Source organism: Lepisosteus platostomus, chromosome 23 (assembly GCF_059453375.1).
Source record: "Lepisosteus platostomus isolate fLepPlt1 chromosome 23, fLepPlt1.hap1, whole genome shotgun sequence".
NCBI lineage: Eukaryota > Metazoa > Chordata > Actinopteri > Semionotiformes > Lepisosteidae > Lepisosteus > Lepisosteus platostomus.
In genome coordinates, this window is record NC_142633.1 from 10126333 (window position 1) to 10254785 (window position 128453).

General features: G+C 40.3%; 3 protein-coding genes across 4 annotated transcripts in view; 1 reads left to right on the plus strand and 2 right to left on the minus strand.

Annotated features, from left to right (window-relative positions):
- Nucleotides 1-935, minus strand: part of aadacl4 (arylacetamide deacetylase like 4) — a 5980-nt gene extending 5045 nt beyond the window's left edge. The window contains exon 1 of the mRNA XM_088617610.1: nucleotides 692-935. Coding sequence (XP_088473736.1) covers nucleotides 692-868 — 177 coding nt within the window. The 5' untranslated portion in view covers nucleotides 869-935. The remainder of the gene's footprint in view (nucleotides 1-691) is intronic.
- Nucleotides 936-7003: 6068 nt separating this feature from the next.
- dhrs3b (dehydrogenase/reductase (SDR family) member 3b) lies at nucleotides 7004-27980 on the plus strand. Its single transcript, XM_088616858.1, has 6 exons — nucleotides 7004-8095; nucleotides 22752-22895; nucleotides 23703-23822; nucleotides 25440-25678; nucleotides 26959-27084; nucleotides 27266-27980. The coding sequence occupies exons 1-6, from the start codon at nucleotides 7901-7903 to the stop codon at nucleotides 27348-27350; spliced, it is 909 nt and encodes a 302-aa protein (XP_088472984.1). The 5' UTR covers nucleotides 7004-7900; the 3' UTR covers nucleotides 27351-27980.
- Nucleotides 27981-34894: 6914 nt separating this feature from the next.
- vps13d (vacuolar protein sorting 13 homolog D) lies at nucleotides 34895-120423 on the minus strand. Of its 2 annotated transcripts, XM_088617495.1 has the most exons (70): nucleotides 119962-120423; nucleotides 118642-118833; nucleotides 117624-117701; nucleotides 116192-116382; nucleotides 115558-115638; nucleotides 115057-115173; nucleotides 113472-113576; nucleotides 113110-113280; nucleotides 112206-112306; nucleotides 111288-111456; nucleotides 110242-110343; nucleotides 109557-109770; nucleotides 108504-108686; nucleotides 107941-108071; nucleotides 107160-107226; nucleotides 106397-106576; nucleotides 105720-105850; nucleotides 104601-104733; nucleotides 101303-103567; nucleotides 100988-101139; nucleotides 98108-99193; nucleotides 97935-98025; nucleotides 96519-96645; nucleotides 95641-95821; nucleotides 92687-92869; nucleotides 90112-90256; nucleotides 89106-89316; nucleotides 88751-88922; nucleotides 87086-87201; nucleotides 86340-86552; nucleotides 85511-85782; nucleotides 84772-84905; nucleotides 84126-84281; nucleotides 83335-83536; nucleotides 82979-83053; nucleotides 82142-82345; nucleotides 81547-81636; nucleotides 80874-81014; nucleotides 79356-79487; nucleotides 78042-78116; nucleotides 76493-76598; nucleotides 76259-76411; nucleotides 75989-76124; nucleotides 75244-75291; nucleotides 74824-74974; nucleotides 74402-74618; nucleotides 73708-73955; nucleotides 73009-73200; nucleotides 72297-72423; nucleotides 72014-72156; nucleotides 71326-71456; nucleotides 71046-71221; nucleotides 70475-70598; nucleotides 69902-70137; nucleotides 69251-69359; nucleotides 68861-69018; nucleotides 68333-68441; nucleotides 67472-67642; nucleotides 66790-66894; nucleotides 66310-66459; nucleotides 65232-65381; nucleotides 64875-64971; nucleotides 63082-63230; nucleotides 61099-61233; nucleotides 60513-60680; nucleotides 51904-52036; nucleotides 51154-51349; nucleotides 41688-41819; nucleotides 39035-39275; nucleotides 34895-38640 (listed from the first exon to the last, which is right to left on the minus strand). In XM_088617495.1, exons 2-70 carry the CDS (start codon nucleotides 118736-118738, stop codon nucleotides 38509-38511), a joined length of 13197 nt encoding a protein of 4398 aa, XP_088473621.1. In that variant the 5' UTR covers nucleotides 118739-118833; nucleotides 119962-120423; the 3' UTR covers nucleotides 34895-38508. The 2 variants fall into 2 exon arrangements, with proteins under 2 accessions (XP_088473621.1, XP_088473622.1); XM_088617496.1 differs by lacking the exon at nucleotides 78042-78116.
- Between the last annotated feature and the right edge of the window lie 8030 nt (nucleotides 120424-128453).

Here is a 128453-nt window from a genome sequence, read left to right on the forward strand (position 1 = left end):
AGGAAAATTTAACATGAATAGTTTTCTGGGGGATTTTCTCACCATAACAGGTCCAAGGACTGAAGGAGCCCCATTATGTTATCCTACTCTAAATGTGAGCATGCCAGAATCTAGTATCATAAAGCAGGGGTGACAAAAAGGACAAATACAGTATACTGGAGTCCCTGACATTCAAGCTTCTGTATCCACAGCCTTAGCCCATTATAAATTAATATTCACCGTCTTAATTTTATTTTTCAGCCTTAAGTGCTTGTTAGAGGGAAACAAAACGGGGTGTGGTGGTTCGCCCTTTCTTTGCATTGTTCAATTGCATTTTTTGTAGATTGCATGCCCTCCATGTATATTCTTTTCCAAAGAGGATGTCTCTAAATTGTACACGTGTGTAACCTACAATGGACAGTGTGTACCTGGCCTTGTGTCCTGTGTCTGCCAAGTTAGACTCAATTCTTATATTTACCCAAGAATGTGGCAGCATTGTAGCATTGGTTGACTCCCTTGGCGAAGATTGATAACTGTATCTTGTGATCAATTTTGATCGAATATAGCCAGGATTTAGCCAGGAAGACTGTGCATAGGAAATGTAACAACCATGTAGATAACATAAACCAAAAAATACACAATTTGTGATGTAAAAATAACAGTAATGGTTTTGACTTTGTTAGTCCTTGAAAAGCTCAGCGGCGATACTCACCACAAGCGCTATCCCAACGAACAAACCATGAATTGAGTGTAGTTTCCATTGGCTAGGTACTCCCGGTGGGATTTCCGAGTTCATTAACTCAGAATAAACAAGTCCGATTAAAAGCAGAAGGAAAGCTGCAAACAATGCAGCGAAGCCTATGATTAAAATCGCTGTGCTCAACTCCATTACAGCCCCACGACACCAGTACAAAGAATGCTCACCCCTCACCCCCTAGTCCACACCTGATTGAATTATCTCGCAAAACCTTATCTAGCCTGTTGAATATTCATAGCATGGCAAAGTGGTTGCGCTGTTCAAATAAAAGTGAAAGAAGCAAACTGGCAGATTAGCTCGGTGGTAGAACTTGGTCTTTACAAAAAAAATAAATTTAGGAGACTTAAAAACGACTCGAGGAGCGCCTGGGTTTAAAAAAAGGTGAACACCAGGTACTATAGGCGATTTAATATGAAGCAAATTAGACTGAACTAAACCAGTAAAACCAGAGAGAAATAATATGAACAACACCCAAGTGTTAAAAGAGAAAAGCTTAGCGTTGCCGTTCTGTGATTCAGGTAATTAAGATGGTTTCTACTGAAGTTTTTCCAAGTGCAATTATATATGCAGAGAGGAAAAACATTGAACTCTTTTAATTGTAACTCAGCATGTTACTATTGCTTGTTGCTTTACAGTAAAGCAACAGCCTTTAACGGACAGAATGTCGATCAAGAAATCGTTTAGATCATTTAGATCTGTTAGATATCGTTGGTTTACCTTTATTGATGACATTTTTTTTCAACATTGATTTTTCTAGCTTGCCCTAAAAATGTTCTAGGTTAGACATGCATACCAATATTTATGTAACTGATTGGATAGGCACCATGATACAAAATCCGGATTAAGTAAATCTATGTAAAACAATAAAACTAAAAGAATTCGTGACAAATCTTAGTTGAAGTGATTTTTCATAGGATCTTGTTGTACGATACAGTTTTCTCAGTAGTCTGTAGGTGGCAATGTGGACTACTGATTTTACATTTCCCAGCCAGTGTCACGTTTACAAATGCCAACCTTGGAGCACAAAGATTATGCGAGTTGAATGACACAGGAAAAGCTTAATAAATCATGCCGTTGAGTTGGGCAATACGGTTTTTTCTGCTCCGTTCTAACATTAACTATTCCCCCTTTACTGAAAGGAAAAACCGCTCCATGTACACAAACAGTAACCAGTCATTCTACCAACACTAATACTTCATACAAGAAAAAACCAGAATTAGATATTTTCATGCAAATATCTATGTGAATGTGCACTACTCAAAGGTCAGTGTTGAATTATTAAAAGTGTTAAATTGCAGAGTCATAACATGTAACCTGTGCGTATTATAAAGGGGTAATAATCCCTTTGTTTTTGCCAACAAAAAGGAATAAAATATACTTTTTAATGGACAGCCTTAAGGTGCTAATTTACAGCTGTAAATTAACAATTAATAACACAATTAATGAGGGGAAACCACTCAGAATGAATCTCAAAGACTCAAAACCTGTTATCCTATCCTAAGTAGGTGAAGTTATGGAAGCGGGTTTATTCACAAAACTAGAAACAACATCGTATTGCTTTACGTAACCTTCAAACATATGTGGGTTTCTCTGGCAGACCAGGAAAAAAATGAAGGATGGTGCCAACAAGAGCCAGCTTCTGCCAGTGCAAGTCAACTTTAGTCCTCTCTGCCCCACCTCACAGTAATTCTGGGGAGCCCTACAATAAAACCATTGTGAGACCTGCTTTTGTAACCTATCACATTTTCTGAAAAAGCCTTGCTGCGGTTTGCACACAGTTGTTTGGGGGCTAGGCCAAAAATCACAGTCTGGAACCTCCTCAAGAGCTTATGAATTTATTTATTTAAGAGATATTTTTTACAGGGCTCGCTTCATGGCCAAACAATGTCACTTTGGCAAAGCTCACCCGGCCTTTCCACTCAACAAAACTGCAGATGGAATGACAAGGCAGGAAACCTGACCTGGTGAAATGGCCAGACATGAAGAAGTGTGGAGGCAGATTAACTCTGGCTGTTGTTGACTGCCACATATTGTATGAGGGGGGAGTTCAAAAATCGAATCAAACCAAAATGGTTTGCAACACCATTAGTTCTTCATCTGAAAACCACTGCTGGTAAAGTCTAAAGACATTTATTTCCAGTTTACTTTTGCATTTTTCCCCCATTTTGGAACAACTGTGGTGATGGCAATTCTTTATGGAAAGCAGACGCATAGTTTGACTCCCTTTTTCCCTTTGTTAAACATTGAATTATTCAGGCTGAACCCCTCCAAATTCCATTTTTGCTATTAGTATGTTTGCTTAATTAGTAGTTTTTCATAAAATGTACTTGTTTATGTCTTGAATTTGCTTTGCAATAAGGAAAAGATTTGATTAATGACCGAAGAATTCGTTGAAACCACCACGTCTTTTCCTTATCTTTGTACAGAAAAGAACAGACTTTAAAACAGATGGCTGGCTGTTCTGGAACACCACATGTAACACTTTACAAACACACCTTACTTTTGTCGTCTTTCAGTGTCACATCAAAACAGTCAAGTAGTTTATCATTGTTGGTCAGATTTTCTACTGCAAACATAATAGTAATTGCAAGCACAGCAGCAGATTTTTATGTAACCTTTATGTAACCATCTGTCACGACTTCTAAATTATTCCTGGGGATTGAACTGAAGTGCAAGTTCAGTAATGGAGTCTAACTTATGACTAAGGGACTAATTATTAATTCAACAAGGGATTGTCATGAGATTAAAAATAGAAACCGATGGGATATTCAAATCTCAGGTCAAACCCTAGACATCTTCATTATATGCTATATGAAAACACTTGATAGTCTGGAAAACGCAGTCCGTATAAGAGTTAGGCTTCCACATCTGATCACAAAACTGGAAACTGACAGCAGAAATGTATGTGCTGGGAAGTGAATTTAAAGACATTATCATTATTTTCTAAGTCCATGAATCACTTTCCAGAGACACACCCATTAAGTGGGGATATGAAGTTAGCTACAAAATATATCTTAGTAGTGTCACATCAAAGGGTTTTAGAGAGGCTAATGATATTGAAGATTCATGGCTTCCATGTTAAAAGGCTTTACTAACAATTATAAGTGACCTTGGTACATAAATCTTACAATTTACAAACCGTAGATTTCATGGAAAATGTGTGGCAATGACATTAAAGAAAAAAACAATATGGCTTTCTTAATTTCTTTCACTGTCAGAAAGCTGAAGTAACTCAACTCTAGCTCTTGGAGTTCAGCTGCAGTTTCCAGCTGCTCAAGTGCATTGAGAGGAGAGTCGTTGATGCTGTGTCTGCTCGCTTCTGATTGTGAAAACAATGGGTAGTGCTATTTTGTAGTAGCAAGCTGTCAGAGTGTGTATGAGCATGTCTGATCATCTGTGGCTCAGTGATGAGCTGTGTTGCACTGATCTGCCAGCTTTATGATCAATGCAAAACCCATTGTGGTTACATGAAGGTACTGACTGGAAGAAAATATCAGACATGCAACTAAGAATGAAAATTATCTGAGTAATTTATATCTGCTGTGAACAAGAATACAACCAACAATATGCCAAAACACAATAGCAGTGGTGTGACAGTGTTCACTCTAGCCTTGGGCAACAGGACAGCTAATTGATAAATTAATTATGAAAGCAAAATCTTAGGCAGACTCTTCTCATCCTTTCATAGATCTTCTGCAATCATTTCACCTGACAACCACACTCCCACCTTTTAAACTATTATAATTTCTTTATAGACATTGGTGGTACTAGGAGCCTCAACAAAAGATGTATTATCAGGTATTCAATGTACCTTCAAGAAACATTCAAATTGCTTCACCTTTTTACATTGTGATACTACAGTAAACTACAATATTATTTAAAATCTTCACATTTGGTGGACTTATGAAAAGCTGCTTTTAAAATGTCTTGGTTAGAATCGCTGTATCACAGCGCTGGGACCCTGGATTCAATTCCTGGAATGCTCTGTGTGGAGTTTGTGTGTTCTCCTTGTGTTCACCTGGGTGTTCTCCATGTGCTCCGGTTTTCTCCCACAGTCCCAAAACATACTGGTAGGTTAATTGACTTCTGTAAAAACTATCCCTAGTGTGAGTGAAATTGGCCCTTCTGTGAGTGTGTGTCTATGTCTGCCCTGCGATGGACTGGCACCCCATTCAGGGAGTAGGCTGTCTCGCGCCTGTTGCTTGCTGGGATAGGCACCGACTCCCCTGCAAATCTGAATTAGGAGAATCGATTAGAAAATTGATGGATGGGTGGATGGATTCCCATTTCCATGAAGCAACTACAGTTAACAGTAATTCTGCAAAAAGGAAAACATTTTCCAAGAGCCAGCTTGCTCGAACTTTTGGTGAAAAGCCAATCCATCTCAACAATGAGGGAAAGCAGTTCACAAACATTATAAAGATATTGTACATTTGAGAACATGAATGACATCTGGTTGTGGGGTGAAAGAAGAAAAAGTCAAACATCTGGAAAGTAGCCACCTACTGGTAACTTGATGAATGAGCAGGTTTGAATGACAACCTTGAAGTGTGTTGTAAACACTCTGGAAGTCTGTTGAAATCTCCTATCCTGGTTAAACAACATGAATAAACATAAACTCTAGGATTCTCGCAGCTTGTGAGCGTTCTAGTAAAACTGGTCTGATGTTATTCGGCAGTATTACACCAGTCGTAATTTTAATGCTATCAAGTTTAAAAGGTTCACATAAAGCAAGGAAACATTAAAGGAAAATTATAAACTACACAGCCACTTCATACACTAAGATACAGCTGGCCACAGTTTGGGGATTTTTTTGTAATAAAAGTAAATCTGCAAACACTGGACGTTTTAGGAAACAACTGTGAAACATGAACCACAGGGAACGAATGGAAACTACAGGGAAATGATTTTCTAACTGAGAACAGGAGGTATGGGCGGCACAATGATGCAGTGGTTAGCATGGCTGCCTTGCAGAGCTGGGGCTCTGGGTTCAATTCCAGAGCTGGGGTGCTGTCTGTGTGGAGTTTGTATGTTCGTTCTGAGTTTGTGTGCGCTTGCTCAGGTTTTCTCCCACAATCTGAAAACAGTACTGGGAGGCTAATGTACTACTTCTGTAAAAGTGGATGCCCTGTGATGGACTGGCATCCTGTCCAGGGACTATCCTGTCTGGTACCCGTTGCTTGCTGGGTTAGGGTCTGGCACCCCCGCTATCCTCAATTGGATAAAGCAGGACAGAAAATGGTTTGTTGGAACAAAAGGCAGAAAGGGTTAGTTGGATTCTGGAACAACCTACCGAGACAGAATATTGAAGCTGATATCTCAACTACGTTTTAGAAATGGCAGTACGGTATCCTTGAATCAATTAGCTACTAGCAACAAAATGAGCTATATAGGCTGGCTGACCTCCTATGCCTCATAACCGTTTTTAGGGTTATGGGACACATGTGCAATGGATTAGCCCGGTGTGGAAATCTTGACTTTCCCTAAGTGCCCACCCACTATTTCAGTTTCATTGAAGGACAAATTAAAAGGAGTTTAAACTAATTCATTTAATTTCCTGGAGAGAAAATTGTTATTGTGGGCTTGTTGTTGGGTGTTTTCAGAATTTGTTAACGGAGTGAATGCTTTGACAGCGAGGGTGGTATTTCTATAAACTGTACATAAAGTTGAATAAAATGTGTGTATGCCGTTGTAAAACATTAAGGTATTTTATAAAATGAAGACGCAAAAGGTAAGAATATATCTGAAATTGTTATTTTAGCAATTATTTTTTAACGATGAGAGTTGAACATAAGAACAGTATTTTGTAGAAATAAAAACTGAAGACTCCTTTTTTCCCAATCGCTGAGATAAGTCTGGGAATTACTGCAACTGACCGCAACCTGCACCGCGTCTCATTATAAATCAATACCAGTTTAAAGGGAACACGCATTCAAAGCGCACGTTGACAAGGAAATAATAAAATCACTCCCCTTCATCAAGTCTGGACGCGTGTTCACCGGATTCTGCTGGCGGATTTTGACACGACAGCAATCTCCGGTTGCTGGGAGAGGAAGCACATCTCGCACTGCAAGAGATCCACTTGGCTAACGTGCAACTTGCAGGTATCAGTCATAGGTGGACTTTTGCAGCTACTGTTTTTTTTTTCTCTCCTTCAGACGAAGTGACTCGCTCAGCGCTGGTATTTCACGAAAGGGATATTGCCAAGCATTTGTCAGAAACGCTGCAATTTCGTCGTGAGAGTTATTTCAAATAAGGTGGGGGGTGATTTTACTTCGAGGTGGCCAGCCCGCAGAGCCTTAAAAATATCCATCACTGAACTCTAGCACCCGAAGAAAGGGGGTGCCTGCACTTAAATACGAGTAGCTGCTTCGCTTTTGGGGGTGGGGAAACGGAGAGACTTAAACAGCCACTCACAGACAACACAGTAGTGAAATATTCCCGAACACTTAAACTGTCAATCAGGATTAATGGTCTATAAAAACTCCCATCAGATCCAAGTCTTCCAGACACTGAGGGAATGGAAAAGGACTACTGAGTAGCAACCTAGTGAGTGGTGATAATGTCTTCAGGATAAACACCCTGCACCCGGCATCGCTTTCAGCCACAGTTGAGCTCCTACGCAGCGCGAATACCAGGGACGTTCGCTATTTTTGCATATTATTTTAAAATAACATATATGACCAGTATATTGACGGTCTGTTTTTAATTGCTTGAGATTGTGGGCACACATGCTTAAACGAAAGGCGATAGCCTACGTTGGTGCGTAACCAAAGTGGCACCGGGCAGCCGAGTTTGCCTTAACTTGACACGGGGCAAAGTTTATGTCACTCGCTGAGTTTGGAAGCGACTCTCAAGCGCAGCAATGGATTTCTCGCGGCTGCTCATATGAGTTCGATTCTGAAGATAAAATCGATTTTTTTAAGGCTTTAACATCGCTTGAAAACTAAACTTCGCGGCTTTGTGATGAAATCCCTTCTGTGCCATTTAAAATAATAGAAGACGCAAGCGCCTGTGCACGGGGGAGAGCGAGTTTTATAGCCAGCAGCTGCCTCGTTTAAACTTGCTGAAATCGGGGCTCCTTTCCGTTTATTTGTTTTTTTGAGGAGCTCCCCATCTTCTCCCCGACCTCACTGTTTACCCGCGACCGAAAGGGGGGGAAAAATGGATTGGAAGGCTTTGGGATCCGCAATACTCTTCCCAATCCAGATGGTGTACTTTATAATAAAGGCAAGCCTGTCCGTGATCCTGCCGACCAGACTCAGAGATCTGAGCGGAGAGGTGGTGCTGATCACCGGCGGGGGACGAGGCATCGGCCGTCACCTGGCTAAGGAGTTTGCGAAGCAGGGGGCCAAGAAGGTAAATGCAGTAGGACGACGCTTGTTTAACCCACTTACAGAATAAATGGTTAAATGGTAAAATGATTCAGCTGCCAAAGAGAGAAAGCCTTGTATTTCAATTCTTCTGAGCAGAAAGAAAAAAACTTCAGTGCACTGGAGTTGCCGTATTTTTCATGTATTTTAATGTGCTTTAGGGGAAATGACGTAAACTGCGAATTGGAAAAGCTGGACGAGTAGCTGGCGATGGTTCGATGTTCAATTGGCATCATTAGGGAATCGTCTATCATCAGATAGGCCACGCTACAACGCGAACCTTGTCGTTATAATTAGCTACATTACTCTTGTAATGTAGCTAATTATAACGTGACCTAAAACCCATTGATTGTTGGGAATTTGCGTGGAATTGAACGGGAGCCTAGGTAAGTTAGCCCGCTGCTGTCCCTGACGAAAATAACCCATAGGTGGGTTGTAGAAATGTACGTTTCAGTTTCAGAGACGGGATAATTCTACGGTGTCCTTTGGTTTATTTTCGTAAAGGGTTATACAAGCAGGTAGGAATTGTAAACTCTTCCTTTAGCTGTGACCCGACTGATGGTTTTGCACTGAAATAAATGCCTACCAACAGAATTTCAACTGCCAGGGAAAAGCCTCCTTACCTAAGAATTGGGGAAATCAAAACTGATAATAAAAGGATGTTGTTGCTATTCCATGCGCGCTTTAAACAATGGTTACATTAAAAAAAAACATCCCCTTAATCGCTACATTAGTAGTTTTGAGGTAGAAGCGCCTAAGACAGAAAATCGGAAAAGAACCTCACTTGAATTTCTTGTTAAAAGATAATACTGTGCAAGAAGTTTGAGATGCTGCAGGTAAAGTTTCCCCATAGCAATGCATGTTTACACACTTGGGTTCTGCAGGAAGGCAACGTTTTCCTGGGCTTACGCCAATTAACATGGAAAGCTCGCAGCTCTCTTGCAAAAACTGATGCTTTTTATCAAATGCATTCAGTTTCATTAAAGGGACAGGCATGACCGCAGTTTTGGTTTCACGGAGGAGATGACCTGGAACATAAGGAACTTCACCAAAACGCAACGCACTTTAACTCGTTATTTTTCTGTTGAAAGCGTCTGTGCGTCTCTGTCGTGAAGTCGTGTATAAAACAGAATCGGACTTTAACCTTAAAACTCGTGTTATTATTATGCAACTCGTGAGCGGGACTCCTGCGAGAATCCCACCGCTTGTAGCGCGGATAGACTGAGAAACGTTTTCTGTGACACTTTTATATGAAGGTCTGAGCACAACCGCATACTAATAGACGCCTTCAGTAGCCGTTTTCTCGCAAATCAAACGCAGTGGGCTTAAGCCCCTTGACGTGCACTTGGAAAAGAGCGGCGCTCTTTTAAAATTCCCCTTAGAACAGCTTTTCAGAAAATAGCTGAAAGGATGCTTTCTGGTTTCGCTACATGAGAATAACGACTACATTTGTGATGTAGTAGATCATTTGTGATAAGTTTAATGCGAGAAACCAATTGTTTCCCTTCATACAAGGGAATCTCTTGTTATTAGCGCAGATGCAACTCGCCATAACTGCAGGTATCGCACGGAAAGACGGAACGCTGCTCAGAGCAATTTTAAACAGGGTACAAACTGCGGTATGTAGTCTGCTCTCGGTTGACTGAAGTAAACAGTCACTGGTCACTCTTCTGTACTTCTGTACCGTATATTTAAATTTCATACGACTGAAGGGAGGCCGTATCAAGACTTACTGGCTGCTTTGCCACAGTTTAAATTCTGTATTATAGCTTTAATGTGGCATACTACACGGTATATAGTATGCGCTGTTTAAAAGTTGCTATGTTGCTTTAAATTGTCACCAAAATGCACTGAACACCTCTGTTAGACCTCTCTAAAACTGTATAACAAAAGATAAGCTTTTTGCTCATTTGTTCAAATCTCCACCTATATGAACAATGAATAAAACTGACAGTACCCAAATGATCTATTATGAGGAACCTGTAGCTATATAATTAGGCAGCCTTAGTGCTCCAGACTGGTCCTGGAAAAGTATAAGGTGCTATTCATTAAGTCAGGTTTGGATCCTGGCCTGCCTTTTAATCATTCTTTATAAATATCAGCATTAGGGTCACAATCCATGTTTCTTTTTGGGAAAACCTGCCAATGAGATTGCATTAAGATTCCTTTTATTTCTGGTTCAAGTTGCACAACACTGCAGGTCAAACAGAGGGCAGATCTCAAGGAAGAAAAGGCTCTTTTTGTTCGGCTGCTATTAACGCAGGATTATCTGACCGCTGATGGGTTGAAGCAGGGTCTGTTACATTCTGGACAAGCCCTGACAGTGCTTTTGGGCCTCTTGCTCAAATCGCAAGATTTCTTTGTACATGCCTGTATTCAAAGAAAAGTCTAGGGAAAATAGCTATTGTGGTGATTGATCTGTAAAACTTTCAGCAGAAAGAGCGACTGACTGTGGTTGAAGAACAGATTACAGTACTATGGAATGTTTGCACAGGTGAAGAGTAGGCTATAATTCAGTTTTTCTAGCCCTAAACCTGTGTGAAAGCTTGTGCTCTTTCCTCTACAGTGCAATACACTCTACCCTGTAGTCCACATGTGGATCTTCTGTTCTCACACCTGTGAAAAAGTGCAACAGTGTGCTTAACAGTACCTGCATTGAGACATGCTGATGGACCGGCACGCTTACAATCTGGGTATGCTTGTGTAGTTACACTGATCCCTTGTTGCAGCTGTCTTTTCTGGATCCTAATGTTCACAAGGTCTCAGTTCCTCTGTTGTACCCTGTTCCCTTTGCAGGCTTCCACATTGGCTAAAATCCCAGTCTTGAAATATGTAGTCTTACATTAATACCCAAACCGCTTTATCAGAATCATATAAAATTTCAACTCTTTTGAAAGCAGAAACTGCAGGAAGAGTAAAAAGCCATACTTCTGTTATGATATTTTTTTTTAAAAAAAATGATCTCGTTTAACACCTAGTGTTATCATTTTAGAAAAAATTAAATGGATGCTGTCTATACAAAATACTCACAGTGAATAAAAGAAAGATTTATATATTTTGTATAAGCTGTGGAAAGAAAAGGGAAATAGTCCTTTTATAATTAGTCGGTAGCAGAACAACATGCATGAGTCTTAACCTCTGTTAAATATCAGCCTACCAATTTTCAGTTTATAAGTTCTGTGAATATGTATCCCTCTCATTAATTTAAAATGTGCTTTCCTGTTTTCTGTTGGGTATCAGCTTTTCCTTTGTCAAAACTCGATATGGCATTAAAAGTATTTGGCAAAATGCAAAAAAAGACATCTAAAAATAAGGTGAAAAATGAGACTCTTAGCTTGTTAGTATCTTTTTTTTTTGAGAAAGACCAGATTTATTATCAAAGGACTTGATCTTGTCTGAAAATGGGCTATTTTAAACATGTATTATGCTAAAGATAAGTTTCTTTCCCCCCTGTGTTTGAAACATGATGAGTGATGTGACAAGCTGATAGACTGGGTTAGCCTCCCCTCAACCCCTAAAAGCAGTGCCATTTTGTAATCTTTTTCCTGTCACTTTTCCCCAGTGTCAGTGGGCTGGATTGTACAGTCTGGACTTCAGAAAAAATGTTTGTTGGAGATACTGGAGTAGAAAAATATGTGGCGGCTGCCTCACCCTCGGAAAACATGCAAACTGGGCTAGCAAGCTCATAAAAATAGCTTCACACTTCCCCAGGACTAACGAGGGGCACAGGGACTTGGCAGAGCATTCCGGCCCAGTCTCTTTGTCAAGTACTGTTGGTGTTACCGGTCATGTCAACCGCAGTTCCAGTAATGAACATTTTATATTTCCCTCCTAGGAGCAAGCTGAACTTTTACACTGAAGCATCTGGCCAAATCGCGCTTAGCCCTGACAGCAGCAGCCGCTGTTGTGTTTTTTGGAAAGAATACGATTGGAAAAGAAGATAGGCCAAATCTTGCAGTTTGATTTTTTTTTTAAATGAAAGGCAGCAAACTTAAGCTTCAGAAGCAGTAAACGTCTTGTTTTGTTTTCAGCGCTCTTATATTAAAATAATATTTTGGAGTGTTTTGGTTTCAGTAGGAAGAGCCCCAATTCATCATCTGGACACCCACTTCAATTTTGAATAATAGCATGGAAACAAATAGCATTTGGGCTATCCAGCACCCCTACAAATATCCTAGGACTTTGGGAGGGGCTAGTGGGACAGCTGGGACAATGTATGGCGAATGGTTTGTTAAAATAAGACTTGTGCCAGTGTACATAGCATCATTGACTACAGTGGGAACAGGCGACAGACCCAGGATGTACTGTACATAAACACTGCAGGAGGAAACGTGGTTAGTGTAGATTTAGCTGCCCAGTTGGACATTTATTAAAACAATGAGACATTTACCCTCAAAGTATGTCCTTTCTAACTAGATTCAACAACGAACGCTCTCGCCTGTAACCGTTGATTTGTAGGTGCTAGGCTGTATGTGGATCTCTTGTATTTTGTTTTACTCTATTCATGTTTAATATGCCCAAAGACGTCTTGGACAAACCAAGAAAAGCCACGTTAACCACATTTAGGAACCATCTCAACTTCAGCATAATGCAGACGTATTGCTGGTCGTTTCACTGAGGGGGAATTGTGAAGCAACGCCACCCACAGTCACATAGCATGCCTATAGGAATGCAAAGAAGAGGAAGGAGCATCTGGACCAAACAAAACTGAATCACTACCTTCTGTATTAAATTACTGGGTGTAAAGCTCAAGGCTAGGTGCTTATTTGTCCGATTTGGGTGCTGTGCTGGGTTATTTCTCCATTTTGCACTCTGACTTTATTTTGTTGAAGTTAATGAAGGCAGCATGACAGTATTTTTTACAGGTTATTGCAGTTGGGATACCAACATTCACAGAACAAGTACATTTCTTTGATGGAACAAGTAAAGGTTTATTCCATGCTGAAAAGAGATGAAAAGAAGCACAAGGTTTCGGCTGTGGAGCCTTCTTCAGGTGTCAAACAAATAGCATTTGAGCTGTCGCCGAAACATTGTTTCTTTCCTTCTCTTTTCAGTGTGGAATAAACACATTGTTCCTTTGCAGCCTACACACGCTGACACAGCCGCCTAGTTGAACCATTTCTGTGATGGCTGCTCATAATCCTTTGTGATCTGGGGACATTTTGGCTCTTGTTTTAGGGTGGAGAATACAATGTCTCCTGGGATGTTTTCCGTTTCAGGGGGTACGTGCGAAAAGCTCCGACCAAAACCTCCGGTGTTAACATGGCTATAAAAGCTCTTTGATAGTGGTTGGAAGTAAGGTCCTAATGTCAAGGCTCCTGATGTAAGTGGAGCATGTGGGTGGGGGGTGAGAGGGAGTACCTGGAGATCATAAATGGGGTCTTAAATCTAAAAACACTCTTGAGAAACATTGTATGTGTATGGGGAAACACTTACAGTGACATGCTCCATGTAGCCAGGTCTTTAAAAGTCTGGGGTAGACATGTATATAGAAACATTACATTTTATTGCTTATAAATGATTAAAAACGTTTCTCTTTAACACTGTGACACTGGAAATTACACTGAAATATATTCTTTTAATTGTGCATTGCCCTTGCCACACTTTGTAGAATCTGGCTGCGAATGAAGACATTCCAGTTTGTATAGCTAGTTAGTGCAGTAAAGTGTATGATTTCATGTTTTTTTTTTACCCACTCTGGGCCCCATTGCCTTAGCTTTAAAGAGCTGTATCTATTTGGAAAAAAAACACACAAACACAGGTGTTTCCGAAGCTAGCTTTCACGCCTTGACAGTGCCCAACAATGGGGGTGTTGATGGACAAGACGGCTTCCTTTGTCAAGACACAATTACGTGTGGCTTTTGAACCTCCTGGTTTCCGCTTAGCTCCCTCCCCTAGGGGATGTCAATAAAAGGTAAAGGGGAGGTAGCATTTAAATTTTAAATGGCTGTAATTTGCGTTTGCAATGCAGAGATACTGCTGCATTGCTGGTCTGAGCTGGGAATGCCAGAAAAACGAAATCTATGCTGTTACAAAATGTATATGGGGGAGTCCAGCACCTAGTGTTTGCTCTGCATTCACTGTTAAAATGACCGCCAGAATAATGGGATAAGAAAGTGGGCCATTGCAATGACTTAAACGCAGAGGATATTCTGTGATTTCTAAAGGAAACGCCTACTGTGTGCACTGTGTATGTGGTTCAATGCAAGATGCATTTCAAGCCCTTGAGAGTTGCAGAGACTTGTAGGAGCTGTTCTTATGAAGTTGGGGCGGGGGAGTAAAGGTAACTCTGCACACTTAGAACCTGCTTCTTGGGCATGGGCGTGTGCAGGAAAATGGCACAGTTTTGCAAAACATTCATACAAAGACAGCTTTGCATGAGCCAATTTAATTAAGAGCCTGAATTTCCTGTATAATTGGAAACCTTTGGAAGTCATGTTTTATTCATTATTTGATTTTTTTTTTTAGCTGCTGCTGACAGGTGCAGCTTTATTTTGCTGAGCCTGAAATTTTAAACGTGTGGGAGTTTTGAAGGGGAGCAAATTGGACCAACCGTTTTGCATTTAAGCTATTACTTTTGAAATTAACTGCGGCATGAGGGAAGCTTCACTTAATCTGTTCCTCTTACACCTCCCCTATTGATTGTGTTATGCGATTGCTAAAAAAAAATACTACAAGGGAAAGGGTTAAGTTAATATATGCCTGTGGCAGCGTTTAGCCTCTTGTCTTGAATTTGTTTGCTCTGTAGATGGGCTTCAATTCAGAGAGTGGGTTGTATTGACTTAAGTTTAGCTGTGAATAGCTCCTTGCTTGCTTCCCAGGTGGACCTATTGGTGTCCCTGTGTGGGAATGATTGCCTGGTGGGGGTGGGGTGTGGCTGCATATCACCTTGTAGATGGTTTACAGCACTGGGTTCAACTGCAGGTCAGCCAACTAATGCAAAGGAGGTTGGTGATGTCATTGCTGTGTATTTGTGCGGCTTTCTTCACCGAAAAGAAGTGTGGTCATTGAAGCCTGTGAAGCCACACTCTGCAGGAGAGAGAAGGCTTGTGCAGAAGGCTGGGGGGTTAGGGTTACCTTGAGGAGTCAAACCCCACCTATGAGTCAAGTAAATGAAAATGCATGTCCAATTGGCAGTGCCACTTAGACTTGTTTTTACAACAAACACAACATTTATCTCTCAGCAGGACTAAAGATAGGACTGTTTTTTTTTTCTGACTGCATGATTTTTCTCTTACGTAAAAGCTCCCGGAGACATGTTGTGTACATGTTTAAAAGCTTTTTTTTTTAAATGATTGATTGATTTCCTAAGTGCTCCTCGCCTTAGCCTTGTTGCAATGTCCTCAGAGCAAAATTTTACCATAATGTAGTTGTGCAGGTAGTGTCTGGTAATTTTCCAGTTTGACTTTAAGCGGGAGTCTCGGAAAGCAGCAATTGGCTTTAGTTCTTTTTGTAGTGTAACTACACAAAAGGCTGAGTGCATTTTTGTTTTTTTTCCCCCATTCTTATCTACTGTGCTAGTGCCTGAAGATATAAATGGAGGCTTTTGAAGTGAGCCCTGGCAGACTGACAGGCAGACAGAATTAACATCAAGGTTGTAGCCATTGGCCTTTTATTGCTACTGTTCTACAGATCACATAATTTGTATTCCAGACAACTTTGTATAACCCTCCTGTCAGAAGTGCAACCATAATACTTTGCATGTGTAAGCACAGCACCTCATTTCATTAAAAGTTAATAAAAAAAAGGAACATTTCACAGAAGGCCTCAATCGTCAGCCTGAAGAGCATTTGGAGCAGAATTAACCCACATTACGCCATGAAAGGAAGAAACAACTGCAGGTCCATTTCAAATTGCATTCTGTGGTATTCATAGTAGCTGAAAGGTGTCCTTCTTTTCACAAATCTGTCAGAGTATTGTAAATTGCAGGGATCTCATGTGCTAGGCTGTTGCACAGTGCAAAATGTAGCACTTATTGTTCTGTTCATCAGATGGGATTTTTAGTGGCTTTGGATTAAAAAGGCCTGCTGCAAGTCTTGACGGCTTTGATGAGATTTGCAGGCTTGGTGAGTGTCGCAACACTGCGTTGCACAGTACAGTACAATGAGTTGGTGTGCCCTCGGCTCCAGCGCTTGCTCTGACATGCCCTACTTTGCACCAGCACTTTAAAGTCTATGTCAAGTGCCAGCAGGGCCCAGGTCACCAGTGCCTTGATTAGGAAGTGAGGCTATATAAATTGCTGAGTGAGGGAGGTGGGGTTGAGGCTCCATGCGGCTCCCAGCTGGGTGTTGTCCTGAGCCTGACCCTACTGTCTCAGCGCTAATGGGACAGTGGCAGGCAACTGCCTCCTGAACTCCTAGTGCCCTCTCTGATGCTCCTCCCCCCCCCCCAATGGGAGAGAACTGGGTAGTTTGGGAGGAGGGCTGTGTAGACTGCCACACAAACATTTACTGATAAAAGAACAGTTGCTGATTTTTCTATGACTGTGTTCGGGTGAAGAGGTAAAGAGGGATTCAGTTTTCTTTGTGCAACAAATGGACATTGTCGTTTGCCACTTTCACTCAGTTGATTTGCTTTATTCCTGTTTGACGTGGTGTATAGGCTTCTGATTCCCTACTGCACTGGTATTGTTCCTTTTGCCTTATTTTGTAGAGAAGTGTGGGACAGAGCAGCAAAATCTGGACATGCTGAGGCAGAATTGAGAAAAATGCGTGACTTAATCTTTCCGGGAATATACTTGGGGTTTTTGTTTTGTGTGAAATTTAAATTGCCTTAGGGCTCCCCCAATGTTTCCCGTACCTCATAAAATGTGTGAGAAAGCAGTCATTTTTGGTAATTAACTGCAAACCTGTCATTTTAAAAAACGAGCTGATTAGTGAAATGTTAAATGATATTGGGGAAGGAGGGGGGATAAGGCTTAGAAGCTCGATTATTGAATTTTTTTTTGTCTTTCAAAAAAAAGTTTTTGAACCCAACAACTGTAGTCACTTTCTTTCCTAAAAGGGCAATTTGTCGGTGCAAAGCAAGACAGGCTGGTGTCTCCTTGACCCTCGTTTGAAATGCAGATGAGACATAGATGTTTGTGTTTCCTGGTATTATGCTTTTGTCTCAGTTTGCTGTTCTGAGGTCATTTTGTTGGTGCTTATTGATCACACCTGTTTCTCAGTATGCTGGTAAGTGTAACTAACCTGGACCTGTTTTTCATAGCAGGCTGTAAGCAGATCATTATGGAGATTTATTGTCATTTTCTCACATGAGATGGAAATTTAAGACTAGGATTATGAAGCAGAAAACCAACTTGTATGGAGCAGACTCTAAAATATTACAATACATATTAATGCTAAGGGGTGGCAATGAGTAGCTAAACTAATTGTGTGACAAATGACACAATAAGCAATTTCTTCTAAATCTGAATGATCTATCCATTATGAACCTCTTCAGCAATCATATTTCAGTTTTATGTGCAGGCGTTTTAGGACCTTTGTTCTCTCTAGATCTAAGGTTTCATGGCATACTGTGTTTGATTTTCTTTGTGGAGCTCCTTTTTACATGAAAGAAGTGTGCTCCTTGGAGAGGTGATAGATATCTATCTGCATCAAATTACCGGTGAGAATCCCAATTGGATTTTGCTCACAGGTGCGCATCTTGCTTTGTGAAGAGTTGCGTGCAAGAAGATTCCCTGAACTCAATCCGGAATTCACTTTTCTGGGCTAACGGGGAAAAATATTTCGGCCCTGTGCTACTCCACACCGATAACCATTAATACAGCAAGGCATTTACTAGAGGAAGATTTTGAACCCCTGACCTTTTGGTCCTGAGTCTGCTGCCTTAATCTAACCACTCCATGGTGCTACAATTGAGTTAAGACCTGTGAATTAGAGAGGTGGGCATTCATTCCAACTTGTCATTTGGTTATCAGTAATCTAATTATTCAAGACTTCCCACCCATTGTTTCTTAAAATATGCTAATGGTCAGTTTCACATCTCATGACTAACTACACAAAAAATGAGTCTTGCTTTATGTCCCCAATAAACTTAACTACCATCTGTGTCCCTGCCTACTTGTATGTTAAACATGACCCTTTGACTGACTTGCTCAATACACCTTTTGATTTCCTTCAGAATTCATGAGGGAAATTATTGGGTTTCCAGGATCTGCTTGACTAAAGCATACCTTTCTCACTGTGAATTAGTTTGGGATCTATTCTTTGTACTGAATCTAGGGCAGTTAATCCCTTTGGTAAATACTGAATACTACATTCTTACTATAATTAAGCTGTGTGTAATGTTAAAATCTAAGCCTTTTTAACTCGATCAAATAATGAATTCATTATATGTAGAACTATAATTATTTTCAAGTAAAACACACTAAAATAAAAGTTGATAAGTTTCCATGGAAGATCAAAGAAAACTTGTTTATTTATGAACATTCAAGCTTTTTTTCCCCCCATTAATTATAATGCTAAATAAGAGGATGGCTGGAATGGTACTTATTTAGCTTTTTATGGTCACTAAGGCAGAATGTTCAAATAGATAAGAATTCATCTGTTCATAATCAGACAGTTGTGTGTTTCTGGTAAAGGACAAAGCAATATGGAGTCTATGCTCAGAGGTACAGAACACTAGGCAGGACTACACCCAGGAGGAAGAAAGACTCATTGTGTTGCACCCATAAGGATAATTGGGAGAGCTATATTAGTCTGAATCCCAGGGGGTGGAAACAAGAACCATGCAAATACAAGGACATGTAGTTTCCTCTCAGAAGGTGCCACACTGCAGTACCTAAGAGCCGTAATATTAACCACCAGGCCACACTGGATATAAATATTTATTTTTCTGTAAGATTGTTAACAAGATGTAGGATATTCTATAACATTCTTTGTTTGCAAACAATTAAGAGGGAAAAAAAAACACTTCTAATACTGGTCCTCCTTTAAGGCAGAGGAGTCAAGCACAAAAAGACGTTAGCTGCAACTTTACATTGTTTAGTGATTGGTAACGAGCTTTTCTGTATTTTTGTAATAATAAAACAATATGCTACTGTGTTCTAATTTAGGGATGCAATACATTCCTGAACCTTTCCAAAAGTCAGATGTCTTCCCAAATTCCCAAAGATCCCCCACACAGAAGAAAAAATCCAGATATTGTTTAGCAAGCATGAAACATGTAATAAACACCTGAGAAGTGGTATAAAGAAAACTAACATGGGTGAAAAGAAAAGTTATTTGGGGTTTATGGGAACACAGAACAAAGGATCTGTAAAACTGCACAGACAGGAGCAGTAGTATAAATCCCAATATGTGTTACTATGCCCTGAAACCACTTTCACATAAAGTGTGGGGTTTGCAGGGAGGGTCAGGGGTGAGCAATTGCACAATCGGGTCTAAATAACTCGGTAGCTTCAGGTATTGGCCTGAAGTATCATCCATTTCACCTCACATAGCGGTCGGTGTTTCCCATGAATAACAGAGCGTTTATAAAAGACAAAAGGGCCGCTTCCGCACTGCGATATTAAGACACAGATGATTTTCAAGTATAGCCGCAGTGCTGAGAGCCTTTGCTGAGTGTTATTTAGCCCTGTCCACTGACTGCAAGTGACTGATGGATGTGTTCTCTGCTGTATCCCACTTCCCTCCCCCCACCAAAACCGGATCACTTTCCAGAGGAGCTCCTGCTGGAAGATAACCCTTGGTCACTGGCCGCTGGCCAAAGCTTGTCCTGCCCCCCTCAGCTGCACTCAACACACGCACTGTTTGAAACTCCCTGACCAGAAAATTGCACGGTTCATCTGCCTAGTGAGCCGTGTAATCTCTTTGTGAGTGTGTGTTTGAGAGACGAGGAGGAGGGTGTGTGTTCGGGGTTATCATTGCTACTTTGACATTGGTGATTGACGTGTCTATAATCAATTGCTGGCCATCAGTGAGCTACACTCGGCACTGTTGTCTGTGATTCAAATATTACTGCAAATATTTATTTTCAAGAATAATATCTGGCACAATAGTGCAGTGGCTAGCATTGCTGCCTTGCATATCTGGGTAGCACAGGGTTCAGTTATGGACCTGGAGTGCTATCCGTGTGGAGTTTGTATGTTCTATGTGTGTTAAAATGGGTTTTCCTCCGGGTGCTCCAGTTTCTCCCCCACATGCAAAAACATAACTAGTAGCTTAATTTTAAATTTTGGGGGAAAATTGGTCCTGTGTAGAGTTTGTACTCTAACAGTACTGGAAAAACAACTTGGTAATTAAATTTATTGTAAAGATTATGCTTGTAGTTGTTAAGTAAATGTACATCAATCCTATTCAAAGGCACAATTGAAGTACACGTTCCAGCCAATTACAGACACCTTCGAGAAATATTGTATAAATACAATAGATGTTTTTATGCCTATGCCTTTCATTTTATTTAAATGTGCAGTTTTTATTTGAAAAAATACTTTCAGCTTAGTTGGACCATTTCTCTATCTGGTTTCGTTTAAAGGGTTTTGTTGCTGGTTATACCTTTTATGGGGATCGCGTCTTCCATTGCATGCACGATTGTGAAATTCAAATTGTTCATCTGCCTATCCAAACAAACATAGCCTGACAGTTCAAAAAAGCCTTATAGCTTTTCGAAGAAGTAAATGCTATTTTACATGAAGCTTCTGTGATAGTGTGTTTTGAACACCTCTAAGTCCTTTGAATTCCACCCTATCATATGTTACACAGAACACGTAGCACAGAACAGGGACTCTGTTTTTAAGTCTTAATTTGACGACATTTTGAACCGACAAGCAAAAGGTATGCAGATTAACAGGGCGAGGATTTGTGGGTTAAGATAAAAAGAGAGCACCGAAAATATTTAAAAAGTGAAAAGGTCAGTTTATGGGTGATTTTTGACTGTCTTTGTACTTAAATAATCGGAATAAAACTTTACACAAAAGCCTGAAGCAGTGTTGGATGAGTGGTATTCATCTGTGGTTCTGGGTCCATTGAAGCCAAGAAGTTTGTCCTGTGCTAGTTTGATGTGGTTTTGAAATAATGGTTTAATAAAAAAAATCTTTGTTGACGTTTTACAAACTAGAACTGAAGAGCCACAAGTGAGTAAACATGTATATATTTCAAGTCTATCCAAATGCATGCTGCATGTGCCCAGCATTTCAAAATAGCATAAGAGAGAAGAGCTGCTGGTTGCTTTGTGCAATGCAGGGGATGGATATCGATTATACATGTAAGAGCTCACTAACGTAGGCTTTTAACTTTTAACTGCAAAACTTCCATCACTTCACTGGCACCTTGTATGCCTTTCTTGGGGATATGCAAGAAAGAGCAGTCTGAAATATATGTATAGCAACATGTCTTCAAGCAACAGGCCCTCTTTTACTGTATTTGATCAAGTTTTAAAGCTACAAAAGCAGACTGTTCCCATCTTGTCTCAGCTCAAAGTGCTCTCCTGGCTGTGTTCACCACCTGAAGCTGAGTACCAGCTGCTTCTGTTTTATTGGAATTATTGTTTCCTTTTTTAAACTGAAGTATTTAAGTGAAAATTATTTGCTGCATCATACTCTTTATGCAACAATAAAGCCAGGAAAGCTTTATTAAAGATCAGTTGAGACTAAATGGCCTGTTTCTTTGGAATGGTAGTAGAGAAGGCGTAGCCTTAAGTGGAGTATATGCGACTGACTGAGTGGTTTAAAGGTAGCATGCTGGAATGATACTTAATTCTGCTGCCTCACAGTTCTTGGATCCTGGGATCAGCTTCAGATTGGGGGTGGAGTTTGCATGTTCTTCTAATATTTTCTTGAATTTGTTCTTGGTTGTTCTGCTTTTCTCACCCGTTCTAAAGGCATGCTGGCTAAATTAACTTGCGTACCCCGCATGTGTGCCCTTTGATATTAGAATGCATCCCAAGGAAGGTAACGCCCCACTTTTCACCCAGTGTCTGCCAGGGTAGAATGACACAGATATGTATAAAATAATTCTGGGATAAAACTACAGGATGTATGCATGGCACAGGAAGGTGTACTTTGAAGGGTTTTTGTTTGTTAAAGTGTGATGATATTGTGATGTAAATTTCAAATAACTTTTTTTTGTTAGATTAATGCTGTGCCAAAGTGTTTACTACTTTTTCATGCTGTGATGGTTTTGTTTTAGAAATGCCTACATACACATAACACCTATACAAGATGAGCCTTTTGCTCTTGTTTTTACCCATTCAGAATCATGAGAAGAGGCTCCGATTTGCTGAAATATGTTATATAGGTTAGAGTAACCAATGTTAATGTTGTATGCCACTTAAACCAGGCCATTTGTACTCAAAACAACCAAATTATGAAGCTTACTGCGTTGATATAGCAGCTTAACATAAACTGTATATTTCCCAAATTACATCCACTAATATAGATTAGACCAGATAACATTATTCACTTATGAACATAAATTATAACCCTTTAATTAGACCTTAATTCTGGTCTTTAAAGATCACATCCTAGCAGGTTTTGTAGGTCTAATTTTTTGAAAAAGGGAAAATGATGCACATCTTCAAAAGATAGAAACAACCATTTAAAGGACAGAGCCCGAACTATAGTTTAAAACTTTCTTAGGTTGATTTCAAAAGGGTGTTCAGGTCCGCTTACCTTGTTCTATGTCCCCTTGCTTTCCTGCCAGGTGATCCTGTGGGGCCGTACGGAGAAATGCCTGAAGGAAACGAGCGAGGAGATTGCGCTCCTGGGAAAAGAGTGCCACTACTTCGTGTGTGATGTGGGCAACAGGGAAGAGGTGTACAAGCAGGCCAAGGTGGTGCGAGAGAAAGTAAGTGCCAGAAACCCAACGCTGTTAGTGTTCACTAAAGCTAGGTACCCTTAAGGTGAATTAATGCATTAGTATTTTGTGGCAGGTAAATTGAAGTCAGCAACACAGAAAGAAAACAAAATCATTGCATGTGTTTTACTGTTGTATTTTTCAGTTGCTAAGATTAAAATTGCTGCTTACCAGATCTGAAATGCCCCAATAGACATGTAACAAACAACAGATGCTGAAGTAGTATTATGCTTCTACTAAGCAGAAAGTGTTTGAATAAGACATAAAACATTGCAGCATTCAGGAGGGCTTTGTACTGTGTAATTTCACTACTTCACTACTTACAGACAAAGCAGTTGAAGTAATTCTTCAAGCAGGCAGCAGCGTCAGAATGCGTAGGCTGCAAAGGAACAGGTAACGGGTTTATTCCCTGCTGAAAAGAAAGGAAACACAACGTTTCTTGTTCAGGTGTGTGGAAGAAGTAGGCCACATGGAGCCACACAGCTGAAGAAGGCTCCATGGCCAAAATGTTGTGCTTCCTTTCTTTTCTTTTCAGCACGGAATAAACCCGTTACCTGTTCCTTTGAAGTAATTCTTCTTTAACTTTCTTCTGTCGTAAATGGCTCAACCCACGTCTGGCTCGGAGACTAAAACTGGCTTTGCAGGACTGGATAAGATAACACAAATATTAAGATTCCGGGGCGATCTAATAATCTGATCACTTCACTGAGATGAAGTAATGAGATAAAACCTCTATTGCAGCTCTGATCCTGGTTGTGACAGAACCAGTTCTAAGTTTTTATTGATCTTGCTGCTTAGGTGGGCGATGTTACCATTCTTGTGAACAATGCTGCTGTGGTTCATGGGAAACGCCTCATAGACAGTGATGACGATGCCCTGCTGAAAACACAGCACATCAACACACTGGGACAGTTCTGGGTAAGTGCAAGACATAACAGATGACCCCTTCAAAGGCCTGGTTTCACAGCAGTAGGATACGTTTAGTCAGTATCAGGTGTAAGATGATTATTGTTTCTGCCTGATGATGCAGTATTACACTCTCACATATTGCTCTTGTTAACGGGGCCTCCTGATAATCCCCATCTATGAACTGACTTCATCACTCTGTTCTCCTCCCCACTGATAGCTGGTGTGTGGTTAGAGTACTGGTGAACTCTGGCTGCCATCACAGCATCCAGGTGGGTGCTACACAGTTGTTGCAGTGGAGGGGAGTGCCCGTTACCTGTATATTACTACTGCTAATAATAATATGAGCCAGCTTCTTCTAATTATTACTGGTAATAGTAGAAGTAGTGGTAGGATCAGTGGCTAAAATATTAGGGGCCCCAGTCAAATGAATAGGCTGTCTCAGCGACATGCAATGAGTAGCCAGTGTAAGGAGAGTTGAGGTTGTGTTGGGGCTACAAGTATTTTAAAGCCTGGGAGAGAACACATCACGTCCTGTTAAGTTGTTCTTGCTGCATGCAGATACCCAGCATGTTATTGATGCAACATTTCTGCGGTCACTGTTGCATCAGTAACCCAGAGTGACTAATGGTTAGCTGGGCTCGATGGTTTCCTCTCTTTCTTGTGTTTTTGAATAATAACATTCTACTGTATGTGATGAAACTTAGCAGAATGGTCTTGTAAACTTCAGGATATTGCATAAACATGCAGTGCAGAATACATTACAGACAATCACAGCTCATAAGGTGCAGGATTGCGACAGAATGCATTTAAATGAGCAAGTATTCAACAGCACAAAAGGTGAATGGTTGCATAACATCCCTTTGACTCATTTTGCCAGAGCTCAGCTGTAACTTGATTTTGGCATTTCTTTAGTTGACATATTCTAGCCATGAGCAAAGCTTTATTTTCCCAGGACATAAAAAACCTGCACTAAATATAGCTTTTTTAAAAAAATTCCAAACGCAAAATAAACATAACCACACATAACAGTCACTAAAAGAAACCCATTAATACGACTTGGCTGCACTTCAAGTAAATCCGGTAAACCACAAAACTCTCATTCAAAATAGAAAAGTACTGAGGGCAATCTCATATCCTCTGTAACAGAGAAGCCGTGAGATGTTGTAAAGTACATAATAGACTCTTTGCTAACCAGTGGCTCTGCGTTCAGTCACGTCTACTAATGCAGTGTGATAGACAGTCTTATAAAGATCACTGTGGAGCCCTTAACATTCTGTGCTTTACTTGCTGGAAGGGGATTTCCAGATTAAAAATTGAATGCTGGACCCATTGTAACATCGCAAAGAACGGATGCGACTGAACCTGCAGTTTGCATAACTGTGGGATCTTGTCATTTATTATTGGAATGGAGATCAAACGATTGACTTTTTAAACACCATTCTCAGCGCTGTCATCCAGACATGAGATGAAGAAATTCAAGCCTTACCTCGACTGCGGTTTTGACAGGCCAAGACCAGAAGGAGGTGGCTGAAAAGCCCCTCTCCGTTTTTTTGTTTTTGCTTCCCGGGGTGGAAGGCTGCCGTGGCAATTCCTCTAAGTGCCACGTGTCTGTCTTTCTCCCCGCAGACGGCCAAGGCGTTCCTGCCGCGGATGCTGGAGCTGCAGAACGGCCACGTGGTGTGCATTAACTCGGTCCTGTCGCTCTCCTCCATCCCTGGGGCCATCGACTACTGCACTTCCAAGGCCTCCTCCTTCGCCTTCATGGAGAGCTTAATGCTGGGGCTGCTGGACTGTCCAGGGGTCAGCACGACCACTGTGCTGCCTTTCCACACCAACACCGAGATGTTCCAGGGCATGAGAGTCAGGTGGGTTAACAAAACCAAGGCACAGTGTTAATAATAATAATTGCTTACACTTCTATAGCGCTTTTCTGGACACTCCACTCAAAGCGCTTTACAGGTAATGGGGACTCCTCTCCACCACCACCACCAATGTGCAGCATCCACCTGGATGATGCGACGGCAGCCATAGTGCGCCAGAATGCTCACCACACATCAGCGATCAGTGGGGAGGAGAGCAGAGTGTTTTTAATGAACCTGTGAGACGGCAGGCCCCCAGACGCCCACCTACATCAGTAACTCCCATGGATCTTTTGGAAGACTTGTTTAGGTACCCATCCATTTCTTTGCTGCTTCTTCCAGCAAAAAAAAATGGATGAGTCGCAGGGGAGCCTGTTCCAGCGAGAAATGGGCGCAATCCAGGAGACATTCTAGACAGGATGGGACTTCTGTCCATTGCAGGGCTCACAGACGCAAACATGCACACACTGACACCAGGGCCAGGTTTCCCAAAAGCCAATTAACCCACCAGTATATCTTTGTACTGTGGGAGGAAACCCACATGAACACTTGGGCATATAAACTCCAAGCAAATAGAACCCCAGGTCAGGAAGTGAACCCGGAGCCCCAAGTGTTGTTTGCTTGAATTAACTTTCCTTACCATGAGAAACCATATTAAAATTGTAAGCATGTCAGCAGAGCCTCTAGCAGAAGGAGATATCCAACCATAACATAGCAGCTGGCGAAGCAGAAGTGCTCTGCAAAACCTTAGATCTGATATTGCTCTGCTTTTGATTATGTCTTGCGAGATTTCACTTTCATATAATGATTTCTCAAAACGGTTTCTGACACGGCACACGATGGGAAGATTCTCCAAGTCCTTTCCAACATGTCAGTGAATCCACAAACATGCAAAATATTTCTCAACTGTTTATGTTTGATGTAGGAAAACAGTGTTTGGAGACATTCCTATAAAGAGGTATTCTTAAGCTGCTTTGAACACAACTTATTATTAGGTTACATTTTTTTGTGAGGTCCGTGATTTTGATATTATGATTATTTTAAAGGGCACTCATAATTAAGATGAGACGTAAATGGTAGGGTAATGCGATATTCTGAATAATAATTTTATATTTGTTGTGAGTCTGTGTATAATTAAGTCCTCATATAAATGGCATGTTCCAAAACATTTTTTACAAGGCATATTTTAATCATCCCAGAACTGTGTAATGCATGGTGTAATATTATATAGAATCAGACAAGGAATCTGGGCAGAGAAACTAACTTCATTTGTTCCTGGGCTGCAGATTCCCAAATCTGTTCCCTCCTCTAAAGCCAGAGACTGTGGCCAGGCGCACTGTGGAGGCTGTCAGGACAAACACTGCCATTCTCTATCTGCCCTGGACGATGCACGCCCTTGTCATACTCAAAAGGTAAGCTGGCTGAACTCTGTGGGAATGTGTGAAGAAAATGACAAATGCTCAATTCTCCTCATTTTGTCAAAATACAGCACATGTTTTATAAAAGACAAAGCGTTCCCACTGGGAAAAGCATTGTTCCCCTGACATCTGAATCTGAAAAACTCTTAAATTCTGTTTTCTCTCTTGTCTGCAGCTTCATTCCACAGCAAGCACTTGAAGAAATTCACAGGTTCTCAGGCAGCTACACCTGCATGAACACTTTCAAAGGCCGGACATAGGAGGTAGAAAAAGCCAAGAATTGGAACAATGTGAAGACATTAACATACGGAAATCTACTCTTAATGGACAAGGAAACGTTGGGCACCTTGATTACTGTTAAAGTGAAAAGCTCAAGATGGTGGACAATGAGAAAAATCTGGACTTGCAGAGGCTTTTCTCTGGAATGGCTACGTGTCCTGAGGCAGTATCTGTATGCTTGGTGACATAATTATCTTTAGATGCTACTACAGGTCAATGTCTTTTTTTTTAAAAATTACCTGATTGATTTTATTTTCTGGACTTACTTTACCCCCAGAAAAGACCCTCAATTTTTTTCCAGGCTCTGTTGAAGTTTTTGGATTGTGGAACCAGTGACTGAACATGGAATTAATATAGAAACTGAAAAGCAGGCATCTATGCTGACTTTGTGCTAACAAGAACTCTGCCCACTCAGAAATCAGGGGGTTGTATACATGGACCGTTTTTTTAAAGTAGATTTGTGCTTTTTGTTTTAATTTGCTTTCTGATTTATTGCAGGGCAGCCCTGTAAAGCACATTGTTTAAATTTGCTCGTTTTGTTTTTAATTAGGTAAGCTCAACATGTGTTGTATGTCTAAATTAAATAATAAAAAAGTCTTTAAAAAGTTGAACGCTGCCTCTTCTTATATTCGTTTGCTATTAAAATCAAGTAAAGAGCTGTTGTAAGTCCAGTTCAATGCTCTGTTTACACTACTATGGCAATACCAGCAATAATCTTTCCAGGATCAGAAATGTTTGGCAGGTTTCAAGGATAGGAAAGATACTGTACTTCAGGGGTGCATGGGGGAGCAGGGTTTTGTAGCCACTAGTACTACTGCCTCTGGCTAAGAGTCCAACTCTATCCCACCCTCCCTCTCTTTTTCACCAAGGTCACCCAATTAGCCGTTTTAGCTGCTGAAAGAGAAAGCTCAAATTAGAGGTGAAATACACCAATGACTTTGTCTCTCTACATCTGTCAATTTGGAACAGAGATCTAAGGCATCAGAGCCTCATGAAGTCTCATTTACATGATGATTCCAGCCAGCTGTTCTCCTTCCCTGGGTCCAGTAATAAAGTCATTACTTGGCAATGCAGGACCTTCAACAACAAAAACTCTTTATCTTTTAGATCTGATGTGACCATCTCATCACTCGACCATTCACATTGTGTTGGATGAAGAGACATTTAATTTGAATCCAGCACATGGTCGGATAAATCGGTATGAGGTCTGTTTCTCTCATTGTGGAGAAAAATGTTACTTTCAGCTGTCATTCACATAGTACAGAGGTCACTACTTGGCCATCCCACTCAGGATTATCTTCTTGTGTGGCGAACTGCAGCTTGCTACATTCCTTATCTGCTCAGTTTGTTTCAATTCTAGATGGTGTTTGCTCTAAATACATTTTTCTCAAACATCTTATTCTTCCTCCAGCCGATATGACTTCCAAAGCAACATTTCAAGTAAACAATCACAGCTTTCTCTTTCTGTTGCCTTAAAAATCACATCTGTGGGTGGTTACCATAGAAATTGAATTTGTACAGTGAACAAATTATGTCATGGTTGTTTAAACAGACTTAATTGGAGTGTGATTGATGTCATTAATATGTGACATATAAATATGTGTAATGTATTCCGGCACCAGAAATTAAATGGGGCTGTTTACATAAAGTTGGTTGGCCTATTCAAACAGATGTATCAAGAGAACCCCGCATTGTGCTGTGAAATACAGTGCACGTACTGTACAACTGGTATTGTGGGGAAGGACATTGCACCCAAGTCCAGAAACGTGCTGCTAAATGTCCACTTTTATTGCCCATTGAAAGATGCATGTTTGTGTTCAAATACCATTGCTGCATGGGCTAACTTTATAAGCTACCTACGTGGAAAAACTAACAATTTTATGTCAAAAACCTGTTTCTCCTAACTGTGCATGTTAGAAGGTCTGTTAGTAACCTTTGTAGTAAGCACTAAATAGAATTGTTCAAGTGGATTAGGTTACTACAGAACCGCTCAAGATCAGGTGTAGGCAAGCTTTTATCTTACAGATAGAACACCAACAAGCTTTGAATTTTTTAAACACTTCAATCTCAGATCTTCTTGGCTTTTCCCTTAGTGGAACAATTAGTGACTTGTGAGCCCTGCGCAGTCCAAATTCTTTTTGCATGCTGTAGTGCTTTTGTTTGGCCTTTTAAGATGTTCGTGTTATGAAATGCTGCTTTAGTGGTGCCTGCATGACTATACTGCAGATTACTGGGATGTATTTCTTCTCCTAATTGTTAGGGCTTTTAAGATTTTACAAGCTTGAATAGAAAAAACACTTAAATGAGGCTATAAGTTTAGAAGAAGACATGAATATCCTCAAATCGTAATGTATGGCTGACAAGGAGCAAAGATACCAGTACATAGAGAGGGTGACCGAAAACAATGCCTGATTATGCACCTCTTGATGTTTCAATAACAAGTGCAGATGATTCAGTGCCAAACAATAACAACTGAGGGGAAAGCAGGCGACTCTTGGCGATTAAAGGAAAGACTCGTAATCGTAATTTGAAGTTAAGCGAACCAAAAATACTTTCCGTGTGATTACAAAGCCTTTAAGCAAGCCTCCCACTGAGCGCGGTATGTGAACTGTATCGGAAACCTGGAGATGGTTACGGTGAAGATACGGACTGCTGTTTGTCTTTAAGCTTCAAGGAAAGCATGCATCAGGGAAAAAAAACTCTCCCAGAGAGCTTATCTTGGGCCGGCGATGACTTTTCCAAAGTGTATCCGAATTGGATAGTGACAGGGAGTCTGTTGCCGAGTATGTGTATGTTTGTGTGTGTGCGCAAGAGAGAAGGCTTTAGAAAGACAGCTCAGGTCTCTGGGGGGAGTTCAGAACAAGGTTAGCCAAACAGTGGATAAATTAGGTAAGGATGTTCAACAGACAGCTCACCCTGTGGTGAACTCTTCACCCAGTGAAACATGCTGCTTTGTGGGCCCAAACACAGGTGGAAAAGGGGTGTTGGTTTGGTGTGTGTGTGGGGGCATGATACAGTTTCCAGTCTGGGTTTCCCACTGTTTGAGTGAACATATGGCAGGGACACACATTCCCATGAACCTTATTGCTAACCAAAACTGGGGTGGAGTGGGGGATGAGGGGGCGCTTACCTTTTCAAACCCCCAGTGCATTTTTGATGATATTCTGGAAATCAGAATCAAATCAAAAGACGATGATTTCAGGGGAAAGTGCTTTCTTTACGAGGAAGAGATGATAATTGCATTGTGGCTGACTTGGAAGATGTGAGGCTGTCCACAAGGAGATAACTAAGGAGGGCCTTAGTTAGTGAGAATGCATGACAGTAATCCAGCTGCTGCTCTCCTTTTTTCCACTGCACTTTCCTGAAATGAGTCTCTGGGATCTGCTCAGGCTTCCTGATGCTCTAGAAGCTGAGGAATTTTATTGTGAGTCGCCTCTGGGACTTCTTGAAAACCAATCTCTTTGCTGATGGTACAGCGGTCTACAATAGTGCTGACCACCTGGAGGGCATTGAGGGAGACGATCCTGTTAATGTTGTACAAAACAAAATGGCAACCCTTGGTTGTCAACCACCGGGCACATTACAGTTAAGAGTCCTGTTATAACAAGAACATAGAAATACCTTCTAATAGCTACTACTGTTAACAGGCCATTGCCCAGCACTACATTTGTTCCACTTGTACGAATGGGAATTTGACCATTTCTGTTGTGAACAATACCAATTAAAAAAAATAAAAAAACTGTTAAATAAGCACTTCGGTGGCAGATCTGCCATTTGATCACGAGTCAATGTTCGCTCAACGTCATCAGACACAGCGAGAGACTGCCTCCGCTTACACATCTGATAAGCATTCAAACGTTTAATATTCATCACTTATGAACTCATGAAATGGATATAATTAAAAGTACATTCAGATTTTTGTAAAGATATAGTCTAGACAAGGCAACCTTTAATATTTTATGTTCATTGAAAAATTAGAATTGCAGCACAGAAAGTTCATTATTCTGCTCTAAGTATCTGCATGCAGCTTTACTGATTGCATTTATGTCTTATCAGAACAAGTGGGTTTACACACAGTACCCCCTCTGTGAGTGAATTTTATCTTTTGGGTATAGTGATAATGTCCGTAACAGATAAACAGAAACTCTCATATTTATGAACACTAAAAGATATAAGTGTTAAGAATAAAAATACCTGAAATAATTGTTACTTTGTATTTTGAGATCTAAGTTTTTGAACTAGGGGCAGCACAGTGGCACAGTGGTTAGCATTCAACTACTGGACACAGAACTACTGGGCGTTTTCTGTGTGGAATTAGTTCTCCCTATTTATGCGAATTTCCTCCAAGTGCTCCTGTTTCTTCCCACAGTCCCAAGACATGATGGTAGGTTAATTGGATTCTGGGAAAATTGGCCCTGGTGTGAGTGTTTGTGTGTCCGTGAATGTGTGTGCCCCGTGACAGACTGGCGTCCTGTCTAGGCTGTGCCCTGCCTTGTGCCCATTGCTTGCTGGGATAGGCTCTGGCTCGCTGTGACCGTGAATTGGGGGAAGTGGGTAGAAAATAGATGAATGCAAAGATGGAATCTTTACATAAGGTATATCCCAGGTGTTCAATCCTGGCCTGGTGTGCTACAGGTTTCTACAGGTTTTCATTCCAACCCAGTTCTTAATGAACTAAGCCAGCTGGTTAGTGATTTAAATGGTCCACTTTATTCTTCAGGTACTCCTAGTTTAAAAAGGCACTGAAACCCTACAAACACACAAGCTCTCTGGGATCAAGACTGGACAATCCTGCTTGCAGCCTTGCAGTGTCATCACAGAGAGATTCAACCTTCAAACATTAAATAAATGTCTCAAAGGGTGGGTATATGAAGGGGTTAATTCCCTCATCTTAATACTCGCAATGCAGCACAGGAGCTGTTGCAACAAATCAAAATGTCAAGAATCATTTGGCGATTGTATTTTGAACATGTATACAACATTTTTTTTTGTGTCCCATAACTTGCACCTCCATTGAGAAGTACAGGATTAGAGAACTTAATATGAATGATTTAAGGGTATAACTGCTATAAAGGTCAACCAATTAATGGAACAAATGAAGGTTAATTCTGTGCTGAAAGGTAAAGAGTAAAATACACAATAAGGCATTGGCGCAGTTCAATGCTGGCCTTTCTATCTGCAAAAATCGCTCTGTACGGAGAAAATTATAAGGGTATTGAATTGCGCATATCCCCAGTTCTTTACATTTTCTTAGCTCCTGGATCTACAACAGAGGCTTACAGTATCTGTGCTCAATTATCTGGCACACAGATTGTGAGCTCTATGCTGGAGTTAATTTGCTTAGTTTTAAGTCTCAGTTACTGAGAAATGAAATCCCAACTGGACAGGGTTTTCTGGCTCTCATATTCTCCAGTCCTGGGATTCCTTTGACACTAAATTTCCTGGCTGTCAGATCCAGAAAGTTTAGCCCTGCTCTGAACACCAAACTCTCCAATACCCAGCAATCCACTTATTTCAATCTCAGAATGGAAATGATGTCATCTGTGGAAAAGTGCCTGCAGCTGATGAGAAGATGGAAGTAATTTAACAAACGCCTCCAACAGTAGGCATGCTGGCTCCCACACTTTTGCTTTAGACTATGTATTTCTAAGAGAAATAAAATCATAAATTCTTCTGGTCTTCTTTTTTTCAAAACTGAGAAATGTTATGTTATGATAGCATACTAAATTCACAGATGGCAATATGCACTAATCCTAGTGAATTTTTAAAACAAACCACTTTTCAACAAATCTAAACAGAAAAATGTGACTTTATAAAATTATCCAGTGGCAGTCTTGACCATGTATTATGTTTAGTTGCTTAAATATAACTTGCAGCCATTGCCAAACAACTAGACTAACAACATCTCTTAATCTCTGGTCTCGGCATTAAGCTTCTGCCAGATTTGTGGTCTTTTTAACTTCCTCCTGAAGCTTCCTTATCTTAATCTGGTTACCAATGTGGTTAAACCAGTTTTGTTTTTGCCTCATAATATTGTGCAGTCTGCTGCCCTAAGATCCTCCAAGGCTCATCGGGGAGGTGTGTTCTTTCCTGTGTCTCTACATCAACTAAATAGAAGAACCTCCTTTTCTTACCACATCTGTTTGAATTATCTGTCCTAACGGCCAGTCAACAAAGGGCACGGGGCTCATTCATCACTGGGCAGCACGTGTGGTTCAGTCCTGGGAGACAAACGGGCCCTGAGCTGCCCCCCAGTTAGGGGTCGACCCCTTTTGGCCTCATTAAACTGTCAATCAAAAAGAGAAATTAGGCAGGGGAGGAGTGGAAGACATTCATGCCCTCCACGTCTGAAAAGAGAGTACAGCTGGTCAACACAAGCCAGAATTTGTCAGCTACAGTTACTTTCACTGAATTCCCAAGGAATTAAATTTAGTAACCAACTACTAGTCTTGAGCTAACGCAATGGATGATGAATCAAATTATTTTCTTGTCTTATAACTGTCAGTGTTGCATTCAGTCAACAGTAGACTGGAAAACAGCACGCATGAACATACATGCAACACACCTGTAAAGGAAAGGCCTGAGAGAAATCCATTCTGAGAAACGTACAAAAATCATCTATGTTTTAAAATATTATTATTAAAAAAAAACTTAGCTCTATTGTTTCCAGATATGATGTAATGGGAGGTTTAACCATGACCACATGGCAAAGTACTAAATTTTGCAAAAAATACTGTAACTCATTAATAAAATGTATCAGCTTATCTAATTAAGACCAAGAACACTGATTAAAAACAACTAAAAAGAACTGCTTGCTACAAGGAACAGAATAAGGGCTGAATAGAAAGCAGTGCTTTTGCAGAGAAACAAATTTTGACATTTTTATAATGCAGTGCCACTTGAACCAAAAATTGGCTGTCGCTGACACTGGCATCATTGTTTCTTTGACTGCTGCAAAGCCCACAGAGCTCTGCCCTGCGTTTCCTGCCTTTGTGGACCATGCAATTAGGACTGCTTTTGAACCCACGCTGACATGCAATTAGATTGAACACAAAGTGGGCAATTCGAAATTAATTGTCTGTTGGCACGGTTCAAGATTACCAAAAATAACCCTGGTAAATGAATTACGCAGAAGATCTTTGTGAAGACACACACAGTCCATGCTGAAGTGGAACTTCCCCAGGAAGACTGCTGATGATTCACTGCAGGATAAAGTGTGCTGGAACACTGTCATTTGGTACACATTAATGGGACCATATACAATAATACTGTAGTACACAACAGAGAGCTACACTGGCTCCCTTCTGGCTAAACTGTATAGAGCTTCTCGCAGATCACTGTCACGTCTCCTAGAAATGTATTTTGTGCCATCCTTTTCATGTGTACCAGAGTTCACAGTTCCAATCTGCACACTTTCAGTATATGGTAGTTTCAACAGGCTAACTAATCTGTGGGAGAATAAAGATTTAAAAGTGGTTAATCGTATATGTATCAGGCATACACAGAGTGACAAGTCACAAACCTGCAGTTTTAAATACTTCATTTTATTATTAAGTTTTATAGTCTGTACATTTGATAAGAGTAGAAAACGTATTTATTTAAATCAGTGGTTTGAGCTATACAAGGCGGATGGTTCAGTAGTGACAAACATCAAAGTAAAACTTCTGTTCAAATAAAGCCTACATACAGTAGTACAGTGTATGTTCCTAGGAAACTGCAGTTCAGCTTTGCACCAGAATCGATCACTATCTTTTTTCTTTTAGGTGAGTACATGGGTAGCCTACTTGACAATGTTTCTTTAAATGTTTACTTTGTAGAACAGCCAAGAAATTGAGTGAACTTTAAATATTCTAAGATAGACCTCCTTATTTGATCATCAGAAGGAAAAATCAACTTTTAAAGTGATTGTGACTGCAATAGCTCATGTTGCATACCAATTCCGCAAGATCTGACTTCTAAGCTTTTTAAAACAAAATTGAACTAGGAATAGACATCACTCGCACTTGTGACTGGATCCTTGTGTAATTTTTGCTATAATACACGATCTGGATGATACTCTTCAACTGCTTTTTGTTCTGGTTTCTAAGGGGTTTGCAAGGAAAGACTTTCCATAAAGACTGTGGTTTCTTTCAAAACCTCCACTACTATTGCTGAGCAAGTTATTTGGGGATGTAATTCAGTACCAGTAATTCAGATCTTAACCCAGTAATGAAGGGTTCATCCATTTTGTCTGGTGTGGCCCTGTACTTTGCCCTGTGCCTCATCTCTCTGTCTGTCAGAAACTATATACTATAGCAGGTCTATGGAATAAGCAGCTGCAGAAGAAGCATCGATATTAAGCAGATTGCAGAAATTTAGAAAAATGATATAAGAGAAAGGATGGAAGAACTCCTTGTGTCAGATGCTTTGCTTATGTTAGAATGCACTCTATCAAGGCGCTGACGCAAACATGTGACAGAAATACACCAATCTTCAAAACAGATAATTGAAACTTGTTCATTTCTTTTACTATGCTCTATTGGAAGACCAGATCACAGTAAAACCTGCACCTAAAAGAATAGTTTTGCAATTGCATGCAGTAATGAATGGCCTCTTCATAATTCAAAGCCTCAATGCACATTGCTTCTCTTTTACTGCCAAGTAATTCTACCTATAGCAGGAAGGATGAAAATGCAGGCGTTGTGCACTGTGAGCCAACCAGTGAAATTAGTGTATGTGTTTGCTTTAATATTTACAAAGGAGTTTTTAGTATGTAGGCTGCAAGAATCGTGACACTGAATTACTGTGTGAAACAGCCTCTTTAGTAGGAGGCTGGTATGGGGACAGGAAAGCCAACACACACAGAATGAACACGAAAACAAGCTGCAGCAGAAAACAGCAGGAGAAAAGTGGGGGGAAAAAACTTCTACACAATGGATTTCACATCATCATTAATTTGGGGGGGGGGACATCAGTCAACAGATCAGGACTTGGATGATTTTAAACAAGTCGAATTGTCTGTGATCTCTAGCATGTTATTTATTGCTAAATTGTTTCCGCGTTTGTTGCGTAATTCCACTAGCCCCCAGCTAACCCAATGCTTTTTTTCCCCCCTTCCAGCAAACTGTAAGCTGAATTCAACCTAAGCGGTTAATGGGCAAGATGTAACGTTTTTTATTTGTTGTGGTCCTACGAAAGAGTCTGAGCTAATGGTTTCAGGGCTGCATATTAGGTTTTTCAAAACATCTGTAATTCCTGTTACTACTGAAGTGGATGCCAGATGTTGCCTCCGTTTCATCCTTTTAATTATAATCAATTCAAACCCAATCATTACCAAGGCCATGGTCATTTGCCACATTAAACAAAACAACAATGAAAACAACGACTGAAACATGGAACTTTACATTTTCTTGATGTGGTCTTTTTGCACCCAAAGCCAAAGACCTGTAAGACGTCCAGCTAAAGCAGTACAACTGACAGAGGTGTCAGTCTTTTGCCGTTCCTGCAGTAATCACAGCACACTGAAAAACGCTGGTGTAGATTACTGAAACACAAAGGTATTTCCACCACGTTTCTTTTTTTACAAAGAAAAATAAATTATGTTTGCTTAACACCACTGACTGCTCTTGTGAGCATAATTAGGAAAACACTGAATTGTCATTGTTTTGTTTTTTTCTTAAGGGAACAGTACCTGGTATGTACATTTCTAAGAGATACCGTGATGACTAGAGCTGTAACATCATACTGCTTTGTATTTGTGGGCTGTAGATTGGGATTCAATATTGTTGGATTAAACTAAATACAGTGTAGTGTTTCAATACTGTATACAAGAGAAATTACTTTGGTCTTCTTCAATGTCCAGGAAATTGAAGTATCAGACAAGAGATGACCTCATACCATTTTCTAAGCTGTCAGTATAGTTTCTTTTGTTTTTTGAGTCAACACGACAATACATAATTCAAGAGACTTTGACTAGAACAGCTAAAAGAAAAATGAGTGAGACTGTGCCACAGAAAATGTCACCAGGAAAACTCTAAATTCAAGTCTAAAAAAGAATGCAAGTTATATCCTGGCAACAAAAAACAGATCTTGGTTCAGGCTAATCACTGAATCGCTTTTATCGTGGCAGTTACTACAGCTTTAGTAAACGGTACAGAAGTGACTTCATTCATGTTCTACAATGTCTAAGGAACAAGGTGCATGACTATGTAAACATATGATTCTTGAAAACCTTTTTGGAAAGACAGACTCTGCTAGAACAGCAGAGCACTCTGCAACAGAACAAAAATTGCCTCGCATGTTTTCTTTATTAAAAAAAAAACTAAAAAAAAAAGGCAAAAAATGAAATCTGTGGAACCCAGTCAAGAACTTGCAAGTTCCAGCTGCAAATGAGCTTCCAGCAGACAGCACAGGGCAGATACCTAGTCCCTGGGGTGTGATCTCATCCCACCATACCCCTGCTGCATGACCACAAACATTTTTTCATTGATCTACGTCTTGTTCAATTTTGGCCTGATTCTTCATTTCTAAAAAAAAAACCCTATCCTAGCACTAGGAAGTGTGGCATCACTTAGCACAGGCTCTCCCACATACATCAGTACAATATCAGTGCAATTATTTTTTTTCCCCCAATAAGAAGTTGATTTTGACATCTCCAATCATCTCACTTTGACTGTACACCAAAAAAAAAACTTCAAAAGGCAGCTTTATACAGCATTCCTGAATTCCAGTACTTCATACATATTTCCATCACTTTTTCACAGATATTTACAAAGCTGATAGTGTTATAATATCTTTATCCTATAAACAATGTTTAGTAAAATAAAATATCTATGATCTCTTTCCCAATCTCCCTTTCTGCTGCAAAACACAGAATACAATAAAATAATATTCTTTGCATAATCTTTGATTTCAACTTCTTCAGCTGTGCTTCTCAGATTTTGCATTCAGTCTGTGCAAGAGAGCTAAACAGAGTTTGAAAAAACAATGACACTTGGGATGAAAAATGGTGCCATTATCCCCTCCCCGGCCATTGTTCTGGAGGTCCTGTGTTTTGTCTGGGTTCTCTCTCATGATTGGATGCCTTCAGGATGGCCTTACCACTGATTGGTTACTTCCAGTCATGTCCCAAACAAACCTGCCTGCCCGCTGATTGGTCTTTTAAGAATCCAGCTCTAGGTATTCTTCATTTTCATTGGGTGGCAGCATTAGCTGCTGCTCGTAGTAGAGGCTCTTGGCGTAATTAATTTCTTGAGAGATTTTAATTGCTAGGCTTTCACTCTTCACATGAACCTGTGAGAGAAAGAAGGATTTATCTTAAACAGCTCAGGGAAGAAATTTATAATACGGATTGCAAGGTAACATTTAATAAATTTCAATTGTTAAACAGATTTAAAAGTAAATAAGAAGGAGGGAAAAGCTGTACTGTGTTTATTAAGTGACAAATGTGTGACGTCTGTAAAGACAAATTTCACAATCAGTTCTCTGGCAAATTTTGCATTGCTGTTAATTGCCTTAATATCAGACTCTACACAGAGTTCATCTACATTTACGTAAGGATGCATGTTTCTTTCTACACATTTCAAACCCAGCTCTCCTGCACAAATATCAGTTGCTAAAGAGCCAAATTCAAGCTAAAAATAGTCACTGCAAATATAGCACACTGACATAAGCCTTTAAAACTCACCATTGGCTTTTGGTGTGAGGGTCCAGGGATAGCCACACCACTGCTGGTATTCTCTGCTTTCTTGGTGAGCTGTATGTAAACCTTCCCATGATCCTTTGAGACCAGGCAGTGATAGAGGTCATCGTACTTGACTTCCAGGAAGATGGCCTCACGTTCCACATAGTCTCCTGGCTTCAGGAAGTACACCATTTTGGAGGAAATGAGGACGCAGTACGTATCAATGGGCTCCACGGCTATGAAGCTAGATAGACGAAAGAGGGGTTAAAGCCTCTAAAGGTTCCGAATGGTTACAAATAAAGCACATAATAGCATTCAGAGTCTGTTAAACCTTACAAAAGGAATGTGTTCTCTAACCATTTGCATGCACAATATAAATTTTAGTTCCTAGTAAATTTAATAGGATAGCTATGTTAATATACAAGATATGGTCAAGGCATAAAGGGATTCAGTCAAGTCAGGAAATAATTATGAAATAAAATGAGGCTTCTAATATGGAATTTATGGCTGCATCCCATTAAACGAGCCATTTGCATCAGCCTTTTTCATTTTTTGTTGTGTAGACTACTATATCCATTGAATTCTTATTCTCTGTCACTTCTTATTGGGGTGATAGGTAATTTACCATCTTGACTACTTTGTTAAAAACAGCTTCTAACTGGGTTTCCTGAAGCAGGCTTCCTGAAAGTGCACCATTCACTCTGCAGAGCCAGTAATTCACTGTAGCAATAACACGGCAAATAGTGGATGTTGAACTGACAGCAGAGGACAGCAAGATCAAAAGCAAAATATATTACATAGGAAAGAAAATACGAAAATGCAGGTGTAAGATGTTATAATAAGGTCAAACTTCTGTGATTAATTCTAAATAAACGATTTCCTGTCCACTTTTCTCCAGAACCGCCACCGCATTCCATCACAGTGGAGACATGCCTTTGGTTTTGGATCATTGGTTTGGCTCTTTTATGAACACAAACCATAAGGAGTCACAAGAAAAGGCTTGCATTAATATGTGGATTTGAAAGCGTCTCTTAGAATATTTAGTTCCGAATATAATATGTGTAAGCTGCAATGTGACAAAGGCAATCAGGTGTTTCTTGCTGCATATATGAGAGGCTTCCAGACCCGCACTGGGAATGGCTCTCTGTGAGCCTATGACGAGTGAATCAATGACACTTCCTCTCTGTCTCTCTTCCTGCTAATCAGCGATGTCCAGATGGTCGCACGCTAATGGTCGAGCGCAGTAAGCAGCGTCAGAAGGCGCAACGAGGACACGGGCGCCGCCTCGCAGGCCGAAGCGAGCAGCCCGCGCAGCCCTCCGACACCGTGCGGCTGAGGGCAGGCACGCGTGCCCGGGAACACGCGGCCGCCACGCCACGTGCACCGCCACACACACGGCAGCAGGCTGCACGCACAGAAGCTAAAGAGTAATTGCCTGTTTAACACCTAAAGGGTGAAAGGTCAGCGGGGAAGCAGGGGGCTTGCCTATCTGGATTAATTAGCTTGCGAGGTGACAAATGAGCTTTCTCAGGCTCGGCACTGAGGATGTCTGGGAGTGTGCAGGGCAAGCCAAACAATGCGCTAATGACTGATGACTCCCATCAGCCTCTCTTCTCTCTGATTTCCCCCCCTGAAGAAATCTCGTCTTGAGACATTCGGGATTTTGCTATACAGGTAGATTTCCTAAAGTTACTTCTTTCATGTAAACAATAAAAGAGCCTAGAATGTTTAATCCTAGATGTTTTTAAACAGGGTACATGTTCTTCCTAATATAAAACGGAACAGATTTATCTGAATACCTAACTGGCAGATTTTATACAAGACTTGTCTGAAACAATTTAAAAAATTGTCCACAATATCTTTTTAGATGTAACGTGTCTATTTAAAAAAAATTTGGTTAGGAAGACCAGAAAGTAGGCATCACTGCACTTAATTTCTTATTGCTTTATAAAGAATTCTGCAGCAGATTCAGAAATAGAAATGTAATGTTACATTTTAACATGTTATGCAGGCAAAGCAATTTGATTTAAGCATCTTTTTGAATATAGCAGCTTAGGAACATACCATGGCTGAATTTGGATAATGTAGACAAGCATTAAGCAGAATTAGAATATGAAACTCAAGCAATAAATTATAAGAGAATGAATGTCTGAACGTCCGTCCCTTGGGCACCCTTCACTGTGCTAACACAAGCTGACCTTTGACGTTGGAAATTTACAATGACAAAATGATCACTGTTCCCCAGAAGTAAATGCAATAGTAATTATTGTGCTGACTGAAACAGGGCAGAACTCAATCTCACCTGTGCCACTATTTTGAAATGTTGATGAAGAATATGCAAAGCAAAAAAAACCTTAATACAATTCTGCTCTCTCTGTATTTTTTATTGTGCATGAAGACAAGCAAGTAATAAAACAGCTGTGTTAAACTTTCATTATCATCTTTAATGGAGACCACCCTGTTACAAAGTTTTGTGCTTTTCGCTTAAAATACGGCCTTCTTCGCATTTTCTCGCTTGTCAGCTTTCCAGACACTGACAAATGTAATTGCCGATGCCAGGAAAATTGTATGACCCTTTGAAAAATAATTGAAAAAAAGATACCAACTACAGAGGCTTTGCTTCCTTTCCTAGAGTGGAAAAAGAGTGGATACTCACAATTCAGAGTGGATGTTGTCGGTGAGACGAAAGAGCTGCTCCTGTCCATCGGCCTGCGTGGCAGAGAAACGAGGCAGGAGTCCCCGAGCGCCCTTACAGCATCGCGGCTTTCTCACACGCTGCACGCTGAGTCTGCAGGCACACACAACACAAGCCTCCACACTTGAGCTAAAGATCTTTCCAGGCCTTATCAATCATCAGATTTCAAAATTCACATCTAAAACATATATATATATATTCGTATTCGCTTTCATGTGTGCTTTCAGTGGGAGGAACAATCAGTTATGGCTTGAAATGGGGTCCTCCTTAAGCCAGAGGTTTGTGAAGACCTGCCCCAAGTAAAGTCGTCCCCTTTCCCAGTCAGAAAACAGAGAAAATGTGGTCGTCCATAGGTTGTCCGTGAGCTTGGAAGAGCTTTTTAGACATTTCGTCTAATTACTATTCTTATTACATCATGCAACTGGGAATCGGAAATTGTTTCAAGGTCTTGGTTCACAATGACTACTCTTGTACTTGCGTGGAGAGAATTATTCACCAAGACTTCTCCAGTACACCCACCTCTCAGAGCACCCTATCCAGGAAGCACACATCAACTCTCACAGTATGCTCCACACTCCCCTCTGTGCTTTAACAACAGGGTTCAACAATGCACTGCAACTTGGATGAGTCTAAGTCACTGCTACCCAGCAACTTGAGAAAACGCACAGGACCTGTAGCCTTTATAAATGGTATAAGGCAAACACACATTTTCATTATTGTGGAGACAGAAAGCAAAAATACAAATTTTTACTCTAAAACCACAGAAGGAAACATTTACCAGCAGTTACTCAATATATTTAATTTGCTGAGATGCAAAGAACCGACACAACAAAACTGCCTTATTGTTTTCTCTGGCCTGTCCTGTCCCGTCCTCATCTTCCAAACGTTTTCTTCCTGTTTGCCCGTTTCAGGCAATGAATCCCCCCCTGCTGCCTTCGTTTGGCTGGCAAAGCTTACAGGAGATGTTTTCAAAACAGCTTTTCACCATGCTTGTGTAAAAAGGGAAAAGCAGTGAATTTCATTTAAACTTTGTCCACATTGCCTCGTTCCCTTTTTCAAAAACCTTCCAAAAATGCTGCATGTCACTAAATCAAGGCTTTCATTCCACAAGTCAGTAATAATGTTCCTGGCACAGAACACAATAGGAAACAGTACATTATTGTATTTATTTGGAAACACAAAACACAAAAATGTTACATAAAAAACTGGCTTGTAACAATACTTTCTATACATTTTATATTAGATGTAAAATCAGGGAATTACCCTTCAAAGGTCAATTACAGTGGCTAACACAGATCTGTTAACTGGTTAGACCTAAAGTGTTTAATAGTGATTAGAGTTTAATGATTTTCTGTTTCATTCATTTCCAATATAATAGCCAGATGTATACAGTACATACATTCATAAACTGTAATATACAGTCCCTCCTCTAAGTATCTATTATTTTAAGTATCTAAAAGTATCTATTTTAAAAGTCATTTTGGGCCAAATGTCTGTTTTTTCAAGTGATATTTTCACCTTTTGAAACTCTTCTCTGAAATCTGATGATCAAAAACATAAGCACAATGGGCGCAAAACTTTGGAACTCACAAAAGTTGAAAGCAACTCAAGCACAAGTCATTTTTTTTTAAATGTGTTTGTAAAAAATGACTATGGTTTTCAAAACCAAATCAAGTGATGAAAACCAATCACTTCCACCAAAAACATTTCATTGGGCCTCCTGTTAATACATCTTTCAATGCTACAAAGTATCACAACCTGCCAGAGCATGAGGAAGCTCACTGAAGTTATATAAAATTAATTCACAAAGACTTTTGGTTCTGAGATGCACTGGTTTAAATTTCAATGGAATAAAGGAATAAAGGCAAAATGAATGTAACACATTTTCACATTGTAACTATACCTTGGGCATCCTGATTCATGATATGTGTCTAAATCTGGTAAAGGCATTTTGAAAATAAGAGGGAAATGAATTACATATTTGGCAGTAGTCTGCTTTTAAGCAATGGCATCATTTTTTTCACATATTACCTCCATGCACCATCAACATTAGTTTGATTTGTCTTTTGTAGACAATTTTTAACCCCCAAAAAGTGCACAATGTTTTCCTTCTGAAACATTTCATTTTGTTCTGCCATTTCTTGCAGGCTGTGCAGGGAAAACGATCCCACACATCTTGGCAGAGATTAGGGGCTGTTTTTATTTCAATGCGGCTATGCAGTTCCAAGGCCTCAAACACATAAGAGAAATTAAAGGGGATTAATTGTGTAATACTGCCTGGAGCTTGACACTGGCCATAAAAGCAGCCCATGTGTTACTTCACATTCTCACTGCTTAGCGAGACAGCTGAAAGGGAAAAAGAGTAATAATATACTTAAAAAAATCTACTTCACTTTCTTGCAGGATGGGGGATTGCCACACTGTAGTGATGCAGATTTTTCCAGGCTAGAAGGTTTATCACTTTATATGTATATTACTGCTTATTACTTCAATTAGAGAAGAGATCCTAGCATGTATTGATGGTAAGTTATAGAACTGTACCAAAGTCGTTGTGACCTGCGTTATTGAAAAGGTTCACGGTTCAGTGATATTCTACAGTATGCCACTTTCCAAGTCAGATCAGAAAAAAATAAATTACTCTATAAAACAATGATGAGATTGCAGTATCATTGGTTGCTTTTGTGGTCAAAAGGCATAGGGTCAGCCTTGGTTTTGATGCCTGTTGAAGCTTCCTTAAGAAAAGTAGTGCAGAACTACATCCATTCTAGCATGAAAACACACAACCAAAACAGTCAGCGAAAGGCATACTAAGGAGCACAATCCAAAAATTGGATTATGTCAGATGACATTAACCCATGTTTAACTACACCTTTCCCTTTTGATAAGTTATATATTAATTAAACCTTTTTTACATCTGTAAGGCCTGTTTAACGTTCTACAGTATATCCTGAATTTAATAAAGCCCTTTATCATCTCAGGAATATCATATACCTGGCAGACAAAACATTCTGGAGGTATTGTGCTCGCACTTCTAAGAAGTGCTGCAAGGAGAATTCATTGTCTTTTGATCTAGAAATCCTGACTCATACTGATATCGTCCATGGAAATACAGTATGACATCACCCGCTACAGCACAATCCATTTGGAAACTGGATGTGTCAATCATGAAAGAGATAAATACAGAAAATACTCCAATTACCAATCAAAAAGCCAATTTAAAAAGTAACACCACTACTAGTTTGAAAACAACACTCTGCAAATGAACGAAACTATATAAAACATCTCCCCCTATGTTTTTCCAAAGGACCAGGAGGTTTCTCCAATGAAAGTCTCACTTCCTAATGGAGTATTTTGGGAACCACCATAAACTGCAGTGGTGTGGAGCAGATCCCAGGGATCTGAGCTATGGACTGGAAAAATGTGAGTTCCAATTCTAGGTGGGACATTGCTCCTTGTACCTTTGAGAAAGCTACTTCACTCTATTAATGCACTACTATATAAGTCGGCATCCTCCACGTCATAAGTGAAAATGAGCGTTTTTTCACAACTGTTTTAAAAACAGAACTTAAACAAATAACCTCATTTTATTTAAGAGATTCCACCACTAGGAAACATTCTGAGTCATACCCATACTGGTTAAAGAAAGGAACTGTCTGACAACGTGTTAAATCTACAGACGTCACAAAATCTCCCTAATCTCTCACTTGCTTAGGACCATACAGGGTGAAAAGGTCAAACTGTCTTCTATCAGTTTGATAGATCACGCAGGTATATTGTACTGCCAAGAGAATTGAGCCCAGGTTTCCAAAAAGAGCTCAACTCTCATTTCTCCTGCCGATGACCTTATTGCTGGCTGCCACGGCTGGGCTGAGCTGCGGTACAGAACACTGGAATTCCTACATCTGGCTTGAATCTTTTGCTGCGGTCATTTGATTATAGCTGATGGTTTCCAGTTGATTCACAAAGACGGTACTGTACTGAGGTTTGCTTTCCTTCTGGCCTGTTTTTGCAACCGGGGGCCAGGCACCAACAGCTGTTGCTGTCCATCCAGCTCCAGGCAGACGGTGCCCCGAGCTCGTAGCCGGACTAGCCTAGGATGGGCGAGTGATGAAAGAGGAGAATGCAAAGCCAATGGCGTCAGGAAGCAAGAGGCTTGAAAACATGTAGCATTTTGTGAAGCAACTTATTTGATCAAACTAAACAAGATCTGTTTCCTCAGATGAAAGGGACGTTATTGTAGATGTTAAGTGTAAAATCCACCCCATTTATCTACATTACTTTACCCCTATGTTCCATGCACTACATTTAACCAGCTTAGAAATATTTTTTTTTATTAGCAGTGCCAAAATTCAATGTATTCTACACATGAAGCTCCAACACATGTCAATACATGAACAATAATTCAGCTTTCTCAGCAGGTCTGACACAAATGGGTGACTATTATTTCCAGTGTACGTACTTGATTGATGAGCCAATGATGTGAAGCTACCATCCGGGAGACGACGACGACAACTGGACTCTAAGTCAGAATCACCCCCTAAATGGTTGTTTTTTAAAGCCAACAAACACAGATCTTTCATCTATGCTTTTAGGGATTCAAGTTTGATCTGAAAGACTTTTACTTTTTTTCACTTTTTCATCAACTCCCCCCCCCCCCCCCAGCCTATCCACCACCCCACGCTTCAACTCTCACACTATGCTCCACACTCCGCTCTGTGCTTTAACAATAGAGTTCAACTCCAGGTCAGCCTCTAGGGTTGGCGTTAGGCCAACCAGCCGTCAATGGGACCAAAGAAAGAGCCTTTCCCTCTCGTTCCCTTCCCAGAGAGCTTCAGTACACACTGGGGGGGCATTAGCTCAGCTCTTTTCTTGGCTTAGCAGCCCTTTCATTCAGGCCCTGTGAGCCAGTAAACCGTGGTTCGCACACATCCATCCTTACCCATACCTCAATGAGAGCTTCCTGAAACACTGCAGAAACTCGCCCCATTTTTCATTCCTGATCTCCCAGCGGAAACGATCTGAACGACTCAGACAAGAGCTGGATGGCTAAAACACAAGGTTCTTCTTTGAATGAACAGTCACAAAAACGTCCCCTTCCTTCTAAACTGGGCTGTTCTTATCTCCATAAGAAAGAGTTAAAGTCAGGGTTTGTTTTGTGAGAAAGTGGGGGAATTGCTGCTGAATAAGCATTAAGAGAAAATACCCAATGGCCATCATACGGTCTGACCCCAAGCTTCTCTCTCCCTGTCTGCGTGCCTGTGTGTCACACGGAGAGCAAGCTGGGGCATGCAAAAAGACAAATTCCTAATTCAAGAAATAATATATGCCTAATAAAGTTATCTTATCTTATCTAATACGATTAACTCAAAAAAAAACACAGGAAAGAGTTAACAGGACACAGAAATCTCTCCAAGCTCTATTCGCAAAACTAGCAAAGGGTGCAAAAACTAGAGGGATGTCACTGTCAAGACTGCTTTGTTTCTCATACATGAAACTGCTGTGAGTTGAAGTATTTGTATTAATGACGGAAAGCACTGAATCTAATATTGTTTTGCTGCACAGGACAGAAATATCGACCAGAAGAAAGGTCACAAAACAGTCCATATTTTTATTTGGATTTCATTAATTGCATCATCATTTTAAGTGAGTTAGTAATACAGCCCAGATAGTCTGTGTGGTCAGACATCTCTTTTCAATGTACAATAATTGCTTAATTGCTGAGAGCAAAGTAAGTTTAATTTTTGGTATTGTTCCTGAAAAAGTCAGAAACAAAACTCCCCCTTTCACATTCACCCTTAGGATTGGTCTTGATGGAAACTAAAACAAGCTTTTCCTTCATATTAATAAGAACAATTCCCAAAATATGATGACTTCATATCCAGTAAGATGTTATAGAATAAAATATTCCAACCAAAGGTTATGAAGCCTAAAATGTTTCTAAACATTTTTTTTTCCTCCAGGCATCATTTACTAATCTTGTCTACAGTACAACATATAATCTATTTTAATAACTGTTAAGATTTAAGTTTTCTAACTCTTTTCTATAGTGTGCTCTACGTTTTTTTTTCCGGTATCACCAGATATATAAGTTGTGTGGAAAAGCATGGTTAATTAAGGAGACTTGCAAGGAACATTAGAGCTTATGTTTTAAGCGAAGGACCAAAGCAAAAAATACTGACATCAATTTATTGCTGCGAGACCATACCTGCATGGGACCACCCTGGATTTCCTATTTCCTTCATGAAAAACAAATGAAGGGGTCCAGAGTACTTTCATATAGTCTAATGCATGAGACACATCAGCAGCCTTCTGTGTTGTGGTTGTTATTCTGCAATGTTTTGGTACAGCTATATACAGTATTTCATTATCTAAACACTATGTAATGTGCAATCCCTTTGGATTAATTTTTAAAGAGACTCTTGGAATTGCCTTCACTAACTTCAATGGCTGTAACAAACATGACACACGGTGTACCAGAAGAAAGCGAGCTCTTTACTGAAGAAGAGCAGCTATGCAATGCAATCTAAAGTGACAGAAAAAAATGCTGAAATCAGATCAAAATCTTGCACCCGTCCCCCCCTCTCCAAATTATACCCCCCTGCTTGTTTTGGGATTGTAACCGAGATGGCCCTGGATCTGTGCCTGGAGTATGCTCTAAGGAGCGTATGCATGTGAGACTAGAGAGGGGTGGGGTGGGGAAGGGGGGGAGAGTTCACTGGGAGGCCAGGAGAGCACAACGAGTGCGGACAATCCCACAATCCCTTCAGCACAGATACACAGCTCACAGTTGCCGTCTGCTTTTCATTTACTTGTTTGTTTCCTGTTTGCGATCTAAGCATGCAAATTTGCATTACATTTTTTTTGTTGTGATCTGAATCCCTATGTAGTACTGTAGTGAGCGCTGCCGGGAGAATTCGGCTATCAGATGAAAGCAGAAGGCACTGCAGTCCATCTGAGTGGTTATACAATCAAGTGTGTTATTTCTGAGACAAAACGAAATATTGCCTGTATTCTACAAACAAAATCTCTCATGGGTTATTTAAAGTCAACTGGAACACGACTGATGATATGAACAGTTGGGGTGTGCTGGTGTCCGCTACGACAATGTGAAACTATTGTAATCCCTAACCACAGCTCCAATATGAGAAGAGAGACATTCTCCTGAATGTTTTTGCTCATTATTTATCACATTAATTTCTGAGAAATCATAACATCACTTATATTTATTCATACCTGTTATAAACTAAAAAACAAACTGATAAAACTCTATAGCTTTTAAACAGTTATCTGTCGTAAGTATCAGAATGGGTGTAAATATATTTCCATCCCTCTTACTCCTACTGTATGGTTTGCCTACTTTTGCACAGTAGTACAATCGCAGAGCAGAAACCTCAATGCCACTCTTGCCTTGAAGAGATATTGTTGTGCAGAGCTGCGTGTTGGCAATAGCAGGGCTGCAAACAGCAGTGCTGCATTTATTGCTTTAATACGAAGCCCTTGCTTTGTACATGTGGGTGTTTGTTTTTGTGCCACACTGCCTTGGTAAGGCAGGCTGTGCCCGCTGAGGGCAGCACATCACGTAAATTTCCTGTGTGAACTCTGGCTGAACCCACGGGCACACTGCTTCAGGCACGCTCCGACAACCTCCCTCTGATCACCGAGCTCACGGGAACACAGTTCACCCGGAGGTCTCATCCTTTCACACACCTCTCCCTCCCTCCACTGCGCTATCAGCCTGTGTGACTTGGGAGGACAGGAAAGTAATTCATTCTTTCTGCTGGCCCAGAAAACTGCACACCACCTCACTCCGGGTCCTGCCCTGCAATTTTCATTTTTGAAAAGCGACCCCATTGAAGTAGCAAGTAAGGACTCCTGGCTTCTTTACAGATACACTTTACATACCAGACACCTTTTGCAAATACAACCTGTAGTTCAAGCTGATAATAAAAGTTCACCAAGCTCAATGTTCTTTAATGAAGGTCAAAAAGAAGCTTGGAAAGGAAGCAGTGCATATAACATAGATCTCTGTTGTGCTGCAGTGTTTTAAGGTATCACTAGAGTTTTGGCTGTGGAGCACACACCTTTCAGAATGGATCAAACCTGTAGCTTGGCAGGCTATGCATGCTGACACAGCTACCTACTCGAACTTCTTCAATACTCACTGATGTTTTATCAGAACCAACTACAATAATAAAATGCATCTATTTTGATTGAGCTCATTCATGAAGCATTCTCATTCATGTCATACAACAGGGTCCAAGTTGGATTGGTTTAGACAATCTACTATAGGTAGATTGTCCTAAAAACAGATTTCCAGTATGTTCTCTTACGTCGCTGAATGGTACACGTAAGATACTGAGGCACCTACGAGCAGCCAAGATACAATACAGATTTAGGAGGAATTTTTATTTGTAACTTACATATGTTTTTATTAAACAGCCATAACTAAAAGCATATAATGAAAACTGGAATCAGAATATAAAGAGCTAAACAAGAATGTCTGGAATTTTATTTCATTCTTTATTCCGCGGAATTTGCTTCAATCTTCAAATTTTATGCCCTATAAGCAGCTGCTTAACATTTATTCATTTGGCTCATATTTTGTAAATTATATGTAAAAATCAGTAAAGCGTAATTTCACAAGCACGCTCATAACCACGAAGAGCTGGTGTTAATCATAAGGGTATAATTTTCCCCCCATTTACATAACACAGTGCAGGTAAGGTCCTTATTCTATCTGATGCTGAAAAAAATCGACGTCTTATTTTAGCACGGTTAGACTACTTTAACATTTTAATTAATGGGATATCTAATAAGATAATAAGACACTTAAGTATGTTGAGAAATCCGCAGCTCATGTGTTAACTAAAACTACTCTGCCTCAGTATATATATAAAACTCCTGTCATGTGAAAAGTGCACTGGATCCCTGTTAAATTAAGAATTTGAGGTTCTGCTGCTTACATACATATACGGTACTGAAGAGCCTAACTGAAAGCTACCTTAAGAACTTACTGCATAAGAAAAGTCTAGCTCCTAGATACCGTAAGGACTTACTCCATGAGTATAGTCCTAAACGACCCGAGATCTGCTGATTCAGGTCTTTTTACTCTGCCAAAAACAGGTTACACACAATGGGTGACACAGCCTTCTCTTGTTCATCTCCACAATTGTGGAACACTGTCATTGTCCTAATCCATTAGAGATTCTGACAGGACATTTTTAAACCATGCTTAAATATTTATCTTTTTACTGTACTTTTTGAATCAGCATTTTGTTTTCTTTGGCCAATTTACTGGGAGATTTGTTTTTACTTTTGTCATGTGTTCTACTGCAGTGCAGTGCTTTAATTAAAAACAAAACAAATTATTTTACGAATGTCCAACAAAAAATACAAATTTAGAAAAGAAAATGCTTTCTGTACATACCTGTGATTACTGAGGCTGGCCATGTCACGCACAGTCTGGGCTGTTTCTGAAGCGAAGTCCAGGGCTCCTGCCACAGGCTTGGTGACTGTGCCAACAAGCCCTTTGCCCAGGCCAGAAAAAAAGCCACTAACACCACCCTCGGTCTTCACCCCCTCCACAGTTGAGGTAATGACACTGGTCAAACCGCCTATGATACCTGCAGAACAAAAAACACAAGTGGTTGATTTGCTCAACCAATACTGCCGCATCTTCTCCTGGATGCTAGTTGCTATGTCTCATCCACAGAACCAAGAACAACAAGGTTAAGTAGCTTTCTCAAGTAACAAACAATGACCAAGTGACAGAACCAGGCCTAGAACTGAAAAACTCCAAGTCATAAAATTTCTTACCTTAGCAACAGGACAAATTAGACTTTAAAAGCCTTTCTACAGTTCTTTTGCTTTCCATTACTGAAACCACCCCACCACTTCTCAGTGTGATTAATTTAATACCTAAATATTTAATTTAGGTACTTCACATTACATATATTCCTTTCTGCCTTTCTTAATTGTTTCAATACAATGCTTCTTGTGTTATTCTTGTGTTCTTGTGCTATTCCTCTATTTTATTTTTTGTTGTACCCTCTTTGTAACACTGACTGCAAAGTACATTGAGAGATTCGTGTTAAAACAAAACAAAGTCTTTTAAATGACTGCACTGATCTCAGGCGAAACGATCCAGACTTGCCATCTCTCTGGTCCTGCCACTTACCGTGAGCTAGCCCATGAATCCCTGCCACTAGGTGCTCTCCACTCGTGGCGCCATGGTAACGGATGTACTCTCGCTCTGTCTGATGGCGGTTGTCCATGGTCTTACCCAGCCCATCTGACAGGGTCCCTGCGAACTGCAGCAGAAAAAGAGTATGTTTTCCAGATGCACTAAGCATGAACATAATACCGTTTACAGTTGCGATGCAGCAAAGTGCCAAAACACGGTATATACTAATTGAAACATATTTCGTGACACTTGAGCAAGCTTAACATTTTAACAGTTTTCTGAATAAACAGTGTCTGTATATTATACTCCAGCCTGTATGCTTGCTTGCCTCACAGGGACCACATCCCAGCACCAGCAATGAAGCAAAAGGCTGGAAATTGGATCTGGAAGTCCAATATTGTTTTTTAAAGAGCCGATTTAAAACTGTCCATTCTCAAATCAAATAACAGAATGGTGAAACAACAGGGACTTCTTAACTATGGCATTCACAGTCCAGGCTGGAAAAAGTTGGTTCACTTGCCTCCTTGTCCTCTGTGGCAATTACAGTGGCCAGGAATAGAGAAGCAGGAGCAGGAAGCAGGACAGCAGGAGATGTGCTTTTCAGAGTTCTTAAAAATGACTGATGCAAATGTAATTATCATAATTGCCACTGGCAATGAGAAACACCGACGACTTACCTTTGCAAACCTATTCTTAAACATTATGCTAGCTCTGTTTCTTATATATCATGCTACCGATTGATCTGTGACAGGTTTATAACTTGTAAAGCAAACCTTTAGTACATCTGAGCCACAGATTTTCACTACACCTGAATCGTATTATCGTGATACTTTTGAATACAGTTTCTGCTTTTTGTCAAATAGGAAAGCCATGACTGAAAAGCAAACTGGGATGTGTTAATTTGTTCTAGTTTTAAATAAAAAAGACCTACAGATCAAAGTATCTACAGCTGCACATGTAAATGATATCCCTTTGTGAAGAAAGCTTAGCAGTTATTCAATTAAATATGTCAAATTACTTATTACCAGTACTTCTTCTATTAAACTATTGAACAATCCTGGCAAACAGTGGTCCTATTTGGAAGTTATCCTGAGATCAAACTAAAGAGAAATCTCACTCCCCCTTGTTAAAATTAGCAGTCCTCTTGTTACAAAAGATGGTCCCCTCTTCAAAAAAGTGAACTCCCCTTGTTAAAATACTACAAACATACATTTCCCCTAAAAAAGGTAAATATTTTAGCTCATTCCCCAGAGGGATGAATACTTCACATACACACTAACACCAAACAGCTAATTTAGTCTCAAGAACTACTCTGGTTTTCTGTCTTTAATCACCACTTTTCTATGGGAATAGTAAAAATGCATTTAAATTTCATCAGATATGAGAGAAAAAAGCGACTTTCACAGCATGTGTGTTACAATATGTTTTTGTAATTAATTAGCAGTATAATCTCAGTAGAGAGAGTTCTATGCGTTAAATGAAAAGATAAATCCAGCCTTGTACTCAATAACTGCCATTCGAAACATGTGATATGAACACTGATACAATTCAAATGCAACCGATGACCTACGCAGATTCTTAAATTGCACACGAAATCTACAGAAAATATTATTAAAAGGCAAAAAGATATTTTGCCATGTAAAGGTCTAGACTTTCCAAAGTAAATCACAGAAAAATAAGTAAACACATCAGCCAGGGCAGGAGAGAGAACTGCATTTTGACAGCAAATATGAGATTCATTTACTGGCAAATTGAACAATCAGTTCTGATTAACTTGAAAGAAATATTGCTGATATTTCTTTTCTGCGCACTGCCATCATTTTTCAAAGGTTCATTTAATTTCCAGTGTGGCCAAGAAGGCCTCAGTCTCAGTATTGTTATTTTTCTTGGAAATCACATAATTCATCATGAATTCATTAGAATGACCCAGGTTATCATGAACTCTGGGCTCTGCCGCCATTCCAGATAAAAGTGAGAACTCTTATCCCAGGAATTCTGAACACTGCCACACTGCTTTTTTTCAGGGAATATCTTAAATACCTAGCCTTATAAGTCTAGAAAGATAATTTCAGGCTCACAGGTGTCTGGACAGCGCCTGGAGCTGAAATAATTGGGAATAAAAGAGGAGATTTAATCTATATTGTCTGACTTCAGTGCATTACTACATTTAAAAAAGAAACGTATATTAAATAATTGTATGCAAACCTGCTGTTTCTTGAAATCAGCTAGAATACTGTATATTCTTCAACAACATGGCTGGGTAGTTAATTCCATATTCACACATCCACTGTTCTACATCATAAAAAACTCTTCTCTGTGGTTTCTTCAGTAAAGATCTGTCTTTAAACCACACGATGAACACTTTGGATGGGTAATCACAGCTTCCACTGCAAACTGGGTCACAGACTATGGAACAGGTCTCCTCAGTGTGAATCAGTATTAAATATATAGTGAACGGAGTGTACAACCAGTAAAGGCAACTTTCAGAGCAAAGGTCCAGATCTTACCATTTTGAGTCTGAAACAATGCCACACAGTGACTAAGATATTTTCCAATAACTTTCCAACTATAATGGGCCTAAAATGGTATGGGTGTTTGTGGAATTCAGGTACAGTTCTTGCTCTACTATTGCTGATTAACAAATAGCAATTACAAATTGGTATTGATCTCAATCTGTGTTTTCTAACTTCTGGATATTTCAGTCCGCTCCACTGTGTGCCAATGTTAAAACTAATTAAAACTTAAACTAGAAATGAACCAAATGTCAGTGACAATCTAATAATTGATCAAAAGTTCAAGATTAAAAAAAATAGGCTGGACATAACCTTTCAGCATGCAGAAAGCTCTAGTGCTTGTAAAATGAACTGTTTATAACAGTTTTATACCTTTATACTATACTCGGACAATGATTTGGCTCAGATCATCTTAATTGTCAACCATTGAAGTCACAATGAGTCACAAACTCAATGAGGTTACTGTAGTACAGCAAATATTCATGATGAAGACCAACTGAAACCTATAGTGCTTTGAAGTGAGGTTTCTTACTCCCTATGGACAGCCCAGTTCACATAAATATCCTTGTATTGAGCTGCTGAGGCCACTGTCCTAGTGGAATCCACCTGGAGCCTGCCTAACTGGCAGCTGTTCTTTGTGATCAAGGCCGAGACAGTCAGAGTGTCTGTGGGACTTTCCATTTGCATTTCCTGCCATAACTCTAGCATGTTACAACCCTGGAACCCTGCCTCCTAATTAGGTCTCCACTCAACTCATTAACTTCTTGTCCCAACCTCCTTCCTGACATGAATGGCCAGACCACTTAACCTGCCAAAGAACCCCTGCAGGGCCGTTTGTGTGAACTGCCCGATTAGCTAGCCACCCCAAACCCCAAGCCCGTGTGCCGACTGACTGATTACCTCTCATTTGTCTCAATCAAAGGCTCTGTCTGTCTCCTGGCCTCAACTATCTGCACACCTTCCTCTCTGAAAGCCAACAGCCTTCCTACACAGTTAGGGAAGCATTTGCAACATCAAGCAGCTAATCAGACCAAGGTTTGTAAATATCCACTGAAATACAAAATGCTGTTTAATGCCATGCTAGTCCAACTGGCGACCACAAGTGGCTGCATCTGGAAGAAAAATGGAGCTACCACTGTTCAGTACAAAATTATATTTGTTCTCTTTAAAATGTGTTGGCCTTGCTGTGAAAATAGAAGCTACACACATTTAACAGAGCAAGTGTAAATGTCTAAGGCTCTGACGTTTCAGTGGAGTGGGTGTGTTGAAAATGTTGAGAAGTAAATACTAAAGAATCCTAGAAGTAGTAGAATTAAACAGCGATAACAAATAACAAAAATAGCTTTATGAAGTCTTGGGATCAATACAAGGTTTGAACAACTGGATAAACAAGTGTAGAAGACTAGATTCCTCTGATCTAACACATTTGTTCTGGTGAGTGTATGGAGTGGAGCTTTCCTGGACATACGAAATAAATATCCCAGAGCACATAAGTATCCACAGTATTTGTTAAAACAATTAGGACAGCATAAGCCAAGCAGAAACATGTCAGGCTTGCATTTAAAGAGGTATTATTTATTGAGTGCTACTATGACAATGCCTAAAAACAATACGTCCAAATTAAATCAAACTTAAATCCCACACATGGCAAAAAGGAAGTATTCGGTACTCGCTATTCCACACTGATACCACACAAAACACTCAGGGGCTTTAAAGCTTGTTTTTTTAAGAGTTCCATTTATTTCTCCCAGTGACCCTCTAAAGGGAGCTTATGATGGTGCAGGGGGTTGCAGAAAGTTGAAAAGGAACAAGAGTTTAAAATAAAAAAATACCGCCTCCACTGTTCCATATTAAGCTCACAAACTTTTTGAACTCCAAGATCCTTATCGTGTATCGTCCCCATCTGCCTAATATATCAGCGTCTAATTGGTCTGTCTCAGAGGACATCCCTCTTCTTCCCACAAGCTGACCTGATCTTGCTCAGAGAAACTCACCCCCCCCCCCCCACTCAAAAAAAACAACAAAAAGACCCCCCTGGAAGGGACTCCAGCAGGTGCCTGATGGAACTGGGTTTGTGTTACCAGCCCTGTAAAATCCCTGCTGGAGCCCTGAGTCCTGTATAAACAGCGAGCACTAGAGAGAGTCAGTAAGAGCAAGGCCTGAACTTGGGATGACCCCAGCAAGCAAAGTCCCTGTTGAGTTCATCTGGAGGCCAGCACTTTTTTTAAAAACTAAACCAATACACTTTCCAGATCTGAGACCAGCCACCCCCCCCATCCACTCCTTCATCCTCCTTCTCTCAGGGGGAAGGAGAACTGGGGGATGAGAGTGCTTTCAAGTTTACAGCTTTACCATGTCTTCACAGAGGGCATGGGGTGTACATGTAGGACTAGGGCATAGCTGGAGGAGTTTAGTGACTCATTAAAGTAGGGCAGTGACAGATCAGAGGGACAGGAGGACTGGTTTATTGCTCATAAAAGTTAAAGGGGGAGATTAAGGTGAACTTTCCATAGATAGCTGATGAGGTAAATCCTTTATGAGGGGAAAGGCACTGCAGACCTCAAGAATGCCCTTGCTGGGGTGGTAATTTCTTTAGGTGAACGTATGGCGTACTGAGAACAGACGGTAAGGATGTTCATTTAAGTGAGGCTGAACATGGAACATTTCAGAGGTCACACATCATAACTACTGCAGAGGTGAAAACGGGAGCGTTATTATTTAGGGGAAAGGAAACAGAAAGCTGGAAAAGATGGGTTTCCCTGAGGATCGCTGTTGAAGCAGCAGTTCTGTAAAGTTCAGGGATTTTCCAGGCCCATTGTTAACGTGACCATACTGGGGAGCTGAGAAAAAACCCAAATGTTTATTTAATGTTCCCTTCCGGTACATGATTTGTTTTTGCGATTTATGCACATTAATCAATCGTTTGCTGCATAGATGAAATGGTTTTCCCCTCCTTCTCAAAGTATGTTCTTGTTATCAAAGTATTTCTAAAAGTTTCAAACTTCAAACAGAAACACTCATGAGCAATTAGAGACTATTATTTTTGGGGATGTAAACTTTACGTTTCTCATTTGTATAGAATGTGCTCCATTACAAAAGCATCTTGAACTGTGGGAAGTCCGTAAACACTTCATTTGCAATAAGAGAAACTCAAAGAGATAATGAAAAGATACCTTATAATAAGGGCATCTGATTTTTGGTCTTATCATCGCGCGACACCTCCTTTAAAATGGCTGTGATACAATATTTTGGGTTTCAAACTAAAACCACAAATGTTCAATAATTCTGAAACAAGGTTAGTTCCTTTTAAGTTCATATTTTGACAGAACTGCCGATTGTTTCTCCATTATTTGTAATTGGAACCTGCCTGATGGGTGATACTGATAGCTCATTTCCAAATCAGTTTATCTTGTGTTGTAACCTCATTAAGACTTCAGTATGTATTTGTACCTCTTTGTCAGACATTGTACAAGAGATCTGCTGACAAATAATATTTCAGTATTAAGTACCTACCGTATGTACTTTATATATGGGACCTGAAACACACAATAGCAGAGCTTACAGTTTTAATGATTTGCAAGAAGAATCTAAAATCAGGCAACGTTTAGGGATTTTTCCTAATTAGGAAACTAAGATTGCTTAAAAAGCAGTGGTTACAGTTTAAAGGGAGGTGGTGTGTTACTTGAAAATACACACTTAAAGATAGAAGCCCTACACATAAATTTGCTCATATTTTATATACGTATATGCAGACGCATATACTGTACCATTTCTGAAATGATTCATTAGAGCTGATTGCAATGAAGTATTGTTGATGAAGCAAATCTACAGGTAAAAAAAGCTCAGAAGTTCTTGGACAACTGAACCGAAGACTGCACAACACTTCATGTTCTCACAAGGATTGAGAACCCTTTTGTGGAGATATTTTTTGTGCAAAAAACAAAAACAAACCATCCAATAAAAATATGCTATCAGAGATGAGAACTTTGCAATCCTGGGTCTTGGGCCCTAATACCCTCTAGTTTTTGCTCCTAATGAGTTCTTGCTAATTTAATTGAATCCCATCATCAACAAACAATTTGCTAACAAGATATTTTACACATACCGAGAAATAAATGTAACTTGAAAACTGCCACTTTTACGACACAGAAAACATTATAAAACATCCAATTAATCACGGTATTAGTTCAATTAAGAGTCACATTAAACAATCAAAAATACTGGGGTAGCAAGGGCGAGAACTGAGTTAAGTAAGAATCATTTTAAATTGACTATTTAAAAAAAAAACAAGTGTGTGCAATGAAATAGTTAAAATGGAACACTGGTTAAACTAAACTGCATGAGAAACCTGGGAAAGGTATTAAGCAGAGCCACTGACCACAGAATGAGCACAGCAGACCTGCTCATAAAGAAGCCGACTTTCCCCACTCGGGTCGTGAAAATATAATTAACTTCAACAAAAAGGCCTGCAGAAGCAAGGCCAACAGAGGACTGTCCAAGGTTATAAAAATAAATGGAGCTCCCTGGGACTGAGCAGCCTTGTCCAATCAATGCAATACGAGGAAAAGCAAAAATACGAAGTATTCTTTAGGGATGTGTAAAGATACGGAGATATTTACTCCCCAAAAGTGGCCCTTCAAAGCACTACTGGGTATGCTATTTAATTAAGATACCTCAGAATACCTTTTCAAACTGGTTTCCCATTAAACTTTGCTGCATGGAATTTTTACAATGCAGAAACAGTGGTTGTTAAATAAGAGTCTTGGTTGTGGAACCACTTTTGTTTTACAGACAGCATGGTGGACGCTACAGGAGTCCCCAGAGGATAGAATGTTCCAGCCTTGCAAAACCCTGCTGGGGGCCACATTTAAAAAAAAACAACAAGCATTTTTTCCTTACAAGGCCTTTTCTCCTTTTCTCATATTTGCATTGAATGTGGAGGGTGAAATGGGAGATATCTGATTTCAGTTTTATTAGACAAGCAAAACCATTTTCCCAACAAAAATTACCAATTGTGCTTCAATTCAAAATTAATATTGACACTAAATCAGAAAACATCTTAAAGCTCTTTTAGCATAGCTTATAACTGACTTACTCACCCTTTAAAGAAATTAGCAACACTCCAGGACTGGAAAAGTGTTTTAACATAAAATGTTAATTAACCAACAAGTGGTGCAATGCACTTATTTTGTCATGGATGGAAAAAAAAACAGCATAGCAAACAAAGGCAAAGGCTTATAAAAAAAATTATAATAACTCTGCATTTTCTCTGGCTTTCAGATATGAACCTGATTAACATTACTGGGAAATTAATTTAATGTTTAAAGGAGCTTGATCAATCACACAACAACAAGTTCGGAGTCTGGCCTGGCCAGAAACCGTACCGCTTGGCTTGTTTCAGTCTGGAGGTAGAAAAAGAATCCCTCATTTTGTCTGCCAGGCTGACTGTGGCCAATTCCATCTACTCTCCCTGTAATGAGGAATAAATTACCATGAAGAGAAAGAAAACGGAAACAAAACAAACAAAAAAACAGAGCTGACACTAAGCAGGCTTCTCTTGAAAGAGAGGGATTTTCAAGGCACACAGAGCTGTGTCCTCAACTTCAAAAAGGCCTGCTGGAGCCGAGCTCTCTGGGGCTGGGGGTGATGGCCTAACCACAGCAAAGACCCGACTACAATCCACCCCTGGGTGTTTGGTCTTGCAATAAATTCTGTCAGGCTCAGAGCATTTGCCATGGCAATCACAGGCACCTAAACTCTTTAGCAACTATTGTTGTTTATGCTGCTTCTATAAGGCACAGCTTTTACCTCTGTTCTCAGCAGCAGATTCATTAACATCAATGAGCGCCATCAGGGAAGTAAAAAACAAAAATCATCAAATAGCAGCAACTGCATCAGTGCCTTATTGTATATAATTGACCACAACCACCCCATTCCACCACAGAGCACTGGCTATATTTTTTTTCCATTTCTTTCCGCTCACAGCTACAATGGTACATCTCATAATCGCACAGTAGGAAAGGAAGCCGTCTCTTCCCCATCTGATATCTCTGTGGACAGCTGTGAGGGGCTGCTCGCTGGGGCACCTACCTTGGCAGCAGAGTTGGAGACCCCATGTGTGACGTTGCGAATCAGACCCCCCACGTTGCCGTACTTGATGAGCTCGGAGACGCCTTCGGAGACGTCATTGAGTAGGCCCATGGGGTTCCCCAAGAAATCCACGGAGCCCAGGATCTGAGCTGCCTGGCCAATCAGCTCCTGAGAAGGAAGAAATGAAACGCAAGGACACATGTTAACAAGGGAAAGAGCTACTGACATGTAACGGCATAGAATATACAAACACTGAAACGCACAGCATCTGAAGACACATCATAATTTAAAAATTCAAATATATTGTTTGGTGTTGCCTTGCTGATTTATTGCCATGAAAGTGTTGCTTGGTGTAAAGTCAGTCTTATAGGGATACACTGTCTAGAGTTCACAAACAGCACTGCAAGTTAAGCAGTGAAAAAATATAATTTACATTTTTGCAGTATGATCTAATTCTATTTTAGGTTTCTTAAATCTTACAAAAATGAAAATGTGGGGCACAAAGTCATTGCAATGCAATTAATCCACAAAAAGCAGTGAAACTATGTATACACAGAACTGTCAAGCACTGGATTGCCACACTCACCTCTTTGAAGTGCTTGAGGATGTCATTGATGATGATCTCCTGGGTTTCGTAAGGGTGCACTCTAGTGTAGGGATCCATATTGATGATTGCATCTTCAAAACGGATCAGTGGGAACCCAAGGGTGCCCTTCAGTGCCTGCAAATAAAATAAAACTTACAAATAAGAGGAGGACCTTTGGTCTATCTAACTCGTCTGGCAGCTAGTAACCGAGAAGACTCTCATTTTTCCACGTTTTGGAAAATAAAAAAGGTAACTGCTTCAGTAACAAGGCTGGGTAGCCTATTCCACCCTCTCATTTGTGTAAAAAATGTTTCCTGGTTTCAGTTATAAATGCACTTTTCCATTGTGTCCATTTGCATTCTCAGGTTCCTATTTCCCTGTTGGTTCAGAATAAGTCTAAATGACTGATTTAAAGCTGTATCCTAACATTATTTTTTCCTTTTACTGTAATTGTTTCCTCACATTGCTGGAGAGGAAAACGTCAGAACAACGCAAAAACTTTTGTTTTCACAGTTTGAGTTTCTGTGTTATCCATCTTAAATCGATAGTTTATGGTTTTGCTACCTGCATATAATACTCTGCACTTCTATACTGTAATGATCATCTGCCAGCTGTTTGCGCACTCTTGAGTTTTAAATAAGTCATTTTAGATTTCCTTTATAGCTCAACAGTGCTTGCCAATTAGCCTATTTTGGAATGATCTGCAAACATCACTGCATTTCAAGAATACAGGCAATTGATATAATTTAGAAAGACCAGTGGTCCTGACACAGATGGCATCACTCCAATCTAACTATTCTCCAATCTCCCCTTGTTTGTACTGTTTCCTATCCATTAACTTGTTCATAGTCCAAACACATGCATCACCTTGGAAGTCTACCACATATTACATTCCTATCCATTATTACTGTTGCGTGTACATGTTTAGATAAACCCTGCCATTTCCAAATCCATGAAGACTATCCCCTTGAATCTTACTGCCACAAAAGTGAGTATAGAATTATATTATTTAAATAATTTAAGCTAGATAATTACTTAAATATTAGCTGCCCTTATATTGATGAGTGCTACAGTATATCTGAAATGTTCTCATTAACTACTACTACTTTAACTGGTAGAATATATTGTCAATTTCTTCCTTGGTAAACAATGGCATAAAACATTCACTAACTTTCTCAGCCGTTTCCCTTTTTTATCTAAAACATTTACTGTTATTATCTCTGAGACACTTTACTCCATCCTGTTCTGCTCTTTTGCTGCTGCGATATTGAAAAATGTCTTTTTTGAAATATTTTTTTCTCTTTCACTTTTATCTGTATTTGCACAATGTACTTCTCTTCAATAAAATATAGCTAAAACTGCAAGAAAAAGCCAAAGGGCTTGCAAACATTAAGTCAATTAAGCAAAAACTTAAGCTTTGATAAAAAGGTATATTGGGTAAATGCTGGCTGAAAGAAATTTACAAAACTACTGAAAATGTCAGTCATTTGTATTTACACTGGTGCTAACTTCATTTATGAGAACCAGGCACTCCTTGGTTGAATCTGTGTTCTTCTACACTCCAGAACACTGATAAAGAAAAAATAAATGAATCGCAATGGTACCAAATATTCTCTCAGAACATGCATAAAATATTCTTCCTTAAGATTATATGACTGAAGTATTTATTGAAGTAAACACACTACTCATTTTCAAATGACCTTAAAGAAAAAAAAACAAATATTACCAATAAATTACAAACTGGAATAGTGACAAAAAATGACTGTCATCCATATTTAAATAAAACATTGTAATGATGCATGCTCACAAATTGATTTAATGAGAAAACCAAATCCTTGCACCACCTTGTGGCAGGCATAAAGCCTTACCAGTTGTAACTGAAAAAAATTGGAAATGCAATAACTGCAGTTAAACAATGAATTTCCTTTTAATTGCAGCAGGATTCTTTCCGGTCATCAACCGTACCAGCAGAAATGAAAGTACCTTAAGCTCTGGAGATAGTTTGTGGGAGGTGAAGACACTCAGCTTGACTTGTGGCAGACTGATCTTCAGGTTCTCAAAGTAGTAGTGCTTTTTAGCCCCTTCATCCTCAGTTGCCTTGTCATACAGATTCTCATCCAGCTTCTCCACTTCTGTGTGGTATAGACAAAATAAGCATGAATGAATATAAACCCTGAAAATGGGGTCTGTGTGCTGATATACTCCTTCACAGGTACAGTACATGAAATGATGTATTGCCTGAGCCTCATTACTGAAGGGACTAGGTTCTGCTGCAAAATGAAAGCAGGCATTCAAACATTCTTCAAACAAAGCTGCGTATTCTGCCTTGAACGTAAATGCACTTCACAGTTGAGAAATGAGATGAGCAGAAGAATCATAAGCTGGAAAAAAGATTGAGACCGGGGAACTGCAAGCAGTGAGCTGACAGAGAGCACAGCAATGCTGCACAAAGGCAGATGGGTTCTGCGGCTGTCTAGGTAGGGACTTAGGTACAGTTACGCAGGCAGATAGGTGCTGCAGCAGGCTAGGTGCTCAGAGCCGCAGCAGTACAGTTGGGCAGGCAGATAGGTGCTGCAGCAGGCTAGGTGCTCAGAGCCGCAGTGATACAGTCGGGCAGGCAGATGGGTGCTGCAGCAGGCTAGGTGCTCAGAGCCGCAGCGGTACAGTCTGGCAGGCAGATAGGTGCTGCAGCAGGCTAGGCGCTCAGAGCCGCAGCGGTACAGTTACGCAGGCAGATAGGTGCTGCAGCAGGCTAGGTGCTCAGAGCCGCAGCGGTACACTTGGGCAGGCAGATAGGTGCTGCAGCAGGCTAGGTGCTCAGAGCCGCAGCGGTACAGTTACGCAGGCAGATAGGTGCTGCAGCAGGCTAGGCGCTCAGAGCCGCAGCGGTAAAGTTACGCAGGCAGATAGGTGCTGCAGCAGGCTAGGTGCTCAGAGCCGCAGCGGTACAGTTACACAGGCAGATAGGTGCTGCAGCAGGCTAGGTGCTCAGAGCCGCAGCGGTACACTTGGGCAGGCAGATAGGTGCTGCAGCCGGCTAGGCGCTCAGAGCCGCAGCGGTACAGTCGGGCAGGCAGATAGGTGCTGCAGCAAGCTAGGGGCTCAGTGAAGCGGTGCTGTTCAGCTTAGTCCTCGAGCAGGCAGGGGTTAAACAGATGAATTTAACAGACACAGTCTATAGCAAAATGGGGAAATCTGATGAACATAGTCAGGGCAAAGACAGGGTCAGATCCACGGAAGATACAGTACGCAAGCACAAAGAGAAAGTCTGCGATACAAGATCGAGGCAAGCCAGGGTCCAAACCCAGATAACTCCACAGAGGTCCAAGCCATGGGGTGTTACGGAAACGAGGTAGTAACTAAGCATGGGAGAAAAAGAAAGCCAGGGACTCAAGAGAATACAAAGCTCAGAGAACTCTCTGAACCACCTGAAATGAACAATATAGTAAATAGTCTCCAGGTGATCCAGATCTCCTTTCAAATTGGTGACTGAAGCAATCAACGCAGTGACAGGTGGATGGAGCAGTGGCCAGCTGTCACATCAATGATAGCTTGCCCCGCACAGTGACAGCCTTGTCAAAAGGTGACAAAGGTTGTTTCAGTTTTAGTAATGTAAAGCTAACTGTGTGACTCTGCAGGTCTATGTATTATTCCACAATGACAAAGGAATTGTCCAGATGTAGAAAAACAAAAACAAAATCTTAGTTGTGCCTGCAAGTTTGAGATGTGTACAATGAAGGTTGTGTTAAAATCATATGTAAAAGACATCCACATACCTGATTCAGACTGTCCATAACCAAAGAAACTGAGCAACTTCAGCAAGAGTTTCTCTTCAATTATGACTGTAAAACGGCGGGCTGTCACCATCAAATGCTGGGGGAGGTAGTTAACAATTAAGAAACGGGTTTAATATGGATCTTTTCTTGTTAATTGCTGACTTAATGCTTACTTGTGATGTCCGATTTGGTACAACTAAGCGTTCCTCAAAAAAAATGTCTAAAAATCCACACGTTTTTCATCCAGGTACAGTAACTACTATAATGGATGCATCATCACTGTATTTTTAATAGCTCGTCCTGTTGACTAATTATTCAGTTACATGTGTAATTCATGTAATTCATGTCATGCTTTACCTTGAAGAGCTCTGTGAGCTGTAGTTTACTTGGAACTTTCATGGCATTAATCTGCAGGGCTGGTCCAGTGTCAGTGGTTACAATATCACTGGGAGTCGGAGTGACGCACAACATCACATTGTGGGTCGTTCCCAACAACTGGTTGTCCACCTATATAAAAAAAAAACTTGGTCAAAACTCTAGGGCACCACTGATAGGATTAAAAAAAGCTCACATATTCTAACATCACATACTGGTAAATCAATATAACGGTTTCTATAGATCATTCTATTACATTGTGGCATTGCATACTGTCGATTTTCTGCATCCATAATGCAGGATCTTATGGTATTATGGTATGAATCCTAGACTACCACTGGTGAGTTATTGCTTTTGTGGAACACAGGCTGAGTTAGCTTGGTATATATGTGAAATTAGTTACTAAAACATCGCTAGACTTTATTTGTTTTAATGTGTTGGTGGAGCAGTATGTGAGTATTAGCCATTTGAATATTTGGATATTGTGTGGTGAAAGCAAACTCAATCTTATCTTATTGTTAACATTTTTCCACACTACTGCCAGTATTATACACCTTACATTGGAAGAAATGTGTTAATATAATCTATAGGCTTGCTCATATATTGAGAATATAGAAACACAAGACATAAAAAATGACAGGAGGCCAGTCAGCCTATCTATTCTGTTTGTTTTCAGTAGCCGATTGATCCAAGGATCATATTCAGTCCATTCTTAAAAGATCCCAGCTTCAAAAGCATGATTGGTTAACTTGATCTACATTCTTAAAACTGATATCCATAGCAAGTTGATAATCAAAGGTAGGACTGTGATTAACTGCTGTCATAGCAATTCAAATTAATATGTGTGAGGTTGACACAATGTGTCCAAGGTTATACTGTTATTGCAATTGGTAGGCGATTAAAGCTACGATCCTGTGTTTATATTCCTGGATTATTTGCTTGAGTAGTGCAAGGTGTGTTGTGTATCCAGCCACTTAGTTCTTACAGGTAAGTACCGTATATACAGAGATGATACAGGCTTGTCATGTTTATCACAGCTCTGCAGTAGATTTATTATTACCTGGATATTATTTATATTGAGCTCCAGCACTTGGCTTGCAGTGGTGCGAGTGAAATGGACATCGATGCCTGACAGTGTGGCAAATACCAGCTCCTCTGGCAGCTTGTTGACCAAAGAGAGACCCACCCCTTCCTCTAACTTCACCTCCACCTAGGGAAACGGCAACTTTCGATTAGATAGACAAACTAAGAAAAGCACTCTCACACCACTCTGGAAAAATGAATGCTAACCTAGTCTGTTCTGTTACTGTATGACCATAGACTGTCTTTGATTTAACAGTAAAAAATATACAAAGGGGAGATACAGCAATTCGTTAGGACAAAGTGAATGGATTATTTAAGTATTCAAGTAGTGATCTCTGAAATTTGACAAATATATGCATTTTGTTATTTTCATCTTATAGTATGAAAATAAAGTATACACACAGAACAACACCACTGCCCCAGAGCATACACTGGCTGCACCCAGAGTGATCTGTACCTCCAGTTCCTGCTCGGTGGGCCTCCCCTGCTCAGCATCTCTCTCCAGACCTTCCTCTAGACCAGGGGGAGTGCGGTTTGCTCTGCGCTGGTTGAAGTCGCTGATCTGCAAAGCAGCATCGATGCTGTTAGGACCACAGGGCCACAGAGATCAAGCTGAGCCCACTTCAGTCTGCCCTCTAGGGCATTTCTTCTGCCATATATCTGATCTTTTGTCCAAAATATTAAATCACAAAAAATTGAACCGTGTTGAAAAATGTGTTAATTACTAAGTACTTCTGGCCACATTCTGTTTTTTGGATGATTTCTGAAAAACTCTGGGCTTTAAAAGACACAGACCTGCATGTTTGATATTCATATCATTAATGGTTAGACATCCAATGACACTATTAGTTCAGACCGTTAAAAGAAAATGTATATGATTTAGCTAAAATCACACAAAATGCTTGAATTTCACTAAATATGAGACTGAACATGTATTACACAGGAAAATATACTGTAATTGTTGTACTTTCATCAATTGAGAACATTTTTGAAATGCATGCATGCTTTCAGTACGGAGCTATGTAATACAATTGGAACAAAACATAATCCAAAAGTCATCTGGAAACATTATTTCTGAAATTCTACAGCATTACCACTCATTTTATTTAATACAGAACTTCGGCAGTACTAAAACTTACCTGCAATACTTGAGTTGGTCCATCAGGAAGAACCTGCACGGACAGCACCCCTGATCCAGGTCGCATTTTCTGATTAATGAATTGCTGTTCTGGGGCCGAATTAAGGAGACCTGAATCAGGGCCCAGGACTACCTCTGCCCCATCATACAGCCCTGACACCCCAGCCTTAACCTGAGTAGATAAAAAAGATCAAACCTGTTGAAGCAGAACGTTAACATGTTTTATTTCAATTCAGTACAATTATAGCTTTGCTTTTCCAGCATCCATGGGAAATACAGAATATTGATTTAGCAAATATGTCCTTTAGAGAAACGTTACTTCAAAATGTTCAGAAATATTCTTTAGAAATGAAATGTGTAACCTGTTTCAAAATGTTGAAAATACCTTAAAATATTGTTCTACGCTCTGCAATCGCATATTTACATAAAATTATGTTTTATGGCCTTCACTGATTATGTGAAAACCATGTATGTAATACTTTAACTGCTCTAATTTTAATGTATTATTAAAATTTGGTTACTAAATTTATTTGGTTACTAACAGCTAAATGACATGGGAATCTGGGTAACTTCTCCCAGTTCCAATTCCTTTGTGGAAAGGTGCCTCTTGTACTCAATTTTAAAAGCATTCCCTCTTAGTTTCCACTCCTTTCTGATTTACTCTACTTCCTGCGGAAGTCAACCCGTTAGAAAGGGACAGACTGCGAGAGAGCAGTCAAAGCACGGACAAGACAGAAAAGGCCACAGATACTAGAAAATCAGAAATCTGTGACTGTGCTGGGGGGCGGGAAAGGAGGTGATTTGGACTGCCTGGGGAGAGAGTGACAGACAAAAAAAACACCGGGTGGGGTCCGAGTCTTACCTGTACTACCAGTCTGGGAAGCCCACAGGTCAACATCCCTGAGCTAAAGTGCCACGTCTGTGTGGTGCTGCGCCGAGAATCCGGTCTCCTCAGCATGAGAGGCTCGTAACTGGAACAGCCAAGAGACAGGGGACACAGGGGACATTCTTATCTCGCCCATATCCATGGCAGCCAAATACCAGTCCTCTCACAGTGACAGTCGGGCTGTTCTCAGCTTGTCCGGGATGTTTATTCATTTCACTTGGTTAGTAAAAACAAGCTTTATCTTCATCATTCCCTTATGAAGCAGACAATTGCAAAGCTCCACTTCTTAAATTACAGATTAGAAGATAGGGTCCTTTCAGTGCGGTGAGGTAGACTAACGTTTCACGAGCCCCATTCTTCGGGATCTGAAAACTCCCGAGAGTTGGGAGTTGTCCCCATTTTCCACCCTGAACAATTCCTGGCATTAAGTGAAGGCACAGAAACGCGGTGCGACCCAAGAGAGAAGGCAGATCCGAAGAGAGGTGATGTAAAGTAGGTCCTCACCTGTTGTCGGTGACGGCGGCCAATCCGGCGATGTCCAGAACAAGGGAGGACTCGAGGGGGCGCGGCTGGGCGGGTTTACTCTGAGGGGAGGAGGAGCCTTCATGACACAGCATTCCGGTACCGGTCATGCGCCACAGCTGAGATCGCTTCCCAGGCTCCTGAGAGACAGAAAGAATGTGCACGCATATGAGAGACAATAAATAAGAGAGAGAATGAAATTGTTTATGACTTCCTGTCCTTTTGCAACTACTTGAAATGTACCCTTTCTGCATTTACGTTCTGTGGCAACATAAATCTGACATAAAATCAAAACAAACAAATATACAATACAAAACTGCACCATGTTATTCAATGCGCCAAAACAGAGAGACGAATAGTCCAGCACTTTACCTTTTTCTTGAGAATGACTCTCTGGGTCTTTGTTTCAACATCAAGCACCAGTTCAGCACAGCGAATATCCCTTTTCATCCCCACAGGCCTTTTTCCTTCCTCTGGGCTCCTTAAGATCCAAATGTCAGCTTGTTACAAACAACTCTGTGCATTCACAAACATGTAGTGTGCATCTAAGCACTGGACACAGACTACTGACTCATTGGCCATACCCAAAGCAGATATTACTCTTTTAGATTTACTTCGCTAGAAGTTAACAGTAGTGAAGTGATTCTGCTATAATCTGGGGGCTAAATGAATTCTTAAAGACTAACATGGATCATCAATTCATTATTACAAAATACTTGATCAAAACCACCCATTTCCTATTAAATAGGCACCACTGATTCCAGCACAGTCAGCGAATGATAGACCCCATCAATCTCTGGATTTAAGAGCTTAATGTAGAAGCCAGACTGAACCATACTATTACAACACAACATCATTCTGTACATACAGTACTGCTCTTTAGATAGGAGTAATGCATTTATCCTAAGTACAGTAATACATCACATGACTGTGAACTTAATGAAGTCTGCTCAAACAACTAGACACTATGACAAGCAGATGGTGGAGGAGGGGTGGTCCCATGACAAGGTAGGAGACGCGTACTTGGAAAACGTGTAGGCTGCAGCAATGTAGATGAAGTTCTCATAGTACAGCTTGTTGTACTCCCGGAAACTGTTCATGTCGGCAGTGACCTCAGAGGATCCAGCCCCCTTGACAGTGAGGCTGAGGAAGGGAGGCAGGGTGGGCTCGTCACAGGCATAGTCCAGCTTTGCCCCAGCCTTAACCTCGGTGTGCAAGCGCAGGTCAGCCACCCCATGCTGCCAGAACTGGATAGGCACCTATAAACAGGTTCAGAGTACTCCTGAAAACTTTTCTTGATACCATTCACCTTTGGGACAGTAACATTTACATTCTGTCATTCAATGTATTCAAAATGAGAAGTTTTTGTGTATGTACTTCTAATACATAATACTTTTAATTACTAATTACTTACTTCCAGGATAACTATACTATTTTCATACCATAACCAACTTTTTGAATTTTGTACAGAATAGACAGATGTAGATCAGGCAGATACATCACTGATTTCGAGCAAAGCCTTACTGTAGTAGCATGCTGATCTGGAAACTGCATTTCAGTAGCCTATGACAGGGACATCATAATTGGAGAACTGACCTCAGATGAGTTGTCAATGCGAAAAGGTGGGGGCAGCTGGTCTGTGTCACTGAAGGAGATGCGGTACGTCGCCCCCTTCAGGGTGATCTCTGCTCGCAGGAAGAAGCAGTTTCCCAGAGTGTCCCTTAGAATTAAAAAGATTAAAAAACTTGCAGAGATTACCACAGTGCCACACACTATTCATTTAAAATTAGAGCTCTGAATCCTATCAGTGCTAGTCAGTTTTTGCTCCAAATGGAATATAATACAAATCAAAATCCTCTTTGAGCAGCTACATTTCCACAGTACATTACACACTCAATCATTCATGAGCATCCCAAATGCAGTTCAAAACTGGAGAAATGAGCGATGTCAGTGTTCACATTTGGATGTTGAACAATGAAAATGCTGACCTAGGGGGCTGGTTGAGGTTTTGTATTTCATTCTTATTGGCAGTAATTAAGTAATTAAGAATCAATTAAGTAATTAACATTATGACTGAATAAAAGTTCTGTCATTGAATGGAGTGGAAGAGCCTAGGTTGCCTACCACTTTAGTGCTGTGCATTAAGCAGAGAGAAATCAGCATTTACCTCATGTTGACATGGAAGGATTTGGGTTTGTTAACTTCAAACCCTCCAGACCAGGTGCAGTTTGGGATGTCCATCAGCCGCACGCACAAGAGTTGGTCATAGTCGTTCCTGGGCCAGTGAAAGACTACGCTAGAGCCTGGAAGTGTAGAGATATAGCCATCGGGATTGACGGTGCCCTGCAAAACACAATGTCAAAGAGAACTCAGTCTGCGCTTGAAACCTACTGCAGAGTACTTGTCCCTGAGGCCATCAAAATACTCATTCAATTAAGAAGTCTCACCTTTCCTCGGGCAAACTCGCGCTGAGAGAAGGCCAGCTTGTGGGAGGACTTGTTGTCGAGCAGGTAGCGAGGGGCAAAGGTCACAATGTGGGTGTCTCTGTAGCGACCTTTACCCTTCCTCACATTGATACCTGAAAATCACATCCTTAGTGTCAAAGGCCAACAATCGATGCTCGATCAACAAAATCAGCAGGCTCAGTTATTAGAGAACTGTAATGTATTACAGTTACTAAACGAAATAATTACTGTTTGATAAACTACACCTACCATATTTGACTATATATTTTTAAACATAGATGTGTTGCTTGTCTCAAGTGGTTAACGTGCAATTTTACAGACCTATCGAATGCAATGGAATGAATCAAGGAACAGAATGAAAATTGCGTCAATTTCTGTTATACACTGATTTCACCAGGCCGCTCCACACTAGTCCAATAGATGGGCACCTTGCAGAAGAAGAATCCCAAGGCCTTTGGAACAGCCCCACAGCCTCCAGGACATCAGATCCATAGGCACAGCCAGGGAGTACTCATAATTGCCTTTCGCAATGACTTTCACGACTCAACTATAAGAACCCCTGTTGCTGCAAGTTCTGAACTAGACAGATGGATGTCCATTTTGTATTATAGGCCCAGAACACAACCAAAAGCTGAATAGGATGGAGCCAAGCGGCTCTCCAGGGACTTGCCAATGTTGTAGATGAGTCCTGGTCGGTTCCCATGCTGGATCACCTTGACAGCTCTAACTCCACTTCCCCCATCCAGAGAGAAGCCCTGGCACCATCCTGGCACACCTTCGGGGTGAATACACTTCCCAATGCGCATGGTACACCTGAGTGACCACGAGAGAGACACCAACATTCAGATACATGCATGTGACAGATGAGAGATTGCTCCATTCCCTGTAGAAACACAGGGAAGCAGTACGGTGACAACAGAAAGACTGTAAGAGAAGCAGCGTCGGGCGCTCACATGCTGGGCTGCTCTTTGTCAGGATAACAGAACAGTAGTGGGCTGAGGCTGCGTGCCATCTCATGCTCTTCAAACTGCCCAGCTGCGTCTGTCTTCCCGTTGTCCTGGCGAAAAATGAGTGGCAGTCCTGGGAGAATAAAGAGAAAGTAGCAGTAAGAGGACCGAGATGTCCTCCTCCTCACTGATAGCTGGTGTGTGTTGAGTTTACTGGAGCACAACGGCTGCCACTGCATCATCCAGATGGAAGCTACACATTAGTGGTGGTGGAGGGGAGTCCCCATTATCCATAAAGCACTTTAAGTGGTGTGCCCAGAAAAAGTGCTATATAAGTGTAAAGAACTATTATTATGAACATCTTACAAAAATATCAATAGCATTAATAACAATGCTCTCACATCAGGTATCCGTGCAGTGCCAAGCAATGAAATTAAAAACCATCAGAAACTAAATAGTTCAAGGTGAAACTGAAGAGTGAAACATTGTAAGAACAAAGTAAGGCACAGGCAAGACTGTCAAATAACCAAAAGATAAAAATAATGAAAACAGGACACCTATGTGAACAGCATAGGTTCATATAATTCTTCCTAGCTTTGTGAATAACATAAGAAGCATAAATGAGTCAGAAATTTAAGAACAGCAACGCCACATGGAATTTCTCTATTAGGGCTGGTAGTTTAAAGGCAAGGCTGCAGAGGCACCAAGGGTGGCATACCAGTCTTATTGACGAGCCAGTAGGGTGCAGACATGAGGATCTTGAGCGCCCCCTGTGCACGGAAGACTATGCGAATGGTCAGACACAGCAGCCGTTTGCTGGTATCATACAGCCGCATTCGCACCACATAGTTCTGGGTGCCAGGAGGTATCAGTAACTCCTTACACACAGAAAAATTCTCCAGCAACACCCCTGAAAACAGACAGAGGACAGTGAGGTTAGCAGCTGCGAAGCAAGTATCAGATGGCATACAGCTACTGTACTACTAAATGATAAGACCAGTGTGGAAGATCAAAGTCAAAGCACACAATCCAAGCAGACCCAGCTATGTGCAACTCATACAGACATATGCTAGGATCTTAAAGTCAATGACACATCTTTTTCACCATCTTTCATGTTTTGTCCAACAAAGTCCAATGCTAAACAAATACTTAAAATAGCAAAATTACACAGCGCCGACTCAGTTCTTTGGGTATAAAAAGTCACATTTCTGTTTTGCAGATAATAATAAACATATGTTTTGCAAATCCTTTGATATAGCATTATTGCTCGTAATGCACTGTACAGTTTACCACCCAATTTCTAACTTGTACAGTATGCTCAAATTACTGTACACAACTGGAATAATTTAAGAACTTTCATGGGGTTACAAGTTAGAGAGCGCTCTGTGGATTGCCCAAAGGAGGACAGTGCCCTCACCCAGTTCAATGTTCTGAGAGGTGTCGGCAGCATGCAGGACAGCTTCCTTGCCAGGTTTCATGGAGCCCTTGATGGGCGTGCCCTTAATGTAGTAGATGAGATCACAGGGCAGCAGGTTTACCAGCACTAAAGTGGGGAGCAGGTAGATTGTGTGGCCTGGCTGGCGATAGATCTGCTTGGAGCCACCTGACGCTGTCTTGGCAAGTTGCTGGTCAGGGTAGTTGTCCTTCTTTATTACGACACAGAACCTGAGAAGGAAGGAAAAATCGTCAGATGAAAGTGGGCGTAAAAAATTAAAACCTGGAACGCTTTTGTCTTCAAGGGACTCTTGAAGACATTCTCCCACTGGAGCGGAACGAAAGTGAGACCAGTTTATTAAAAGGCATCCTGAAAAAGAACGGTGGGAAAAGAGATCTTCAAACTACAAAAAAAAGAGCTGAAAGTTACCATGTTGTTAAATTAAACTGAACAAGTAAAACTGGAGAATACACACATTTGAGCATGCCATTAGGAAGAGAAAATTCTTCACATTTAGGGCAAACAGATCAACAGTGTGTCTAAGAGGGAAGAACATTCTCTTGTACAAACTTGCCCAGGACAATTCTGCCCCCCTACTAACAAGGGCAATCCATCAGTTCATCAGTGTGCGTTCAACGCCTGCAGCTCCCTGTCCAGCCAGGATCTGCGCCTTTACCTGAAACTACGCTTGAGGTGCTCCTCAAAGTCAACAGAGTGGCATTCCCTCTTGGTGCTGCTGACTTCACCGGGCCGCTCCACGCTGGTCCAGTGGATGGGCACCTTGCAGAAGAAGAACCCCAGGCCTTTGGGACGGGCCTGCAGCCTCCAGGAGGTCAGATGCAGAGGCACAGCCAGGGAGTCACCAGGCAGGATGGGCGGAAGCACCACAGGCTCTGTCATGATTATATATATTACTCAACCCATATCATTTGGACAGTTCTCTTGATAAAAGGCTATACACGTGTTCGTAATTTGGACTACAATGAAATGTACTGTACGAGATGCTTAGATGTTATTCCTATATGTTGGAATTTGTTAGGATTTTGAAGTATCCATATTCTTGAAGTGCTCCCATTACAGCCTAATACAAAAACTCACTATCTGGCGCTGATGGACTATCCAGACGGACCTCCATAGGAACCTCCAGTCGGTTCTTAACCATCAGTGCAGAGCGCACAGTGATCACCTTGCGAGCGCTGCCTTCCATAGTGATGGAGAAGACCACTCTCACTGGGGGCAGAGCTGAGAACTAGACACGGACCACATACATTAATATCCATATGTACTCTACTAATGAAGGTGGCACCAGGGCACTAACATACTATAAAACGCACATCTGGCTAAATCTATTTTAGGTAAAAGCACAGAATTTGTTTCAGTAAATCTTTACCTGAAAAACGATCATATTAACTTCATTCTGACATTTGTGTAAATTTACAGAACTCATACAGAATAATAGCTCTCCTAAGGCTTCATGAAACACTCTGATGCAATGTAAATGATGGACAATGGACTTACGTAGACATGGGGGTGAATGATATTGGTTCGACTGACAGGGCTCCCAACCTGGAAGAGAAAGGACAGCCATACAATAAGGAGAACTGAACAGGATAGAAAGACTGCTACATGCAGCAGTCAATCTGCTGGGTGCTTTGAAAACCAAGACACAAATGACTCCATACATCACAGTCTGCTAACAATGTCATCTGCACGCTGGAAGCTGTCAAATTAATTCTAAGTGATATATAATTGCTGGGTTATTGGATTTTCAATACCAGCAGCGATTCAAGAGCCTTACAACTGACAATTGCATGTCACTCAAATTGCTTAAGATTAACCATAATTCACATTAAGCAGAAGAACAAGAGTCGGCACACGGCACAATTGAGGTGTTATTAAATCAGTAAGACCTGAAACAGATGCCATAGTATTTTAAAAGGAAATTTCCAACAAGCAGATTGAAATTTGCCACCATTTAGGAACCATTAATAACTAGTTTAGAATTAAATGGATAAAAGTTAAACTTTTAAGTAAAATAAGCATTCAGTACAAACTACAGGTATCAAGGTTAAATCAAAATAGACAGAGCTGTGCTCTAGTTAAACTAAAGTATACAGAACTGGGACTTTCAAACTGATATTGTACGGATGCTCAATCAAGCAAGCATATTTGTGAATTGTAGAAACCAGGTAAAAATCTAAAATATGGCACTGCAGTGAGTAAACTAAGAACATGTCTTCAAATCCAACTCCAACACACTCACCGTATTGGAGGGATTGTTGCGATCAGGAGCAGCATATCGGAAAAACACCCCAACTTTGTCCACAGACACCGGCTTCACCTGCTCCCATCCCCCGACTCGAACCAGCAGCTGGTGCAACTTCAGCTCATGGGTGTGTCTGGAGGAAAGAGCAGAAGGACAAATACAGTCAGTTTTGTCCACAGTCTCCCACCCATAGCCCTCTCTCTGACCCTACTGCTGTCGTCCCAATGCCAATAACACATCGATTGTTCAGCCCCTGCCCACACACACCTGTGTCTCAGTTTTTCTCGGGCCTGAAACACAAAAGGAATCTCCTCTCCTGGCAGGACCTCGCGCCACTGGCTCACATTATGGGTGTCATCCAACCCTGTCCCATGTGCATCAGAGATGGAATCCATACTCCCGCTGTGAGACAGCGCCACCCTGGAGGCGAACACGAGAAATAAGAGCACTGCATTGATCAGGATTAAGGAAGGACATCGCCGTGATGCGATGCTGGCTCACCTCGTAGGGGTAGTTGTGAGGGTGGCGAACCACATGGTGCAGCCAGTGTTGTTCCGCAGAGCATAGGGTACGAATGGCTGCCTCCTCTTTGACATTTTCACATCCGCTGAAAATCCAATCAAGACACAAGGGACACATCAACACGGTGTGCTCTACAAACGAACAGCAGGGAGTACTACATAGAATCACATCAACATCAAAATACAAACATTGGTATACCCTCCTTCCAATTCAGAATGTAAATGAAATAAAATACAACAGAAAAAATGTCAAAAGAATCTGAAAACCCAACATGATCTAATTCTCCAACTTTGTTATGAAACAGAATCCGAGGTTAATGACATAATGCCAAGCCAGCTCCAACGAATTCCTAGATTAAAAGCACAATCAAAGAACAGGAAAACACTGTGTTGTGTACCAATTTTTTTGAATCATGATTCATATATACAAAATTAAGTTTCTAGCCCAAGGTATCACATCTGTTTTCAATAAAAGCTGTACTACAAAGACTAGAACTCTGATCAGGAAGAAAACTTCAGTTCTGACCTACAGTTGTTCAGCTCTAACCCACAATCCTTCAGGACTCACACCTAACCCACTCATGCTCAGATATTTAAAATTAAGTGTTGCTAAGTATGAGGCAAAGTCCCTCAATAAACATTCATAAATTGTATTTCAAACTAACCTTAGCTAATTTAAAATATATATATACACATTTTTTAGTCACGTATTAAGAATGCACAACTGTTATAACACACCTCATTATGTTTCTACTGCAGAAAATGTCCACATGCTGGAATACATAAACCAACCTGGATTCTCCTTGAATGTGACAAACAACATAAATAACTGTACTTCGTGATGAGGTGAAGAACTGCTCTAACATATATTAAAAAGTAAGGACTTCAGAGCATACAAAAACTGTTAAGAAACTGTTAAAAAAAATCCCATAACTCAAATGCTAGAAAAAGATTAAAAGAAACTATTAAACTGAATTTAGTGAAATACCATTTCTTGAACACATTATAGAGGAGAATGAAAGTGCCATTCAATTTCATCCTGTGTTCCTTTCTAAAGGCGCCACTATCCTAATGACAAATACAAATTTTCCCTAGTCTGATGTGTACTGCCATAGACTGTTGCAAGATATATTTAAACAATATTCAAAGCAGTAATTTGTACATCAGTAAGGGCAGTACTTCCTGCCGTTTCTCAGAAGTGGATCTGAGTGGAAAACCTCAGATATTATGTGAGTTGTAGCACTGTTACATCATCTTTGGAAAGTAGACCTCTAAGAAAAATGATATGGGTTGCAAAGAGTTAGCACAGGATGAAATTTTTACCACAGTACATAATTCTAAAACCACCCATTAATGTGGTGATTTTCTGACCTGTATGAATTGGTTTAAAGACTTAAAGAAAATGTTTTCCTTTTTTGTACCAGCTGAGGAATTTCAGTACCATTTTCAGCTTCGGGGGGGTGGGGGGTGGGAGGATGTACAGTATGCCTAAAGAGCAAGGGACTCTCAGCCAGTCCTCAGTACTGTACCTCTGGCATGAATCTGCTGCTCAAGGTTAGTCAAGCTGGCTGTGCTCCTAGTTCTAAGGTAGACAAGTGGAAGACCTGATAGCAGAGAAAGACAGAGTCAGCACAGAGGGAGACCTGCAGGGTAGTGCATGAGTTCAAGCGTTAGAGGCTAAAGGGACAAAAGCAGGAAAGAGGTTTTAGTTTTTAGAGCAGGATTAATCATTCAAATGTTTTATTATTGTTTCTACCAGAAACTACCACTAACAAAGAAAGCAGATAAATTCAGCAATGCACGGTTGTATTTAGAGCATCAAATGTTTTCTTAAACTCAATTCAGGGATCCATCGTATGGTCAGCAGAAAAAAAAAATCAATTTGTGGGTTTTTAACACATTGATCCTTCCCACCACACCCATTTATACCTGGTAATTTTCTTACCCCTGCACTGCTATATGAGCAAATGAATTACCATGGGTGTGTTCAATGCGTAGAGCATTATGAAACAGTTTCTAGTTGATGGCATATGGGCTGAGGGTACTTAACAGCTCAAACCATCAGACTTAAGAGTTGCCTTGATAGGCGTGTCAGATAAGACGCAGGACTACGCCATTGGCTTCCATATTTCTAAAAGAATATACACAATAAGACTTGTATATCTTCAACTGGCCCATGATGTTATTTTAAGTTACCTTGACCCATACAACCTTTTTTAATTATGCCTTCGTGCTAATGTAGTGGGATATACACCTCCTTTTCAGGACAATTTTTCCAAAATCTTTTCTTTTCGCCACCATTTCTTCACAATTGCCTGAAATTGTCCCAAGACTGCCGAAAAGGCTCAAATATTTGCCTTATGCTCTGCATATTAAACGCAGCCCAAGAGTATAATATAAGTATATGAGTACAGTATAGCAGTAGACTAATGATTCTCACTTCACTGTTAAGACATGCACTAAAATTGAAATATTAAGCATTTAAGAACAAACATAAATTGACTTCATTCATAATGGTCTGATGGTATTGCTTACAAATGTTGAATTTCATTCACAACTTCTTTCACAATTCTTTTCAGGATATGTCCACCTTGCCCACATAAAGAAAATAAAACCTACCATGTAGTAACATAACAAAGAATCTGACAACTGGAAGCTGTTCAACTGCCATTATCGAATTTATCTGCGATGGTTTGGTCTACCAACCATTTGCACTGTCCCAGTAATTGTAAATGCTACCGCTGAAAAACCATTTTAATGGAACCTGAGAACTGCATTGCTCCCATCAGTACGCTGTTTGGAGACCAAGAACGTTCCTCCAATCTCCAATCCCTTGGACTCACTCTGTCTGAAGGAAGGGGGGTCCACTGATGAGCCCATCCAGGACAAGGCCGCAGAGTTCTGGGCCGACTGCCCCTTCTCTTCCTCTTTACAGTAATCAGCCAGCCAGGAAGTCTTAGTGGTCCTGTATTGCTCTGAGGGCAAAACAACAAAAGACATTGGGAAGAAAATAATACAAATGAAGAAAAGTAATCTGCATAATCATTCATTACTCTATTAATGGCTTTAGTAGGTTTAGGTTTTTTTAAGGGATAAAAACTCCATTTCCAGATTTTAGAAGAAAGTTGCTAATTTTGACTCCCTGCAGACAATCTGGGAAACTTTTTAAATCTGAAATATTCTCTTTACTATAAAGGGCAGTTGGTCTATCAAACAAGCAAAAGAGATAAAAAATGATTCCGCAGAGCTAAGAAACCAAATGCAAACATTTAAAAAAAAAGAGCAGAACAAAAACATGGATGCCACGTTCACTTAATAACTTTGTATCATTTCACACTGCTTGAGGTATAAAACAGACGTGTGTGAAGCTTATGGTCAGATCTGCACAAAACACTCAGTTTCAGCGTCTAAAAGCAAAACATCTTAATTGAATGCTCTCTGTTTCAGAAAAGAACTGAACGCACCCCATGAATTAGTTTAAGAAAAAGAAGTTTAGGTTCTCAACAGCTTGCTTGATATTTTTGATATTCATGAAAAGCATTAGCATTTTACAACTGCCTTTGCATCAATTTTTCATTGGAAATACAGTCTTCCCGGGTAGTCATATTAAATTTATAAAGTGCAAGTCTTCTAGTAAATTTTTAAATAGATCAATTCAACTAATATATTATTTACTACTGGTAAAGGTCCTTCACAGTGTACTCTACTACAAATGTACAAAATACTAGCTCATTAATGTTTCAGTTTAAAAACACCACAACCTCAAACTAATCTAAAATAATTTTATTTTAGAAAAAGGTAGGCTTAAATGTAACTTTTGAATTTCAGAAAGTCACTGAAATGTTTTGATTAATAAAATAATAATTCCCTGCATTTAAATAGCACCTTTCATTCCAAATCACTTTATATATATAAGTGGGGACCCAGTTTCTCCCTGGGTGACACACAGCTGACATTCTAGACCAGCAGATCCACTGTACAGCAGATAAGTTTGGGAAATGAGAAATTGCTTCACCAGTGGAACTAAAGAGGAGATGCTGGATAGTGCAAAAACAAAGTTCAATTCAGCCAGGACACCAGGAAGAACACCCCTCCTCTTACATACAATGCCACAAGACCTTTTAATGACCAAGTAGTCAGTGCCTTGGCTTACTGCATATTCAAACCATTGCAAGGACAGCACCTCTGTACAGTATAGTGTCCCCTGTCACCACATAGCTACATCGGTTTGTAAATTCTGATCTAAAAGGAATAATGCTACCTACTGATCCACAGCAGCAACATGATTATCTGTAGATGTCCCCCTTCCTGTACTGAACAACCTTGTTTAACTTCTGAGATCTGATAAGAATACCTGATACCTAACAAGACTGAGGTGATGTTGATGTCCAGTCGCGGTTTGGCTCTGATTCCCAGTTTCAGACGGGGTGGATGCAAGCGTCCTGCAGCCTGTTGTTGCCAGGTAAGAAAGCAAGGCCAAGGTTCAATGAATGGTTCCCAGCCTGAAAAGCAAAGATTAGTATAGATGTGAGACATGTACTGCAGAATGAAGACCAAGGAGCTATAAAAGTTCAGGAAAGCATCTGAGAAACAAAATCTCATTTACAACAGAGCTGTAAAGCACTGGGATTCTGAAAAGGCTAGTTTAAAAGCATGATCATTTAACATGTAAATGTTTTGCCCCCTTCCAAATCTAGCAGTTATTTCAATAGGAACGACACTTCTTCATTTAATAATCATAGCTGTATTGTTGTAAGATTTCTTTACTATGATTTTCACAGTAATTGTTTATTAACATCATTAATCTGGATGCAAAGGTAATCTGAAATGCTCAACGTCAGTGTAATAAAGGTTCACTTGGGCAGGTAAGAGGTAAGATTACTGGCCTGAACTACAGATATACATGTACCAGATCTGTGATGCTTAATGGTAAGAGTACTGAGCTGCTTTGTGAAGGGTATGAGGTTCGGGTAGTGGGCAGCACTGGTCTGTGGATATTAGGCAGAATTAGAGAGAAGGCAACACAGGTCTCACCAGAGAGCTCACGGTTGTAGTAATCTCCAGACACTGTGAAACTGGCGCTACCTTCAGGATTGGATCCGATACGCTGCAACACATACAGCCCTGCAGGGAAGAGAAGAGTAACACGAATGGCAAAGCACAGCTGTAACCAATCAGATACAGAAATTCTCCACTTACATAAACCAAAATCCTGTAAGATACAGATCCTATTGTACTCTTATCCACACCACAACAAAGCCCAGCAAACTTTCTGTATATCTCGTCTGTTATACCTGTTCACAAGTTCTTAGGTAACTATTTACTCAAAACAATCCTGAAGATATTAGTAAGAAGTAATGGTGTGGGAAATTATTTAATTAAAGTGATTTCTCTACTACAATACGCTTACTTCTCTTCCATAGTTTCTGGAAACAAGCTATGAAATTCTTTCAGAGCTTATTTTCACCAAGGTGCCTTGCTAACTAGTTACAGACTGAATAAAACAGTCAGTCACACAACAGTCATGTCTTGCACAACAAACAGTTGGACGCGACAATGCGCGCAGTGCTGATCAGTCCTTCGTTGACACGAAAGGCACTGAGGCACAGACCGTAGAGCGCACACTCACGTGAGAAGGTGAGTTCGGCCAGCGGAACGTCGCAGTCCAGACAGTCGTCGATGAAGCAGATACACACGCTCTCCGCCTTCACCTCCAGCCCAGAGAGGGGTGGCGTGACGGGGCTGGAAGAGTCGCAGTCAGCCCTGCCCCCCTGCCGTGATGTCACCACCTCTGCATTCTCCAAGAGCCATGTGGCGGCCTGGTCCAGCTGGCCTGTACATGGGAACCAATCAGAGCAGAGTCAAATCAGACTATCCACCGCATCCGAGACTGTGCCACCCGATCATTTTTAGTGTTTTTTTTGTTCCACCATTTTGTTATAGCAGTTGGATTTCTTTTCCATTTTGTTCAGTTTTACTTCATTAAATTATACTATTTTTCATAATTGTTGCTATGACATTAATTATCAACTTGTGTTTGACTGAAATGGGAAAGCACATTGTATTAAATCCATTATATTCTTTTTAGAGCATATGAATCATACAAACCGCACCTGTATAGCTTTTGTTCTTCCTAAACATCTTAATGACCGATTCTGATACATGCAACAGTCTTAAATAAGTTCAGAAATACAAATACATCACAGATAACTAAAGAGTATTGTGGCTCAAGAATGAATACTGAATGATACCGCTGAAAATAAAACAAGCACTCCCATTTTCAAATACATTTAAAATGAGAAAAAAAGCTAAACCAGACAAAAGATCTAATAACAGAATCGCATTATCACACCATATTTCTTTGTACAATACAGTAATCTATGTGCTGAAGGGTTACATCCTCAACTAAATTATTGGTTCTACAGTTTCTTTCCCACTTTGTCTTTTCAAGAAAGGTTGGCCTCACCTTTACTCTGGATGAGTGCACGCCTACAATCTTCTCTTCTGAAGCCCAGATCCTGTAAACGTGCCAGCTGGCCCTCTGTAAAAAGAAAAGCAGGGCTCTTAACCAAGCACTCAGTAACGCTTTCAAAAATTATGCTGCATAGTTCACCTTATGAAACCTCGGCAGCTGCTTTCTGGCTACGGCGAATATCATCACAGTCATGCTTTCTATACAACAGTTTTGCAGCATACATTATGAATGACAAAATGAAAATTTAGCAAATGAGAATAATAAAGCTTTGTATGCAATATAACACGTTTATGCTGTAAATTTACCTTGGTTGTGCCGTACGCTGTTGTGTCTGACGGCAAACATACCAATTAAAGCCTCTGTCTTGTGTCTGAAGAGGTCCTTCTGGCTTGTGGCTGGGCCCGGGCTGGCCTTGGTTGTCTCCGTCTTGGAGGTGAGGGCCGGATCATTGGAATCTGACGAGCCGGAGGTGGGGATAGATTTGGCAATGGCCAGAAACAGCTGGACGTCATTATAGGAGAGTCGGATATCAAGGGCTGGGAACTGGATCTTTGGGAAATCAAGTAGTTACATGAAATGAGTGAAAAATATGGCATACTCAGTAACTACGTTAGGATTATAAAAGTATATATTGCTTAAATGTTTTCAATATTTGTCTTCATTTAGTATTGCTCAAAAAACATTTTTTAATGTTTTTCTTTAACATTGCAGAAGCATCATTATGACAACTGCTGACACAAATAGTCAAAAAACCAAAAGAAACTAAGTAAAAAAGATTAAAACAACGTAGCAGTGTTAAAGGGGTAATGCAATGCTGGGAACATTGTTTCTGATTTTCTTCCAATGAAGCAGTAAGTTCTTCTGCATTCTTAAATCCCACCTTGAATCCACTACAGATAAAACAAAAGCATGCAGAAAAACAGACCTGATTTTATCAATATTTTTCATATTTTCTTCACGTTTCCCCCTTTTTTATAATTTAGATTCTTTTGTTTTTATTGGCAACACTCAGCAGAAGGAACATTTAAAAATTTAACTATGCATCACCGAGGAAAGAGAGAGAAAGAAAGATGAAGACCGCAAAACATTAAAAGCCGAGAGGCTTGGCATGACCCACAAGCCTAGATAACCCTCTGACCTCGAGCAGTGGAGGGAAGTCGTCCATGTTGAAAGCATCCAGGAGCCCCGAGCTGCTCTGATAGGTGGGGCTTCCAGACAGCTCCACCTGCACGTTGACAGGGTCTATGATCGACAGCGCCGTCTCCTGCTCGCTGCCCAGCCGACATGAGAACACCTGCACGGGGGAGGGACAGGGCCATGCAGAGATCCGCTGAAGTAGATATTATCATACAAAGGGCCTGTTTTGATGAGGAACGGTACTGTCCCTGTGTTAAAACCACGCCATAGCATATACCTCCTGAACCTCTCCCAATAACTGCCAAGCTATTTTTTGATGATTTATTATTGCTATTGTGCTGTGATAGCTCCTAATCACATAAGCATAGCAGGAATATTGTTAACATGAAATATCATGTTTAGTATAAGTCTAGTATTTATTATGACGGAGAAAATGTTTGAAATTTGTACAACAACAAGTCATTTATCTTTACTATTGATTCTTGATGCAAAAATCCAAACGCAAGTTCCTAACAAAGGTATTTAACTTTTCATGGTCAGAATCACTGTAGGAGCATTAAGAATCTTGACAGAACACCTCATCAGTAATTAGTTAATGAATTGATTAGTTTATTCATTAGGCACTTTCTACTGTCAAACCAACTCACCTCAATACCTGCCAGGCTGCCAGAGAAGGGGCGATCAGATAGCCGGGGCTTATAAGTCAGGACAGTTGTGCCTTTCAGGATAATGGCATTGGTGTCTAGGCAAGAGGAGTCCTCCACTACCACAAACTCCGTCCCTGAAACATAAATATTCTTAAGTTGCACAATATCCAAGATATTGGATAGGATCTGAAAAACAATTTCCGTTTGGAGTTCTTCTGATATTTACAAATTAAAACAATGTTCTTTGGTTATTAGACTGAGGTTAAACCATCCTTGCTAAAAAAAACATACTACTTACTAATTCATTTAGTCATTAATCATTTCATTTGTCTGATGCTTCTGTCAAAAACAACAAACGTTTTCACCCATTTATATAGCTGGATATTTTACAGGAAAGACTGAGGTGATTCTCAGCACCAACAAAGATTAAAAGTTATCTCAATATTAGCAATGTGAACCTGTAGTGACCTAACCAATTTATCTTTTAAATACCAAAGCACTAAAAAATCTCAGATTCCAAACACAAGAATTCAGCTGTAGTTGTAGTTGCACATGAACAAAAAAGCAAAAACATGCAGGTCCATGCAGTCCTCTTTATGTCAGGATCTGTAATTTATGGCACAATTTAATCAGAATTCATTGTCACCCAATTCATTTCTTCACCTCTGCCTGTACAGGGAAGGTGAGGTCTGAATTGTAATGCAATGGGCTGAGCTGTGTTCCAGGGCTCTTACCCTACCTGTCACATTGATCTTGACCTCAAAGTAGTGCTCCTGAGTGACGGGCACGGTGGAGCGCTTGGTCACCACCCCAGTCTTCACCGTCTTGGGCATGACGGCACCTGCTCCTCCGGGGTCACTGCTGCCGCTGGGCCAGCGCTGGCGGGGGGGGGCGGCACCTTTCTCCCCAGGGGTGCGCAGGAAGTCCCTGACCAGCTTCAACCAGTCAAAGATGAGGAAGACGCGCAGGTTGTTGAGGACCACCGTGAAACAGGAGGAGTCTCGGGTAGACCTGGAGAGAAAGTTTGCAAAGCCTCCTTTTTAATAAAATAATATAATAAAATTAATAAAAATACTAAAAATCCATTGCTTCAATGGAAAAAATAATATAACCAAACAAAGAAAACAGCAACCTGTGATTAAAATCTAGAAGAATGTAATGTTCCAAATAGATATCATAACATATTTAAAATGACTGCTGTTCATTTTATTGGCCATTTTTAATACCAAATCATATTGATCTAAAACAAACATTTCTATGTATTGTATTTATTTATAATGGACTGTGTTCATTTTCCAGTATCTTTAACAAAATATTTTCAGACACTACTTTAAAGCATAAGGTTTAAACCGATCACTGAATTCAAAATACTGTACCAAAGCAATGCAATTATTCTTTTTAATTTTCCTAAATCATATTATATTGAGAGCCTTCTGTTTTACATGGTCTTCCACATATGTTATGCATAAGAGATGCTGCTCATGGTCTTAAGTATTCTTGAAATATTGAGAGCCTGCGTTGAAAACTTTAATGTTGCTCAAATAATCTGATCAAAGTGGCCAGAGCACCTGAAGTGCAGTTCCATCTGAAGGGAGGCTCGGTTGGTGCCAGCTTTGGAGGGCTGGAGGATGCATTCAAAGACGTTTTGTTTCTGAGCTGTGCTGGTGCCGTGCCCTCTGCAGCGTGTGTCGTACGCCAGGAGAGAGTGAGACACCAAGTTCACAGACTTGGTCCCGTTGGAGAAGCTTTCAAAGAGCAGCTTGGATTTCATGAAGTCAAACCTGCAGAACATGCCAATCAGAAGACTGCCTTTGTATAAAACTTATAAAAAAGTTACACAACAGCCAAAATATCTCTTTCTCCCAGTATTAATTATTTGACATCTTTATATTATGTTAGACTTGTTTCAACTTACACTACTGTTTCTATTCAAGCCAAGAGGAACAGATTTTCAGAAGACTCTTCAACACTGGTCTTAAGAAAATAATGATTTTTTGTCACTGATCTTAAATAATAAATTACTTCCAGCATATGATTCCTAACAGACAGGTGTTTTTTTGCTTGACGGAGCAAATACTGAGAGCAAGGCCAAAAAGAACAAATGATAATGTCATATGGATTTTAAAAACATTTTCCAACTAAACCTGATTTTCACCAAGTACCCTACAAATTTCAAAATATTTAATGTGGGATCTGGACATTATTGAGCTCATAAGATATCAAGAATTACTGTACACACTTTAAAACTTGAACCCAATGGGGAAAAAAGAAGCACAGTTCTGTTGTCTAATAATAAAAATGAAGAACAAGGTACCTGGCGAGTGGGCGGGTGTTGCCGGCACTATCAGATGTATCAAGCAACTCCAGACTGACGTCCATCATGTCAACTAGAAGTGACAACCCCGTAAAAACTTCTCCGCTTAGCACCGTCTGGGAGACAGAAGGGAGGGAAGAAAGGCAGACAGAGAGAGAGAGAGAATCTGAGCAGGGAATAGATTGAATTAATCAAATATTTTAGTTTTTAGTTATTACTATTCTGATTTATATTTAGATTTAAACACACTGTTTTACAACATGAATTGTTGCTTTCTTTCAATATCAGTCTGCATGACGGTACTTGCTTTTGACACCTTATGGGGAAAGAAGACTAACAGAGAATATTTCACAAGGGGCCTGCCTGATGAATAATGAGGCTCTTGTAAGGCTCATGCCTAGCTAATACGTCAATTCAGAGAGCCCCATGGGTTTTCGGGCAGTTGGTGACAAATTAAAAGCATCCACCAACTTGCAGCACAAGACACTAATGCTAAACCACATGAACAGATTTTATATCTTTTGAGAAAACCAGTGTGGCTCCTTATCTCCTTACAGATACAAAACGTTGTAGCTCAAGCCACAGCTGGAGGTGTGTTGGCCTGCTATTAAGGGTATTCTCTAAAGATTTGGAAAGTTAGTGTATTATATCAGAAGGCCTCTGTGTTTATGAAGAGCTTAAAGACCTTTGTTATGTACAGCATAGACAAATGTATATTTAATTAAATCCAAAATAAAAAATGCACTTCTCTACACCTGATTCTCTAAGGTACTAGTTCTTTCTATTTTGTTACAGCACTTAAATGCACAAAATCCTCATTTTAAAGCTTCCTACCAATACTGAGCTTGGACATCTCAGATTCTAATCAAGTGATACAGCGAGATCACATAATTAAATACTGGGAAGGATAAGACGTGAAGTCCTAGCAATTTTATTAGGCATGCTGAAAAGCTTGGTAAATCAATAGTAGCCTTTATATCAAGACTCTTGTGGTTGACATCTTATGACCTCTTTGTGGCCACCACTTACAAAATAGAAAAATATCTAACAAGGATGTCTTTGTCTGCAATAAGAAGTAAGAAAGAGGTTAATAGGCTAATATCTTGTTACAGCTAATCTGCAAGGGTAGGCTTCCTTTCTGTTAAACACTTAATTAGTTTAAATCAACTGCTTTAAACCCTCTAAAATTAAATTTCTGTTTTACTACCACAACGAAGAACAGTGGCCTGTGGTCATGTGGTGATTATGAAGAGGCTAACTCTTTGTTGTACCCTGTATGAGTGGGTTCTGGTATGGCTAGAGGGTCACACCTGGAAGACAGATGTAAGGGAACTAAGAGGTATTAAAGTCTCCTAGTATGTATAACGAGCTGCTTCTCCTTGTGCTATAACTTGTGTGCGTCTACTTAGTGTACACAGTTAGGCCCCAGGTTCAACTGACCATTACAGCCACACTTCACAGTACCTGATCTATGCAGTCCAGATAGACAACAAACCTACTATGTCCTGCTGCAGGGGAACATGAGAAAACATCACCTTTTAACACTTTGACATCTATTCCCTCTAACTGTGTACAGGCACGTCTATAGATCTCTACTACTGAGTTGCACCTTGTTTCTTTGAGAGGCAGCACCTTTGTGCATGGAGGCTTGAACAGCTTTCTTACATAGGTGCTAGGGTCCTGCAGGTTGTAGGGTCTGAGGAACTCCTCCACAGGCTCTCCGAGGTTGTTCTCCAGCAGTCCACGGATAAGCCGGTATCTCTCCAGGTCAAGGGAGCAGTGGACAGAGGACAGACTGCCGTGGATGGACATGTCTGGCACAGCATGGCTTAGCTCCCTGCCACACGGCAAAGAAGAGAGCAGAAGTTGTTTAGATCATCACAGGCCAAAGAGGAGGCCATCTGGCCCGTTCTGACATCTATTTGCACCCTTAGATGAAATGGTGTGCATAGATGTCGGGGGACACCTGGCTCTGCGGGAGAAGGCAGGAGTTCTAGAGCTGAGGGGGCTGGCCACTCACTTGTCCAGGTTTCTCTCCACTTGCAGCTTCAGCTGGCAGCGGTCCTTCAGCAGGTTGCCCCCGGTGCGGCGCACAGCGTAGGAAGGGAAGAGCAGGTCAGTGTCGGGATGCTCCTTGCTCTCCCACACCTCTCGAGACAGACGCTCTGCTGCAAAGATGTCCATCTCTTGCAGGTCCAGCGCAATACAGTCCAATAGGCAGACATAGTCCTCTGAGAACAAACAGGAGGAAACCAGGGAGAACTGTTCATTCACAAGAGAGTATAAGATTTAGATGAATCTTCTATTAAAAGGGAGCAAACTAGTTTTTTAGTTTACAGCTGTTATAATCACATGCTCACTGGTCAACATACTTCCCAGTCAAATGAACTGATTCGTAGAGGCAGGCAATGGATGGCTGGCATTAAGCCTATCGGACACATTCCGACACCAAAACACCTCCAGATCTCAAGCCTCTCAAGTCTACGGGAAATTGTTTTCCACACACCGTCATTTAACCTTAATTAAATGACTATGACCATGACTGAATAATGGAATGAGACTGGGCAAACATTTCAGAATCTTATGAATTACATGCTATATCCAACTCAAACTGTTTCTGCTGCTTGCAAAGACTCCCAATATTTTGGCCAACACGTGCAGATAAGCAGTGACCAGTCCTGATCCTGGAAGACCACAGTACAGCAGAATTTACTAGGCATTGTTGAATCATCAGGTCAATCAAAAGTCACGAACCAGTTTATAACATCTTCATGTCACTTATTTATGGAAGAAAACCTTTTTGAATGAAAGCATGATCTAAACCAGCTCCTAAGGCAAGATTTTACATTCCTGACTTACAAGACATGAATAGAAAACATTTGCACCCTGAACTGTAAGTCACTAAAACAGGACTGACCAACTCTCTACTAAGAACAGTAGTCAGAGAACTAAGCATTTTGTATTAGTACTCGCTGTCATTATGGTATTAGTAGCAAACACAAAAAAGGAACATGCGCAGAACTCACCCGGACTCTCTGGAACTTCAACCTCAGGCATTCGCCCCAGGCCCAGTGAGAAGCTGGAGCCCACACTACTGCAGCTGCGTGGCCCCCCAGCCTTGCCGGCTGGGCCCTCCTCACTACCCGTCTTCTCAGGGTTCTTGTCTCGATCCTGCGCCACAGACAGACACTCCTAACTCACCACAGCACGCCCTCCACGAGAGCACCAACGCAATTCAGCAGCCAATATCATTTACCAAGTTATAAGATGCTTGTTTTTGTGTAGACTTAGTTAGCTATGAGTTTAGGAAGGCTGTTGAAATTTGTACTTTAACCCTTTATTCAACCAAAAAAAGCCTTAACAATGATGAGCTGAAGAGTGCTCGTTTATTAAATAATCTTTCATTTATATATAAAATACTTATTTTATTTAATAGAGGAATCTGGGTGACATCTTGGTCAATAATATATAATTAAATAAAAAAGTAATTGAAAATAAAATGAAGTATCAGGAAACACTGCAGTTATCCTATGCACAGTTCATTAGTTTCACCCCCCAAAGAACACCAGATGAGAACACATCAACCTTCCAAAATTATATTTATCATACCCAATACCATGCTGTGCCTCTGCACAGCAAAGTTTATATGTAGTTAGAGAAATTATGTTGATGTACTGTACATCCTCGCCTAAATCTGGTGAAGTACTGTATCAGAAGACTGAATGAAAGCAGAACATTACATTTTAACCCTGTAGTTTTACAGATCAGTTCTGCTGTTAAATGACAAAACCATTCCAGAAATGCAAAATCAAAACAAATACACACCATGCAGAACTTCAGTAGCTATTTTGCATTTAAATCAATACTGAATTATGCTGTATGGCTAGGTAAACAATAATTCTTAGCTGAAAATAAAGCAGTTTATTAAAATAAAACCTATACCATCTGGGATTCTTGAAAAAGCCTGACAAACCCTGTGATGAATTTTGGTAATAATAAACAAGCAAAAATGTCAAGGCATTTAAAATGTAAGTGATGAAATAATTTTCAACTGTTTTGAAACCATTTGTTTTCTCTATGCTAACAACAGACCTCATACTAAGATTAACGCAGAAGAAGAAACTTGTTTCTGTCTTTTTACGATATGTGCAGCTTTTGTCACAAGGAAGTAAATACTCTCAACAAATCATTAGCAAGAATCATACTGTCTCACAGTATCGGAGGGAATATGTTTCGCGTTTCCTAGCGATATCAATTCTTGCCTGCTGCATTTGGCTAAAATGTGTGTTCTGCAAGGTTCTTCCTTATGAATCTGATGATTACTGTCCTTGACAACAATCCCAACAAAAAGAAAAATGAAATAACCTCTGGCATAAGACTAAGATAAAATGAGCTACAGAAGTACATCAACGTTATAAGCATGTACAAGCTTTACTAATAGGCCTTGGAGCTTCTGTAGGGAGTAAATTTGAAAAATATATTTGCAATCAATTACTTATACCTATTGGAATAGTAAGAATAGGACCGAAAATGACTTATGAAAGAAAACAATACACAGAACACTTAATGGAAGAGGTGAAATGCGGTGTTTATAATTTACTGTTCTACACATCCTATTGCATATGTGGGTGGGGTTTTTCATGATGTACACCTAGCAGTCCTATACCAAGGAGTTCACTGACAACAGCAGCCATAGGCTACACTAACTGAGTGTATTTCACATGGAAAGCAAGAAGAAACCCACTCTTCTGAAGGAAGGTGACCACGATACAATGCCTTTCATTCAGAAGTCAAAGGTGACACCACAAATGTCAAATATTACACACAAAACCCATGCCCTGGTACCTTGAAATGGACAGGATCCTTGTAGGAATTTGCATGCAAAATCAAATTCTTCAACAAAAATGGTGTTGTCACGGTTAGAAATGAAAAAAAAAAACATAACAAGGGATCACTTATTGTCATTCCGTACATGGTTGATATATGAATTTGAAAAAAAACGAATTTACTTTTGAGAGGGGAGAATAACATGATACCTGGCACCAACTGATACAAGAATGGAAGTAAAATATATAAGGAAAATAAATGAAAAAATAAAAAAGTAGCCAAAATCAAAATGTAACCTAAAAACAAAAAGCATTCTGTACCAATCCGTTTTGACATGGCTCCAGATATGCATGATTAATACAAATCTTTGAATGACAAATTGTGTTCCAATACAGAAATGTTTTAATAAAAATGAGGTCAGAGCATCTGAACTAAAATAAGAATTTGGAAAAAAAACTGTTAATGTTATTCTCTACACAGGAAGGAACCATCTGTCCTTAATGTTCTCTCCTTGCTGTTCTAATTTCAACAAAACACATTTCTCTGCTGCCTCAGCAGGAACACCCAACCTGGCGATCCGGAGGGGATTAAACACAGATCTGAGCTTTCACGGAGAACTTGTGAGTGAGGCCAGAAGTTTGCTAATCCAAGAGGAAGATGCAGAGGCACAGCACGCCAGGCGACGGAGGTGCGGACAAGCCGCCGAGCAGGAAGCAGGGAGGCAGGACTCACCAGAGAGGGGAAAAAGGCATGGACCATGGTCAGTTTCTCTACCTTGTCTCGCAGGGAGAAGGTGCCCCGGGAGCCGGCCCGCAGGAAGCGGTTGCGCACCCGCAGCTGGCCCAGGTTGGCCACGATGAGCCGGGGCGAGTGGGCGCTCTCGGGGATCAGGAGCACAGGGGCGCCTGCCTGAATGTCCAGCAGCACCCGGCTGGCACGCTGTGGCTGCTCGCGCACCTGGCACGGGGACAGACGGGGAGAAAGGGGGTTTCTTTTTTTCGGGAAAAGAAAGGCAGAAGGGAACTACCATCGGCTTTGAAACGAAAAATCAAAGACAAATCTTCAAACCCCGATGGTTGAAAATTTGTTTAAACTGACTTGATGAGACTCCTTTAAAAAGCAGTGGGCTTCACAGCGCAATAAGCTTCTCTGGAATCAAACCAGTTATCTGTGATCTGATGCTTTCCTCTGTGTTATAAGCATGCAATAGATGTTTTCCTCGCCATGCCAATCAAGTATGCTAGTACAAGCCAGAGAAGGCCTGCACAACTGCAGTTATGAAAGAAATACACAAGAATATGGTATTTTCATGACATTCAATGCATCACTGTGCCATTATAATAAAAATCCTATTTGGACCAATGCTACAAAACACTGCCACTTTCCTTCCTCAAAAAATGAAATACGCAATTCAAAATATCCAGGACAAACTGGTAAACAGCTTTATATTTGGTCAAATCTACTTTTCTTATCTCATTTTGCTCTTGACTTGACCATGACCATTACAACCATGACTTGATGTCTGATGATTCTCAAAGTCACGCATCTGCTTAATCATTTATAAGACTGTTTTTTGTTTTACAGATAGCATAATGTTTTTTTTCAGGTCAAAGCACTTTAAAATCTGGAGCACAGATATTAAAAAGCCTTGTCAAAGGCCGGGAGAGTGACCCATTTCACAGATCAGCCTGTACTGCATTCAGGACATAAGCCTGCCTAATCTTCTCATGTTTCAGAACTGCATCAACTAAGTGAAGACTGAACATTCCAACTGCGATTTAGTTTCAATCACATCTGAAACTCTTAAAAGCCAAACCAAGGCTAGAAGGGAATAATTAAAGCTTTTGTTGAAAATAATATATACAGATTACCTTCCGGAAAGACCATAATGCACAAATTCAAAACTACAGTATTAAGCAAGAGGCTCTGCGTCATCGGAATTTGGTTTTAAGGGACAGTATACAAATCATATCAGTAAAAGTGTAAAAAATAAACAGACATTATGACAACAAGGAATTAGGAAACATTTTGCTGTGCATTCCTAAGTTGCAAGATCTTATGCAGGCAGAAAATATGCTACAGTAAATCTTGTGGTAAGCACCTTATAGCTGACTCACAGGAAATGTACCATAAAAAGCTTTAGGTCTTGCACAGATATTAAAACTACAGCATATTTTTATGGAAAAAAACTGTTTCCTTAATGTACATCACATCTTTACATCTTCTCTTTCATACTTGAAAATACAAAGCTACTAAGTTGCAAATAACAATCAAATTAAAAAATAAAATTTTAATGAGACAAGCTGCTTTTTAAAGGGTTAACCCTTTTGTTGTGTGTCTGTAGGAGGGTGAACTGATGTATGTTTAATAGGGGACAATGCTGAACTGCTTAAAGCCAGGTCTTTAGCACTGTCAGAAGAAGATTTTGGGGTACACATATAAATGGTTACTCCAGACTCTGGCCTGTTAGTAATATTTCACTCTGAGAGCTCCTGGTAAGATTTATCTGTCTTCATGGATAACTGTCTCATTCACATGTTACTAAAGGGAGGAAGGACTTATATTAACAAGCTAATTCCTCACTCTAAATCTTCCACATTACTTGAGGTTTATAGACCCCATATAAAGCTGGAACTGAATGACTATAAATCACCGTTTCACGCAGTGACTGGGGATTAATCCCATCCCTATAAATAATAAGCCTGTGAAATATTAAGCCCTATGTCCACTTTCATCATGGGAAAAGAAATATGCAACAGCAACAAGCTAAGCTCATGTGAAAGAAGTGTTTGACATGGCTCTGAGCTCAGTTTATGCTGTTTGCCTATGTATGAGACCGACAGTCTTAGAAAGAGCAGAAGAGAAGTGACAAGGTGGAAAAAACAACATCCCAAGTGGTTCAATTGGCAAAAGCACACATTTGGAATATTGGTTGCACCTCTGATCCAGGCAGCGCCAGCTGGAGCTTGAGCTAGGCTATCAGTAAAGGTAAATTTATATCAGAACCATAACAACTCGTCAAGCCAGAGCTCATCCCAGTTTTCTCAGACTTCTGAGTGATACAACTGGCTATGTGCAGTAGAGAGTGGGTTGGGATTAGTCAGTCATCACTCTCTCACGTCCTAGCGACACAATGACCATTAAAGCCTCCTTTCTTGCAGGCACAATGGTACTGTTAAAGAGGGACATGGCTCATAACTGGAGATTGTAAATACACTTGACCCTTGTCCAACTCAGGGCTTATGTTCCTCCAAAGTGTATTGTAAGTCAAATCTGTGTTGGAGAAATGTGACCTGATGTAATTAATAGGGATACAGAAATGAAGCCATGTTAAGTCATCCATCAATACCTATATATACACATACGATTTTTGGCACTACCTATACTGAACAGTAAAGGAAATTAAAATGTAATAATAATATTGTATAATAAAAGCATAAAACAAATACTGTTCATATGGCAAATTAATAAACATTAATGTACATTAGTGCACATGACTGCACGTAGCCAGATTTTCCCCATTCAATGGATATTTTTTCCTATTGCTTTTTCCGTGCATAATCAAATCTGCATTGGGCGTACCCGTGCTGGAGAAGAGCTTAAATATATTTTCTTTTAAAAAAAAATCCTTTCACTATGCTGACCCAGAACTGAGCTTTTTCTTGTAGGAACTGGTCTTTGCAAAACGCATTTGATTCTAAATAGAATCCTGTGGTGTGGGTACGTACAGCCTGGCCTTCCACTGCTGCTCTCTGCCTGCCAAGGACATCTTGCAGCTGAGTGAAGTGTTGGATGAAAGCCACCACCTCAGCCTGGAAGCGCTGGGTGTGGACGTACTGCACTGATGCCATCTGCAAGCACACTTTCATATCACACTCTCGCTGCAGATAGGGGTCGGGATCTCCATACCTATGAAACAAAGAGTAGCATTTTCTCAGTATCCACCAGTGCAAACCCATCAGCCAGCCCAGGAGATCCTTGGTTCTCTGTTGAAAAGGCCTCTTATTTAACTAAGCTCCACCACCCCCCCTTGTTAATGACTGCTGAAGCTCATGTTTGTTCCTCATCTGCACTCGACATGGAATAAACACAATCTGCTCTTCAATCAACACATCAACACATGCAAATTCCAGCTGTAAACATTCATGAGGCTGCTAATTGTATTTTTGTGATTTTCTCCAAAATATTAACATTTTTGCACACAGAAGCTTCTTGGAAAAAAAAAAAACTTGAACTAACTCTTTGCATTTTTTAATTGTTGAGCCCCAGTTGGATTTAATGTTCTTTCAAAGTCAAGAATCCCAGCCTTCTGAATTGCTTAAGAGAAAGAATAGTGCTTCTGCACCATATGGTACAAATCAGTTAAAACAGAGGAAAAATTATGGAAAGACTGGGATAAAAAAGGGCAGTGTCACTTCCCCATATTCAAAGATTTTGAATAATGTTATACGCAAGTATTCCCCTGTGTTGTGGGAACTCATATCCAACTCATATTGTAAAACAACTCACACCCAAAGTTTAAAAGAACAGTCAGATATTAGGAGCACCATGACTGTGTTCATTCTTAACTGCAAACCATTATTAAATGCAAGTTCGAGTGAATTACTTGTAGATGTCAAAGACGAGTGCCTCGCCCCCTCGCGTAGTGAAGCGCTCCCTGTACAAATCCCCATGAGGAGTCAAGTCACTCAGAGACAGGCTTCCCAGACTCCCCTGCAGCACCAGGTCTCCATCTGCAACATACAAAATAGGGCTGCTACCACAAGGTGTCCTCAGGCCTGGGGCATGGAGGACAACAGAGACATAAAATAGGATATCAGTTTAAGCTTAACTTGTGCCATGTGTCATCTGTCCTAAGGCAAAACAAGAGTAACTGGCAGGAGTAACTCGCTGTTCTTTGATAATGCAACTGAAAGCTACATATGTGCCGTATGTGAGTTTTTTATATACAGTAGGGCCTCGACATCTGCAAATTTAACATTCTCAAATTTACTTATCTGCAATTCAAATAAGCCGATGGGGTCTTGAATGGATGAAGAGGAGAGCGGGATGAAACTGAGCTGAAGGTTGGCTAAGGATCTGCGTATCCCGCGGCCGGCAGAGGAATCCTACTCCGTTGGGCCCCTGACCAAGGCCCTTAACCCCAACTGCTCCAGGGGCACCGTATAAATGGCTGACCCTGCGCTCTGACCCCAAGCTTCTCTCCCTGTCTGTGTGTCTCATGTAGAGCAAGTTTGGGTATGCGAAAAGACAAATTCCTAATACAGGAAGTTGTATATGGCCAATAAAGTGATCTTATCCTACATCTTTTGAATTAGTGGCACAACAGACTAGGATTGCGAGACGAACCCAGCTAGTGAGTGAGCATCTCCCTGCCCCCTGCCCAAGTACCCACTACCCCAGCATTCGCAGCTCAGCATGGTCTCGTTTTTATCTTTCAACAAACACTCCCGATTGCGTCAGTGTTATGGGGAATGACAGGCTGGAGACAACTTTACAGGCTCTCTGACAGTTTTATTGCCCGTTTCATTACAGTGCAGTGTGTAATCATGGAGGCAGAGCGAAAAAGTACAGGCTGGATGTAGAGAAAGGATTCATTTTTATTTCAGCTGATTACTATAAGTTTTTGATTACTATTATTTCCTTTACTCGATCAAGGTTATTGAAATGAACTCAAAACAAACATATTAGTGCTTTAATAATCACATAAGGGTGAGTTATGTCTTTTACGCATATATTGTATACTTTAGTACATTATGCAATGGTATAGGAGAGGACTTGTTGATGTGCAAATTTGGATATTCAGGAAGGTTTTCTGCGCTGAAACCTCATGAATGTCAAGACTACACCATATTTGGTATTTGAAGTCTCCATAAGCAAACTACAAAGTTCTCTTCAGGCAGAATATTACTGCAAATAAAAACAACGAAAGTAAAAAGATCTCGTTTCCTTGAGTGTTTCAGAACCAAATCAACTGTAATCAACTGTAATGAACACAGCAGAAATAAATTAAATTATGTACCAATCATTTCCAGGTGGGCAGACAGTTTGGAGACACTGGCCTTGGCAAGCTCATTGGTCTTCTTGTTCAGGACAAGAGAGAGCGCGTGGACCTAAACAAGAAACCCGGAGGTAATCAATATTTCTTAATGTGTGACCAAATTGTCAACTTTTATGTTAGATTCAGTTCATTACCTTTAGATCCACCTTGGTGTTGATCTTCTTCTCCACTTCCTCCTCATCATCAGCGGATACTTCCTCGCAGGGAGCTGTAGAGTAGGGGCAGAACAGAGGATGCCCAGGCATGGGCTGGGGGGAAAAAGCTGGCACTTTCAGGGCGTGGTTGTTGGCGGTGGAGCCGATACCAAAGAAATCCAGGATGACCACCCAGGTCTGCAGGGTGATGAGGACGTCCAAGCAGTTGAAGTCCACGTCCACACTGCGACCAATGCTCCCATAGCGGCTCTGGAACTCTGGATGGTGCCTGTCCACCAGAAGGATGTTAATGTGGACCAGCGAATCATCAAAGGGAGGCTCAGGATGAGGGGAAGGAGTGTTGCGGGAGGGGGAGGGTGGTGGGGTGCTCGGACAAGCCCGAGTCTCCTTATTCTTTCTTGTCCCAGCGGCTGGGGTGCTGGGGTGCCTCTGGTAGAACTGGAACACATTCTGAGCCTCTTCCATCTGAGCTGGAAGGGAGCGCGGCATGTCTGGGAACTGAGCATTGGAAGGTGATGGGCAAGACTGCGAGAGATACTCCTTGGGACTGAAGGTAGAGGGTTTTGGGGCTCCTCGGGATACCATGAGATGTTTGTATTTGGAATCGGGGTTGGGTTCCAAAAGGTCTTCCATCAGCAGAGAGCGTAAGGTCAGCTGCACCGCCAAGGACTGGGGGTGATCTTTAGTAAACTCTCCTTCCAAGTCCTGAAAGCAGAGGCTGACTAGCCCCTGGGATCCCCGACTGAGGTCGGCGCTCAGCTGCACTTGGAGTTGTGCCACCCGGAAGGTGGCCCTGATCTGTGTGAAGGAGGGGGGCTGCCTGGGAGGGGAGAGAGGTCGGAGAGGCGTGGGGGTGGACAGGGAGGAATAGGACAGGCCTGTGGAGGGGGGGTCTCGTGCGAAGAGCCCCCCCTGGGGGTCAGGAAAGCGAAGCGGTTTGGAGCAGGAAGGCGTGGGGGGCGGAGGGGTGGGGGGCTGGCTGGGTGTCGCTCGATGGTCCTCAGTGAAGGTGAGATTGTCCAAGGTCTGGAGGACCTGCTCGTAAACAGGCTTCGCAAGTGACACCTGGTGGGAGGATATGGAAGAATATTATTGTGACGCGACCTCGCAACGAAAAATCTCCCTCTTTACCAAACAAATATCGTGATTCGGGACTTTGCACCTGGAAAAATGCTGAAGGAATTAATAGGAGACTAATAAATTCAGTTAAGCTTTTGTGGATTAGGATCTATAGGTTCCTCTGCTCTCAAGAATGAATTACGAATCGCTGATGTAGATTAGTAACACGAGGGTCACTCAGAAAGGTTTTAAAATATGATAACTAACAATTTTGAAGGACTCTGAAGGAACACTCAGCAACAAGAAGTGGGGAAGTTTAATCTTACAGCATCACAAGTTGCATCCATTTCCTTTAATTATTTAAAAAATAATTTACATTACTTGCTGAGTGACCCTCGCTTTTTTGTTAAAACATGGAAACATGTATTCAGCTGTACAGAATACGTTTGACTGGTTTCATTCACTTCATTTGCACACCAGTACTATGCAGCTGCTTTGTATTTTGCAAAGCAGAAACTCAGGTGCACAGAAAAAAGATCAGCATGTAGTCAGATGGACTAGAAACTAGGATTCTCCTTAAACTTGTAGAGCTAATTTAAAAGTACCTCAAAACGTTTAAGATAAAAGAATTATTATGTCAAATATTTACCTAATTTATGGAATAGTAGGAATGGCCTAATCACTGTTCTCCATTTACAAAACATGTTAGAAATGATTTATGTATATTTGCTGTTATTAAAATATTTAATGAGCACACAGCTATTTCACAACAATACTACACAATGCTGGACTAATCAATACTATATTTCAGACCTGAAGGGAATAAAATTAAGAGGCTCATGCTTTCCTACAAATCAGCCTTGCCTGCCAAGCACAGCTTGGAAATCAGAAGAGCAATGCGTTAGTGCCACCTTGTGAGAGAGAAAGGAATTGATTAACATGACAAGATACATTTCAACAATACCAACAAGATGTGCATGGCTGTAATATGCTACAATTTCAGGCTTAATTTAATTTGGTCTGTATACATATTTTAAACACTTTACAGCTGTTATTTGATCTACTCTACACTTTTTGAGACAAATCTTTCATAAATCGCTTGTACAGTACTTTGTATTTGTCTCCAACATCTTGAAATAACACTTGCCTTTAATAAGAGCTAACTCCCTTGAAGCACTCAGGCTCTAAGATACAGTATGCTTATCAAACACACCTGCACATAGTTTCTATCTCAGATGATTGGCGCTATTAGTGGCAAGTATCAGCAACGGACTACTGAGACTAAATCAGGTCTTTAAAGAGGAAGACAATAAAAATGAAGCAGTAGGGTTTAAGTGAATTCCAGTAATAAAGACACATTAAATACAGTAGAAATAGACTGAAACATATAGCGAACAGAGACCCCCTCTGAGATGTGGAATCTCAATGCTCATTAACTTTACAAAAGTGAGGAAAAGTAGAATAGTCCAATGATAAAATGGAGGGAATCCAAAATTGCTAATTTACTTTTTAAAGTGACAAATGTCAAGAATGCACTTCAGTTGACCCCTGAAGACACAAATGCAGTATTCATGGGTGACATCACAGCAAGGCATTACAAATTACAAAAAACTATTGCCAGTCATTAGGTACAGGCAGAGCTCTCCTTCTGTTAGCTTCATCAGCTCTTAAGTGTAATACATTACAGAAAACTATCAAAGCTAAGTTTACAGAAGTAACAGACTTTCATGAAATGGAAAAGGTACCCGGAGCAAGAAAAACAAATAATACATCCAATTAAAGAGGGAAATGCCAGTTTACCTGCACAGTATTGACAAATTTCCCCTCTATTTTTAGCAGGCCTGTGCTACGAAAGGACTCTTCAGAGGACAGGAAGGAAAGTTGCGAGTCTTCATCAATGGGGACTTTCTCTAGGGTGAATTGGATGGTGGTGTCTTTCAATATGTGAAAGGCTGCAAAGCAATTTAGATAGGATCAATGCAAATTAAATCTCTCGCATTCCATTATAAAGCATTACTACCCATACATTATTAATGTATTCTATGTTATCTGTGTAATATCAGCACTTGGTGTGTGTGATATATCTCAGATATATATCTGTATCAGATTGCTCACCTTTTCCAAGGTTCAGTGACTCAAAAAAGTCATGGCGGGTGAACTGAGGCTCCTCCTGATTGATACTGTCATTGTGGGAAGGGGAGCTGGAAGACAGGCTGCGGTCACCACAAGGAGCCTTACGCAAGTCCAGGTGGCTGGTGTTAAGGGAGTAAAGCCTAATGTCTCTAACTTCTACCTGTAGCCTGTTTCCCTCTGAGCTGTCTTGACCAGCCACAAAGTTCCGGATGGTGATGCTCCCTAAGTGTCCCACCAAAAGCTCTGAGTGGCCCGGCTTTCGTGGAATGGAAACCACAGGTGAATCAATACTGACATTGAGAATAAGCTTGACAGTGAAGGCATCCAACTTGGGCTCCTCCTCGGTTTCCTCAAGTTCATCGTCTTCAAAAGGGAAGCTCCCTCTGGTCTTCTTCAATGGGGTCTCAAAAAGAGAGACCATGCCACTGTACTCTGCAGTTTTGGAGACTAGCACAGTGGACACTTTAGAGGCTGCACTCTTCAACATGGACCGGAAGTTGTCTTCCACCTCATTGGCAGACAGACTGAGCTCCTTGAGGAACTTGGCAGAATGGTTGTAGTGCAAGGAAGCCATTTGAAGCTCAAGTGAGCATTCTTCCCGTGTCCTTTCCAGAAGATGAAACCTCAAGGCTTCCGAGGGTGTGCCAGCAACGTCAAAGAAATCCATCGCTGGAAAATTCGAAGCATTTTCCACATTTCCAATGCTGATTACAAATTGACTTTTGCCACCTTCCTGAGTCAAATCCACCAGCTGCAGGGATCCAAGGGACCCATTGACATCCAGTCGGCCTCCCATGGAGACATTCACTTTTGTCCCATTCACACTAGCTGTGGCAATCTTCATTCCTTTCTTCTCTCCACCTAGCACGGCACCTGTGATCACAGTACGGAGAAGCAGTACATTCAGCCTGTGAATTTCCACAGTCACCTCTGTGTTCTGGTCATATGTAGACTGGAAGACCTCTTCTGGACCCATACCATCAATATGAGGCTGAGGTAACTGCTGCTGGGCAAAATAACTCCAGTTGTTTTCCTCCTTCTCTCTGGGAAACGACTTCTGGAGGAATTTAAGAAGCTCCACCATCGTCTCTGGATTTAAGATAATATCCAGGTTGTTTACTTGCACGGTGGTCACTTGAAGGGAACTGTCCAGGTTCATAGATGGGCAGTCGGAACTAACAAATTGGTACTCCAATTTGATGAGAGCTTCCTCGTTCTTAAAGACAGAAGGAAGAGGTGAGATCTTATCAAAGGAGACGCCAGGAGGGAAACTACCATGAATAGCAGATGAATCAGGTGCTTTTGAGTCAGGGGTAACAGGGGACTGTGGCTGACTCTCCCGGAGGATGCCAGTAGGGACATCAAAGCTGAGATGCTTGTGAGAAGCCACCAAGAGGTCAAAATCAGATCCATATGTTTGGAGGGTGTCCACCAAGAGGAGTCCATGGACAGTGAGAGAGACTTCAGCATCATAGGGCCGCTTCACAAAGTGGGCATTAGATCCAAAGACTTTTAAAACAGAGATGTAACGGCCACCACTCTCCACACCTAGCTGCATATAGTTGATGTTGAACTCGGCAAGGAGAAGTCTAGACTCCACCAGGACTTCTCTGGTGTGCTGCTCAAGAGTCATGACGCTCTGGGTAAGGTTCTTGGTTGATCCCTGCATCTTCCACTGGTTTTCATCCTTCTGGAAGATTCTCTCGTGACGCAAAAACAAAGGATCAGAAGACTTATTGCTGTCTCCAGTCTTTGCTGAACCTATTTCTTGTGTGTCTGGACTGTTCAAACGGGCCAGACAACTCCGAAGGGCTGCCACCTTCTCCAGGTTGATATGCACTTTGAGATCAGGGAGGGTCCCTGAAAGTACGGCCCCAGGAAGCTGAGGATCTGAAGTGTAGCGAAGCCGCTGTTCAAGCTGTAGTAAGACGTTGAATTTCTCCACCACATGTGTGGGCCCTACCTCACTCTCCTGTAGGTGCTTCCAATTGTCCTTGTAATGACCAACCATAATTTGAAGGTCTAAAAAAGACAGGGAGTATTTCTCATACAGGTTCCAACAATATGGAGGAAATTTCTCAGCCAGTTCCAACGTGGAGTGGTCAGGACTTTTGCCTTCATCTTTGACCTCTATTTCTGGCTCAGGGGGAGGAGATCCTGGGGGTGTAGCTAAAGGTGTCTGGTACTCATCGTCACTAAACTCCTCTCCTTCCATCGGGGTTATCCTCGACTTTGTTTTGAGGTCTTCTATATGGGAAAAAAGGGAAAGAAAGCAGCAGAATAAAAGCATAAACCTTGCAAATGCTCTTCTTTTCCATTATTATATAGCTATGCTTTATAAAATCAGAACAGAATACAGTGCCTTGAAAAAGCATTCAAGCCCTTTCTATGGTGTTCCATTTTGAGAAATCTCAAAATGCTGCATACACATTTTATAACTTAATTTTTATATTCAACACCTAAATGATCAAACTGAAGGCTTTCAGGGGTTACAAAATTCTATCTCATCTGGCAAGAAAACTCCTTACTATACATCTGCAATATCACCTAAATACTTTTTGAAAACCCTATGAGGAAATTGAGGTAAGTTTCCTGAGGTGTCTTCAATATAGTTAAATGATCCATATTTTCTCCCAACTCAAACATTAAGCTCTGTTGTTCAATGTTCAGTTTCCTCCCGCCCAGTTGCTTAGGTTGGAGGTTGCTCAGGTCTGATGTAGGCAGTGTCTGGGTGGTATAATGCACCTCCCATTCCTAGATAATTAAGAAGACTGTGTTCACGTATTCAGAGACTTTTTTGTAAGCTTCTCTGGATCTGTGTTTTTCAATAACCTTATCCTTGACTTTCTTTGAAAGCTCTCTAGTATTCATTCACCTTTGCTTGAAATCTACTACCCATCTAAGGAATCTAACAGAAACAACTGTTTTTATTATTAAATCATAAGAACCACTAATTTAGGTTTGTCGCAGTACAGGGTTTGAATACTGATGTAATCCATTTTTCCTTTCATATTAGGTAAGTATATACTTGTCTTTTTTTGTTTTGCTTGGAAGTGTGTCGTTAATGTAACAAACATAAATTGCTAATTCCAAGGTGTCAAGCTTTAAAGCAACAAAATGTAAAGACTGCAAGTATCTGAATACTTTTGCAAGGCACTGTACTTTCTACTCATTTTTTTTTAAATGACTAGAAAAGAGATTTTACAATTCTCAGTGATGTGTAAAAGCAGTACCTAAAATACACACTACAAAGAGAAAAGAAAAGCTAACAGTCTGGTACCTTGTGAGTTGGTGAGAAGAATTCTCCCCAAATCCACTACAACCAACATGGGGTCTTTGGACTGGAAATCATCAGGAAAGATCACCTGAGGAGCGCATATATCCAGCTTCAGGGTCCAGCGCTTACTATTTTCCTACAAGGAGAAATAAGATTAGAAATCAGCCACAACATACCATGCAAAGCCCAAGCAATTCAGGGTTAAGGCCATAAATGTGTGTGTGTTTGATGAGGCAGAGGTACAAAACAGCAGCACTAAATGATAAAATGTCAAAGCCAAAGGAGACTCTAAACACACAAGATTTATTAGTGGTCTCGCCTTAATTGCTTCTGTAAAAAACTCAACTGAGAATACTCTGCTTACTTGCTGAAACCTTGGTGGCTGATGAATGAGGATTGAACTACCACCTCGATCATTAAAATTAAACAGACACAGTGAACCTGAAGATAACTGCTAGAACTATAAAGGAGAAGTATACACTGTGGGTGTAACACGCTCTCTTAATTAGACAGCAACAGCCTTAAGCTAACCCCCAAAACAAATTAATACATCAAACAGAAGGAGACTCCTTAATCTACCATGGAAGCATAGCACTCACCCGAGAGATGTGCAGTTACTGCAGTTACTATTATGAGATTTGTTTTAAGTCTTTTGTTCTTACATATTTTAGTTGTGGCATTATACTCATTCATTTCTATTTTTTTAGTCACAAAAGCACAGAGCTGCTGCAGTTCAACACAGTACATCTAATTAGTCATATCTTGAAAGCCAAATTTATTATTCCCTAGAATTACAGCATAATCAAAGGAAAAATACTTGCAAGCTGCTGACCCACTTGTCAAAAACATAAAATTTGTCAACAAATTACACCTGTAGCTAAATTATTTTTTTGTATCCAGCATTAAATGAATGAACTCATACTTGACTGCACTGAAGGTCTGTTGTAAGCAGCATCTTATAAATACTTTAATACCCAGAAAAACAGATGTGTCTTTGCGCTTATCCAAAGAACTGTCCAAAATCAAAACAGAGCTCTATAAAGAAGCCACATGAATCTATATAAGTGCAAGGAATTAACATTATCCTGTTTAAGTAAAATACAATTAGGAGGGCTGCCTTACGATAAACTCTCCCACAAGGAGCTGATCAATTGTCTGCCGGATCTCAGCTTTTGTTTGCATCTTCAGCTTGTTGTACTGCCTCCTGGCTGCCTCTGCTACTCTGAGCTCCAACTCAGACTGATATCCAAATCCTGGGAAGAGTAAAATGAGTAGCTATCATCCAAACAATAAGAAACAACCACCTTATGTCTTTATAGAATATGTCCAAGTTTATGATGCATAGTGCATTACCTGTCAGGCACTAAAATCATCAGAGGACCTCTTGATACAATAAGAAGTTAACAAGTTAAAGAAAATTGCATTACAGGACAGACAGCCATCTTACATGATACATAATACATTTTAATCCAAATTCTAGAAGTGTTGCCTCTACATGTCTGAATAAAAATGTAAGTCAATCGACATTTATTTTCTTGCATGTTTCACTTCTTGATACAATGTCTGCACAGAATGGTTGCAATGTTCTATTTGAGAAAGAAATGTCCTTCCCTGAAAGTACCGTTACTTTGTTGTCATCTTCTTCGGCACATTTTGGATATAAAACACAGTGATGGGGAAACCACATATAAATGCAATTATTTATTTTGAAACATTTTATATAGAACTGTAAATTTAAGTCCTTAAATCCAGAATTTCTGGTATCTCATCCCGAGCCTTAGCGTATGGACCTACTGTACCTGAAGTGTGGACTCGACCTTTGTAGAAAAAGTCAGCCACCTTCTTGATTGCCTGTGGGTTGTAGATGATGTTAAGAGGACTCGTGGTGACCTCAAGGCGCCTCTCAAAGTTGTTTCTTGCTGGGTTGCGCTCATAAATCATTTCAAAGACAGGGGGCGTTGTAGTCTCCACATCTGGGGCTGAGACCATAACAGAATAAAGCAGGCAATGAATCAAACTACAGAATGGGATAAGGAAACTGTTACATCAGTGGCTTACCTACAATTTAATCTCGATTTCCTTTTCTTCACAACCACATCATTGTTTGGAAGAGTGTATCTTTCTTTGTAAACACAGCAAATAAAATTGAAAAAAGTGTGACTTCTTGTGAACCGTACCGGAATGGTAACTTTACAGAAAGTTTATTTTTTCGTTTCAAGGAAAACTGTGAGATTTGCAAACTGCAATGGTAAGTAACACGATGTTAAAGATTTTTCTTACAAAAGTAACTCCCTATAAAAAATAAATAAATAAAATGTAAGGATAAAGGAGAATGACACACGCCCAAGTTTCAATACGTTTTTTTAGGTCCATGGGGTCTCTTTTTTTGAAGCACTTTCCAATTTCCAATTTGATGAATAACAAGTATATTTTAGCTATCATAGACTTGTTCTGCAAGGAAGAATCAGATATGAAGTCCTGCAAATACACCACTGCAACTAATTTGACTTCAAGAAGAAAAAATGAACGTGCTTTGCAATGAATACAACATAACAGTCTTACCTGACACAGGAACATCTGAACCACTAGCTGGGCCAAACGGTTGATTGAATGCCCCAACAACCTTGTTCTAAGAATAGTAAAAAAATGGTCAAAAGAACTTCAATTTAAAATTAAATTTAAAATTATTTATTTTTTATTGTTTTAAACAGTAACATTTATAAATATACTGAAATATTTGAGTAGTTTTCGAAAAATGTAAAAAAACGCCTGAAAATATAAAGAATTACTTCATATTTTTATAACTAACAGAGTATATGGAATCAGTCATATATTCTTTAGCCGGTTTTAAACTGATTGAGGACTATATATAAGGATTATTCAATCATGTTTTATCTATTTTAACTATCAAGACATTTGGCACACAAATAACATTGAACATGTTTTTCAGACTCGGCATGCCTCATGTACTTTAACTCAGAAATGTGAATGAACATCTCCTTTGTTCAGATTCTTAAACGTTCCCTTGGATTACTTCTGAAGAACATGTTGAACAAGAATAAATAACAAAGCATATAAATAAAAATTAATTAGAATAAAAAACATTGAGAAGCTGTGTGTAACTAGACCGAATACTTATGGAATTACATCTTTGTGTAATGGAAGATGCAAAGTGATACTTTTACTCACTGGCAGATACTATAGCCCATCTGATACTATTCTGTAATCTCCATGAAGATGCACCATAATTAATGCATAGTTATAATGCAATGCACTGTGGACCGAGCATAGCTCTACAAATAATTAGCTAGCATGCCACCTTCCTCCTGCTCACCGCTCTCACCTGCTTAGGGGACACGAGGAAAGGGAAGATGGTGCCCTGTGTGGCAAGGTCTCTGAGAAACAGCCCCTCAAGCTTAACGGAAAGCAGTGAGGACTCAGTGCGAGGAAGAGACTCCACTCCAATCTTCACCCCTGAAAGGAGACAATCTGTCAAGCTCTCAAATGCACCATGTGCAATCATAGAAATGTGAATTGAGTACTCTGAAGTAGTTAAAAATGCATATTAGTAAGCACTTTGGGGAACATTTAAAATGGTTCAGGGTTCATATTTCTCAAACATGGGCACAATGAGTACATGAGGCCACACTGACCTGCTGGCCACATATTAATCATACAAAAATTATATTCTTTAGAAAATAGTACTACTTTTACGCATTATGAACCTATAGGGTTCTAGACCCTGATATGCTTTGGTTGCAAGGATTGAGATGGGATTGTCAGAGAAGCCATATGCAACTGGACTGAAGCAGGGTTCTAGCGATCTACAGGGGCCGTGAGACAAAGATATCAGTTTACAGGATTAGGGTGCATGTTTGAAACAGAGCATCAGTTTCAGCTGTATACCTGAAAACTCCAACTGGATGAATCCAGTTTCCTGGGGAAAGAGGCTCCTCCTGTCCCGGTGGAGAAGGGTGATCTCTCCCTTCTCCAGCAGGAAGTCCAACCGTGCAAAGAGATGGTCCCTCCGAGTGACGCTGTTCAGAGTTTGGGAGTCTTCGAGAGGGTCAAAGAGTTCTTCTGTATCCGCTGAAAAATATAATTTGCAACTGAACCAAGTTCCTGGTTAAACAGCACATAAATACTGTCAAGAAGACATATATTTATTGTATTTAATGTTTATTATGTTTGAAATAACATGTTATACTTTAAAAGCATTTGATACACATGAACATATGATATGATGCATCTAGAAGTAGAGAAGTTATGCATTCAGAAGCCATTTGATTAAGTTTCTCATGAAGAATTAATTTTCAAACCACAGGAGGTAGGCATTCAGGAAAAATGCATGCATTTGAGAATTGGTTAATAAACAGAAAACAGAGGCACAACTATGGAGTGAGTGTTCAAACTGGGTTAGTGTCATTAGTGGAGTACCTCTGGGATCTGTATTAAGACCACTGCTCTTCCCAATTTATATCAAAGATCTACATTCTGGTACAGTCCGTAAAATCAAATGTTATGATGATATATTAGGAGGACTGGTAAGCACTGTAGAAGCAGCAAATAAAATCAGAAATATCAAAATAAAATTTGATTGTGCATATATATGGCAGATGTTTAATTTAGTCAAGTGAAGGATTTTGGTATAAAAACAAACAAACTATAAACTACACAATTAGAACACTGGCATAGAAGAGGATACTTCTGAAAAAGCCAAGTGTTTAAATTGAATCATTATCTACTAGAAACTGTATGTGACAAAGGGCTTAATATCGTTTGAAACTGTTCTTATGTGCTTGAAAATAAAAAAGCATCTATATTAAAAACTCAAACATTCATTTGGTCAGTTAATTCAAAATGGATTCAGCAATTGTGCTATCAATAAAGCAAATGGAACACTGAAAAGAGGTTACCCCAGCCAGATGTTACACCCCTGTACCCAATGCTATCTCTCACCCAGTATGTCCCACGTCTCTTGGCCAGGAAGCAGCCCTTCAGGCACCACGCCCGGGCCCTCCACACCTGGCTCAGGACTCTGAGACTCGCCATACCAGCCACCCCACCCTGGAAACCAGGACTGCAGGTACTGGATCATGCCTGTGCTGCCACTCTTGGGGATGGATCCAGAAGGAGACCGGCTGGGGGGCTCAGAGATGGACTCCCGCACGCTCTGTGTTGAATGGAAAAACATGGTTAGTAGCACTCCATGTCACTTCTCCCCTGCTGTTCAGCTATAATGTTGTGGTTTGTTCCCTGTATTCTGGAAGCTAACTACTCAGTACATAATCTATACATCATAATTGCTTTTGAAGTCAGTTCTCAATTTGAAATGGTTAATGCTTAAATTGTTAACTCGCATAAATCAAAATTGCATTCCCTATGTAGTTGGGATTATATTGTAAACATAACAGGATGCAATTATGCATATTCAAGGCTTGTGCTTAATAATAATTATTAGTAAAAATAGAAATAATTATGAGCTGTTTTCTCAACTCGGCAACAATCCCAAATTCCTGTAGCCCTACGTCCACATTTTATGCTACAAACTATATTATCAGATTTTCCATTTACAGAACTTGGCTCAAAGTCCATGATGGACATACTCCCTGAACACCAAAGTACCCAATGTATCCCAGCTTGCCTCTGCTATCTCTTCTTGTTTGCGGAAGCGGTCGTGGACAATCTCTCGCAAGCACTTAAGCTCTTCCAGGCTCTGCTCATTCTCCACCCGCTCCAATTCCTCCTGCACAATGACAAGTTAGTGCACATGATTTAGAACAAACTGCACCAGTCTTCAATATTTACCATAAAAAGTCCTGCTATGCTTTTTACATGAATGCTGCATGTGAAGTAATCTGGCCTGTTCAGTCAAATACGTCATGAAAAGAATGCACCAGTGTTAAGAAAAAAAAAACCTGCATACTTACAAATCAGAACATGGAAGCATTATGTCACCACTAACCTCACTGATGCAACCTTTTATGTGAACTGTCATTCACCACAAACACAAACCCCATGGTCACATAATTTTAATGGGAAAAATATCTGAACAGGCCAACAATATAAGCATGCAAGCTTGCATCTCCTTCAGCTTCTCTAATGCAGGGTTAAGTCAGCAACTAAGTCAACGTAACCACTTGAGGAACATATCATGCTTTGTGTGCATGTGTGAATAACACTGTTGAGTTTAGCATTCTGGAGAATGGGATAGCACTCTAGACTCAGAATTAGGATGGTGTAAGTTCAAATCCTGGGTGGAGAACTGATGTTGGATGCTTAAGCAACATACATCAGTAAAAGTAGTTCAGGTGGGTAGCTGCGTCAGCATGCGTAGGCTGCAAAAGAACAAGTAATAGGTTTATTCCATGCTGAAAAGAGAAGAAAGGAAACAACGTTTCGGCAGTGGAGCCTTCTTCGGGTGTGTGAAAAACGTTCTGTTTCCTTTCTTCTCATTTCAGCATGGAATAAACCTGTTACTTGTTCCTTTACATTAGTAAAGGTAGCTTCAGTAAAATGCCCACTTGTATAAACTGGCAGAAATGTAAGCAGTTTTCGATGAAAGCATCAAATGAAAGCAACCCACACTGCTATCAATAGAAAACCTTTTGATTTTGTTGTTTATTTTGAAACAAGTGGCTACATTAGCTGACTCACGCTATGTAAGGGATCCAAGCTCTGGACTCATACCTCCTCCTCGGTGCTCAGACCGACTCCCTTCAGCCTCTGGAAGTACAGGTTGGTGTACAGCTGGGCATCACGTGCCCTCCGCAGGGCGAAGTCCCAGTTACTGCGACGCCTTTGTTCCCGGATCGCACTCAAGTTGGCATTGATGGCAAACAACCACCATTCCCGGCAGCTGCGCACAGACAATTATAATGTACCTCGACTATACAAATGAAGCCATTATTGACATCACCTGTAACAGCCTGGCTTCCTGGACGTAAAATATTTTGCACACAAATCCTTTATCTGTTGTTGTAATGCTATAATATACTGCAAAGGGCAGTGCAGTGGCACTGTGGCTAAGGATCTGCTCCTGTGGCTGGAAGGTTGCCGGTTTGTATCCCGCGGCCGGCAGAGGAATCCTACTCCGTTGGGCCCCTGAACAAGGCCCTTCACCCCAGCTGCTCCAGGGGTGCTGTATAAATGGCTGACCCTGTGCTCTGACCACAAGCTTCTCTCCCAGTCTGTGTCTCATGGGGAGCAAGTTAGAGTAAGCAAAAAGACAAATTCCTAATACAAGAAATTGTATATGGCCAGTAAAGTGATCTTAAATGCACTGCACTGATAAGGGCATTTATTGTGATAAGATGAAAGAAAATGTTCATTTTTATGTTGATGACAATATATTTTTCCCAATTAATGCCTTTTCATGTCACTAAAACATCTTTCACAGAATACTTCACTGACAAATACGTTTAGCTGTCTTACACAACAAAGAAATACAAAATGTGTAAAAGTAGAAAATAAACACAAATTTATACTTCACAAGGCTTACTTAGTCAGATCCTTAACACAACGATAAAATGTTTATGAGCTGACTGTTTATGTTTTATATGTACAGATAGTGCTACAGAAAATACTAAATTGAAAAGATGAACTCACTTCCCCATCACTGTGACTTTAGGCTTCCATTGGCGAAACAGCACTTCTCTTTCTCTCCGGTCAAGTTCCTTGAGGAAAGCCATGATCTGCTGGTATTGTACCTAAGAAAAGAAACATGGGCCTCCTTATGCATGCAACTGAGGTGAGTTGAGTAATTCCTAGACCCTCTAACTGGAATCTACTTCTCTAAATTACATTATTTTATTCTGTTTCACTTTTGGTGCTGGTATTGTACCTAAGAAGAGAAACATGGGCCTCCTTATGCATGCAACTGAGGTGAGTTGAGTAATTCCTAGACCCTCTAACTGGAATCTACTTCTCTAAATTACATTATTTTATTCTGTTCCACTTTTGGTGCTGGTATTGTACCTAAGAAGAGAAACATGGGCCTCCTTATGCATGCAACTGAGGTGACTAAGTAATTCCTAGACCCTCTAACTGGAATCTACTTCCCTAAATTACATTATTTTATGTTTCACTTTTGGTCACAACACACTCTCAGTGATCTTGTTTTACTTACTTCAGGAGTGTCTAAAATTTAGCATCGAAGACATGAATCTTACAGCTTTTACAAGGCTCTTTAAATGCTCAGCTGCAAAAAGACCAAGTAATTGTAAATTGGGTATTTAAGATCCAGCAGCTTTCAAGAACTAGATCTGATCACTGTTTATGTAGATATCACCATCTATACTCACTATCTAAACTGAGTGACCCCAAGACCCAGCTGAAAACTGGTGGGGAGGGCATACAGACAAGGAATAACACTGTCACTGACTTCAGAGCACCATCTGGAGACTAGAGTCCAGTCACAACTAGTTACACGTCCCATAAGTGGAGAAAATCCAAACCAAAACACAGAAGAGAAAGAGGACTGGAACCCAGCCCTTTAGGGAATGCTGCCTACCTGCGAAAGACGGAGGGACAGAGGTTCCAGCTGGACCTGGCCTTCGATGCGTGGGTTGTGACGGGAACGCAGGGGTTCTTTGGATGCATTTCTTCTAAGCAGAGCTGAGGCACACACAGGCTCAAAGACGTACTGGTGCTCACGGCTCTGCATGCATTTGGCCATCGCCTCCTGGATGGTAAATGGGGCAAAATCTCATTTCGTATGGCTAAAGCTCACACAACACAGTCACATTCCATAACACCAGGAGCAAGACACATGAACACCATGTCTTGCTTTTAAGCATTTCAAGCTGTAGTCAAAACTATGCAGTGGCAAGGTTTCTGTCATGCCAGCTCAATGTCTAAAGCTGCATGTTCTACCTGAATCTCTGATGGAGGCAGGTCACCCAGCATGACGCATTCGGTATCCCAGTACACACTGAACTCCTCAATCTCCAGCCGCTTCTGTCGCAGCAACTTCTGGGCCTAAGAGAAAAGAAGGCAATAACAGTGACAACAATTTCAAGATATTTTAGCTGAAATACATTTTGGTCATTATAATTTATATTTCAACTTTCTTTTATAACCACCACACAAATCAATGAGAATGAAAGGAATAAGGTGAGTACAGATCTAATCAATCTCCAGAGCTTGGTCTCAATCAGTACCTCCTCAGCAAAACTAATAAGTCAGTACTTCATTCAAAGTGGTCTGCAATAAATGCTTATGATTTGGGCCTGTGCACTCCCTGGATTTCTATCATCCTTTTTTATCATCGCATCCGATGTTATCATCGTAGAATCTTCTGGGTGCCTGAGGAAACTGCTCTTACCTTGTAGCTGACCTACATCACCACTTACTACAAGGTCTTTCAGTTCCCTCCCAGTTATCATTATGTAGGACACATAATCAGAGAAATTTGGTTACAGTCCTGACTGGAATCTGGGATCTTTATTTTCAATTCACTTAAAACCCAGCTTGCCAGCTAAATTTCTTTAAATTTGCAAAAGAGTAAGTGATACTGTATCAGCAGTTCCAAAAGATTGCTCTAAACCCCCTCTATCACAAATGTGCTCTCGTTCGGGTTTGACCACTGAAACTCACAACTGTTTATCATCAGTGATGTTACAGAAAGGGTAACAGAATAGTCAGACGTCTTATATTAAAAACCTATTTATTTTGACACTTTTCTCTTTTTGTATGTTGACATTGTGTGTTCTTTCTGCTATTGTATGGAAAATAACACTGTTAAAAAAGGTATGATGAAGCACTGATGCATAGCTCTACCATGCTGTTGATTTTAGACATTTTTTTCCAATGTCAGTGGCTTTAAAAAATACTTTCATGGACAACCACAATTGTGACCTTATCACATCAAATATTAGCGTAAACCAGCATAAACAGTGCTAGAATCTTTACCATGTTGAGTTTTTTCTACAAAATTCAAGGGTGCATTCAATAAGCTTGGTGCTTCACACTGTTGAATGGCCTGTTAGACCGGAACACTATGGAATGTTAGCTACAGCTAGCAGTCTGAGTATCTCATGCTCAGCATATTTGTATGAGAAGAGAAGGGATAAGTCTGTTGAGTCACCTCTCATGCTTACAATATACAGTGTCTATAAACATCTAATTTTTAAATGTTAAAAATAGTTTAAATTTACCTTGATCCACATGATGATTTATAATCATAAACTGCTACATTTAATGACATCAGCACTCCACTTTAACTTCTACAATTTTCTCCACTGTCTGAAAGTACTATGCTAATCTAATCTTTCGTAAGAATTAATTGCTGCCTTGGAATCATAAAGATCTTATAATTCTATTTTAATTTGTGTGCTTTTGTCAGCTTATTTTCTCAATTAATGTTGCATTTGCAAATTGAGAATTTAAGACCAAATCATTAACTTTGGAACTAGAGTTCTGGCAAGCCCAGGCTCTGAGTCCAGCACTCCCCTCTTACCGGTTCTTTGGTTGCATTCTGCGCTGATACACTCTTAATGCACACACCAAACGCAAAAGGTTTCTCCGGGTTGGAAGACTCATCCTCAAATCTCAGGTGAACACCCTGTATCTTCAGCTATAAAGAGAAAAGGTAAATACACTGTGTGACAAACCAACCCTTCAATAAGGTGACTGTAGGGATACAGTTCATAAAACAGTGCAGGAGGCTTTATCACACAATTCATGCTGGATGTGTCACTTAAAAGACTCTTGAAAGAGATCCTCCCTTCTCTATTAATACTCAACTCAAGGCAGTAGTCTGACTTCTTCCTAAATCCTCCCATTAACTCCCACTAACACTTTGAAAGCCCTTTATATACCAAACCTCATTAATAATTAACACGCATGTGATAAAGTGCAAACTACACCTCACTAATAATACAAAATTAATTGAGGGCCATTTTCTCTTTTGCTTTGTTGTGTTAGTGATTATGATACAGCAGTGCCTCTCATTACCTACCTCAATGTTCTCCACAATTCTAGTAACCACAGATGCAGTGACTGAATACCAGTAGGACTCTCCTTTCTGTTGGCATTCGCTCTGTTGGCGTAGGACACAAAGTGTATTACTTGAGATGATAAAATCAGTGCTTCTTGACAAATTTCGCCTTGATCATTTCCCAGCTGCTCTTTCACTGAATGCCCTCATTACCAAACAATGTCTTCTGTTTCTTTTGCATTTATAGCATGCCAGTCCCCACCAATGCCCTCTAGCTTCAGCCCCAAAGTTCAGATTTCTACTGGAGCATCAGGAAAGAAAAGCATGCTGCTGACATGAATGAAACAGCTTGAACAAATCACAGAATGTATCAGACAGTACATACTATATATATATGTAAATGGAAACTAGACTTGCATCATTATTTCAGTCCACCTACCAAGTCCCCAGTACCAAGGGTTTTTCCAAATAAAACCATGCCTTGCTACATTCAACATGATGGAACTGGTCACATATTCAAAAGGGGAAAGGTCAGATATTTTTTAGAATAAATTTAGTTCCTGTACTGTTTCATTTAATTTTGTTCATTGTCTAATCCCTGCCTGCCTGTCAGCCCTTCCTGCTCGCTTTCACCTTGTGTTGCGTCTCTTCTCACCTTCCATTTCTCCTCCAGGGCCTGGAGCAGCTTCTTCTTGTACTCCCGCTCTTCCTCCTGCTCCCTCTCCTCCTCATACTCCTGGGGGTGGGCTGTGCCAACGATCAGGTGCAGCTGGGACATGCAGATGACCCAGGGGTCACTGTGAGGCCGGTAGAATGGGATCTGGAGGGTGATCTTCCCAATGAAACCTGTAGGACACCCAGGGTGAGAAAACCTCAGAACTGTGATTTGTTAACAGCTACAGATACGCTCATGCGAAATTCAAATCTGAAATACCCTTTTACAAGAGCCTAGGAAAATAGTAACAAGTAATAGGTTTATTCCATGCTGGAAAAAAGAAGAGAGAAAACACAACGTTTCGGCCGTGGAGTCTTCTTCAGGAAAATAGTAGACACACATTCTGTCATTTCTTCTGGGTGATTAACTTTGTACCACAGTACAAACCAGAGAGAAAACTATCACTAGTGCAGTCCAAAAGAATGTCATGCAAGAAGCACAGGGAAGGTTTTAGAAATCAAGTGCCCTGCTTACTTGTGTTACAGTTTTATAACTGCCTGTAGCTCTCACCTGCCTCTCATGCGTTAGGAAAGCAGCACAATTTTCACTTTTCAGTATTGCATAACTTCCTTAAAGGGAATGTATTACTTGTCTCCTGTTCTGGCTTTACTTAAACATGAGAAAACATTTTGCTTAATGCCTCCACAAATTTCTGAAATACAACATCTGTCAGTTTGTTTTTGTGTGTTTAGGAGTGTGAGTGATGAGGATCTACAATTAGGGCCTAAAGTTAAGGGCACAAATCAGATTTATTAATGACAGTAAATACACCCAGAGACCTATAAAATGATGTGCCATACCATCAATGAGAAACAAAGAACCTATTAGAGGTCTATTAGTTAAAGAAGACCAAATCTCAATTATTGGTCTTTCTAAAGCATCCAGGCAGGCACACTCCAGAGTGTATAACACTGCTGCCAAGCTGACCTGTGAGATTTTAATTATCTGCACAGACAATTTTACATGTTCTGCTAGTCCAGTAATAGTGAAATATTAAATAGAACATACTAAAAACTGACAATACAAAAGGAAGCATACTGTATAAAACATTCAACTCATTTTACCACAATTTTTCACATTTTGTCTCTGATTGGTAGGAAATATCTTATTGATTGTTTTCCTGTTCTCATCGCTTGATGTTTTAGGTGCAGATGATAAATGACTTACTGAATCCTAGCCATTCATTGCTAGGCCACTCAGCTACTGTACTTCCTTAGAAAAACTTAACGGTCTTTGTAACCTATCTGAGGACAGCTGCTGCACTTGAAACATTACCACTAAACTGAACTGAACAAGACGATCACTATCAGCCTGATTTATGAATCGCTGGGAGCAGTATGAAGTATGGGGGGTAAATTAAAGATCAACATACCTGCTTTGACCTCGAAAGGTAGATCAAACTCTCTAAGAGCATCCTTTCGAAGGGGAAGGTTTTCCAATTCAACTGCCCCTGCAAGATAAAAGAAAGATTCAAGCAACACTCTCAGCGAATGCAAACACGGGCTCTCACAGACAACTGCAGAGCCACACCTGAACTCTTCCTTACACCAGCTGTGTCAAAAGCAGACACCCACAACCTGGACTAAGCACCACACACTTAAGCTGAACACTTTCAACAGTGACCTGGTTTCCTTCCTGAATGTCCAGTCTCTCGTAACCTCTCTTTGCTGGTCCATTAAAATTACATTTGAAGTGATTAAAAAAAAAAGAAACTATGATCCATACAAACATTCACCACAGTGTGACTGCACCACTGCAAATCAACTGTACTCATCAGTGCTGACATGACCATACCTGTTTGTAACTAGAGATTTAGATATAGCTTTTACAACACACTATTTAAACACTTTATGTTGTAACAGGTTTCAAAAACTGTAGGACTCCATTTGTGAAGTCATCTCTTCTAATGAGGGCTTAAAAATTTACCTGCCACATACCAGATTCCATTATCGGCTGAATCATATTTATTAGAGTTCGGATGTCTTTAGAGAAAACATGGAAACAGAAAAAAGGTCTTTGATATACCACATCACACCATTGCTGTGGGTGAGTTATTAACTTGAAAGAATCAGAAACAAGAAGAAACATACAGTAACAGACATAAAAACAGGAAGCAATCCAATCATACCCCACAATCTAAATGGTTTAACATTGCAATTTACCTAATTTACCTAGTGGAGGAATGCACATGTAAACATATAAAACTCATTTTTATTATGGAATTATTTTGATTTTCTAACAAGTTTGATTTCAGTAAATAATACATAAATTAAGACAAGTAATTGACTAAGACATAGAGGACCAGCTTATAACAAGAGCCACCTAAAAAAAAATCTCTTGACATTTTTTTTTGTGTTAACTCAAAAATACAAAGCTGAAAACAACTGTACCTTTGAGTAGAGCAATGGAGAGCTGGTCAGTGTTTAGGTTGCTGACATATTTGCCCAAGTAGGTGTTGAGTACCCAGGCAACCAAACCTTCCAACATGGTGAGATTCCAGTGACTGGAAAAAGGTGTGTGTGGGTGATGGGAGGTAGAAGAGCAGGGATTCAGCGATTGCTCTCCAAGTCACCCTCTAAAATCTAGGAATAGAAGAGACACTTAAGATCACAAGCAGCCCTGAGTGTCATATTTCAGTTTCGATGGATTTCTAAACAAGTTAGATGTTTTACTTCTCCCTGGGCCAAGACATGCCACCTTTGTCGTCAGTTCCTAATGCAATGTTAAACTCACACCTGTTACAAAGCACCCAGGTTAAGAGGAAAGTGTATGCTACAGCTAAGATTTTCTCAAGAAATGTGCAGCAATGTGAACATACAAAAACATTACAGGATACCCTCCAGTGTTCTGCAAAATAACCTGTTAAACAAAAAGAGTGAATTCGGCACCTTTGTCCTTACATAGCGTTTTCATTAACCTTCACAACTTGTCACAAATCATTTTTTATTAACTGTGTAAGTTTGGATGGTTTAAAATCTTTTCTTTACAAAACTGCCTCTAACTCGTCACTGTTTTGCATGGTTGCCTCGTTTTCTTGTCCAGATATACAGTACACTAATGTACGTGCATAAGCCTCTTGCAAATGCTGATATTGGCTAGTAACTCTCAATAGCTACAGCTGACCAGAATTACTTGTATCGGAATGATGGTCAAGCTCTGCAACCCTGGAGACAAATTCATGCAATTTCAATACACCTCCCGGCTTTCTGGAACACAATTACTTCGTAGGCAGTCATGTATGTTGCTGGATTGAATTCCTTGACTATTTTAACACGACAGTTTTGAACCTTAGAGAGCAAAATAGGCAGTACTCGACTAGCGTGTTCAAACGCCAGATGTAGAAAAGCTAGGCTATCCCGATCTTACGCAAGCATGTCTGGAACATAAACGTGAGAATTGGCATGTTCGTTTTCCTTAACTATAGGAGCCCATAAATCTTATCCGAGTATGGCTGCCAACAAAAATAAACGGCTGTTCTACACGTGGGTAATTGCGTTAGTATTTGCTAACATGTAAATAAGCAAAGACACCAGACGTCAACAGCATTTTGTAACGTTATAACATACTCGTAAAACCCGAAACCCGTCTTGGTAGCAACATGATCGTTAAATAAATGTACGTTTCGAACAACGCAAGGACGGCCAGAGACGCCAGTTTCTGCCGTCCGCCGAGTTCAATGAACTGTCCCAACAAACGAATGTGAAACTTACCATTTTGGTGAGCGTTTCCTTCAAGCGTAGCTCTTAAGATCATCCGTGGATGGGGAAGAAACATGAGTCCCGAGAGGACAGAGCAGGCAAACTGTCAGGACACGCCAGCTCAGGTAAAGAAAAAAACACACCTTTTTCTTTGGGATTGAGCCAATGGTCCGCCCTTAAACTACTTTCCACAAGAAGGGAGTTCAATTTCACGCACAGGCAGTGCACAGCGGTTTAGACAAGGTTGTCACTGAAACTGTCACGTAAGGTGAATTAGGCAACCAACATGGTCTGACATCGTGCTGGTGTCCTTGGCTTTTTGTCAGAGCTAAACGGCAGCTAGCTGTCAGCGGGGTGCCTGAATCCTCAGTGTTTGCTTTTTTCAGCTTTCTGTTTCACGGCGCTCTCCTCCCTTAGATGTCGGCATTACTAGCAAATAGCAGCACGCATATGCGCTTCCTTGTGCCTGTGAACTTTCAACAAGGCTTCCTGTCAACCTCAAAGCACATGACCAAAACATAGCGAATCGCCTTATAATGATGTCAATCTCCTCTGGGGACACCTAGTGTCCGGAGGTCAAACTGCACTCGTTTTTAGGGGTGAATTCTGTCCGTGCATTTTCACGTCAGGGTCTGGGTCAAAGTTGGGTCCCAACCAGGTGACACTTGAGTGAAGACTTCTCGCAGCTCCAGTGCTATGTATGAGTAATGAGGATATAAACTTATAAAGTTATGGGATATAAAGTTTCGAATCGCACATATAAAGAAAAAATCTTTGATGCCGTAATAAAAAAAAACGAGCCTTTCATTTAACTGCACCAACTGCGCAATCCGAGATAATTGCATCGCCTTGTGATTTACCGACATAAAAAAAAAAGAAAAAAAAAATTTACCGACATTCTAAAACACCGAATCTGAATTTTCTGAAATCTATTTCATTTGGGCACATTATAAAAAATGAACTGCACTTAAAACCCTGCTGATCTGTTAATTTAATGTTCGTCTTAACTAGGAGTTCTGGTACAATTTTATATTTTTTATTCTGTTATATGGGATTTAAATGTCTTATTAACGAATAGCAGTTTAGGTTCATGAAGTTAACTCAAGAATTCCTTTTTTCAGTCGTCATATAAGAATGTTGTATCTGTGTGTGACGGTTTTTTTTTGTCAGAGCCAATACTTTTATAACTATTAAAAATCATACTTTTACTGTACCTAACCCCTCTATCATAGGACGAAAGTTGTAATTATCACTCTTACCACAAGAGGGGATAATTTTCCAGAGTATTTCCAAGTATTTTTCCAGAGTCAGAAACATTTTTAAATCTGAAAAAAAAGACCCAAGGAAAAACAATAATAGTTATGTAAAGAAACAATAAAGGAAGAATTACTTATTTTTCACTTTGTTCTTTTATTTGTTCTGTTTCTTCAGCTAACATTTTTGCCCAGGACCCATACATGTTCTCACTTAACATTTAAATAACCAATTCTTGTTAAAGTCTCAGTTTTGTACATACTGGAAATACAAAAAGTCAAATGCAAACAGTAGAGAGCTCAAATTCATTTCCTGGGGTGCCTTCCACATAGAGTTTTGTATGCTCTCCCTCGTGTTTGTGTATGTTTCTTCCATAGTTCAAAGACATACTGGTGCGTTAATTGGCTTCTGGGAAAGCTGGCCCTACTGTGAATCTGTGCCCGTTTGTGTTTCTGTCGGTGTGTGCCCTGTCATGGATTGGTATTTTGTCCAGGGTATATCCTGCCTTGGATAGATATACCATATGTGGTGTGTCTGTTACTGTGGTTTCTTTCTGCATTTAAATTATTTCCTGAGATACTTAGTTATTGCATTACCAAGTAAAACTGGGATCCTGAAGGAATACAAATTGCATTAAGGTCAAGCTAAGCTTGTTCAGTTTGTCACTCCTCTAAAGCAATACAAGCCTACAAGTGACAAAAAGAAATTCAGCTTCATCCATGAATGCGCCAGCGCAAGGACATGAAGCCCTGTGTCATGGTGACTGTGTGTGTTTTTTTAAAAGGACAAGAAACAACTACTTTAATACAGAAGACCATCACTGATCATTTTCACAAAACTCCCTGAAGAAATGTAGTGTTTCCAGAAACAGAGCCTCATATAAATTCTACACAAAATCATTATTTTTTCTGTGTTCTGTCTGTCTTATTAAATTATGACTTTTGCATTTATTTCTTTACTTCTTAAGTTTCACTAATACATGGCCAGGTCAATATTATATCAAAAGCTGTTTAATGTTCTTTTACCTTGTAACACTTCAGAGAGCTGGCAATACTGGAGACAGACTCCAATCATCTCTGGCTACATTTTCTGTTAATGCTGCACGCAGTGTAATTGTATTTAATTCAGTTAGCCTGACTGCATGGAAATAAAAATCCCTTGAGAATCCCTGAAAAAATCTGAAGACCTCGAAGAAGATACCAATCTGCTATCAGATATCACATGCTATTTTAAAACCAAAAAGCTCGCAACATGTAAGGAAAGATGGCTTTCTTAAGGGCTGTTAATTTATGTTAATTGCTTAATAAGCTTAATTTTAACTGTCCTTTCTTTCCATTTATGCAACACTGATCTCTTCACCTCTTTCCCTCTCTGTTGCTGTGTTTGCTTCTGTTCGTCAGCATATACAAAAATAGGTTTTGACCTATACAGAGGTTGAAAAAAAACGATTAGAATAACAAGGATCGAAAACTGACATAGAGCGCATGCAATTAACATGATACTGTATGTACTGAAAATAAAATACAGATAATGGACTTCATTGATACAATACTAATTTCATCGGATTACATTTTTATTTAAACACATCACTAGAAATAAAGTGTACAGTAATTTCTTTCTTTCTGTAGACATTAAGTGTGCGAACAGGGCTATAGCAGAATATTTTATATATCTGCTACAGTATATTATATACTGTATCTTGTTAACATGTGTAGGTAACAGCTCACAGGATGCAGTAATCATAGCTAAAAGGTAATGTTGAAGAAATTATAATTAGCTATTATATTAGCAGTAGCAGAGAAGGTGATGTTATTTTGAGCCTAGGGTTTCTAGTAATTATAATGTTTAAGGTTTATTTCTTTTCTGCCACTCTGGTTATTTAGTTGCACTATTTTTTTCAGTACATCAGGGCCTCTATTGCACACGTAGCATGAATTTCACAATTCCAGCAGCCGCAGGCATTCTGTGATGAAGTGGAATGTTGCATGTTTTACTAATTTAAACACATGCATTGTTGAAACATCTTTTGAGGTGTTGAAAGGAAGGGGAAAGTAGGAATGCTGATAGGGCAGTCAGATAGTTTTGAGTCAAAACATGCATGAGGTGTGGGGATTTTGATAAAAAAAAGAGGGCAACAAGATGCCAGAAGCAGAAAGTATTGAAAGTGGCATATCGCTGGAGTTACAGCTCTGTGAGTCAGCATGCCTGGCTGCATGCTGCAGTGGTCAAGCTACAGACTGAATTTTCACTCCTTCCATTGCCTAACCCACAACTGGGTTCAATAAAGCAACTACTTATAATAAAAACAGCCTGTGTTTTAAATAGTGCCTTTCATTCATCTCAAGACAAAAGATCCACAAATAACAAAATTCAACAGCTTTAAAAGGTTGAGTATAAAGGTGGGTTTTGAGACAAGATTTGAAAGTGCTGACTAATGACAAAATCTGATATGGGCTGAGAGTCCTTAATCTTGAAGCAACAGAACAGAAAGTACCATCTTCAAATGTTAAGTGCCTTATATTGGGAATTGAAAGAAGAAGGTCAAAGAGTGCAAAAGACATGTACTGTAAATATGACAGTTAACAGTTAGTGGGTTAACAGTTCTCTGATGCAATTACAGTATTTGAATCTTAAGCTTACCTTAAAGCTTAAAAGAGGCAATGCATGTGTATGTGTTTAATTTTTAGTTAAAATCCTGAATTCAGCTGCAACCTGTTAAGAACATTGGGCTACGGCAGTAAGCGCTGCATTACAATGATCAAACCTGGACAAGACAAAAGCATACATTAGCCTTTCTGCATCATCCTGGGAGAGAAGTGTATAGGTATGCACAGTGTTGCAAAGATGAAAATGGACACATTCAGAGCACTGTGAACAATACCTTTGAATGCAAATGTTCGAGTCAAAAAAGTATTTGGACTGATTGCTAAACCATCAAAAGCAAAACTAAGATTGACACATTTGTGGAGTTGTCTTATCAACTAGACAACTTTGGTGTTAATTTACACAGCTGGGTGTCTCCTATGTTCTAAGATGAAGTCAGTTACCATCTTGTTCATGTTCCATTCACATGCAGTTCTCTGGGGGCTTTAAGGCTACAGCAGAATTTGGCTAAAAAACACAGCTCCAGTTCATTAAAGCCTTTCATTATAATGATGTGGAGATTCTGGGGATCTCAGAAACTAAAATAAGTTGGGTGCTTATGACCTAGGTCTAGTTCACATGATATACAGTACCTTAATGTTTATTCAGAGCTGTGTCCAGTTTTTCATAGGGTATGGGAAGACAGAAGACACTTGTAAGCATTGTTTGATCAATGCCAACTCATGGATTATCTTTTGTCTAATCCCACAATGCATTTGATTCTTTTGACCCTTCTTTACCACCTTTAAATCAGAGCAGTGAATACTCTTCAGATACCTTGAGCCAAGTTGGAATTTTCAAGTTGCTCTGAAACTGGAGGTCATCAATGAAAAAACCAAGCACTTGATTTTTGCAAATTAATCGTTATGTGTCATTATGATATTGTTCATTTACAAAATTCAAAAATTAAACTGCTCCTTTGCGATTATTAACCAATGACTTACGATGTCACCATTTCTTAAAGTTTCCTTCTTATTATGGGCTGCATACAGTAGTAATCTATTGCTGTAATTTGTACTGAACAATGTCTCTCAGTCTGACAGGGGCAAAAGCCAAGGTAATTATTTCTTATAAATATAACATGTAAAATAAAATGTGAAATGTAAACAATAATGACAAACAAGTGATGCTAATTATGTTTACTTATTTTTATTGACTGTTTTATTGTCAGGATGCATCAAGACAACTATCAACCAATTTAACTGAGGTTTAGCAGTTGTTTTTTTCAGTATCAGAGAAATTTCAAAATACTTTTCTATTTAAAGGTGTCCATTATTTCTGATGGCAATCCTAAGTCTAAGTCCTCCTTGCAATCATAAAAACACTTTTCTCTGAACTGTGTTTTTCCCATTTTTGGTGACTTCTTTTACCCAAGTAAGATGTAAAAAAGTATGAAATAGCAAAGGTTCGGAAACGTTTACTAGAAAGTGTTTTGATGGCTGCAGCAGTGCTGTAGCAAATGTTTTGAGAAAAGACTAAGAAACCAGTTCTAACTTCACATTATTGTACTAGCATTAAGGAGTATATAGAGTGACGTATGCACTTCCTATCTTGTAGTTCATTTTATGTGGACAATTCATAAATAATCCTCTTTTCTTTTTAAATGTAAATGAGTTATTTTTAAAAAGAGTGTGATGACTGATATGAAGGAGCTTATCAAACATTCCCATTACTCTTTGTCTGGCAGGCAGAATGTAATTTTGTGCAGAAGGAAACCTTATCATCATAGGAAAAAAAGCTAAACTCTGCAACATCTGGAACATCTGTAATGAAGTCTGCCATTAAAGCTTACAAATTCTGCCAGAGAGGCCTGACTGATTTTTTTCTCAACAACTTCGGGTTTTTAATTGCAGACAACATACTGTGATAACCTGCAATGCACGTGTGTCTGATGCCTAATGTCAAACCTTATGACCGGCAGTTTAAAAGTACCTTTATATTTTCTTCACAGTTCTCGATTGCACGTATTAAAAAGAATGAGCTTTTTATTCACAGTGACTGAGGGAGATTGCGATGTAACCTTTAAAGACATTTGAAGTGCTGCAGTTAATCCAAGCTGCAGTTAACCCGCCAATCAATCTGTGGAGAAAAAAAAAGACAAGCCGTGCTTTTTAATCTCTCATCTCGGTCCTTGAGACACCTCTAGTTGTCATCTGTCACCCCTCCCAACATCCTACAGCAGATAATCTACTGTCCTAAACACTTTGATTTGTTATGTCCCTGATCCACATGCATAATTGATGAGATGTAATCTCTTCTGATGGTCTCTCTGAAGATCATCCAAAATGTATCTCCAACCACCTTTACAGTTAAACAGTATTACCTCTTAGTACCACAGCAGGAATCCCTATACCATATTGCCTCTCCATCTTGCAAATCTAGCAATGAAGACAAAATGTGTTCCAATCCTCAAGCTCTAATCAGAGAACCTTTAGTTCTTAAAAGTGCCTTCCTGCTTAATCCCACTAAGTAAAATGCCTTCCAGTCTCCATGAACTACAGTAACCTTTACCGACAGTGCTTCCCGGTCTCCCTGAGTTAAACACAGCACAATTATCTTTCCTTGTTGCACATAAATGCATAAAAAATTGACCACCAGGCGATGTTCCTCTCCATTCGTCACCTTCAACCCATAAGCAAACAGACTGCTGTTCTACAGAGCCTGTCAGATATTAATCTCGGCATTGAAACAGTAGCCAATCAGCTTCGGGTCCCAGGCCTGTACCCATGATACAAGCTGAGGATTCATGCCTGGAGTGACAAAGAAGGCCATCTGCTCCATCACCCTGATCCGTGCTCACCACCAGCCTTCACATCTGGACTCTTCCAAGGCACAGGATTTGTGATGCTCTCTCTCACACATGCAGTATGTGCTTAGCTAATTCACAGGTTAATGTCTCTTTGTGCCCAGTTTAGCTCAGCAGGATGTAACAGGCCTTATAATGGCATCTTGGCCAAGGGTTTTGTTATTATAAATGTGACACTTCCATTTCCCTGGAGATTGTGGCTTCTTGATTCAGGTTAAAAGTTCAGCTGTTAACGTAGCCTTTTATTTTATTAGTTCAAAATGTTGAAAATGGTGAGGTGTGATACCTAACAGTTGCATGCTCAGAACACAGCAGTATCCAGTATCTGATGACTATGTACTGCAAGTATATCCCTGCAACATAAAGGCTTCCCAATGTTTTTTTTTTGCTTCACAATTTGTTTTCTGTTGGGCCTAACCATTTAGTCTTTTGCACATACAATAACTGTTTGCATTCCTGTCTGAAAACCTTTATTATAACTCACAGTCTAGTGTACACGTACATACTGTACAGTTATTAATCTATAAATGCAGTATTTTCAGTAGTTTAAAGGTGTTTATATGCAAAACTAACTTTCTAAGTCACATTTGGGGGATTTAACAGCTGGAGTTTCAGTAATGTCTTTATTTCTGCATAAAGGCTGAGATATGACAACAATGGTATTTGTTTAATTGAGCCCAATTAGCAACTATTAAAAATGCTACAGCTGAAGATTGACCTAACCAAGCTAGTTCCAGCTGAGCACATACCTTGGCATTTACTCTAGGCTTCTAGAACACCACATGTGAAAAATGCTCCTGCTGTGATCAATTTTAAAAGCACTTGCAAGGTGCATTTCAGAAATGATCCCCACAGATGGTAGTTGTATTCACTCAAAAGTTTGAATGACTTTGTGTCCTGTTCTTCAATTTACGTCCACAACCCCTGGGTCACACGTTTTTTAAATCAAACAATCAATAAAGCATTAATCCACGGCACTGATGACAACAAAGAGCAGCAAACAGAGATGACCTTTAACAGGCTAGCACTGTCATGCTTTCCCACTGAATGGAAAGGGGGCAGCTGCCATGGAGAACATTACTGTGAGAAGCCCTTTGAATGTCCATCTCTCATCAATCCAGATTTCGATGTTTGCTGAACTTTGGGTGAATGCACTTGTCTGTCAACACTGCTGCAGAACAGACTCTTCCATTAGGATAAAGTTCCATTGCTTTTGCTTCAGTCCAGAGAACTCTATCACTAGGCATGTCAACATAGTCTGGAAAGTCCAGTCTCCAACAACCCATTGACGTTATTACTGCCAGAAGAGACAAAAAGACCTGGATGTCTGGGCTTGATTAACATTTCATTATTTTATATAAAACAGAGGACATGCCAAGCTTAACTGACTTGCAGAAATAAAATCTTTAAGTATTTTCTTCCTTCCAATACTTGATCAAAGCACCATAAATTGAACATTAAAAAGTTAGCTGCAACTGGTAACATTTGTAGAGGATTCCAAATTCCTTAATTAATTTGCACGTTTTTAAAAAGGTAAAATGATTCAATAAGCAATCATACAGACTTTGGCAAAAGAAGTGTATGATGTCAGAATGCCCTCCTTTAACACTCACACTCCCTGTAGTATGGCCACTCCAAAACTGAAAAGATATGTTCTGTATATAGAACTAAAGAAAGGATTGGCTTTAGCTTAATGATATTATGATGGTGGACATAAGAAAACTTTTACCGTCTGCATTTTAAGGAGGACAAACACAACTGGCAACCCACTGAAGCTAAGCAGGTGTGAGTCTGGTCAGTA

Bases quoted from the DNA above. Each gene is read 5' to 3' on its own strand.
- vps13d (XM_088617495.1), bottom strand. From the start codon at position 118,738: ATGTTGGAAGGTTTGGTTGCCTGGGTACTCAACACCTACTTGGGCAAA. The intron at 66,895-67,471 runs GTAAGTTTTAGT...GCTGCTTTGCAG, and splicing joins GACCAACTCAAGTATTGCAG to ATCAGCGACTTCAACCAGCG. The intron at 66,460-66,789 runs GTACAGATCACT...CCGTTTCCCTAG, and splicing joins CCACCGAGCAGGAACTGGAG to GTGGAGGTGAAGTTAGAGGA.
- dhrs3b (XM_088616858.1), top strand. From the start codon at position 7,901: ATGGATTGGAAGGCTTTGGGATCCGCAATACTCTTCCCAATCCAGATG. The intron at 23,823-25,439 runs GTAAGTGCAAGA...TTCTCCCCGCAG, and splicing joins ACACACTGGGACAGTTCTGG to ACGGCCAAGGCGTTCCTGCC. The intron at 25,679-26,958 runs GTGGGTTAACAA...CCTGGGCTGCAG, and splicing joins TTCCAGGGCATGAGAGTCAG to ATTCCCAAATCTGTTCCCTC.